Here is a 144,179-nt window from a genome sequence, read left to right on the forward strand (position 1 = left end):
TCCACTAAATCTTATGTTGTCTGGGGTTGTTAATCTTTTAACAGGCTTTGTTTATTGAACTAAAGCAATACTAGACAAGGCAATAGAATAAAATTCAGATCCAAAAGTAACCTTGATATAGCAAGGTTCAGCTTTTTTTTTTTTTTTTATAAAATGAACTATCGTTTTAATAATTCCATATTCAAAGTTCTATATATCAACAGACAGTGCTGGGACAAGGCTCTTTGGCACCTAAGGTGAGGAAGCCAAAGTATCCCCCCCAGTTCTTTAAAAGGTAACTCCACGTTTGTGGGGAAAAAAATAGTAAATATGAAACAGTATATAGCATATACAATTGGGACTCAAGTCAGGCAGCACAGTGGCTAAATGGTTAGCACTTCCACCTGGCAGTATTAGGGTCGCTGGTTCGAATCCCAACCACGGCACCACCTGCCTAGAGTTTGCATGTTCTCCCTGTGCCTCTGTGGGTTTCCTCTGGGTACTCCAGTTTCCTCCCACACTCCAAAGACATGCTGGTAGGTAAAATTAGATCCTGTTTAAATTGTCCCTAGTATGTGTATGTATGAATGTAAGTTAGGGACCTTAGATTGTACAACCCTTGAGGGTTAGGGATTGATGTGAATGTACAATATATGTGTAAAGCAATGCATAAACTGATGCTGCTAAATAAGTACCTGAAATAAATAATAATAAGTCATATTGTAATTGAATGTTATTATGAATGACCTTTGCTTTTCAATCTGTAATACTGTCATATTCTGCAAAATGCAATGCAATATGGCTACCTGGAGGCGTTCTGTACAGAATGCCCCCTGAAAATGTAATTTCCTGCTTGTGTGATGAATTACTGATTTTTCCAGAAGTCTGCACTAAGATACAAGTCAGATTTTTGGCATCCCCTGCAACAAAAATTGCTAATTGATAATTATAAAACCACTCCCATACAGATTCAGTTAGCACATGGACACAAACAAACAAACAGCTATTTCTTCAGAACAGCAAAAGGTAGGAATCAGCAACAAAGTTTGTTAAAATCCTTGCAATGTACATAGATCACTCAGAGGGAATTTTTTTTTTCTCAACAAAAGTTGAGTAACTATTTAATTCTGCAAAATCTAACACAAATGTACAATGTGTATATAGAAACAATTTAAAAAAATGAAGTTAATAAAAAACAATTAGAGTTAACGAATATTTTACTTAAATTAGGGTTACCTAAGTATTTACAGTCACTGGCCACTTTATTAGGTTCACCTTGGTAGTACTGGGTTGGACCTCCTTTTGCCTTCAGAACTGCCTCAATTCTTCATGACAGAGATTCAACAAGGTGTCGGAAACATTCCTCAGAGATTTTGGTCCATATTGACATGAGGGCATTCCTTTCTATCATCTCGAACCAGTCTGCCCATGCTAACATTGACGTATAAAGCTGTTCATAATACTGCCCCAAACTACATCACCGATCTGGTATCCAAATACCACACAAAACTCACAAGACCTCCTACTCTCTAGTTCCCTGGTCTTCTCCTCCCATGCCAGTCTCCAGGACTTCTCCAGGGCTTCCCCCATCCTCTGGAACTCCCTACCCCAATCCATCAGACTATCACCTACTCTCCTCACCTTTAGGTGCACCCTGAAAACCCATCTCTTCAGGGAAGCCTACCCCGCCCTCACCTAATTACTGAACTCCTCCACTCCTCCTACCACTCCATCCCCCACAGCTATTTCCTCCTGTACCACTATCCCCTCCTTCCTAGATTGTAAGCTCCAAGGAGCAGGGCCCTTGAACCCCTCGTGTATTGAATCGTATTGTTACTGTACTGTCCCCCACTATAATGTACAGCGCTGAGCAAACTGTTGGCGCTATATAATCCTGTATAATAATAATAGCTATGTGACAGGTGCTGCGCCCTGTTTATCAGGAGCAGACAGAGCTCCTGATACAGGGCAGGCAACTGTCACACTGACAGCAGAATGGAGAGCTCTGATCTGTTTGACAGTTCAGTCCTGCACAATGCAGCAGACCAGCATGCTATGCAGAAGAGGCTTCTGCCCCAGCTGCCCCCCCCCCCCCCCCCAGCATCCGCCAAAGACAAGTCTCTGCTGGCCTTGTCAAGTCAAGGTCCATTTTTTTCTGTGATATACAGTAGATGATATTCTTTCCTGATAGGACACATTCTCCTAGATCAGTGTTTCTTAACCATTTTTTAGTCAAGGCACCCTTTAAAATCACGGCCAGTCCTGAGGCACCCCTTAAAAATATGGACAGTCTAGAGGCTAAATGTGAAAAATTATTCTAATAACTTTATATAACACAGCAACATCCACACACATAGGACACCCAACATTAGAGGTGATTTATTCTTCCAAAGCAAATACACTTTTGCACACTGGTACTGACTAGTATTCCATTGTTTCTCTTCTCCCTCAGTTTTTCTCCATCACTCAGCTAATGAGACCCCAACTCTGAAGGAGAGAGGCAGGGGAGGGTCAAACTAGGATGCTGTGCAGGCAACTGACCTCCTCCTTATCAACGGATGAAGTCATTGGTTGTCAGGACGCCAGCGGCTAGAAGGTCGTAATGGTGTACAATGAAAATCTGTGGCTTCGTGTAACTATAAGGCAGGCTTGTTCCACCTGCTGGCTTGTATACACGTTTTGGGCAATTTTTAGACATTTTTCCAAGGCACCCCTGAAGAAACCTCAAGGCACCCCAGGGTGCCCGGGCACCCGGGTTGAGAAAAGCTGTCCTAGATTGTAAGCTCTAACGAGCAGGGCCCTCTGTTTCCTCTTGTACCAAATTGCATTGTAACTGTAATGTCTACATTCGTTTTGTAAAGCGCTGCGCAAACTGTTGGCGCTATATAAATCCTGTATAATAATAATAATTTCTATGGGCAGCATGAAGTACTATCTCCTAGACTTTTTCCTTCCGTTCATAGTTGGGAAAAAGCTGCATCTAATAAAGAATTACATAAGAAGAATGATTGTTTGCAAGTGCCAGTCACTTCCGCCTGGCAGTACTAGGGTCGTTGGTTCGAATCCCAACCATGGCACCACCTGCCTGGAGTTTGCATGTTCTCTCTGTGCCTGCATGGGTTTCCTCTGGGTACTCCGGTTTCCTCCCACACTCCAAACACATGCTGGTAGGTTAATTGGCTCCTCCCTAAATTGGCCCTAGTATGTGTATGTATGAATGCGAGTTAGGGACCTTAGATTGTACGCTCCTTGAGGGTTAGGGACTGATGTGAATGTAAAATACAGTATATATGTAAAAGCACTGCATAAATTGATGGCACTATATAAGTACCTGAAATAAATAAATAAACATGCATACTTCTAATACAAGTGCATGGTTGTTTATATCAGATGCACATATAAACAACTGAATATTAAAAGGAACTCGTTTTCCAATTTTTCAGTTTTGGATATAGTGGAGAAGGATTAGATAATTTGCCAGGTTATTATTGCTGCCTGTGCCACCAGGACAAACAGCAAGGAGAAATTTAAATTTTTACTATTGTCATCAGAGCAGGAGGCCAGAAAAAAATCACCTCTTCTGGTGAGCTCTCATTCGAAGGGAATAAACTTCCCATTTCCTGTTGTGTTCATGGGAGAGGAAATTCTGAGAAATCTCCCCAGTGGTCACACAGCAATAAAAAAGTGACAGAGGTCCTAATCTTTATATCCAAAATTAGAAAAAAACACGACTGGCATTCCACTCTTACAATGAAGAACCCTGCTCCCTTATTATCTGTGAGTATGCACATCTCCAAAAAGATTGGATTGTGTTTGTAGCTACAACTGTACAGTTGTCATAGCCCTTTCCAAGCACTCTGATCGATTATTTATAAAACTATTCAGCAGAAACTGTCCATATTAAAATATTTTATATGCTAGTATATGGGTACATGTGCAGACCCCCCTCTTTTACGCAGCTTGTGATTGCATGCAAAACATAGCATAAGGTAATTTTACTCCCACATTCCAAAGACATGCTGGTAGGTTAATTGGTTCCTGTCTAAATTGGCCCTAGTATGTATTAATGTCAGTTAGGGACCTAGATTGTATACTCATTGAGGGTTAGGGATTGATATGAATGTACAAATATATATATATATGTAAAGCGCTGCGTAAATTGGCAGAGCTATATAAGTACCTTTAATAAATAAATAAGATACAGTTGGTGGCACCCAATGGAAGGGTAGGGCAGATCATCTGTACTCTTATTTCTATAGAATAAAATTGTATAAAATTGGTCATAAATGTCAGAAATGGGTTAGACATCAAGACATGATCCAACCATTAGGAGAAATCTTTTGCGGTCTGATGCAAACTGAACATTAAGTTGGTCATAGATCTCAGATGAGTATCAAACTTGGAGGAATGATCCAAGCATTGCAAGAGGTTTTTTAGTGCGATGAAAGCAAACTCGTGAGTGTTCAAGTAATACAAGTGATCATGTTTATACCTACATATAATAAAGTCAGTGAGGTGGAGACACCGACACTGGCAATTCTCTGGGGTACAGCAGTGTCAGCAAAGACTTTCAAACCTGTTCAATGGAATGTCCTTATATGCCTGTTGGACAGAGATGTCCACTTGTGCCACTAATTTAAAAACTGTTCCAAATCCTTCCCCAATAAAATATCAGTATACGCTCATCTTATGTCTATCGTCAGCCTAAATGCACTCAGTTGGTTCTATGAAGACCATACTGCCAGACTTTGTTGGACTTATGTGATGGATAAAACCTTTAATGACATAGAAATGCTGACTGTTCATTATTATCACATAAATGAGCAGTTTCCAATATAATCAAAAGACACAGGTCTAAATAAGAAACATCCATAGGTGCAATATACAACTACCGGGCATAACATGAATACAATGTAATAGCGAACTGAAAAGAGAGCAAGGTCGCTGTCAAGACTGGCAGAAATGTGAATGGGAACTCATTGTCCCAATGAATATTAAAAAAAAGAAACCAACATTCCAGTAGTTGTAGTACTTCGCATCACAAGCCCAAAGATGGGGATATCATGATGAAGGCTAATCCCATGTAGACCTTTGACCAACGGGGGAACTGCCTAAGTTTTACGTATGAAGGAGAAACAAAGACATAGAAAAGAGAAGCAAAGAAAAAGGGAGATGAGAGAGGGAAGTGGAGTATAATGTTGGTATACCCAGGGGAGGGTGAAAGAAGCCTCTAGCATCCAGCAGAGCCCACATCAGAGAGAGTCTTGCCTTCCTCAGAATATGTAAACATGTCCCACAAAGTGCAGGTTTTTGAGTACACCTCTCGTTTATGTTGCAAAGAGAGCATCAAATCCTCCATCAGATTCGATTCCTCTACCTTTTTGAGCCAAAGTCCAATGGACGGTGGCTGGATGTTTTTTCAAGGTAAGAGGGATACATTATTTGGGGGCATTAAGGAATTGATGGAGTATTGCTTTTTATAAAATCTAGCAGGAATATTGGAGATGTGGAGGAGAAAGAAGTTTGGGTCCTCTGGCAGTAAATTTTTGGATGATCCTCCGAACCTCTTTACAGTAATCGGTGAGTTTGGGGCAGGACCAAAAGATATGTAGCAATGTTCCCCATTCCTCCTGACACCTTCTGTATCAATCAGAAGTATTTGGGAAATATTTATGCAATAGAGACAGGGTATGATACCACAGAGTAAGGATCTTAAAATTGGACTCTTGTACAGATCGAGGACTTCAAATTGAACCAAATGATATTAGTCCGCTGATCCACTGTAAACTTCCTACCCATATCAGATTCCCATTTCTCAAGAACTAGGAATGGTTTTCCGGAGTTGCAATCAGCAGGAAATACATTTTCCAGAGTGTATGAGGCAATGCCCCCTGGTCAGAGCAATATTCCTCCAATGCGGTCAGTCGGCAACTATAAGTACACAAGCTCAAAAAATCATGCAACTGCACCACTCCCCAAAAATCCAGCCAGAAAGGGCCAGTAATGTCCATCAAAGCCTGCAAGGTAGGCCAAGCATCACCCACCAAGAATTGAAAGGCCTGGTGACGCCAAGTAGCGAGCAAAAAGTCACCTCCTGAAGGACTGGAATGAAATGTTCTAGCTTCCATTTTACTTAAATTGCCTTTTTTCTTCTATTTTTCTAGACACATCCTATATCTAAAAAATACAGGTGCCAGCAGGATGAAATTCATGGCTATAATACTACAGAATTCTGTGTGCTTGTTTTGCACACATTATGATTGTTCCATGACCTGTGTAGAAGGCTCTAGGGAGACCAATGTCCAAGCAAGACTTTTCTAGATTTAAATTTCTTGCTTAGCCTCCGTATTTGTTGCAGACCTCCGTAGTGGTCTCCTCAGTATTAACCACTATATAAGCACAACTGATTAGGGATCCATCATTTTCACAAGTATTCACAAATATTCTTCTGACTCAGATCCCAAATCTGCAGCCTCTTAAAACTGTAACCTTTGTGTGTTATCCTAGCCATGATAACGAAACCAAAGGATGTGACTTTGGCTGCCATGTATACGAATTTTTGCACAGAAGTTTTCTTGTGTAAACCAGACGTCCTGTTGATAAAATTCTTGAAGGATGTTTTAGGAAGTGTTTCAGGAAGTTTCAGAATTGTGCTTAGATGACTGATAAAAAGGTGCAATGGCCTGAACTAGGAAAGATTATATATTTGCAGCAAGGAATGACTGACCCTTCCTATTTTCCAACACAGTGCACATGTTCCAGACGGTCAGTTCCCCTTTCTGTGGAGTGAAGGGAACAATTTGATAAAACATGTTGCAAAAAACAATATTGCAGGTGCTTGTTATTGCCAGGTAGCATAAACTGTTTCTGTTCAGATAAGTTGCTGTGAAAATGGCATCCCTTCCAGTGGGCACTGAGCATGCTGACAGACATTTTATCTAGAACACGATGCCTAGGCATTGCCATTATGTTAACTTGTCCATTAAAAATAAGTGCCATGTACACAAAACAACTTCCTTCCAACAATTTTGAAGATGGAAAATGTCTGCACTTTTATTGATCTGGAGTGTTCATTATTACTCCCTAGAGAATCCCCACACTACCCTATCTTGGCCCATTCATTACACCAGGACATCAGATTAACTTTTGTATTGGAGCTACCAACAGACATCAAACTGCCATTGGACATGCAGGCTCAATCCAGTCTCCATCTTTGTCAAGTCATCCCACCAGTAGCCAAACTTTCTCTGCCATGAACAGCTTTGCGGGGAAATGAAGACTTTCTGATTTCATCTATGGGCACCATCAGAGTATTACTCTACCTATTTCTTGTCACAACAGTATGCAACATTACTGGCAAAGCTAAAAGTGAGCACAAAGCAACATTTCTTATTCCAACTGATGTAGAATGGTAGATTGTTCTTTGGCCTAGTCTGTGTCCCAAACACACAATACCCTACAATACCCAACAAAGGAGTGATAATTGTTTTCTAATTTTTTTGAGAGGATAGTGGATTTCTATGTCATGAGATCCACACATTCCCTCAAATCATTTGCTGATAAATGCTAGAAAGGATCAGTCAAACTTCAGGCAGGGGAGGTTTGGAAGGAACTCAGGCGCTTCTTATCTGATGGCCCCTGTCTCACCTCTGCATTAAGCTACTGGTGTCAGAGGAGGAGCAGTTCACCTTTTAAATACCCAGATTAATGGTCATTTATCCTGAATTCACAGTAGAAAGTTTGCAAAAGGGGTTTTAAGAGTTAGTTGTTTTAATTGCCTCTGGGGGAGGTGTGGGGGGTTAATTTTGAGAGTCACAGTGTTTGATCCTGACACAGTCAGTTCATTACCAGTCCATTACACTAAAGCCCATCAACACAAATCAGTACTTAAGTTCCATGTTTTTATGGCTGTGGGCAAAATAAATGGGATTGTTTATGTAATCATAGTCTGTGCTGCCCATAGACCTGAGAGGGTGATTGTTCATGCAGACAAAAATTTGACCACCCTTAGTCCGAGTTGTCCATGGAGCACTGCAGAGGACTTGGACAGTCGGTTCTGCCAACCTTATGATTTTGTATCTTAACAGTCACTATGTGACTACAGAGAGGAGGGACAGGTTGCTCACAGCGAAAGTAAGAATTATTTATAGGTGGGGAAATAATAGAAATTGCAACAGGTTTGATAACCTGAACAAAAACCATTCCACCCACTAGGCCAAAAAAGTGATACTATGAAGATCAAAGTACCAAAAAAAAAAAAAAAGAAAGAAAAAAAGACTTGATCCTTGCTCATAAGTTGTGGTGGAGATGTTAGATCAGAGTCAGGATTTTACCCAGCCTTACCCATAGACATGAGATGACAGTCGCTTGCTTCAACCTTTTCTGGATGGGTATAGTTATCTATTGTTGGAGGGGAACTAAAAATTGGACACATTATCACGCCTAAAGTACAAAAATGGCCAGCATCCCAATAAAGACCTCTAATTTTTACTGAGTTGCAAAAACATCATAGTTAGCACATAGAAAACATCAAACCTACCAATGTTGCGGAAACACTGTGGCGTCCTTTCTGAAAATGGATTGTGACACCTTGAGAAAGGAGGCCAAGGTGTCGCTGAAATGTCTCAGTGGAAATGTGAGGTCTATATAGGGGTGCTAGCCATTTTGTACTTTAGGTCTGATAATGTGTCCAATTTTTAGTTCTCCCCCACCAACAGCTACCTTTCTCCATCCGGAAAAGGCTGAAACAATCGACATCTCAAGTTTATGGGTAATGCTTGCAATAACCGGTCAAATTCTGACACTGATCCAACACCTTCACCACAACTCATGGGCAAGGTTCAAGCCTTTTATGGCTACACTTTGAAGACAAAGCTTTTCCTTCCTGTAGCACAAGCAATTGTTTCTTCCTACATAGAATTTCTATGAAAATGTGTCTGATCTTCCCAAATAATCCTCCCTTCTTCATAGTGAGTGACTGCACATGTGCAGCTTCAATCCATCAGGTGAAACACACAAGTATAGCATTGCAATGAAGCATGAGCAGATGTCTCCCATGCTGGCTTTCTCATGGAACTCATGGAAACATTAACGGCATGTTTACAAGACAACTTTTGATAAGCACAACAAAGTGTGGGAACTCTAGTGTGCTAGAGAAAATCTGCCTTAGTTGGGATATCCTTCATTTCTTTGGTTAGAGTTAACTTTTGCGCATTTGGCATTTACTGAGGTAGAGAGACTGGCATTGTTACTCATTCGACTTTGTACTTTCCATTTTTTTCTCTTTTTTCTTTCTCCTTTCACTCTGATAGATGGTGTACAATTCTGTTTTGAGTGTTCCATAGTTAGGATAATCTAAGGAGTAGAACAGCTTTAGTTTACATTGATTCTCAGAAGCCTTCCATGTTTTATGTGGGACTTTGCTCATCTCTTCTGAACATGTGCTATAGTGACCTCCATTGGTGTTTGCTAAAAAAAAGCTGTACCTGTCATTATGTGTTTAACGCAGTTTGAGAATGTTTTCCAACATTGCTTGTTCATCACTGGATCTCACATACTTGTTCAAGGCTGCCATTCCTTTTATAAACAAAAATGGAAGAACAAGATGGACGTTTAAGGTGCCAATTATAACAAAATATTTAAAACCTACCTTTTTAGTGACACATATAAAGAAAACAGTTAAAACACATTGTTAAAAGTCAACAATGTACACTCAACATATTAAGCCTCCCTTGAATTCAAGCTCATAGGCACACAGACACCAAAAAAATCATAATTTAATAAAGATTCTGAACCCAGTGATTTCCACATGTACTTGGGGTGTCTTCCCTATGGGTACCTCGACACGTTTCACAGGAGCACCCCGCTTCTTCAGGAGATGAGGGGAGCTAAACAACAATCCGGTGGAAGTCTGACAACTTGAAGAAGGAGCAGGCACAGGCGTAGGCAGAAGATATCTCTCCCTGGGGACAGATGTGAAAGCCAAATAAGGTGGCACATCTAAATACTGGCTACTAAAAAAATTGAGACAACAGTGCAACGGTAAACGATAAAGTGAGCACAGGGGTGCTGAGGTACAAGAACCTCCAAAGTTTCCACAGTCTTCTATAGTAACCAGGTTGAATTTATCACTCCAGAATAAAGTATGTCTGATAGAAGGAGGAATGTTTTCTGATAGAAGGAGGAATTAGAATGTTTTCCAACATTGCTTGTCCATCAGAGAAACAAAGGGGGGGGGGGGGTCCAGCACTTGGCAATGATTAAGACATCTTGCACCAACACATGCCTTTTATGTCAGCTCCCATGTTCTTCTTCCATATTTGTCTTTGATTCTAGCTTGTTGGCGCTTTTTAGCAACCCTCCAATATACCTGTTTGAATTCCTTTTGTAAAATGTCCATATACATTTCTTTTTTTTTTTAATTGTCACAATGACTATTCTGTTTGTAATGAAAAATTGTTTAATTAAACTGTCAAGATTTTAAAGAGATTTCTTAACTAGGCCCTTTCAGTCAGCAAGTCACACAGCTCTAACAGCCATATGGATATGGAATAATTCTTTTTATAAGTGACCAGTGTTTGGCCACTCTTCCTTATGCTCAGCCTGTCAGGGACGACTAAAAAAGCCTGTAATACATACACTCTATGCGTATATTTATAAAGCAGTGAATTTAAATTTCATTAAACATTCCCTGGTGGAGAATTAATCATGTCATTTAAAATAGAATTCTGCCTTAACTTACTTAATTTCCAAGCTTAACCCAAACTATGTGTCTGCTGTGTGCGCTGTATGGGCTCTTTCACACTGGGCAGTAAAAACAGTCGGCTGAGCCCCCTTCCTCAGCCACCCACCATAATTTCAACATTACAGCCTGACAGGCTTGTACACATGCTTTGCTTCATGGCCACTGCAGAGTTTGACAGGCAAACACTTGGCTTGCAATTGAGGCGTGTGGCGGCAATCGGCAATTATTAAAAAAAGTAAAATAAATAAATCAAAACAGCCATCAAGAAGCGGCTGCTGCTATTGCCGCCTGTCTGAAAGAGCATTAAGAGCATTTGCTACATAGAGTATAGTATGCGGTGCTGTGTTCCGGCAGCGGTTCAAGTGAGATACCATCTGCTGCTGGAACTAAAGTTGACATGAATTCATCTCCACCATTCAGGAGAAGCATTGTATTTTTCTGCAAGGATTTGTCTGATTGGCAGAGGCTGACCCTGGTCAATCAGAGGAAGCCTTGTATTCACTGATAAAAATGCAAGGCTTCTCCTAACTGGTGGAGACACATTAAGGTTGACTCTATTTTGTTTCAGCAGCAGACTGGAAGTTACCCGTTCTGCTGCAGGAATACAGCGTGGCATATTGGAAATAGCAAATGCTACAACAGTAGTAGTAGTAGTAGTAGTAGTATTTCATATTTGTCCAACTATCTCCTACTTTGTCTACTTTTAGGCAATCCCTGAAAACTGTTCTCTTCAGAGAAGTCTAGCCTGCCTCCACCTAACAACTGTATATGTAAAGCACTGAGCAAACTGTTGGCACTATATAAATCCTGTATCATCCCCCACAATCAGGGCTGTGGATAAGGGGGTACCACCAGTTCTCCTGTACAGGGCCCAGGCTGGTAACCGGATGTGGGCAGGGAGGGTGATTACGGTGGAGGTGCAATTACTGGAACCGATCCCCTTTATAGCTCTCTCTGCAGCAGCTGAAAGCTGGCTTCTTCTCCTCTCCCTCCCACTGGCTTTCAGCTGCTGCAGAGAGAGCCATACAGGGGATCGGTTCCAGTAATTGCCCCCCTGTCGCACTGTATCACCCTCCCGGTGCAACATATGTTTCCCCATGCTGCTCAGGCCCCCTGTGTGCCCCCACCCCCCACAGTGCTGCCAGCTATCCTTCCCTCTTTCTACCAGCAGCTGCAAGCACAAAATAGGATCCTTCAGGTTGGAGAGTGGTTGAATGGTCCGGTAAAAATGTCACACTTTACCAGCCCCCTTCTTTCCTGGATGAACACAATGAGTGCTTGGTACCGATCACTCACTGTGTTCATTCATATCCAAAGCAATTTCAAAATGGGGCTTGATGTGAGCGGGGGCTTAAAGTCTAATGTCAATGTTAAACTGGCATGGAGCAACAGGAAGAAGAGTCAGCCACACACCAGAGGATAGATGAATATAGTGTATATTTATTATTATAATTATTATTATTATACAGGATTTATATAGCGCCAACAGTTTGCTCAGCGCTTTACAATATAAAGGGAGACAATACAGCAACAATACATTTCAATACAAGAGGGATAGGAGGGCCCTGCTCCTTGGAGCTTACAATCTAAGTATTTATTGATCCATAGGACACACAAAACACCAGGACATGAATACAGGACCTGTTAACACATTTCACACGATCTCGTGCACAACCCCTTCCCACCCGCGCCTCCTGGCCCTTTAAGAGTTTCAGACGCCGGGAGGCGGGGCGGGTGGGGAGTGGTTTTCGGAATCATGTGACCGCCGTGATGCATCATCACGGCGGTCACATGATCGGGAAAGGTCCCGATCGAAAGAGCGGACCGGGACCTTTCCGTGAGTACCACACATTTGTGCTGGGAGCGCGCAGTACATATGTTTTTTGCTACATAAACGCACATGTGCGGCCGCTCGGCGTCTAGGCCCAGATGCCGAGAGACCACACATTTGTGTGCGGCCGGCGCAAAGGGGTTAATCATAGCAAAAAAAACAACAAAAGTGCTGTCTTATGCAGGCCATACATGGTTCGAATTCCAAACGATTTTTCATCCAAAAATCGAAAACATTGTTCACTCGGTAATCCGATGGTGCCATCAATGATTTCGAAAATTGGCTGACCAAGTCATAACGTTCACCCCATATAACAGGCGAAACTTCTGTTCCTTCCAGGTCAAGGCTCATATGCATATTCTTTTCGGAAAAACCGTCGTACGATTTGACCATCATTGAGTCGAAAACCGGTTCTTTTTCACGAATTTTCCAACATGCCCGATCACCGAAAAGGGGAGGAAATAACAAAAATCGGCCGGTGCCATTGATCAACTAACAGAGCGAAAATCGGCCTATTATTCTTAGGTCCGATTTCCGGACAAAAAATTGGTAGAATTTTGACCCATGTATGGCCGGCCTAATATAGGTGTTAGTTAATAAAGAACACCTGTCCTAATCAGCACTCCTGAATCCTGAGGATATGCCTACTAGTACATTGTAACAAAACATATAAAACCATTGTATCAAAAACAGTGATCTCAGAGAACAACAAGAAAGAAAAGATAAAAGAAAAACGAAGTGGAAAAAAAGAGAAACAAAGAAAGAGAAAAAGATTAATGAATAAAAATAATTATGAAAAAATTATAACTGAAAAATGTCAATGTCAAACTGGCATGGAGAAAGTCTTTATTACAACTTACAAAGCCATCCACAACTCTGCCCTCAACTACATCACCAACCTGGTCTCAAAATATCATCCAAACCACTCTCTTCGATCCTCCCAAGACCTTCTGCTCTCTAGTTCCCGTGTCACCTCCTCCCATGCTCACCTCCAGGACTTCTCCCAAGCTTCTCCCATCCTATGGAACTCCCTACCCCAATCTGTCCGACTGTCTCCTAATCTAACCACCTTTAGATGATCCCTGAAAACCTTTCTCTTTAAAGAAGCCTATCCTGCTTCTACCTAGTAAACTGCCATTTGTTTCCTCCATCAGTTCATCCCCCCCACAGCTATTACCTTTTGTATCACTCAACCATTCCTCCTAGATTGTAAGCTCTGATGAGCCTCTGTTTCCTCTTGTACCAAATTGTATTGTAACTGTAATGTCTACCTTCATTTTGTAAAGCGCTGCACAAACTGTTGGCGCTATATAAATCCTGTATAATAATAAATATAATAATAATAATAATTACCCCAGAACTCATACATGATATTCCATGAATACGGATGCCAAATAGTGTGTTTTATTTTATTTGAGTGGATTTGTTCTTTTTATTCTCTGTGAGTCTTTCACTCCCTTGTACCACATCTGCCAGGACACCGCTGCCATGCTTGCTGAACACTTTCTCATCGTAGGACTTGTCTTAGCCATCAAACACGCTACGGCCCATTACAGGCCAATAGATCAGCAGTAACAGTTGTCGTTTGTAGTGGGAGGGGGCAGCCCTTTGTGCCAGACAGGCGGAATTTGGCAGCCATCGCTCTATCCAGCCATTGCGGCCTCATTCTCTTGCTCAGTAATTGGATTCTTAGCCCTCGAAAGGCCCATTTTCACCTGTATCATTGATTAGCAAGTGCATAAGGGAACGCATTAGAGGACCGAGTATCTAGCGGAGCAGGGTTTAATGGCTGACACTGCTGACCCAGCTGGCAGGGAAAGGATTCCTCCGGATTTCTCTCTATCTCTTGCGGAGAGGCATTGAAAAGCTTTGCACATCCTGCTGGCTCTCTTGGCGGCTTCAAGCAATCTTAATGCTGTTGGTTAACATCTTTCTCCTCCGCTGGAATGCAGCTCCATAGATCCACTACGCTCTGTTCATTATTTGTGGCTTAATATGCTACTTTCATGAACTTCATCATTGGAGTTCTGATTAGGAAAGCCAAATATTGTTCAACGATTTCCATTGCTGATAAGCTGCTCCTGCTTTATGTAAAGCTCATCTAATGTATACTATCCAATGGATGTACATGTTGAATAAAAACAGTTTCAAAAGTCTGATGGATTGTTTTGTTTGGATTCTTTTATTCTAGAGAAGGGTTTATGTGTGTGACCACTTGCCCTCCAAAGGATTTACCCCCCCCCCCCTTCCTGACCAGGCCGTTTTTTGCGTTACGACGCTGCGTTACTTTAACTGACAATTGCGCGGTCATGCAACGCTGCGCCCAAATGAAATTTATGACCTTTTTTCCCACGGAAATAGCTTTCTTTTGGTGGCATTTGATCGCCTGTGCATTCTATATTTTTTGCGCTATAAGAAAAAAAATGATCGACAATTTTGAGAAAAAAAAACTATATTTTTGACTTTTTGCTATTAAACATGTCCAGTAAAAAAAAATCTAATTTCGTCATAAATTTAGGGCAAAATGAATTCTGATACATGTATGCTAAAAAAAAATCCCAATACGTTTAAATTAAACGGTTTATGTGAAAGTTATAGTGTCTACAAATGGCGGTATATATACTAGGAATTTGTTTTTCCTTACTAGTAATGGCAGCGATCAGTGACTTATAGTGGGACTGCGGCAGGAATTCTAACACTGGGGCGGAACTGACTTGGTGTCACTGGCATCCCCAGTGACACCAATACAGTGATCAGTGGTAATAAAAAGCACTGACACTGTACTAATGGCACTAGGCAAGAAGGGGTTAACATCTGGGGCAATCAAAGGGTTAACTGTGTGCTGTGCTGTGTTTCACATTATGTGATGTGTGTGTGTTTTACTATGTAAGCACGCTGCTTTGTTAAGGGTTAACTGTGTGCTGTGTGTGTTTTATTATGGAGGCTGTGTCTGTGCTTTTCACTGTAAATAAATTTCCCCTCCTAGCACAATTCCACCCCCCAAATCCCCCTTCCTAACAGAAATCGACCTTTCTAGTACAAATTTCCCCCTCCAAATCACCCCTTCTAGCACAACCCCCCAAATCCTCACTGCACCCAGGGCAGCTGCCCCCTACTGCCCACCCCTTGTCCTGGCCATACAAAGCAGTGTGAAGGAGCTGACAGGGGGCAGAACTGTATTGTTTACATACAGTTCTCTCCACCGTCGGTAATACTTGGTGATCACCGGGTGCTGGCAAGTAATCACTGGCCGGGACCTGGTGATTGACAGCCGAGGCTGCGAAATGCAAAATATATTGATTTTGCGCACCCCTGCCACTCTGTAGCAGTATTTCTGCTATAGGGCAGCGGGAAAACAGGTAATCATTAATGCTCCACTCCAAGCAGTTGAATGCACAAATTAAATTTACCTGCCAAATGATTTATATTTCTTCCCATCAAGTCCTGCATAGCAGGTTGGGGAACCTGATCTTTCTTTGCTTCATTTTCACTTTTAGTTACAGGTCTCCTATACTGTGACTGGACAGTGAAAGAAGAAGCAGCACACTGATTAGCTCATCTCTGTGTTCCTCTAATTCCTCATCCTATCAGCAAGCTCCTTGCACTGCAGTACACCCAATAGGTTCCTTATGCTGCTTCTCCCTTCCCTCTCTAAGCTCTGCTGTGCAGGGACTGCAAGAGGCTAATACCAGGTCATAATCAGGTACTTAAACTGCTTGCATATAAAGAAAGTAATGATGTATTAATGAACACAGCTGAATTGATTTGTGTCTTTTATATCTGCCTCATGTCCAATCACTATCAAAGTCATGCAGGCTCCACCTCCGCAACATCTCCAAGATACGTACGTTCCTAACCCCAGACACTACTAAACAACTCGTACACTCCCTCATCATCTCACGCCTGGACTACTGCAACTCCCTTCTCACTGGCCTACCCAAACAAACGCTATCCCCACTCCAGTCTATCCTGAACTCAGCGGCTAGACTCATCCACCTCACCAACCGCTCCACATCTGCCACCCCCCTCTGCCAATCCCTTCACTGGCTCCCGATTGCCCAACGCATTAAATTCAAATGACTAACTCTGACATACAAAGCTATTCACAACGCTGCCCCAAACTACCTCACTGACCTGATACCCAAATACCACCCTACCCGTGCCCTTCGCTCCTCACAAGACCTCCTACTCTCTAGCTCCCTGGTCTCCTCCTCCTACGCTCAACTGCAGGACTTCTCCAGGACTTCCCCCATCCTCTGGAACTCCCTACCCCAATCCATCAGACTGTCACCTACCCTCTTCACCTTCAGGCGCACCCTGAAAACCCATCTCTTCAGGGAAGCCTACCCCACTCTCACCTAACAACCGATCTCCTCCACTTCTCCAACCACTCCATCCCCCACAGCCACTTCCTCCTGTACCACTATCCCCTCCCTCCTAGATTGTAAGCTCAAAAGAGCAGGGCCCTCGAACCCCTCGTGTATTATATTGTACTGTCTTGTCTCATGTTCTGTCCCCCTTGCTAATTTACAGCGCTGAGCAAACCCTTTGGCGCTATATAAACACTGTATAATAATAATCTGCCTGGAGTTCAGATGTAAATTAGGGAGTATCAACTGCAGTCACTATTCAGCTGAGAGCCATTCAGGTTCCCTTTAAAATATATTTTCGTTTTTTTCTAACTGGTTATGTGGCTCTTAAGCTGGCCATACATGGATCGAAATTTGTCCGGTTCAGCTGAAAATAGCCAAATTTTGATCCATGTATGACCATTCCTGTTCACAAGAGGTTGATCTATCGATTAACGTCTCAAGAACTGGCTTGCTGGAAAATTTTGCTTCATCAGCAAAAGCAACCAATCAGCTGCAGCTCTGATCAGTGTATTGTGAAGGCAGGGAGTCCTGCTGTCAAAATACAATGACACAGCAGGGAGGATTCCCACATCCACATTAAATGTGTGGATTGGGGAAACGGTTTTACGTTTTAAAAAAAAAAAAACGAAGCATTTATGGCCAACTTTACTTGTTGTTGGAGGCAGGGCCAGGACAAGGGGTGGGCAGTAGGGGCTGCTGCCCTTGGTGTGGTGAGGATTTGGGGAGTTGTGCTAGAAGGGGCGGTTTGGAGGGGGAAATTTGTACTAGGAGGGTTGATTTCTGGGGGGGAATTTGTGCTAGGAGGGGAAGTCTGTCAGGGAATAATTCTAGGAGAGGGGATTTGGGGGACATTTGTGCTGAGAGAGGGGAATTTGGAGGTTATATGCTCATTTGAGTGGTACAGGATTTGTGCTAGGATGCGGGATTTGAGGAGGGAGAGGATTTGAGCTGGGAGGATGGATTTGTACTAGAAGAGGGGGATTTTTATTTGGAGAGAATTGTGGCTTGCAATGGGAATTTATACTTTGGGGGTAAATGTGAAGATTAGTGTTGGATTTTTTTTTTTTGGGGGGGGGGGATTTGCCCATTTGGCATCTTTGCCCTGGGTGCTAGATGACATTGTCCAGGCACTGGTTGGAGGTTTAAGGAGATTAAAGACATGCAAGCTGGCGTAATTACATCCGTCCATGTAAAATGGTGAGGCGTTATAATGCTTTATGTACCCTGTGATTTTTGTGAGTATAATATACTGTATATATAATACATGGCAATGCTTTAGCAATACTACTCTATAGTCTCCTATTGTTCTCTTGCTACTATCCTACTATCCCTGAGGAAAAGCTGGGCATTTTTGTGAATTTTGGATTGACTGGACATGTTTGGAAAGTGGCAGTGGACCCTGGGAGTGATCTTACATAAGTGTACAAGCGCTTTTGATCTCTTCTGATTAGAGATCCTGGTGATCTGGTAAGGAGGTGGCACTTTTGGTTATTTGGTAACCTGAGAGCACTGCATGCGGAGGTCATAGCACACAGCATTCATATTTTCAGTGGATCTTCCTTTTTGGACCGTAATTGGGTACTGGGTGTGGACTGGTAATGTTTATTTGGTTTTTTTTTCCTTTCACTTTTATTTTTATTGTAATATTGTTTATGCATTCTTGGTCACACTGTGTAGCTTATTAGTTTCAAGGTGGAAGTTAACATTGGTTTCTTGTTAAAAAATATGTTTTCACATACATAATATAGAGAGGTAATGAGATCATAATTTGTAATAGTTGGTATAGTAATATAGGTATTAGTGCCCTTTTTTGGCTTAAATATTATTTGTAACTCCTTGTTTCAAGAAATTTGAGTACAGCATTTTCCTTTTGCACCTAAAACATAAAGTATTGGAGTTAAGAAGTTACTCCTTGCTCAAGGAGCCTCTAGCAACATCTGGAGGAACCCTAAAGCCTCGTACACACGATGGGAATACTGGACGAATGATCGTCCCTTTTTTTTTGCATGCTAGTTTTGAAAAGGAATAGGTTACTAAAATTCCGAAAATTCTCGGAAGACAGAATACAATTTCGGAAGTGATGTATTGTATTGTAATGTATTGTTTCGTTTCCGAGCATGCGTGGTCTTGGTCACTCTGTCTTTTAGGGACGAATACTGTACTGGTTAAACGAAAATAATTTGTTCTGTTATTGCAGGAGAATAACTTTCATGCTTGTCCTATCTGATAAATTAGCATGAACTATCGTGATCGGCTCTCAAAAGCTGTGTACTAACAATCAGATTATCGGACGATTGCTTCGAAAGCAGTATTTTTCATCTGATTTTCTCATTGTGTGTACTAGGCGTAAGGTTCCATGGAACCCTGATTGAGAAAGGCTGATCTACAAACTATAGCCACCAACTACAGTCAGTATCCAGTAAACTGTTTTCATATAAAGACCAATCTTACTGTAGCAGGACAAGGGTCCCCTAGAGGTCACACAATTGCCCCTTAGGCCGTATTTAGCATAGGAGAGAGATGTGGGTGTCATTGCCCTACAGGGCAGGATTAACAAGGTCTAAAATCGTTATAATCCCAGTGTTACATCAATACAGACTATTTACCAAACCATGGAAAGGCTAAATGAAAAGCCCTGAAACGTATGTTGTGAATAGACTCTGATCATAGTATACTTGCACTGCTCCTGTCATTATCTTGTGTACCTGGAGAGGGTGAAGAGGTGTTCCAGAATGGGAGGTAGAGGATCCATACATTTATTGGCTAATTTGTGAGCTTTACATTGGTCTTATAGGGGGGAAACACATCATTCAACAATCAGACCCCAAACAATTTTCTGTGTACATTAACTGCAAATCTACTATTCATTGTGTGTTGGGTAGATCTCCCCATTATGAGGGCCCTGCGTATTACCATACAGTACCTCCTTGTTTTTTTTTTCAAGCAGAACCAATCACAGGTTTGGCTCTCGGTATGGAAAACATTATAATTAGCAGTCCCATGTGCCCTGACCTTTAAACTTAATATAACCCTTGGACTGACACCAATACTTAAAGTGTTACTAAACCCCGGACCCTGCATTCACTATATCTGGTCTCCCACAGTACACACAACATGGAAATGCAATTATTTTAGTAAATATAAACTATTGCTAAACACCTTTTCTCATCAGCAGTTAGAGCAGTCTTGTGACCTCTATCAGTGTCCAGCACAGCACATGTTAAAGCTTGTAGGAGGAGCTTTATTTATGCTCTAGGAAGATGCAGAACCCTTGACCTCTGTCTGTACAGTGCTGATTGGCCCTGTGTTGACCACATGCACTCTCCCAAAAAAAATACACACTAAACTGAACATGTGCAGAGTGTTTCCTAGGGCTCTGTATTATCATCAGATGGATTGGGGACAGTAGAAGGGGGGAAGACAGGATCAAACAGCATTTTTACACAATGTGGAGGATTAACCCCTTAGGTTCCACAGTGAGTATAGCAAGCATGCTTTACTGTATATACAGACTGATTTTACTGTTGTGGGTTTAATAACACTTTAAGCCAAGCCTCCGCATGATATGTCATATCAAGAAATAAGAGGGGGACACTGAAAGAAAGGGAGGATCAGGGAAGTCAGTTTGAGTATTCTGACAGCCCCATGTACTTGCTGTCAGAATGCAGTAGCCAACGGGAGATTTCACCAACCATATTGCTTAGCATGAATGGTGGAATCAAATGATTTCTCTTGTTTTGCCCGTGGGCTGAATAAGAGAAATCCTATACTGTATGGCCAGCTCTTAACAGTCCAGCCTTACCCTAATGCTCAAAATGTAATTGTATTTGTGTCTATGTAATGACAAAATATTATACTATGCTTTGAAGAGGATATTGAACCATTGACTTCCCTTGAAGGGTCAGACCACCTGTAAGTGATTTTGTTGTGAGTTGTTTCCGGTGGTCTGAGTCATATTTCAGTAGTATGGCAGTAGTTTCTGCCATAATCCCCAACTCTGTTCCTGTCCACATGGGAATTTCGGTGTTCCCATCCAACTTTGTGTATTCTAGCATCACTTGTTGCATTTGCCATAATATAAAATATATATTAAAAAAAATTCATGAGGGAGAGGAGAACCCCCTACAATGACCATAGTACACGTGCAGTCCCCAAGTACAGAGATCTCACTAATGGAGTCCCTACAACACATAGTAAAGTTGGTGTAAAAGTACTTTAAAGTGGAACAACTGGCAAAATCAAAGTTGACATACGTGCAATGTATGCAATACTGAGACAAGATCTGTTAGCACCCGAGGCAACAAAGCCGAAATACCCTCCTTCTATGAGCTGTGAACCACTTCAACAGCATAGGTTGCAGGTCCTGAACTTTTTACACCCCCATCCCCCTGAAAACGCCTAAGGCAGCATCCTCTTCTGCCTACCCCTCACCCCAGACCTGCATGTACAATGTAGTCTGTCGGTAATATGAACAAGGCAGCTTTAGCCCCCAAGTAACACCATCTTTTTGATCCTGCTAGCAGATTCATTATTGTTCCACTTCCTTGAAGAGGGTGACAACACTGTTCATTCTGTAGTAAAATCACGCAGTAGTGTTGTCGCTCTGCAAAGAGGGTAGTCTTAAAGGGATATGTGGTTTTAAAATGAACTGTAAGTAAGAGACAAACTAATTACAGCAAAAGGTTTCAACAGTGTGACTAAAAGCTAACAATTGAAAGGAACCCCTGTCAGTACTATATGGTTTGTCCCAACTTTGTAACTGTCACTTTTGCCAGACAGCTTGGTCCAGGGCCTTGGATAAGGGGGTACAACCAGTCCTCCTGTGTGGGGTCCAGGCCAGCTTAACTTAACCCATACAGATCTGCACGATGGGCTGGTTCACACCACCGTTTCTGAACTCTGGATTTTTGATGCGTTTTTGATGAATTTTTTATGCATTCCATTTCATTTCCCTTTTTTTTAAATTAATCTCAGTTCAGGACATGTGCATTCCAGTGCGTTTTTGATACATTTTGCTGTGCTTCCATATAGAAATAATACAGATGCGCTTCCATACAGAAAAAATGCACCATGTTCTACTTTTGTTTACTTCCGCTGTAACTGACTGCACTGATATGAACTAGGGCCTTTGAAATCCATGGAAAACACTGTACATGCGTTTTTGATGCAGATTAACCTCCCTAGCAGTCTGATTATGTCCATATTTCTGTGCTCAAAGCGGTACATTTTTTTGCATGGAAATATGTATTTTTTTATTGTAGGCCTGTAATTTTTAGGAATAACTCACTGAAATCTGTCCGAACAAGAGTCTAGTAAACATCCCGGGTATGTTACAATTTGAAACACAAAATCATAAATTATAATTTAATAAATAATCATAAAAAATAATAATATAATAATACATTTAATTCAATAATATAATCAAACCAAAAACACTGAAATTTGAAATATAGCGCCAAGTTCACACATCACTGAGCAAAGTTGCAAAATCATTTTCAGTGTCTGATGACAAATTTCCCCACGAATCATTATCACTCAATTCTGCAAGTGGTTCTGATTTACTATCGCTGTTCTCTAGTTGGTCTAAAACTGCTTTTGACCTAAAGGGACGCTTTTTGGACGCCATGGACATTTTTCAGTTTCCAGGCAGAAAGAACAGTAAAAATGCAGGCAGGTGACAGGACAAAGCACTCGGAACAAAATGTATGTGAAATGGTTTGATACAGTAATGTTATACTATGTGATTTTAGTGTATTTAGTGAATGTCACTTTTTGTCATTTTCAAATTTCCCGCCGTTCTGTCTCCCGTACGTCCCGACGTCGCAGGGAACGGAACCCAGAAGACAGATGCCGGCATCCGCCGAAGGACATTGCCGGGGACACTGCAGGAGGGACATCGCGGGAGTGAAGGACAAGGTAAGTAAAGAAGAGATCCCGGAGCAGCGCCGCATGTTAAGCCCAAGTGTAGCTCGGGGTTACCGCTTTTGGTACTGAAACTTTACCCCGAGCTACACTCGGGAATACCGCCAGGGAGGCTACAAACACACCAGACTGCATCTGGTGTAAACCAGTCCTTAAAGCAGGGGTATACAAACTCCAAAGAAAGGGCCAGTTTACTGTCCTTCAGACTTTGGGGGGGGGGGCATACTGTGGCCAGTGGGAGTAGAAATGGTTCCAATGCCAGTGGGAGCATTTGTGCCTCATCATTGGTGTCAGTGGGAGGAATTGTGCCCCATCATTGTTTCACTGGGAGGAATTATTGGGGGAGTACAACTGGGGGAATCAATGGTGGAGAAGGATCTGGGAGTTCTAGTAGACCACAAGCTTAATAATGGCATGCAATGCCAAACTGCGGATTCTAAAGCGAGCAAAATCCTCTCTTGTATTAGAAGATGTATAGACTCCAGAGAGAGAGATATCATATTACCCCGGTACAAATCATTAGTAAGACCTCATCTGGGATATGCAGTTCAGTTTTGGGCACCAATTCACAAAGAGAACATTGGGGAACTGGAGAAAGTACAGAGAAGGGCAACCAAACTGATAACAGGCATGGAGGAGCTCAGCTATGAGGAAAGATTAGAGGAACTGTATTGATTCTCTCTTGAGAAGAGGAGATTAAGGGGGGATATGATCACTATGTATAAATACATCAGTCATTCATATAGTGAACTCGGTGTAGAGCTATTCACCCTGAGGTCATCACAGAGGACAAGAGGGCGCTCTTTATGTCTGGAGGAAAAGAAATTTAATCTCCAAACACGGAAAGGTTTCTTCACAGTGAGAGCTGTGGTTGGTTCTGGCCAGTTTAGTGGTTTGCTTTAAAAAAGTCCTGGATTCTTTCCTAGATACACAAAATATAACTGGATACTAACATTTATAGGTAAAGCTGATCCAGGGAATATCCGATTGCCTCTCGGGGATCAGGAAGGAAATTGGATCATGCTTTGCTGTTTTTTTTTGCCTTCCTCTGGATCATCTGTGGGTATAGGATTATAACTTTTTTTTTAATGGTTGAACTGGGTGGACTTTTGTCTTTTTTCAGCCAGACTAACTATGTAACTATGTAATTATGCCCCATCATTGGTGTCATTGGGCCCCTTCATTGATGTCAGAGGGGGGAATTATGCCCCATTGTTAGTATCAGTGGATAAATTAGTGCCCCAAGGGCTGCAGATTGGAGTCCACTGCCTTAAAGTGTTGGCACCAAACCTAGCTGCTTTGTTCAGTTTACCCTTTTGGGTGAAGTTCCACTTTTCTTGCTCCTCTCCCATGTTTGGAATGTTCGTTGGGAGGGAGGGAGCGGGTACCTGATTTTGACAGGTACTCTCTCCCACTTCCGCTCCACCAAGGTAATCAGAGAAGACGTTCACCAACCCCCCCCCCCTTTCCCTGCATCCTCTTGGAACATGTCACAGGTCCCAGGAGACTGCGGTACTATTCACAGGGCGCAGTGGGCAGCTGGCTGTAAAGCTGCAAGGAGTCACAGTCGGTTGCCCAAGGTTAAGATGCTGGTGCCTGGACCCGAAGACAGAGCAAAGAGCCGGGTAAGGTGAGGACATTGCTGGATTCTGGGACAGGAAAGTGTGAAATTTTTAGAAGTCAGCAGCAGGGGTGGACTGTGGACCATTTGGAAACTTGGAAACTGCCCAAGGGCCCGGGGTCAGTAGGGGGCCCCATGAGATGCCCCTGGTACCTTTTTCATAGGCTTTTTTGAGTTTGGGCAAGGAGACAGGGGCCCCATGATCCCCTATTGCCCGCGTCCCCATGAGTTGTCAGTCCGTCCCTGGTCAGCAGTATTTGTAGCTGCTGACTTTCACATTTTTCTTTACAGAGTGAAGATCCTCTTTAAGTAAGATTGACTAATAAGGCAAAACCAGTGGTAAAACTACCTACGTAAATCTCCAGTGTGGAGTGACCTATGTGAGCTGTATATTACTTTACTTCAGGTCTGTCATTTCTGTCTTTGTGATTGGGATCTGCCATGAGGATCCCTATCAAAGTGGGCGGTAGAGTGCTTTATGTAGTGAAAAAGCAGTAAACACCAGGATAATGAAAATACTCAGCTAGTCTATTGCCTAATGAGGGCTGTAAACACATTAAGAATAAAGCCTATTGTATCATGCCCTGGAGCAGCCTGCAGGGAAATTTATAGGGCAAGGAAACCCCAGGAATGGCTTTAATGTGGCTGTGATAGGCTGGGTGAAGCGGAAGAGTTACCTGGCTGTTTATTTTATTTCATTCACCTACTGTATATAGCACAAGAAATTCCATAATGTTTTACAGAGTATCTACACTATTAGTTCACTGTGCTTCAGATGGGCTTAAAATTTAAAAAGAACCCCTGAGAGATAAAATATAGAAGCTTTATCATTTTTAAGGTACAGATTCCAGGGCTGCTATATTGATCTTGTCTTCAATGTCTGGTGAGCCACTTACCTAAAGCAAGCAAGCATGCAGAGCAGGGGTTTAGGTTTTTTAGTCTTTACTGGCTGCATGCTTGCTGAAGGTCGATCACCTACTAGGTAGTGAAGCTATAAACAGAATGAAAGTGTATCAAAATCCAAGAACAAAAATGAAATATATTGCTGATTACCAGTCCTTAGATGTGGTGGCTGCATTAGTTTTCTTTTTTTAATTTTATTCTTAAGCTGGTGTTCTTGTCAGTACCGCACTTCGTGTCCTAGGGATACAACGCTCACAAGCGGTACTGTATATATGTAGGAGCAGCACGGGAACTCTAGGAGTGTGCTTGGACTACAGAACATCTTGCCTTCTCCTAATTTGCATAACCGAGGGGTGGTGGTCTGTAGTCCACAAAGGTGAACTGTGAAGGGTTGGAAATAAAATTGCACAGACTCAAGAATGCACAGGACAGCACTGGATTTCTGGCACGTATTTTTTTGCCTTTATCAAGCAGACATAGCAAAACACTTTCAATGTTACATTTAGGACAAGCAGGGAGAAAATTGGGGATTTTATTTGGTAGGATCTATATGTAGTTTAAGCCCTGGTTCACACTGATGTGGTGCGGAATTTACAGCGTTTTCTGTGTGAATTCCGCACCGCATCAGAATCGCACCCCGTTCATGCGGACCACTGCGAGTGTGTATGTTAAGTTAACAACACCCCGAAAGTGGTCTGCAAAATGCGGTGCGATGTGCAGAATCGGATCGCATAGGTGTGAATAACCATGCAATCTGATTTTAGTCCTGCACCTTTTTGGTGTGGGTGCGGAGCGATTAGAGCCATACAAAATATATGGCTCCAATCGAACAGCACACAAACTGCATGTGATTTGCACAGGAATGCGGTGCGGTTACTGTGCGAATCACATGCGATGTACTGCACCGCATATATGTGAACCCAGGTTAAAGCAAAACTAAACTTATCTTTTCTCTAGGGGTCCAGGTCATTCGCTGGTGCTGGCGCCTTCTCCTCGGGTGCCGGTCTTCAGGCATCTCCATTGATTTGGCACGGGATGACGTACTGACTGCACATGCACAGGAGCCAGCCATCCCGGCACACAGGGACCCATGTCAGCATGTAAGCTGAGCTGCACGTGCACAGTTCAGTTTACATGTAGCAGAAGACTGCAAGCAGGGAGGCAGGTGTATTTATCATAAAAGAGACATTATATATCCCTTTTGTGATAATATCCTGCCTACTCGCTATCTGTTCTAAATAAGCCTTTAAGTCCTTAACGTCTGCACTCATAAAAACAAAGGCAGCCATAGCGTTTATATTTCTGTCCACAAAAACATGGGAAGAACATACACCCTAAATACAGGTCTCTGCTTAAACAGTTTGCATGATGATTTACAAAATAAAGTACAGTTATAATTCAGTACAAGAGGGTAAGGAAGACCCTGCTCATGAGAATTTACAATCTAAAGTGCTTACAGGGACTGAACCCAGAACCACAGCTCTGCATGGCTGTGCGCTCCAGCAAAGTGCAAAGTTCTGCTGTATAAATGTGAACCTGATTCATACATCTGCAAAATATTTGCATGCCCCTGATCCTAAGATTGATTAGTTCATTGTAATATAAAGCTTGATTATATCAACCAGCTGCTCCCAGTTTCTTTAGAAGAAAAAAAAAATCAGACTTCTGAATGGATGTGACTTTTGTGCTCTGTGTTTGTCAGTCATACTTGCTCATACTCCACATCCTTCCCAGCTGATGAAACGAAATGCTGTCCATTTATCAGTTTCAGAAGGAAGTTAGGAGCAAAGGATGCCTATGTGATGATTTCAGTGTTGTCCCCACAAATGCTATAAGGTACTCATACACAATATGTACAGTAGCTGCTTTCCATCACCTAGCCCAGATAAGGCCTCACCTGCCCAGTAACTGACCTGAATATGGGAAGCATAAAGCCGTGAAATACAGGTAAGGACAAGCACTGCACATCGAAGGTTTAGGAGTCCTTAAACAACCAGCTGTTAAAACACAGTTTTGGTGGAGAGGAGCAACGGATTAATTACAGAGTTAATGCCAATAAGTCCACTGCTCAAGTCAAACCAGAAACTAACCAATAAGTCCACCACTCAAGTCAAACCAGAAACTAACCAATAAGTCCACCACTCAAGTCAAACCAGCAACTAACCAATAAGTCCACCACTCAAGTCAAACCAGCAACTAACCAATAAGTCTACCACTCAAGTCAAACCAGCAACAAACCAATAATTCTATCACTCAAGTCAAACCAGGAACTAACCAATAAGACCACCACTCAAGTCAAACCAGCAACTAACCAATCATTCCACCACTCAAGTCAAACCAGCAACTAACCAATATGTCTATCACTCAAGTCAAACCAGCAACAAACCAATAATTCTATCACTCAAGTCAAACCAGCAACAAACCAATAATTCTATCACTCAAGTCAAACCAGTAACTAACCAGTAAGTCCACCACTCAAGTCAAACCAGCAACTAACCAATCATTCCACCACTCAAGTCAAACCAGCAACTAACCAATAAGTCTATCACTCAAGTCAAACCAGCAACAAACCAATAATTCTATCACTCAAGTCAAACCAGCAACAAACCAATAATTCTATCACTCAAGTCAAACCAGCAACTAACCAATAAGTCCACCACTCAAGTCAAACCAGCAACAAACCATTAAGTCCACCACTCAAGTCAAACAAGCAACAAACCAATAAGTCCACCACTCAAGTCAAACCAGCAACAAACCAATAAGTCCACCACTCAAGTTAAACCAGCAACTAACCACTAAGTCCACCACTCAAGTCAAACCAGCAACCAACCAACCAATAAGTCCACCACTCAAGTTAAACCAGCAACCAACCAATAATTCTATCACTCAAGTCAAACCAGCAACAAACCAATAATTCTACCACTCCAGTCAAACCAGCAACTACTGCCTTGATGAACAGAGAACAATAAATCCCCCTGAAACATGTTGGCCTAGAATTTTTGGAGTTTCGTGATGAAATAACTACTCTTGGATTGTTTAAACTTTGGTATTTTTTGTACATTTGTATTTTTATGAGACACCTAAAGGCTATGAAAGCAGAAAGCTGCTTAACTAGAGTTATAGTACTCTACAATATGGACTTATCTCAACACTAAAATACTGACTCAGCTTTGGATTCAGCATCTCCAATCAACATTTTGTATAACCCATAAACATGAAATGAAGTGGCAGTCACCTGATCAAGCTATATTTGGCCAGATTGGACACCAATATCATGTTTATTGTTCCAACATCTACCTGTCGTAAATCCGACCTCAAATGATCAATTAGCCAGTTTATAAAATTATAGTAATATCTACTGTTCCTTCAAAGGAGAGCAGCATTGTTTGTGTCCTCCCTCCTTCCACAGAAACAAACATGTTGCAGAGCTCTCATATTTGTGTTCCCACTAGGTAATGATGCCTGAAGGAGTATGGATGTCCAAATGCCCTTGAATGTGAATGGGCAACCCTTTTGTGTGCCTTTTTGTGGATACTTTCTTTCTTTGACCAGTCATACAGAAAACCTGACATGTGAAATGTTGTTAAGCTGACATTATAACTTCAGCTTTTTCTAAGTGACCCAGAACAATTATGTATATCAGGAGTTCTGACTAAAGCTGACCATACATGTTAAGAGATCTCTTGTTCAACAAGTCACATGAGCGCCATTTTTTTAAAATGGAAAGTTCATCTATATTTTATCAAGATAAAGAGAGGAGAAAATGTAAGTAGTATTCTCTGACCATTTTGTACAATTTAGGGTATTATTTCCTACTTCACCTTGACATCAAAAGACTCACATAGATTTTCAATGATAGTCCCCCCAGCTGGCCTGTTATCAGGTGAACGTTGATTGTCTATATGGAAGCACACAACAGCCCGATTATTTTATTTCTCAAGCATTCTTGAGAAATGAAATAACTGGTCAGGTTAGAAAACCTTTCCCAATTGTTACTGTTTTACCCAACACCAAGACTACCTATACACAGCTTCCCCTACCTCCTTTTGTGACCTAAATATGAACACTTATGGCCAGCAATCATCATGAGATGTTCAGATTGTGCTTGTATGTCCAACTATCCTCTGCTGTTCATGGACCACCTAAATCACCAATTATATTGATAAATTCCTCAAAAACAGCCAGAAATCAGTGGATATCTCCTGTTTTTAGCTGTAGTTGGGTAGTTTTTGGATTAAGGACTTTGTTGTTGTTTTTAGGTTTGATGGTTGCCAATCTTCATCAACTTTTCTGAAGGACTAGCCCATATGTAGCCACACAGGGAGAACTGGTGCATATGACATGACATGTTTGTTCTGTTACTATCTGCTGATCTACTGGAAATACAACATATTGGAAAACCTTTGTACATGATAATGTACACTTCTCCCTGTGATAAATTGTGAGAAAAATTAAAAAAGAGCTAAGGGAAGGTTATAACCTCTGTCAGGATTTATTTTCCTTCTCTGTCCCATTTGGGGGATTTCTCTTCACTTCCCGTCTCATAGCCAAAATAGGACGTGAGAGGAAATGCTCCCAAAGTGTAGGAATCCCTGTTTGTCATCAGGATCACCAGAATTAGTGTTTCCACTGGATGATTTCCACTCTGTTCCCATTCTGGTGACCACTCAAAATTTGGGATTTTCTTTCTCTTTCAGTGATAATGCTAAACAGGACAAAGAGATAGAGGGTGAATCTCCCTAATGGGGGGACACATGGCAATAAGAGGGTGAGGGGTGTTTTAATCCCTCTCCATCCTATCCATAACTAAAATATAATTTTTTTTTAAAGCTTTAGCTAAAATGTTCATTTGATGTCAGTGTATTACTGTAGCACTTGGCTCCACCCCTTAAACCAGCGTTGTCCCAGCTGCAGCACCGTTGCTCCTTCTTCCTTTTCTCACAGGAGACACTGAGGGCCATTGGCTCCTGCTGCTGTCAGTCATATCCTGCGAGGATAGATTGGAGGTGTGGCAGATCTGCACTGTGTGTGTCTATGGATGCACACAGCCTGGCTCGGAACCACACATGTACGTGTGCCCCCTTTGCAGCTGGTTCGGAAGAAGAAGGAGCACAGTGTGTCTGCAGGGTATTCTAGAAGGGAAGGTATTTTCTTTTACTTTTGTTGATCACTGAGCATTATTACTAGCGATCTATGTTGATTGCAAAACACTTCTCCCTATGCTACTGTAAGGGGGAGATGTTATATAGTCCTAACACACTTCCTAGGGTGACAACCATGCTCCTTCTAGATACAGTACAGTTGTCACCCCAGGACAGGACATATGATCCTAACCAGATCAGCTGGTGAAAATATAGAAGTGTGAATAAAAAAAACAAATGCAGACACCATATCTAAGAAAAGGTAAGCTGCAGTACAATCAATGTTTGAGTTTAGAGATGCTTTAACCCTTACATGTTCCAATTACTTAAAATGATGTCAAATCGGTTCTATCTATCACTTGTAAAAATAATTTTGTATATGGTCTTTACATTACAGATGTGATTGTTTTCATGTGTACATGTGATTGTCCACTTCACCATTCCTCCCAGAATTGTGAACACATTTAGCAGAGGATGGTGTGAATTCGGACAGATAAGCTGTGATAAGAAAATGCTTATCTATTTTTTCCTGGGTGAGAAGGTGACAGGGATGGATGCCTTGTGGCTAATCTACAAACACAGAACAAACCAGATTTTTTTAAATGTGTTTGGAATAAATCAAGTCTCTCCCTAGATCCTCCAAACCTTTTCTCTCTATTTTAAATCAGAAATGTCCTCATATCTGTCAACTGTTGCCAAAGCACAGCGGGTTGTAGTTGACATGTTTATTCATTAGTCATTTTATCACAGGCAGAATTAGTGTAATAAAGTACTCAAGTGTAAAAGTAAGTGTTGCACCCTACAGTGGCCGCAATTTGACTTTGCATGTGACTGGGACACTTCACACCAGCATGGGATCTCTGTGTTTGGAAAGCAAGGTGGTGACAAAAACTCCAATGTAATTACTGCTCTTCTAGTGAAATGTGTAGGAATGAGATCTCTTACCCAACAAATGATGCAATTATTTTGATCGTTTTGTGTGCTTGTTTAGGGTTAATGTTACCGATAACTGAACAGAAGCAGTTGTCTTGGATCTTATCCAGGATGTCGTGAAATATTTTAAAGCGTCTGTCAAGAGAAATGAAAAAAAAAAAGCCACGCGCATTAATATTATTATTATTCAGGGTTCATATAGCGCCAACAGATTGCACAGCTTTTTGTAATATAAAGGGAGACAAGACAGTTACAATACAATTCAAGAGCAGAAGGTAAGGGGGGTCTTCCTCCTAAGAGCTTACAATCAGGGATGAGCTGAGGCATGTATAGACACAAGTCTGAACCCACCTGAGATATCCTGCAGGGAAGCTGTCAAAGCAGACAGCCAATCATAGGCAGTGGAGGCATTCCCCACCCAGTGTATACACGCCCCTTGCATACGTGCGGCTACGTGCGGCTCTGGGGTGGGAAATGCCTTCGCCACCCATGATTGGCTGTCTGCTTTGACAGCTTCCCTGCAGGATAGTATAGGCGGGTTCAGACTCAAATGTCCAAAAATGTCCAAACATGCTTGAGCTCATCCCTACTTACAATATAAAAGGGAGGGGCAAGTGTTGGTTGTCGGAAGGCTGAACATTTTGGGTGATGCATTATGGTAAAAAAAAAACCTTCTGTGTTCAGCCCCCCCCCATACTTACCTAAACCCAATCTCCATCTAGCATTGTGCACAAAAGCAGTAGTTCTCTTGGCTCTCCCTTCTCACTGGACATAGAAGCAGCAGCGGGAGCCACTTACTCCTGCTGCTGTCAACCAAATCCTGTGTGAAGGGAGTGGGGGGCAGGGCCAAGCAACGTTGTGTGTGTCTATGGATGCACACAGTCCAGCTCAGGATCGAGCCCACACAAGTGCCCCCATATCAAGCAGCTTGCTATAGGGTTACTCAGAAGGGGGGAGGAGCAAAGAGCATTGGCGGGGGACCCCAGAAAAGGAGAATCTGGGCTGCTCTGTGCAAAACCATTGCACAGAGCAGGTAAGTATAACATGTTTATGATTTTAATTTAAAAAAACTGAAGCTTTATTACCACTTAAAACTTTCAGTTGTTGGGTTGGGTGATAGATTTCCCTGAGTAGATGAGTTTTTAGGGATTGCTCAAAGGTGGACAGAGTAGGAGATAGCTGGGCAGATTGGAGTAGGGAGCTCCAGAGGATGGGAGAGGCTCTGGTGAAATCCTGGAGGCAAACATGGGAGGAGGTAAACAGGAAGCTAGAGTGAGGGAGATCTTTGCAACAGAGGAGAACAGTTTGGGTGATATTTGGAGATTAAACCGGAGTTCCAGCTGAAAAAAAAACTAGCTGCTAACTTTTAAAATACAGCCACTTACCTGTCCCTCGGTCCAGCGGTGTCTTCACCATGGTTGCTTTCACCAGCCATCTTCTCTCCCTGGCGCTGGCATCTTCAGTGTGGGCACCCGGCTGTGACAGCTTGCGGCTTCACAGCCGGGTGCCCACTGCGCATGCGCGAGAAGTGCTGCACTTTGTGAATGGTCCTGTAGTCTTCTGGGACCTGTCACGTGTCCTAGAAGACTATGGGGAGGGAGGGGGGGAGAATAACCCCCCCCCTCCCCAAAGGTGCCAATCCTTAATGGGAAGCGGGGGACAAAGGCTTAAAGCGGAACTTCCCCTTTTGGGTGGAGCTCCGCTTTAAGTTTGTGATGTAGCTGGAGGCATATGCAATGCATGTACCCTGTAAGTACAGAAAAATATCTGTTGATCTACCAATAATGGTACCAGCTCTTTCCTATTGTGGGCTGACAACACTGGACTGAATAGTGTCAGCACTGGCCAATAACTTTTGCTAAACTATTCAACTATTCCCAATGTCGTCTTATCCAGCAAAGACGATGTCCCAAATTTTTTTTCATGTATTAGTGGGTTACACTTGAGCAGCAGCACCAGTATTGATATTGTTTTCACTTTTAGTCTTTTTGTTTTCATTATTGTTTTCACCTATAGCGCACGTTTTTTGTTTTTACTATTGAAGGAAAGCAGCTTCAACCCCCCCAATGCAGGCCACGCCCCTGATGCATTTTGCCCCACCCACAGGGCTTAGTTACGTCACATTATCCACAGCATATACACTAACTGACTTGTAGTCCAAGATAACAACAGGGTGGGCTTAATAATATCTTAAAGGTAACACTGGAAGTGTGGAGAGGACACAGGACAACCATGAATTTCTGGCAAAATCAAGAGGTAATGTTTGATATAACTAAATGTTTTCATATATATTGGTATATTTACCAGACCAAGTAGGGGCAAATCAAAGTTCATTGTTAGAGTTTACACTTTAAAGCTGGCCATACACTGTTAGATACAGCATGGATGGACGAATCTCCCACTATGCCTATTGCATGGATGCTGCCACTGTTTGGCTAAAAATGTTCATCTGGCTCATTCCATTTTTTCAGTCAAAAGGTGTCAGGCAGAAGGGGGTCAACAGGGCTACCCACATAACTAATTTCAGCCAATTCTTCAGGATCCAGAAGAAATCTGCATAGTTTATGGCCAACTTAAAGTGTTACTAAACCCCGGACCCTGCATTCACTATATCTGGTCTCCCACAGTACACACAACATGGAAATGCTATATTTTTTAGTAAATATAAACTGCTAAATAACTTTTCTCATCAGCAGTTAGAGCAGTCTTGTGACTTCTCTCAGTGTCCAGCAGGGCACTGGTTAATCTTGTAGGAGTTTTCATTCTTCTTTGGCTGTCCTGTGAGGCTGCATGACCCCTGACCCTCTGTGTGGACAGTGCTGGTAGACCCTGTGCCAATAACATGCTCCCTCCCCCCAAAAAATTAAAGTGGAGTTCCAGTCAGTTTTGTGTTTAATAAAAACTGTAGCTACTGACATTAAATAATGTCCAGTGATGTGCTCACCCACGCCTCTTCTCTCCCCGAAGCCGGCATCACAACTGTGGGCACCAGGCTGTGACAGCTTGTGGCTTCACAGTCGGGTGCCCACTGCGCATGCGTGAGTCGCGCTGCACATTCTCATTGGTCTGGCAGTCTTCTGGGACCTGTGAAGGTCCTCAGGAGAGTGCAGGAGGAAAAAGGGGGCCGGACTTCCGGCTCACTTCGCCATGACAAACTGAGCTGTAAGTGGGAGCGGGTACCTGTCAAAAACAGGTATCTCTTCCCCCCTCCCCCCAAAAGGTGCCAAATATGACAGTGGGGGGGGGGGGGGAGGAGGAAAATAAGTGGACCTTCCGCTTTTGAGTGGAGGTCCGCTTTAAAACAACTCTCTAGCGATACACACCAAACTGAGCATGTGCACAGTGTTTCCTAGGACTCTGTATTATCAGCAGTAGAAAAGGGGGGGGATACATAGAAGACAGGATCAAACAGCCTTTTTACACAATGCAGAGGATTAACCCCTTAGGCTCAACAGTGAGTATAACAAGCATGCTTTACTGCATATACAGACTGATTTTACTGTTGTGGGTTTAGTAACACTTAAAGCCAAGACCAACAATTCTACTTGCTCTAATGGAACATGCCCTAGGCCTAGGCAATGAGGTGAGCAAGAAGTATCTTGTGTTTTTGACATTTTTCTGCACCAAGCTTGAAAATCCTGATCACAGGAACAATGAACAGAAGCAAAGAAGATCAGGAACCAAGTTTTGGCCCTAAGCCAGGACCTTTTTTCACATGTGTTTTACCGCATTTCTTGCATGTTTTGTCACAGGACAATTGCAGCAAACTGTCACTGCGATTGGGGTGCCATTCAGAACAATGATATGGTGAACACGCTGCAATGTGCTGAAAAATAGCACTGCATACATTACTTTTTTATTTCAGTGCACATCACCACAGCACAGTGATATTATTATTATTATTATATAGGATTTATATTATTATACAGGATTTATATTATTATATAGGATTTATATTATTATACAGGATTTATATAGCGCCAACAGTTTGCACATCGCTTTAGAAAATGAAGGTAGACATTACAGTTACAATACAATACAATCTAGGAGGAAGGGTTGAGTGATACAAAAGATAATAGCTGTGGGGGGATGAACTGATGGAGGAAATAAATGGCAGTTCACTAGTTAGAAGCAGGATAGGCTTCTTTAAAGAGAAAGGTTTTCAGGGATCGTCTCTAAGGTGGATAGATTAGGAGATAGCCGGACAGACTGGGGTAGGGAGTTCCAAAGGATGGGAGAAGCTCGGGAGAAGTCCTGGAGGCGAGCATGGAAGGAGGTAGCACGGGAACAAGAGAGCAGGAGGTCTTGGGAGGATCAAAGAGAGCAGTTTGGTTGATATTTTGAGACCAGGTTGGTGATGTAGCTGGGGGCAGAGTTGTGGATGGCTTTGTAGGTTGTTGTTAGTATTTTGAATTTTATTCATTGGGCGAGTGGAAGCCAGTGGAGGGATTGGCAGACACTGAACGGTATGAACTGACTTCAGAGCAAACAAGGAAAATGTCTTTTTTCTATGCGTTGGGACTGCGCAGTCTAGTGCAAATGGATCCTCTGATGCTTACAGATACACTCATATTCTATTTGTCTCCACTGGTTTGCATTCTTCTCTCATGGGCCACCTACTTGTGCTCTCCTGTGATGCAGGATCAGCTGATAGCGGGCTAAAGTGTGGTGTCAGCTGATGTCGCAGAGCCCCTGCAGGCTCTGGAAGGATCCAGACCATATTGTCGAGATCCACCCAAATTTTTTTTTTTAAGTCCACGAACGTGCGAAAAAACGAAAAACCTGTAAGTGTACAAAAAAACGTGCCAGTGCAAAACCAACACAAAAAAGTGCACTTAGGGGTGTGCTTTGTCCACCCCCAAAGGGGTTAGATCTCTACCCTGATCCCCCTGGGCGCAAAGCTCCTGACAGGGACAAGGTTCCCATGTGGTCCACCTAGCCAAAAGGCCTGGCAGGCCCTGTTCCTTGTGGCCAGCCTAAGCCAGCCACCAAGTACTTGGTAAGGGGGCTCTCCCGAAGAGAAAACCCCCCTAGGGACAGGGGAGGAAGGAACCAAAAGGCCACACATCCTCCCCATCGACTTCAGGGTAGGCCCAAGGACCCACACCCTACAATCCGTGAGAAAAAAAACACACACATAAGTGAAAAAGTGACAAACGTGGGAGGAAAAATAAATTAAATAAATAAATAAATAGATAAAAATAAAAAAGTGGCCGAGATGATCGTCCCAAATGCCTAATCGGCAGCTGGCTCAGCCGCTCAGCATGCTGCTGAGAACCTGAGACAGCCACTCCCGCCCCCTCTCCTGCCGGCGCTTCAGTGAGTGATGGAGAGGCAGAACACAGAACAACGACTGACAGTCACTGCTCTTGGCTCTGAGCTGAGGAAGAACTGAGCGATCAGCGGTCATGTCCTGAGTTGGCGGGGGACAGCTGCAGCATGGAGGTGAGTTTGTATGTTTATGTTTTTACATATCACAAACTTCTCTACATTCTTAGAACAGATGTCTGATAATTGTACAGAACTAGTGTCGTTTTTTTAAATTTGTTTTTCTGCTTGTTTCTTTAACCACTTGCCCTCCAGAGGATATATCCCCTTCCTGACCAGATAATTTTTTGCGTTACAGCGCTACGTTACTGTAACTGACAATTGCGCAGTCATGCAACGCTGCACCCAAATTAAATTTGACACAAAATGAACTTTCTTTTGCTGGTATTTGATAGCCTGTGCGCTTTTTATTTTTTGCACTGCAAACAAAAAAAAACGACAATTGTGAGAAAAAAACAATACTTTGACTTTTTGCTATTACATATCCAGTGAAAAAAAATAAAAAATCAAATTTCATCATACATTTATGCAAAAATGTATTCTGCTCTATGTCATTGCTAAAAAAAAATCCCAATATGTGTAAATTAATTGGTTTCCATGAAAGTTATAGCGTTTACAAATTATAGCGTATACAAAGTTATAGATACTGGAATTTTTTTTTTCCTTACTAGTAATGGCGGCGATCAGCGACTTATAGTGGGACTGCGTTGGGCATTCTAACACTGGAGCGAACTGACTTGGTGTTACTGACATCCCCAGTGACACCAATACAGTGATCAGTGCTAAAAAAAAAAGCACAGACACTGTACTAATGTCAGTAGGCAGGAAGGGGTTAACATGAGGGCGATCAAATGGTTGATTGTGTGCAGGGAGTGTTTTACAGAGGGGGCGGTGTGTGTGTGCTTTACTGTAATCACACTGCTCTGGAGGGCTGTGCACAGCCCTCCAGAGCAGTGTGCCCGAGCTGACAGGGAGGAGGACTGTTAGTAAACAAAGCAGTCCTCCTCCCTGTCGGAGATGCTTGGTAACAACCGGAGAATCACCAGCTGGGACCCAGTGATTGACAGCCGCGGCACGAGTAGGGCGCGCACACCCTGCCCGAAACACAAAATACTGTATGTATACGAGATTTTGCGCACCCCTGCTGCCCTCTAGCAGTATATCTACTATAGGGCGGTCGGGAAGCGGTTAATGTACAATTTGTCAACCAAAAAGATGCAATCTTATATGAAATGTTTACATTGTTACATGTTCCTTTCAGCCTTTTCTTATAGAATACCTTAGCAATGGCTAAAATGTACCTAAGTACCTTGAGCTGCTTAAAGAAATATTACACCCCAAACCAAAAATGTAACACATCGCAGCTTAACAATCATTAGATGTGGTGGCTTCATCCTTTTCTTTTCTTAGGCTTTATTCCCTGTTTTTACCTAGTGGTGTGGCCAGTAACACACCTCCTGTATTAGCATGCCCCCACTCTGGATGGAGGAGCACAGGGGGCACAGCAGGCAGCATTGTCAGTCTGGGGGGAGAGGAGCATTAAATGTACTAGCAGATTTAAATACACTAGCAAACTGAAGCCAAACTCCAGCTAATAAGGAGCAGGGCCATCCTTTCCTTGTATTGAATTGTATTGTTGCTGTATTGTCTCCCGTTATATTGTAAAGTGCTGAGCAAACTGTTGGTGCCATATAAATCCTGTACAATAATAATAACACATATGCATGGGCAGCACAGTGGCTAAGTGGTTAGCACCTATGCCTGGAGTTGTTAGTTCAAATCCCAACCACAATACTGCCTGCCTGGAGTCTACATGTTCTCCGTGCCTATGTGGGTTTCCTCCCACACTCCAAAGACATGCTGGTGGGTTAATTGTGTCTAAATTGGTCCTAGTATGTGTACATATGAATGTCAGTTAGGGACCTTAGATTGTAAGCTGCTAGAGGGCAGGCACTAATGTGAATGTACAATATATATGTAAAGTGCTGTGTAAATTGACAGTGCTATATAAGTACCTGAAATAAAAAAATAATAGGCAAATCACAGCAGTTTTGCTCCTTTTGAGATAAAGGTTTTACGTAAATAAAATGTTTTGCATTGTATTGGTATTGTTCTGTCACATGTTCTGTCCCCCTTTGTAATGTACAGCGCTGAGCGAACTATTGGCGCTTTATAAATACTGTATAATAATAATAATAATAAAAAATAATAATCATTGTAAGCACCCAGCCAGTGTTATATGGTTTTCCTCATCTCTGCAACCAATTCATTCTGCTGGAGAGTGTGTTCTTTTGAAAAACAACAGACTTGTTGGCCAGATCACCAGATAAAATTAGAAGAAAGAAAGCCTGGAAAAGAGAACAAATACAGCCAACACATCTAAGAATTGGTAAGCTGCAATATATTAAATATTTGTTTTTGGGTTTAATCCCACTTTAATAAACTTTATTATTAAAAAAATTAATGAGACATAATTACCTAAGTATTGTCCCTTTATAGAAAAATGTATGAGGCCAGAGGACATCGGGTACACTTTGATGCAATGTGGGGGGAATGGGTCCGCTGCCCCAGCCCCTGTGAAGTCCAGACTCCAATGCCACAGATACTCTCACACTCTGTTCGCCTTTACTGGTTTGCATTCTCTTTTTTAGGCTCCCTTTACACCTATGCAGTTAGCTTTTAGTCCGCTTTGCAGTGCTTTTCATAGTCCATTTTGCGTTTTTCTACACGTGTTTTTTTTTTTACTCTTTTTTTTTTAAAGTGGAATTTTTTTTTGCTGGGCAGAATAAAAATGCAAAACACAAAATGGGGCAAAAACAGGGCAAAAACACAATACCACGCAATTCAACAGATTCTCCATTAAACTCTATTGTATCAAAAATGCTGCTTTTTGCTTTTAAAAAAGTCCCTGACCCTTTCCAAAAACACAGCAGCTCAAAAAAGCATAGATGTGAACATGTTCCATAGGAAACCATGTTAAATGGACTGTAGTGTGTTTCTGCAAAAAGCATTAAAAACTGCATTGGTGTGAACGGAGCCTTAAAGAAGTATTTCTAGATAGTATATTTCCAGGAACTGCAGAGAGTTATTGCTGTTTTTAATTTTTTTATTTTTTTTGGGGGGGGGGATTTTTTTCTCTACAGTTTGTATGGCCCACTGGTTGAAAAAAACATGTATGTCCAGGTTTAGATGTGGCTCAATTAATTTCTTTTTTTTTTTCTCTCTTTTTTCCTCTGATGATCCTGCCAGGAGGACACTTCCGACTCTAGGATGACAACTGTATCTTCCAAACAAACGATCTGCACCTCCGTTCATTGCTCATAAAATCTTCAATTTATTAATAAATCCACAGTGTGCATGTTCAATACAGCAAGTTACCAGTGACAACCGTACCATGTCTTAAAGGAGCAGCGTTGTCACCCTAGGAAGGGAATCTGCTAGGACTATATAACACCTCCCCTTCTTTATAGCATTGGGAAGGTATTTTGTAGCCAACTGAAAAAATTATTATCTGTGAGCAGAGCGTAAGATTTCTGGCTGACTAAACAGCTATTTTCAGTTATATATAAAAATAAAAAAAAAAATATACAATAAAAATTGTATATTTAAAGGGAGCAATTCATAGAAATGTATTGTTAGAGCTTACATGCCCTTTAAAAAAAAAATGAATGAGACCTAAAAGATCTTTAACCTGATGAGACTAGGAATGGTCAGAGGTGGTCCTAGGTGTGCAGGGGGTTAATGACATGTGAGGACACTTTGCTGGATTGTGGCACAGCATGGGGAGGGGGCAGAGCACACAGCCCTGTGAATGGCCAAGCCAGGCAGTGCAGGAGTTAAAGGGCCTTCTATTTCCGGGTTTGCTCATTGCTCAGGGCTTGGAGAGGGAGGGAGAAAGAGGGAGAGGGAGAGGAGCATCCCCCCATGCACTCTCCTTGCTACACACACAGCAAGAACTGAGCATCTTCCTCCAGGAAGCCAGGAGAGGGTTTGCACCATGACTGTGTGACACACACACACAGGAGAGCCTCCTGCACTGATCAATCACCCACAGGGGGTGCCTAGGCTCCAAGGCTGCTGTTTGGGGGTCTGCCTGCACACCCCACCCACTGCTCCCTCTCATCATCAGTCATCTGGATTTTGACAGATCCCCCAACCTTGATGGACAGGCAGAGAGGAGACCAGCTCTGAGAGAGGAGGAGGGGGGTCTGTGTCTCTCCATGCTCCCACCTTATCCCCCAGCCCTGTGGACCCCTCGAGCCAGGAGCTGCCGCTGCTAGCACCCCTCACCTTCTTCCATTGTCTGCAGCCAAAAGGACAATCACTGGCGGATTGCACTCGGAATGGCACAAAGGGTAGGTCCTCCATTGTCACCGCCGGCTGCACGACACTTTTCAGGGGCTTGAGGCCGGCACAGCGGCTCGGGGACAGGCACAGGAGGGGGCAGCCGTGACTACACTGGACCGGGGCTCCCATTTACTGCGGGCGGGGACACTGCTGGACGGGATCGGGGCTCACCTACTGATCGAGACGACGTGGAACTCTGCTATACATTGCACAGGATAGGGAACTCGAATATACATTGTACAGGATAGGGAACTCGAATATACATTGTACATACTAAGGAACTCTTCTATATATCGTAGAGGATGGGGAACTCGAATATACATTGTAGATATACTGTGGAACTCTTTTATATAGTCTGTTTAATATATTACACTCCATACATTGTATATTATATGGAGCTCTTCTATACATGGTAGAGGATAGGGAACTCTTCTATACATTGTATATTATATGGAGCTCTTCTATACGTGGTAGAGGATATGGAACTCTTCTATACGTGGTTGAGGATAGGGAACTCTTCTATATATTGTATATTATATGGAGCTCTTCTATACGTGGTAGAGGTTAGGGAATTCTTCTATACATTGTATATTATATGGAACTCTTTTATATAGTCTGTTTAATATATTACACTTCATACATCGTATATATTATGTAACTCTCCTATACGTGGTACAGGATAGGGAACTCTAATTTACATTGTAAATACTATGGAACTCTTCTATACATTGTAAATACTATGGAACTCTTCTATACATTGTATATACTGTGGAACTCTTCTATACATTGTATATACTGTGGAACTCTTCTATACATTGTAGAGGATAGGGAACTCTATATTTAATATACATTGTATATACTGTGGAACTCTTTTATATAGTCTGTTTAATATATTACACTCCATACATTGTATAGTATATGGAACTCTTCTATACATGGTAGAGGATGGGGAACTCTTCTATACATTGTATATTATATGGAACTCTTCTATACATGGTAGAGGATAGGGAACTCTAATATACATTGTATATTATATGGTAGTATATAGTATATTATATGGAACTCTTCTATACATTGTATATTATATGAAACTCTATATAGACTGTTTCATATATTACACTCCATTATTATATATACTATGGAACTCTTGAGATAGGGAACTCTTCTATACATTGTAGAGGATAGGGAACTCTGTTATATAGTCTGTTTCATATATAACACACCATACATTGTATATACTATGGAACTCTTCTATACATTGTATAGGATAGGAAACTGTTATTACACCATATTGATTCTAAAACTCTTCTATATTGTCTATATAATATATTACACTTAATACATTGTATAAACTATGGAATTTTTCTATACGTGGTAGAGGATAGGGAACTCTTCTGTACGTTGTATATTATATGGAACTCTTCTTTACATTGTATATTATATGGAACTCTTTTATACATTGTATAGGATAGAGAACTCTTATTACACTATTTAGAATATTAAACTCTTCCAATCAATGTATATTATATGGAACTCTTCTATATATAGTCTCTGTAACATATAAGACTCCATACATTGTATATAATATGAAACTCCTCTAAACATTGTATAGGTTAGGGAACTCTTATTGCACTATATAGAATATAAAACTCTTCCAATCAATGTATATTATATGGAACTCTTCTATATAGTCTCTATAATATATAACATCCCATACATTGTATATCATTTGGAACTCCTATATACAATCTATAGAATATGGAACTCTTATTACACTATATAGGATATGGAACTCTTCTAAATGATGTATATAATTTGGAACCTTCTATGTAGTCTATATAAGCAGGAACTCTCCATATATTGTATATAAATATAGAACTCTATACAATATGTGTATTATATATCTCTTCTATATAACTCTCCATTCATTGTATACAATATTGAACTGTTCCATACAATGTATATATTATGTAACAATATGGAACTCTTAATACATTGTATATAATATGTAATTCTTCAGATAATGGATGTGCCTTTTCCATACATTACATATAGTATATAACTCTTCATTCACTGTATAATATGTACATCTTAATGCAATTTATATTATATGCAAATGTTCTATACATTGTATAGAGTATTTAACTTTATATACACTGTATATAATATATAACTCTTCAATATGCTGTATATATATATATATATCTCTTCCAGACATTATATGTAATATGTAACTCACCAATACAATATATATAATATATAACTCTCCCATACATTGTAAAATATATAACTCTTTACATTGCATATTATAGATAACTCTCCCATGCACTGAATAATATATAAGACTTTGTATATAATATATAACTCTCCCATACACTGAATTTTATATAACACTTTATACATTACATATTATAGATAATTCTCCCATACACTGAATAATATGTAGCTCTTCTATAGATTCTATATATGCAACTCTTCTGTACTTTGTTTAGGATATGTAACTCTTTCCTACATTGTACCTATGTAACTTCTGTACACATAATATGTACCTCTCCATGCTTTGTATAATATATAACCCTTCCATACATTGTATAGAATATTGAACTATGCATAGATTGTAAAGAATATAGAACTCTCCATATATTGCATATAACTCTCCAAAATATTGTATAGAACATAGAACTTTCTCCATTAATTGTATAACACATATAACCCTCCATACAATATATTGTGTATTTAACTCTCATATATTGTATAGAATGTAGAACTCTCTCAAACATTGTATAGAATATATAACTTTCTCTATACATTGTATAGCATCTATAGCCCTCCATGCATTGTATTGTCTGTAGAACTTTTTGCATAAATTGCATAGAATATAGAACTCTCCATATATTGTATAGAATATAGAACTCCATATATTGTACAGAATATAGAACTCTCCATATACTGTATATAATATAGAACTCTCCATATATTGTGTAGAATATAGAACTCTCCATACCTTGTATAGAATATAGAACTCTCCATACATTCTATGGAATACAGAACTCTCCAAACATTGTATAGAATATAGAACTCTCAATACATTGTATAGAATACAGAACTCTCCCTACATTGTGTAGAATATAGAACTCTCCCTACATTGTGTAGAATATAGAACTCTCCATATACTGTATAGAATATAGAACTCTCCATACATTCTATGGAATACAGAACTCTCCATATATTGTATAGAATATAGAACTCTCCCTACATTGTATAGAATATAGAACTCTCCCTACATTGTATAGAATATAGAACTCTCCCTACATTGTGTAGAATATAGAACTCTCCATATACTGTATAGAATATAGAACAATCCATACATTGTATAAAATATAGAACTCTCCATACATTGCATAGAATATAGAACTCTCCATACATTGTATAGACTGTAGATCTCTCCATACATTGTATAGAATATAGAACTCTCCATATACTGTATATAATATAGAACTTTCCATATATTGTATAGAATATAGAACTCTCCATACATTGTATAGACTGTAGATCTTTCCATACATTGTATAGACTGTAGATCTCTCTATACATTGTATAGAATATAGAACTCTCTATATACTGTATAGAATATAGAACTCTCCATATACTGTACAGAATATAGAACTCTCCATACATTGTATAGACTGTAGATCTCTCCATACATTGTATAGAATATAGACCTCTCCATATACTGTATAGAATATAGAACTCTCCATACATTGTATAGAATATAGAACTCTCCATACATTGTATAGAATATAAAACTCTCCATACATTGTATAGACTGTAGATCTTTCCATACATTGTATAGACTGTAGATCTCTCCATACATTGTATAGAATACAGACCTCTCCATACATTGTATATATTAGGTGAGGATCCATGGATCATTCATTCATCCACAGTAACATTTCGCTCTCTCGGTGATCTTTGTTGATGGGATTTTGGATTGTTTGTAAACTGGAAATATACTGCAAAAAAAAAACAACAAAACCCCAAAATATTGAATTCCTCCATCCAGATCTCACCTAATACAAAGCCCAATCACAGCCTGTGCTCTCCCACCGATCCCCGAACACCCCCCACCGTGGCTGGATGACCCCCAGCGATCGATTCCAGCCGATGTGAAGTAGAGGGATCTGTAGGGATCTCCAGCAACCCGCTCGGTCCCCACCCACCCTCGGAAAACTTTCCTTTGCAGACACCGGAGCCTCGATCCGAAAGTTTCCATCCCCCGATGTGCCCTGTGCCGGGTCCCGTCCACCCATCAGCAGCATCTCCCTCTATGCAGATCACACCGAGCTCCTAATTAGTTCTGTGCAAATTAACACTGGAATGCCAGGCTCATTAAATGTGTGAATTTACACCGAGATGTCTGCTGCTGTTTACTAAACTTCCCCCAGTGGAGCTGCAGAGGGGAAAATCTCCAGCCACTGCTATCTGGTGACAGTTTTCTGTCTGATCCAAATATACAGGCAGTTGGGGAGCAGGGAGCAAGAATGACCATGGCCAACATAGGGACATGGGGACAGGGATAGGTAGATGAATAGGACCATTGTTATGTCCTGAAAATGCATGGGGTAGAAGCCAGGGATCTAGGATTGAAAAAGTTCTATATATGTGTGTGTCTATAAATATGTGTGTACTTTATATACAAACATGCGTGTATATATAAAAAAAAAATATATATATATATGCGTATATATAAATGTATGTGAATATATATATAAAATATATTTAATGATTGTACTTAATATAGTGTGTATATAAAGTAGCTAGAGATCTATTTTAAAACCTACAGCAAAAGGTTTTAAAGTAGCATAAATTTGTATTTACAAGACAAAAAAAAAAGTGGCAAGCCAGAGATCTGTGATGTAAAATATATATATATCCTGTACATGACATAGGGTGTAAGTAAGCTAGAGATGTGTTATAAAGCACACAGCACAGGGGTAGTGCATGGTTTCTAATGCATGGTTTCTTTCAAGCCCTGTTTTGAGTGTAAGTTAGTGTTTATATCACAAAACTCCAGGGCAGAAATTCACACACTTCTTCAAACTTCTTCAAATCTCCAGGGCCGGTTAGAGGAAAATGTAAACGCTGAGAAGTTTTGGCAGAATGAGAAACTCGCGAGAGATTTGCATTTTGAAAAAAAAAAAACTTTTCTTTACAGTTGACTGATTCCTGTCTGGAAGTTTGGGAGTGAAGTGTGGAGAGAGCGAATGTAACGTTTAAAAAAAAAAAAAAAAAGAATTAAAATACAGAAATACGATTTTCCATGGGGTTGGGATTGTGTAAAATAACAAATTGGAAGATTATCCTAAAAAAAAAAAGAAAGTTAAGTTAAATGAACATCATGTTTAATTCAGTGTTAGAGAAAGACTGTGTTTATACATAGATAAGTAGATAATTTTGCAAAAAGGTGTATAGATGTAAAACATTTTAAAAAATGCATGGTTTAAAAAATAAAAATACGTTTGCAATCTCTTCATAATAGCATAAAACTGGGCTGCTACAGTTAGGAATGCAAAAATATTTTTAACTTCAAGGATATTTAAGAAAATATTTTAATGTAACCATTTGAGAACAGGAATAAAACTACAGAAAAGGCAAATTTCCCTCCAAATATTGCTCATTTTACATTTGTGTTCTAATCTTGGGTGTATCCTGTAAAGGTTTGAAAGGGCAACAGAAGTAAAACTTACTTTGGTATCAGTGCCTAAAAAATCCTTTTTTTTTGCAAGCTGTGGGCAGGGTTTTTGTGCCTATATTTTTTTATCTGTTTATTTTTTGCATATATGGTGTTAATATGCTGTGTAGGTGTGTATATGTCTGCATGTGCTTCTGCTGTATTATGTACTCCATCTGCATGTACAATGCTGTTAATATATCTGTGATATATTGTAGGAACATATCCTTAACTATATATATATATATATATATATAGTGTGTGTGTGTGTGTGTATATATATATATATATATATATATATATGTACATATATATATATATATATATATATATATATATCCCAGAGAAAGAAATCTATAACAGAGTATAGATTTATGAGCAGGCCATTATATATTTATGTTTTGCCCTAGGTATTATTGTAAAGGTAACATTATTTGTATCAGGTATTTATGTATATTACATAGAATATAGATCATGCATGTGTTAAACTGCAGATTGCAGACTAATTTGCTTGTGGTATAATAGCCTAGAATAAATAGTGATGGGTTCAAGGCTTTGTATATATTATTTATAGGGTATAACAGCACACGCCATATAGCAATAATGTACGTTGTGTTTTGGGCGCTGTAGACATTATAGCAGTGTCTGTGTTACTGACATTTTAGCAAGTTTGCTTGAGAAGCAGATGGAGTAACAATACAGATCCTGCACTGATGAGTGTCGATGGGCATTCTTGGGCATGTATTTATGTCTTCATGGAAAGTTACAGATGTTCAAATGAAATGTGGTGTGTTCACATCTAACGTTTTTATTTTTTTTTTTCCTTGGTTCTGTGGTTGCAGTACGACGAAATGGTGCATTACCCGGGGTTAGATGGCATCCCTTTGGCTGGCTTTGGGGATGCACACACAGGAAGAGCAATGCAACACCACTCTCTCAGCCAGAGCTCACCCTATGGGTCTGCGGGGGCGGCTCACCGGGTCCCAATGCCCCCTGGTATGGGCAGCAATGACGTCTTGAAGAGGGAGAAGGATGAGATTTATGGGTAAGAGAATTCTGCTGTCCTCCATGGCTGTTGTATATTAGTGTTGACCTTTTAGCGGTTTACAATGCACTGTGCTGTGTAGGGATCGGAGAAGGCCTGGGCTGCACATTATATACACAGTTTATGGCTGAACATCTATGGCAGCTGTGCCGACATACAGACACACAGTTGTACACCATAGAAACCTGTTTATAAAAATATTTAAGGGCTCAGCTCATTGTATATAAACACTCGTCTGTATTGGGAGCGAGCCATTTAAAAGTCACTTTTGGCCATATCGAGCGCCGATTTATGTAGAATTTGTGCTCATTGTGCCGAATTCATCTCGTATCAGCACATAAACTACGACTAAGCAACTGTTTTTTAATTTTTTTTATTTTATATACTGTTTCTGTATTTTGTAATTAATAAACAACTGACTGTGCATTTGTACTTTCCATTATTCATCCTCAAGTGCATTCTGCTCCAGTTCTTTATATGTATGTTGCTTGTATGTTACTATAGCATGCTGACTTATGAGGCTTGCATTGAGGTTAGCATCAAGGTTCTTGGCTGGGTTGTACACATGTGTACCAGGTCAGCAAGCGGATTATTGGCAAAATATATTGAAATCTTCCCTGATTTATAATCCTGTATTGTATTTATGGAATATGTACAGTCTGTAGATAAATAGATTTTTTCACATTGCTGGAAAGAGCATAGGGCTAGAACATGTGTCTTATACAACATTGACTTGTATTCCAGATTTAAAAAGGGATTTAATCCGGAGAAAGAGCTGACAGTTATTTTTCTGGGTTGAGGCCAATATTTGTGTTTGCTAAACAGCAGCATAGTTGAAGATCTGGGACTGTATACTGTGTCTTCTGTTATAGGCTTTTGGAAAAAAAAGATATATGGCTTTTTGGTATATAGCTAGTCTTTTAGGCTATATACAACAGAGTAGACAGATAGCTATGACAGTAGACAAGAAGTGTACTAACTCAATGTTTTAGTTTCTTATATAGATTAATAAAAGATGCATTCTCATTGGCTGGAATGTGTTATTAGCCCTAATTATTAGTTTGTTTGCAGGTGTTCAAAGTCTTATAGCCTATATCCCTAATGTAAAGCAAGATCTCAAGGCATGGTTACATTTGTTATAACAGATATGATATATGAGGTCGATTTACTAAAGCTAGAGAGTGCAAAATCTGGTGCAACTGTGCATGGTAGCCAATCAGCTTCTACCTTTAGCTTGTACAATTAAGCTTTGACAAACAAAAGGGAAGCGGATTGGTTTCTCTGCTGAGCTGCACCATATTTTTGCACTCTCAAGTTTTAGTAAATCACCCCCCCCCCCCCCAAATGTTATATTATTGTATCAGCTGTAACAATTCAGGGTAGATTTACTAAAATTGGAGCACTCAGAATCTGGTGCAGCTGTACATGGTGGCCAATCGGCTTCTAACTTCAGTGTGTTCATTTAAGCTTTGATACTAAAACCTGGAAGCTGATTGGTTTCTCTGCACAGCTGCACCAGATTTTGCACTCAAGTTTAGTAAATATCCCCTCAAATTTTATATTATTGTATCAGCTATAACAATTCGGGGTATATTTACTAGAATTGGAGGGCTCAGAATCTGGCACTGCTGTGCATGATGGCCAATCAGCTTCCAACTTCAGTGTGTTCATTAAAGCTTTGATACTAAAACCTGGAAGCTGATTGGTTTCTATGCAGAGCTGCACCAGATTTTGCACTCTCAAGTTTTAGTAAATCACCCTCACAAATTTCATATTATTATATCAACTGTAACAATTCGGGATAAATTTACTAGAATTGGAGCACTCAGAATCTGGCACAGCTGTGCATGGTAGCCAATCAGCTTTCAACTTCTGCTTGTTCAATTAAGCTTTGATACTAAAACCTGGAAGCTGATTGGTCTCTATGCAGAGCTGCACCAGATTTTGCACTCTCCAGTTTTAGTAAATAACCCACTTAGTGTTTTTCTGTATAAATTGTGGATTATTTTCATGATATGCCTAGTCCAAAGATTAAAAAGTGCAATTGTGTTGTGAGCCATAGAGCTGAGAAAAAAATTTCCAGTTTTGTTATAAAGAAAAAATGCCATTTTTTGGGGTGCGTGCATTAAACAGAGGCTGAGATTTGTCTCGTTAAACCAGTGTTAAGAGTCCAAGTGTAATACAATACCACCCACAGCCTGTCTATAAATATACAGACACGTGTGTGTACATCTAAAAATACATACGTCTTTATAATCAGCCAGTATATAATGTATGCAAACATCTTCATCTGTCCATGATACCTGTACATATTATTGCTGAATAAAATGGATCTCAGTATACAAATGTGTGTATTTGTATATGTACACAGATGCCATATAAGATTTATATAAAAAGAGAGCCCACTTTTGATGTGGCTGCGGTTGCGGAGAGGAAATCTTGTTTGCGTAGCATTTGCCGATACGTCTAGCTGATGAATGGCTTCGCATACGGCCTACTCAGTTCTCAGAATTTCCATAGACTGCAAGCCTTTGGAACCACCGCTGGATGACCAGGGTCTCTAAAGCCTAGAGATGTGTGTAGATTTTTTTTTTTTTTTTTGTATTGAAAGTGAGAGATTTTATTTCTCAGTGTGTAACTGTAACACTGTCTCTCCCCCCACAGACACCCCCTCTTTCCCCTACTGGCACTGGTGTTTGAGAAGTGCGAACTGGCGACGTGTTCACCGCGGGATAATTCCGGCTCCTACCCAGGGGGGGACGTGTGCTCATCGGACTCCTTCAACGAAGATATTGCTGTGTTTGCTAAACAGGTGAGTGTGCGCAGAAGTAAAAAAAAAAAAAATCCCAGCTGATGGTTTGTTGGATGTGGTGTGTTTTTATCCAGAATGTGATCAGGAAAAGATGGATTCAATTAGCACAAAAGAGGAAAGGTCACTTAGAAGCCTAGAATGTTGACGTTAGATAAAGAACAGTTGGCCTGACTTGTAATTGACATCTCTGGATGGTGGGCGGGACTTCAACCCACCCCCCACCCTCTTCCCCATACATCTTCAGCAGCCAATGAAGACTGCAAGTTGGGTTCTTGAATTTTTCCTTGGCTTACCTAAACACCAAAAACCACAGCACCTTTTTTTTTTTTTTCCGCATTTTGATGGACTACAACAGCACAAGTAGCAAAAGTAGCCAGCCTTTATATTAAAAAGTTGAATTCTCAATGGCCTGCTGGATGGGTTCATAGTTAGGCATGGTTTATGTTGCCGTTAATTTGTCTTCTCTAAAATGCTGCTGAAAAGACAGGACAACCAATGAGGACTGTGAGTTGGGTTCTTGAATTTTTGCTTGGCTTACCTAAACAGCCAAACCACAGCACTTTTTTTTTTTTTTCTTTTTTTTTTCATTTTCAGTGTTTTGATGGACTATAACAGCACAAGTAGCCAAAGTAGCCAGCCTTTATAATAATCAGTTTAATTCTTCTGGGACTACAAGCGTCAGCATGATCTGCTGGTTGGGTTCATAGTTATGCATGGTTTATGATGTCATTGATTTGTCTTCTCTAAATTGCTGATGAAAAGACAGGACAACCAATGAGGACAGCGCGTTGGGTTCTTGAATTTTTACTTGGCTTACCTAAACAGCCAAACCACAGCAGGTTTTTTTTTTTTTTTTTTGTGCATTTTCAGTGTTTTTGATGGACTATAACAGCACAAGTAGCTAAAGTAGCCAGCCTTTATAATAACCAGTTTAATTCTTCTGGGACTACAAGCCTCAGCATAGTTAGGCATGGTTTATGGTGCCATTGATTTGTCTTCTCTATACCGCTGCTGAAAAGACAGGACTTAGTTTTGCAGTTGCATGAAGACTGTGGGGTGAATTTACTGAAGGCAAATAGACTGTGCACTTTGCAAGCTCAGTTGCACTCATTTTCTCTAGAGCTTAGTAAATGTGGCAACGCTTTGCTGATTTCCATCATCCAATCATGTGCAAGAAAAATGCTGTTTCTTTTTATTTTCCTAGCACCTGATTTGGTATTCTTTACAAAGCAAAGCTTTATCCACATCACGTTTACTAAGGAAAATGAGGGCAAATGCACTTGCAAAGTACAGAGTCTATTTGCCTTTAGTAAATCAACCCTCATACCTAGTCTGATTTATGTATTTATTTGTTATAGATATTTATATAGCACTGACAATAAACCTACATATATTACACATTCACATCAGTCCCTGCTCTCAAAGGGAGCTTACGATCTATCAGTCCCTGCCCCACAGGCATACACACACATGCATTCATTTCTATATCTGTTAAAATATGCTAAGTCAAAGCTATTTACCTGTGCTGGCTTTTTATTTCCACATCCACTGTTTAAAATAAATAGTATTCCACAGTAGTGCTCGGGGCCTGCAGTAGGACCTGGGGCCTGTCTCAGAAAAATATGCTGCTTCAGTGCATTCTGGACAATGAAACAACCATTACACACAGTTCATTTCCACCCAGCAGTGAGCCGTCCTCCATCAAAAATTCTCTAAACTGTACAAAGCACTTCTCCAGTTCACAAAAAAAAAGATGAGTGCACATATCCCGACATTGGGGTTATTTACTAAAACTGGAGAGTGCAAAATCTGGTGCAACTCTGCATAGAAACCAATCAGCTTCCAGGTTTTATTGCCAAAGCTTCATTAAAGAAATTGAACTTAGAAGCTGATTGGCTCCCATGCACAGCTGTACCAGATTCTGCGTTCACCATTTTCAGTAAATCTCCCCCATTGTGTAAGTTTACTTCACAACCGCTTTTGGTTTTTGTTGGCTTTGTACTATGCCCCCCTCCAAGTTTTATTCTACTACAGTCAGAGAGAATATAATCAGAGTTCTACCCATAAGGCCTCTTGCACACTGCTGCCTAAAAATGCAACGATTCTAGGCACACAGGCGTTTTTTACTGATGTAAATGGAGACCATTGTGTTCAATGTGCCTGTAGAGACGCGTAAACATGCACTGCATATAGATCAGTTTAAAAAAAATATAGAAATCTGCATTGCCAGTCAGTATTTTTATGCATGTACATGCAAATACGCACATATATGGCCATACACCACACTCCCTTGATTAAAATATAGCTAGAAGGATTTTTATGGGTGTGTACGCATATGCGCAAATAAGTGCAAGTGCTATACAGCCCATCCTCACTTTTATTTTCTGCCAGGAATATTTTAAGTTCATTAATCATTACAGCGTGTAAGCATTCTACAGGTTTTATAAAGCATCAACAGTTAGAACAGTACAATTACAATACAATTCAACACAAGAGGGTTAGGCCTCACACACACAAAAGGAATATCGGATGGATGATCATCCATTTTTTTTTCTTCTTTGCATGCTAGTCTCCTATCGAAAATGAATAGGATACTAAAGTTATAAAAATTTTCATAAGACAGAATACAGCTCCCGCGATGTTGTAATATATTATATTATAATGTATTCTTTCATTTCTGAGCATGCATTTGAATTTTTTTTTGTAGAAATACTATACTAATTACATGAAAATCGTTCGTTATGTTATCTTACGAGAACAATTTTCGTGCTTGTCCCTTCGGATATTTTCGCATGAACTGTCGTGATTGGCTCTCGAAAGCTGTGTACTAATGATCAGATTATTGGACGATCGCTCCGAATGCGTTTTTTTCATCTGATTTTATCATCGTGTGTATTAGGCTTTAGGAGCTGCTCCTGAGAGCTTACAATCTAATGTTGTTATGGAGAGGACAGGTTTGAATAAGACATCTGATTACCCACTCTATCATCAGCAAAACTATGCAGTACAAGCATTGCTAAATGAACACTGTTAAACAATTCAGTGTAGTTGGGCTGCTGTACTGCATATGTGCACTGGCAATGTAATTAAAAGTGTGAGTTTAATGACTAATAATGAAGTATGGTGTCAGTACATCTTGGGTGGCTGTTAAAGAGATGCAAGCGGCTTGTATAACCTGTGCCCCTTTTTCAAGCTTGGTACAGTGATCAGGATCTTGAAGCCCCAGGTCTTAATTTCTCTAATTTTTTTATATTTTTACTGCATAATGTCATCCAAAATTCTATATTTTTCTTTTATGAGTCCTTCAGGCCTACAGTTTTATTTTTCAAATGCATTGGTTGCCATGTGTGATCTATACACAAAACAAACTATATGTTCAGAGCAAAGCGGCCAATGGAATCTCCCAAATTAACCTCATCCAACCAATGATTTAGAAGCCCAATATGTGTGATATATACACAAAACAAACTATATGTTCAGAGCAAAGCGGCCAATGGAATCTCCCAAATTAACTTTATCCAACCAATGATTTAGAAGCCCAATATGTGTGATATATACACAAAACAAACTATATGTTCAGAGCAAAGCGGCCAATGGAATCTCCCAAATTACCTTTATCCAACCAATGATTTAGAAGCCCAATACGCTGATTAAGTCATTAAGGGTTGGCCTAGGGGTCAATAATGAGTGTTCTTTACTCAAGACAGTCTAGCTAAGCCTTTCTCAACCTTCTTAACATGGAGGAACCCTTGAAATTACGTTCCAAGCTTAGGGAACCCCTGCTAAAAAGTACTAAATCTACAGCTCATGGTACATTAGTGTGATGGTCAGTGGGAAGAATGCTCCTTACACTTGTGGTCATTGGGAAGAATTCCCCCCTTGCAGATAGCTTAGGGAACCCCTGCTACAAAGTACTATATCTACAGCTCATGGTACATTAGTGTGATGGTCAGTGGGAAGAATATTCCTTACACATGTGGTCATTGGGAAGAATTCCCCCCTTACAGATAGCTTAGGGAACCCCTGCTAAAAAGTGCTATATCTACAGCTCATGGTACATTAGTGTGATGGTCGGTGGGAAGAATACTCTTTACACTTGTGGTCATTGGTAAGAATTCCCCTCTTGCAGATAGCTATAAAGATCATTAGTGTCATTGGTTACTCACTTGAGAGGCAGAAGTTGCTCATTGCTCAAGGATCCTTTAGCAACCTCTGTTGGAACTCTGGTTGGGAAAGACTGATCTAGCTTGTCAGGGAAATCTCCGCCCAGAACTGATCCTTTTCTTACTGAGTAGAGGGAAAAAAGTGGTAGATAGAAGTGAAACACTTGCAGATAGCTATAAAGATCATTAGTGTCATTGGTTACTCACTTGAGAGGCAGAGGTTGCTCATTGCTCAAGGATCCTTTAGCAACCTCTGGAGGAACCCTGGTTGGGAAAGACTGATCTAGCTTGTCAGGGAAATCTCTGCCCAGAACTGATCCTTTTCCTACTGAGTAGAGGGAAAAAAGTGGTAGATAGAAGTGAAACACTTGCTCTTGCTAGGAGAATTGTGCAATATAGACCAGGACCTTTCCATTCCAAGCTCCTTTCTTGGGTTGACATTAACCAAGTATATGGCCAATCTAACCTGGCTATAACTGACTTTCCTGCACAATGCATTCCACAGCAGCCCCAGTAAAGCAAAGAACAGAGTGAAAATCTGGACTTTTTAAGTTTAGGACAGCCCACATAAGGCCAGCAATAGAGACAACTGTATCCAGAGAATCATATAAGGAATTAAAATGATACTGACTCTGGGGTTTGAACTGAAACATTGAACTGAAATTAATATGTTTTCTGATATACAAAATTAGCGTTTCTCTTTAAAGTTTCTGGGTTCTTTTTAAAAAATTATTTTGTTGAGCATAAAATAAATGCTAAGGGGAAAAAAATCAATGCAGAAACACTTAAAACACACGATCACTCTTTCTCCTTATAACAAATATCTCTTTCTGAAGTTGGGCGATAGGAAAAATCCCGATATCTCCTCGCTGATGTTTTATGGATGGGGAAAGTGAGAGGGTTTAGGATATTAAAGGAGAGCTGCTGACGTGAGGCCACAGAGGAGCCTCCTCTAGGGGATACGCAAGGCAAGAAGATCAACCATTTAATAGATTATTGGAGAATAAAATGCAAAGTTTATCTGGAAGAGAACTGGAGGGGGATAGACATAGTGTCAGCGGGACGGAGAGCTTCTCTCTTTGATGGTAACGCACTGTGTTTCTGCTTTATGTCTCCAGGTCAGAACGGAAAAACCTCTCTTCTCTTCCAATCCGGAGCTGGACAACCTGGTAAGACTTGTGTGAGAGAAGATCCTGGAATTTCTCATTATCAGATTCTATGGCACATGCATTTTTCATCTGTGCTGCCCATTACAACCTTTCATATTGCTCCATCCATTTTCCAATCTACTCTGCAAAGATTCGATTGGCTGTTTTAGGCCAGGTGGCCCCTCATCATATCATTTTTCCATTTCAAAAATTGCTTCTTGCGAGTTCATCTAGCATTTTAAACTTTTTTTTTAAAGGAAACGTCAGAGGTCTTTAGTGAAAAAAACTTTTTGATATAGGTTGGTGGGTAGTTATAGATGAATTAAATGTACACAATATTGTATAGTTATATATATTTTATTTGATCAGAGATATATAGCACCAAGCAGATCTTTTAAAGCAGTGGTCTCCACACTGCAGTCCACGGGTCAAATGTGGCACTTTGCTTGCCTTTATCTGGTCCTTAGGGCACTTTTACTCCCATTGATACAAAGTGCTATTCCTCCCACTGATACCAACAATGAGGAACAGTTCCTTCCACTGACACCAAAGATGGAGCACTATTCATCCCCCTGATACCGTGCAGAGGGCACTATTCCTCCTATTGACACCAATTATGGGTCTATTCTACCCACTAATGCCAATGGTGGGAAACTATTCCTCCTACTAACACCATTTATAGGGCACTATTCCTCCCACTGATACCAAAGCTGGGGCACTATTCCTCCCACTAATAGCAATGCTGGGGCACTATTCCTCCCTCTGATACCAATGATGAAGCACTATTTCTCCCACTGATACCAGTGATGGGGAACTATTCCTCCCTTTGATACCAATGATGGGGCACTATTCCTTCCACTAATAGCAATGCTGGGTCACTGTTCCTTCCACTAATACCAATGATTAGGCACTATTCCTTCCACTAATACCAATGATTAGGCACTATTCCCTCTACTAATACCAATGATGGGGCACTAATCCTTCCGCTAATACCAACGATGGGGCACTATTCCTTCTGCTAATACCAACAATGGGGCACTATTCCTTCCGCTAATACCAACGATGGGGCACTATTCCTCCCCCTGCCACCAGTGATGGGGAACTATTCCTTCCTCTGCTATCAGTGATGGGGAACTATACCTCCCACTGATACCAATGCTGGGTCCCTATTCCTCCCACTAATTGCAATGCTGGGGCACTATTTCTCTCACTAATACCAATGATGGGACACTATTTCTCCCACTAATATCAATGATGGGACACTATTTCTCCACCTGACCACAAACCTACAGTATGTAAATGTTTTTTACCTCAAGACCATCAAGTCTAAGGCATTTTCTACTCCCCCTGGTCAAAATCCATCCCTCTTAAATTCTGAAGTACAGTAAACTCACTCTTTGCTTAGAAAGTTTGGTGGCCCCTGTTTTAAATCAGTAGCTCTTCAGTTTTGTTGAATCATGTATTGTAATTGTTATATAAGACATTTAATGCTAAAAATATAAGTGAGTAATGAGTAAATGAGCAATGTTTTTCTAAAACTGTGGGGGAAATCACCTTTTTCTCCTTTTTACAACAACAGTAGAAGTATGTGTAGACAGACATTCTAGAAATTCTGGATCCCCTGCTTTTATAAGTGTCTCACCACTTTCTCCAGAAGCCTGTGCAGAGCTTGAGGTCAAATTTCAAGCATCCCCAGCAAGCTGCTGTACTAGGAACTTCAGGTTCAGTGAGACAATTGAAAAAAAAGTGCTGTAAATTTGAGAGCATGCTGGGTGTGGTTTTTTTTTTACTATTATACTAAGTCTAGCCATACATGGCTCAATTTCTCTCAATCAGCCCCGCAGGCTGAATGAAACAAATCAATTGATTCGACCAACCAGAAATCTCCATTGTATTGTATTCTATTCAGGCAGCCCCAGATTTTATTTCTCAACCTGTAGATTTTTTTTTTTACCTAATGAAATTGAAGTTTCATTTTACACAAGGAAGAAATTAGATCTTCAGAGCTCCGAGAATTTAGGATATAGGCTTGTTATGAGCATCACAATCCAGTCTACATCTCAATCCTCTTTACATTACTAGCAGGCAGGAGCGGACTGACCATTTGGAAACTCGGGCACTGCCCGAGGGCCCGGGGTCAGTAGGGGGCCCCATGAGATGCCTCTGGTACCTTTTTTCCATAGGCTTTTTTGAGTTTGGGAAAGGACACAGGGGCCCCATGATCCCCTATTGCCCGGGGGCCCCATGAGTTGTCAGTCCACCCCTGCTAGCAGGCCCTCATAGCAGCACCTGTCCCGGTGGACTTGAAGCCAGTCCCTTTTGCCCTTTCATTATATTTGCCCTAGCTGTTGGGCAACACAGACATCGACCATGAGTCTACCAGTCTTCTTCGATATGCCAGTAGTAAGGGCAATGGGATTGATTTACTAAAGACAAATAGGCTGTTCATCGTGCAAATTAATTTTGTTAGCTTAGTGAACAAGATGAAGCTTTACTGACTTCCATCATCCAGTCTTGTACAAAAAAATACATATATTTTCCTTGCACGTAATTGGATATTCTTTGCAAAGTGAATTTTCACCACATTCACTAAGCTAAGGGAAAATTCCCTTGCAGAGTCAACAGCCTATTTGCCTTTAGTAAATCAACCCCAATCTTAGAGTACCTAATACCGCCAATTAGAAATCCTCTCTTAGTACTTCTGACTATGGTAATCTGGTTACTGAATTGTACTCATGCTTTGGTTTATTGATTAAATATTGTGACTGTAAGCTCTTGGAACACTCAGCAAGCCATGGTTATGGATGTGATGAATTGGGGCTACAGGACAGTTACAGTGCACCAAATAAGCCTCATGGATCGTACATAAGTGCATACACATCATTTGGGCTTGCTCAAAGTGAATATAATTCCAAAGTCCATCAAAAGCACACTTAACTACAATGCACTTAGTGTATATTGGACTTTAATTAGATGTGATGTACAATATTGTCCTGCAGCAGCACTCTCTTAAATGACTTAAGTGTCAGATATGATTGACAGCTCTGCTTCTCTCTCTTTTTATTTGCAGATGATACAGGCGATCCAGGTTTTACGATTTCACTTGTTAGAGCTGGAAAAGGTAAGATAAAATAAAGAAATATCAGTCTTTTTGGGGGGTTCCCAGTTGTTGCAGTTCAGCTGTTCGGTCTCAAGTGAGCAGAAAGTGATTTGGTGAATTCAGTGATGTGCATGCTGATCTGGGGAGGGGGGGGCAGTGTGAAGAGGTGCTGAGCTAAGGTTTGTACCCTCTAGTACTGTAACTAGGACAAGCTGAACAATTATTTCCACATAGACACAGAACACTACAGCCCTCAAGACACAGTAGCTCCCTCTCAGTTTTCAGCTAAGGAGGAGAAGACACGTCATATGTTCGACTCAGGATAGCTACTGTAAGAACCAGCAGCCAGGGAGTTTAGCAATGTCCAGCCTGTTACACACTGGTAAGCCTCTAGCTTTTGAGGAACTACAAGTCACAGCATGTCCTACCAGCTTGGGGTGGGACCTGCAATTTCTGAAAGAGACTCAGGCTAGTTATAGACGTGTAGATTCCCCTATCCCCCTCAATTGATTCCACCATTCAAGCTAAACTGTATGAATGTACTAATCTCCCCAGTTGGCTATTCTGACAACCGCAGAGCCTGTGGCTGCCTGAATACCCAAACAGTGACTGTATCTGAGAGCATGCAATAGTGGTTCATCTGACAGTTTTAAATCGATTGTTGTCAACTTTGGTGCTGACAGGGTCACTGAGGGCTTAAATTCCATCCAATTTAGCAGGAATTGGACTTAAATTTGAACCGAGTATGGCCAGCTTGCAATTGAAAACAATGTGCCAGTGTGTGTAGGCTCAGGTGAAACTGTTACTCTGACTCTTGAGCTCCATGCTACGGGAAGGCAAATTATTGGTGAAGTTTTAAAGCCCCCAAAATAGCATTGAACCTCGGAGTCAGAAAAAATGCTTACTGTCACAACAGATGTTTTGCTTTGTGACAGGTCCACTTCAAATGTTGTGCAGTCTGATTTTGGCCCATTTCAGAAGGGGCGGACCCCTCAGCGGATCCGCTTGCTCAGTGGGGGATCTCTCCACTGATCCCCGCTGAGCAAGCGGATGACAGGTCTGTGTCCGCTCTGCTGCTGCAGAGTAGACACAGACACAGCTCGCTGTTTTATATGGGGCGGTCAGATGGAAACGGACTGCCTCTCCATTTCCATCCGACTGTCATTCGATCTGCCAGATAGATGGGGAACGATCGCTATCCGTCTGTTTTTAGTGTACAGGATCAGATCGGATGCTGGCAGGTGTCAGCAGACACCCGCTGCTCCATAGTGAACTATGGATTGTCAGTGTGAAAGGGGCCTTAGGCTGTGACAACTTGGAATCCTTCCTTCTGTACAGGATGTCTGGGCAGTCAGGACAAGTTATAAGAACATGCTTGTTCCAGGTCATTTACTGAGTAATGAAGGATAAGCATGACGGCCCTGGAGCATGCACATTCACAAGCATGTCAGCAGTGATAGCTCCTCTATTTCTTTCCAGACAGGTTCACTTTAACAGAGGAGAAACTGCAGATTACAGTGCTTTATGATTGGTAATCTCTCTTCATTACGCCATTTCCACAAGCGTTGTCACTGTGGAGATACATTTGAAATGTCAGATAACTTTTCCAACATGTGGTTGGTTCTGCCAGTTGTAAGCCCTGCCCTTCGCAGCTAAGCTCCACCTCCTTTAGTGCACTGTTGCGGCTAGTAATAAACTTTGTCACCACACTATACATAATAGGTAAGCGCAGTAAGATATATTAGTTGCCATTCCTACTTTTGCTGCACAATGGTTTACCCAATGGTATAGAGGATTCTGGGAAATGAACCTGGTCTGTAGCCATAGCTCTTCACTGACGTGTACAGCAGATTTGCACACACATCAACAGGGGTGGACTGACAACTCATGGGGCCCCCGGGCAATAGGGGATCATGGGGCCCCTGTGTCCTTGCCCAAACTCAAAAAAGCCTATGAAAAAGGTACCAGGGGCATCTCATGGGGCCCCCTACTGACCCCGGGCCCTCGGGCAGTGCCCGAGTTTCCAAATGGTCAGTCCGCCCCTGCAAATCAATGACCATGTCTTTATACTGAGCTGCATTTACAGAAATTACCTAATGGTGTAACGGCATAGTCCACCTTTTACAAAAATGAATGCACCCACTATAATAAAATTAAAAAACGAGCATTTATTATTTCTTAATTTTTTCATTGAAGCCTGAAGAGCACTGCAACTGCGATCAACGCATTGCAGGTGCAAAGCAAAGGCTTCTGCATCCCAGCTCCAGGTTTGTACGAACATAAAGACCTAAAGTTATGGGACTGGAGGTAGTAATCAAAGGGATACAAGTGCGGTGACACTTGGGCTCCATTGAGATTTACGACTCTCGCCATGGTGGGAGTTGGGACTTGTAGTCTCTCTATTCACAGATCTGTTTGAATGGGTGATAGGGCTGTGCAAGCAGAGCTGGGAACAGCTGAAATCAACAAGACACTCCAGAAAGAAGCACCCCACAATTCAGGTAGTGGGGGGCAGTTTTGAGAGTAAGGATTTAGGGGAGGTGACCGTGTTTCATGTTACACCATAAAAATGGGTATAGCATGGTACGTGTTTACAAAGGTGGACTGAGCCTTTAAATAAAAGCGTTTTTAATATTATTTATAGTTAAAGGGATATAAGGTTCCAGAGATGATCAGAATTGAAGATATTAAAAATGACGGCTATAAACAATTGGCTTCCTTTCCGTAACCCACAAAGGAAAATGACCAACTGCCATCCTTTTACCTAACAAGGCAGCCAACACAGAATACCAGATTACAAGACACCAAAGAAACATAAATGTCTCATTGTCTCAGTTTCTGTGTTAGCATGGATATATGTACACATAGCTGTGAATGTTATTTGTACGTCTTATAACACAAGAGTTAGAATAGGTTTTTTTGGTGTCGTTAGTTATTTAAATAGGAAGACAAGAAGCTGAGCTGATCTTGCCCTCTAGATTGTAAGCTCTCTTGGTTAGAACATTGTAGCACCTGCTAGATCTTGCTGTTTCAGTGTATACTGTGAGGGCTGTACATAAACACATTAAGGTCCGCTGGATATTTAGGTCAACTGCTACGCAGTGCATGTAGTTTTCTGTCTATTTTACACGGATGGATGCGAGGTGCAGTAATGAGCTGTGCATGTAAAGATGAGGAGGCATACCAAGGCGTGCTCTGCATGCCCGCAGGCAAGAAAAGGTTAATTGTACAGTCAGGAGAAAAAAGGGATCCCCCTGCCTCCTCCCATATGGAGAATCCCGTCAGGCTGTAGAAGAGCACTGCTGGCACATACCACTTTGAGAGGCAGGGGAGGGGGCAGAGATGAAAGGCACCACTTCAGAACTGCCCCTCTGGTTTGATAAGCTAATGAGCTCATTAAAGGATACAAGAGGCGCTGCTGGTTTGTAACCAGATAATCCTCTTGTTAATGTGGTAATTAACCCTTTGATTCCCTTCACTGGCCTGCTGGGAATCTGGGAGGATTAAAGAAGGGGCCTGGGGGTTGTAGAGGTGGGAGGTAAGAGCTGTGTGTTATAACTGAATAAAGATTGCCCTCTCTGTGTTCACCTTACACCTAGGTTACCGACCGCCAGGGGGATGATAATTGGGTGGCTTTCTCAGTCTACAAGATTTATGGTTACACTGTGTGTCTCTCCAGTAGTTTAAGAACTACAAGCCCCAGCATGCCTTTCTAGCATGTGAAGGACATGACACGGCTGGAATTTAAGGGCTCATGCACGCAGGGCTTACAAAAACAAAACACAGCGTTTACAGGCATTTGTCATTTTTTTTTCTGCCTGTATATGTACCTCTATGTTAGCCTAGGAGTCTATGTACACATAGGCATTTTCAGGTGTATTAGAAGAGGAGCATTTACAAGCAGAACAAGAAATATCGTCAATGCATTCAGGAGAGGAGGTTTAGGGCAAAAAGAAAAAACTCTTGACATGCCTAAATGCTAGATTCTTGTAGCACTTCATTCATTCCAAAGGCCAAAATAAATTAATATTCTGGCCAATGGAATCCATAAACACCCAAATGCTTGACACGCCTAAACTCATGTGCTTTAGGCTTTTTCCTGCCTGGAGTAAAAGGCAGGAGAAGTTCAAACGCCCAGTATACATGAGCCCTTAGGTTCTCAGGTTCACGCTGTTGCTCTGTCTACAGTGTGTGTCTGTTGTCTGTTGACCTGCTCGCCAACAAACGTTCACACACATTAAACCTCAGTTCCACCCAGGGGCGGACTGACCATTTGGAAACTCGGGCACTGCCCGAGGGCCCGGGGTCAGTAGGGGGCCCCATGAGATGCCCCTGGTACCTTTTTCATAGGCTTTTTCGAGTTTGGGCAAGGACATGGGGCCCCATGATCCCCTATTGCCCAGGGGACCCCATGAGTTGTCAGTCTGCCCCTGCCTGGTACCTTTTTCATAGGCTTTTTTGAGTTTGGGCAAGGACACAGGGGCTTCACGATCCCCTATTGCCCGGGGGCCCCATGAGTTGTCAGTCCACCCCTGGTTCCACCTAAGGCCCCTTTCACAGGAGGAGGAATCCACTTTGCTCAGCAAGAGATCTGTCCGCTCATCCCCTGCTGAGCAGAACAGGACGGGTGGATGACCCACCAATCCACCTAGATGGAGGAGAACAGATCCCCTCCTTTTTTTTTTTTTTTTCTAGCGGACTGAATCGGAGGTAGATGGGTGTAAACAGACATAAGTCCATTTACACCTGCTGGTCTAAACGGATTCATGGACAATCTGATCAGGTCTGCCTGAAAAACTGACAGGGAGACCTGATCGCATCTCCTGAGTGATGAAAGGGGCCTTTGGCTGGCCACCAGTTGGTTGGAACACCTGCTGGCTTTTTCTATTATTATTATACAGGATTTATATAGCGCCAACAGTTTGCTCAGGACTTTACAATATAAAGGGAGACAAAACAGCAACAATACAGTTCAATACAAGAGGGTTAGGAGTGCCCTGCTCCTTGGAGCTTACAATCTCTAAGAGTATATAATAATGAAATATACTTGTATTCGTGGATTTCCTAGCTTTCCTGAAAGGCTGAAATCCTCTATTTGTTCATTCTACACTGGGAAGCATAACATTATTATTGGCTTTCTACTGGCTATGGATGGTTTGGCGGATCTGGGAATTTTGGTGGGCATGTCTCACCACTGGTGTCTCATAGAAACACCAAAGAAACTTAGAAAAGGATTGGCGTGAGAGCTCTATAAACCTATTTGAGGTAGATTAATCTGTTAAGGATAAGCAACTTATTCTATCATTTAACAGCATCCCAAGAATACTTTTGCATAGATAGGTAGAAAGGTACTTTTTCCGGAATAACACATAACTATTATGCCCTTTGCAGGTTCATGATTTATGTGATAACTTCTGTCATCGATACATCACCTGTTTAAAAGGCAAGATGCCCATCGACTTGGTGATAGACGACCGTGATGGTTCCTCCAAATCAGACCTGGAAGATTTCACAGGATCCTGTACAAGTCTATCAGATCAGGTAAGGACATGTATCAAGGTGCTTTACTGCCTTCTAAGTTCACAACATGCAACCTACTGTACATCTGAGAATCACAACCATTTTGTTCTCGGATGTATACTGCTGCCCCCGTGATTTCCTAAAATTCCACAAGATCTTGCAGTCTAGAGGTGAAATCTCCCTGGAAGGCACTGGTGACGTAACCTTCCCAGGAGCAGCTGTGAGGCCCTGACTACATCACCAGTGCTGCAGAAAATCCAGGAAGTAGAATTTTTAGCCACTTCCTGTCCGGACACTTTTACCCCCTTCCTGTCCAGGGCAATTTTCAGCTTTCAGCGCTATCACACTTTGAATGACAAATGCGCGGTCATGCAACACTGTACCCGTATGAATTTTTTACCATTTTTTTGAAACAGATAAAGCTTTATTTTGGTGGTATTTATTCACCGCTGGGATTTTTATTTTTTTTGCTATGTAAATGGAAAAGTCCAAAAATTTTGAAAAAAAGTGTTTTTCTTATAAAATGTTGCAAATAAATAATATTTCATCATAAATCTTAGCCAAAATTTATTCCGTTATCTTTTTAGTAAAAAAAAAAATAAGCCAAATTAGTTTATAACCAAAAATTATAATTTTTAAACATTTTTTTTTACATATTGTCACCCTAGCAGTACAGTTTCACCATGGTGACACTGTATTACTTGTGGGGGGTGATGAAGATTTTTTTTTTTACACTGATTACTTTTACACCCATATAGGATGTAAAAGCAATAATTTCTCTTCCTCTCTGTCTGCATTCTTGCAGCCATTGAGAACTACTGAGTGAGCTGTGATTGGTCACAGCTTGTCACATGGTACAAGGCTGTTGTGAATAGCCTTGTACCATGTGACCTCTGTGATCATTCACAGATTTCACACGTAGTAAGCAATGATGTCACAAGTGACATCTAGCTTACTACTTTGCATGTGATCACTGATTGGCTAATCAGTGATCACATGATCGGGACCTCGTACAGAGGTCCCGTCCGACGATCGGTTTTTCACTGTGTCCGGAGGACACAGCGGGCACCGGATTGCGGTGCTGCGCGCTCCCAGTGAGCGCCCACAAGCAGGGTGCGGGGAGGCCATTTATAAATGGCCAAACGACCCTGCACTGCCACCGTCCGGCCGTTTATATACAACGGCCGGACGGGAGGTGGTTAAAACAATCGAAATAAAATTCTTCTTTTACAACTCACTAGAACAGGGTTTCTCTACCAGGGTTCCTCCAGAGGTTGCTAGGGGTTCCTTGAGCAATGAGCAATTTCTGCCTCTCAGATGAGGTCCGATTAACACCATTGATCTTTTTAGCTATCTGTTAGACGGTAATTCTTCACAATGACAGCTAGTGTAAGGAGCATTCTACTCACTGACGATCACACATATGACTTCTAGATATAATCATTTTTAGCAGGGGTTCCCTGATACCGGAAAGCTATTTCAAGGGTTCCTCTGTGCTGAAACGGTTGAGAAAGGCCAGCCTACAAAGTGCTTGGAGAACAGCATGCGCCATGCTTTGTTTGTTCTGGGGAGGAAAGGTCCACTTTTAAAAGCCAAAGTATTATTAAGGTTTTTAGAATTTACAAATGAACTCCTCTAAGCTGAATGTGTCTAAAAAAGCCAGACTCCGTAACCCCAGTGTAGTTCCTGAGATCACTCTGTGGAAGAAATATATGTACTTTATAGCATACTCCTGGATTTAACTGCCAGTAATACTGTATGTATAACATTTTACTTCCTCTGTGTGACTTCTGCTCCGCATGTCACATCTGAGCAGAGCTGATTTTGGAAAAATACAGTAACTTTTTCTAACTGGTTGTTCCCAGCATCCTTCTGTAGATCGGATGTATTGGATTGAATGGATCATATGGTATTTGCTTGTTTAAAAGACGTTAGACAGAAGCAATATTGTGTATTTAGCCATTTTAACAGAGCCTAGTGTTCCCCTTTTTAAATAGATCCCAGTTTCAGTGACACTAAACAATTTCCCTATACTCGAAAAATAATCCATACACATTCACTACTTAATGGCCCTGTAATTTATTTTTCATGAAATCATTACTCAGTCTGTGTTTCGGCATATGTTATCTGTGAGCTTCCGAACCTCTACTATCCCAGGGGCGGACTGACCATTTGGAAACTCGGGCACTGCCCGAGGGCCCGGGATCAGTAGGGGGCCCATGAGATGCCCCTGGTAACTTTTTTATAGGCTTTTTTGAGTTTGGCCAAGGACACAGGGGCCCCATGATCCCCTATTGCCCGGGGGCCCCATGAGTTGTCAGTCCACCCCTGTACTATCCTCCTCACTTCCGTTTGTTTGGAACAAGCAGTGCATGGGAATTGTCGTCATGTGTGCTGCTCTGTGCACACTACATATCCCATAGTCCATAGTCCATCTTGGGAGTGAGTATGTGATGGCGGCTACGTTCATACATACAGTGGGACCATAGAGAATGAACGTAGCCATCCTCTAACAGGAAGTTGGATCACAGCAGCTGCATTGTGTAAAAATTCATCCTGTCCAAAATGTCTTCAGCTCACACTAACAGCACATTGGTTTAAACCAAAACAATAAGACATTTGGCCAACGGCCTTGTCTAGCCATTGGAACTGCCCAATGCATATGATGTGAATGGGCCCTCTATTGAAATCCCTTATTATTATTATACAGGATTTATATAGCGCCAACAGTTTGCTCAGCACTTTACAAAATGAAGGTAGACATTATTATTATTATTATACAGTATTTATAAAGCGCCAATAGTTCGCTCAGCGCTGTACATTACAAAGGGGGACAGAACATGTGACAGAACAACAACAATACAATGCAAAACATGAGGGGATTGAGGGCCCTGCTCTTTCGAGCTTACAATCTAGGAGGGAGGGGATAGTAGCACAGGAGGAGATAGCTGTGGGGGATGGGGTAGTAGGAAGAGTGGATGAGGTTGGCAAGTTAGGAGGGGGTGGGGTATGCTTCCCTGAAGAGGTGGGTTTTCAGGGTGCGCCTAAAGGAGAGGAGAGTAGGTGATAATCTGATGGGTTGGGGCAGGGAGTTCCAGAGGATGGGTGACACCCTGGAGAAGTCCTGGAGGCGGGCATGGGAGGAGGAGACCAGGGAACTAGAGAGAAGGAGGTCTTGTGAGGAGCGTAGTGTGTGTGCTGGGTGGTACTTGGATATTAGGTCGGTGATGTAGTTCGGGGCAGTATGGTGGACGGCGTTGTACATCAGTGTTAGGATTTTGAATTTGATCCGTTGCGCAATCGGAAGCCAGTGGAGGGATTGGCAGAGGGGGGTGGCGGAGATGGAGCGGTTGGAAAGGTGAATGAGTCTGGCAGCCGTATTCAGCATCGACTGAAGCGGGGATAGCCAGCGGCGAGGCAGGCCAGTGAGGAGGGAGTTGCAGTAATCGAGTCGTGATATGATGAGGGAGTGGATGAGCTGTTTAGTGGTTTCTGGGGTTAGGAACGTGCGGATTTTGGTGATGTTGCGGAGGTGGAGTCTGCACGAGCTTGTTAAAGATTGGACTTGGGGCTGGAAGGATAGGTTGGAGTCCAGAATGACACCAAGTACTCTGGCCTGCGGGGCGGGTTTGATGGTGGCGTTGTTGGATGTGATGGAGAAGTCAATGGGGGGTGGTGTGCGGGCTGGGGGGGGCATTACAGTTACAATACAATTTGGTACAAGAAGAAACAGAGGGCCCGGCTCTTTTTTCCAAATGCTTTAATTGATATCACTTAAAAACATTACCCTTCCACACACCACCAAATGTAATCAAAATCCTATATTTCTTTCTTTATTACAGCTATTTATATAGCACTCAATATTTATGTAGCACTTTACATAGTGTGTATTATATCAGTCCCTCCCCCAAGGAGCTTACAATCTAAGGCCCCCTATTTCACATGGGTACATACACACTCACACATTCTAGGGCCAATTTAGACAGAAGCCAAATAATCTAACAGCACATCTTAGAAACCTGGAGTACTTCATGCAACCACATGGATAATATGCAAACTCCATGCAGGTAGTGTCTGATTGTGCAGATCAGAAGCATGTGTGGTCAGCATGATGCTTTCTGACTGTCCTTAGAAATACCTGAATCTGGTGGATTTATAGAAAACAGGCTGTGCTTAGTCAGCCTGTGTGTACATGTATGTACCTATTGTAGTAAGCTGCAGTGTGTAAGGGCCTTGTTGTGACGTGTGTACATTAACGTAGGCATGTGATAGAAGTGGACCCAGCACACAGGGATGCTGTGCTGCATCTTTAATGAGGCACATCCCAGGATTGTAATTGTTGGTTACGTTCCCCTCCAGTTAACGAAGCCCTGCCCGGCCTTCTCCCGCCTCTCTTCCCAAACTAATGCAGGCGATGATGCATTTGCCTATAGCTGGACTGATGCATTTTTAATATTCCTCCAGGCTAAGGAGCGAGCAGGATAGAGAGCGAGGCCTCGCACTGAGTGCACTAATTCCAAATTCCAAGCAGCAGCCTATTGTGTGCATGTCACCCTGCTCGCAGCATCACCACCTAACCCTTTCCTTACCATAGACCACTGCCCACGCTCACTGCTCATTAATATGTCTCCCACCACTGCTGGACATTCCATATTCCTTTAATATTAAATAGCAAAAAAAAGTGTGCAGCTGCTAATTCAGCCGTGTTTTATCTGCTACAGGCAAGTGTATCACAGAGCTTCCTCAGTCAGCCATGTTGACTTGGACTTGGAGGGGTGAAGCATTTTTTTGGGCAAATGGGGAACCATTTAGGTTCGGGTGACTTTTCTAGTCATCTTCCCCCTTAAATTGCTTGGCGAGCCTCTAGCCTAGTCCCTAGTATGCAAGCGTTAGAAGTAAGAACTGTTTGTAATTCCTCACAACTACCAATCAAATTCACACTTTAAAATGACATTCCCCAGGGCAAGCTTGAATCTGATTGGTGGCTGTGGGAAAATACTGTCAGTTCTTATAACTGATACCCGAGACGAATAACGCCAACGTAGAACGGTGGTGGTTACCGGTATGATAGTATTTCCAGCACAGTTGGTCTTTTGAGAACCATTCTTGTGTGCTTTCCTGGAGAGATTTAATTTTGGCAGCATGGTGTCACTACAAAGGTTAACGCTGCCTTGCAGCACTAAGGTCTTCTTTAGCCCAAGGGCACTATCTATATGGAGCTCCTATGTTATCCTATGTGTGTGTTGCTTTCCTTTGGATGCTCTGTTTTCCTCCCACAGTCCAAAGGCTTACTGGTAGATTAACTGTCTTCTGGCTAAATTATCCCCCGTGAGTGTATTTGTTAGCTCCACTGGGGCAGGGAGTGACGTGTCTGAATACATTTATCTTGCAGTGGAGATACACAACTTGTAGCTTCTCTGCAAAGCAATGACAGAAAAGAAAATTTTCCATTTTTCAAACTGCAGGTGAATAAGGGAGATACATTACTTTATGGCATTGTGAGCGGTATATACAGTACATTAATAGGGTGCTTCATTATAGCAGCTCAGGCTTACAGGATAGGTACACTTTAAAAAAAAAATCTTAATATAGCACAATCCTTTTCCTTGTCCCCTGCCTCTGGTGGCACTTTGAAGAATTGCACATGCAACACAGAAATTAATAGCCATCGCTAGCTTATCCTATTCACTCAATGTACCATTTCTTCTCACATGTTCAGTGTGTAGGTTCTAAACACTGTGTAGCCCTGGGTAGGCAGTGATATAGGGGGGAAGGGGGGGGGGAATATCTGTATCTACAGTAGGTATTTTTTTGATGAGTGGGTTGTATGAGTTGTCATTTGGTGAAGTGTGAGAGAGTTCCTCTTAATTACCCTCAGTGTGAGTGTTGGGAATTATGTTGGGTATTGACTTTGAAACAGAAGAGCTTGTAAGGTCCACACGTTTGTTGGAATAGTCATGATTTACCAGTATTATTAAGAGAACCCTGGTCATCTGGAAGAAACCCATGCACAGACAGGGAGAGCATCAAACTCCATGCAAATAGTGTTCCTGTTGGGACACTTAGCCATCAAATATAGAGATCAAAGAAACATTGTAGTGCAAATACTATTAAAGTTGTGTAGAGTCTGCAGATGCTTCCTTAGTGGCTCTCCTCCTTCACATCATGATCACCACTGACCAAATACTATTACAGTGGTAAATACTATTAAAGTTGTGTAGAGCCTGCAGATGCTTCCATAGTGGCCCTCCTCCTTCACATCATAATCACCATTGACGAAATACTATTACAGAGGTAAATACTATTAATGTTGTGTAAAGTCTACAGATGCTTCCATAGTGGCCCTCCTCCTTCACATCATAATCACCACTGACGAAATACTATTACAGCGGTAAATACTATTAATGTTGTGTAAAGTCTACAGTGGCTTCCATAGTGGCCCTCCTCCTTCACATCATGATCACCACTGACCAAATACTATTACAGCGGTAAATACTATTAATGTTGTGTAGAGTCTACAGTGGCTTCCATAGTGGCCCTCCTCCTTCACATCATGATCACCACTGACCAAATACTATTACAGTGGTAAATACTATTAAAGTTGTGTAGAGTCTACAAAGGTTCCATAGTGACCCTCCTCTTTCACATCATGATCATCACTGACCCAATACTGTTACAGTGGTAAACACTATTAAAGTTGTGTAGAGTCTACAGAGGCTTCCATAGTGGCCCTCCTCTTTTACATCATGATCATCACTGACCAAATACTATTACAGTGGTAAATATTTATTTATTTATTTCAGGTACTTATATAGCGCCATCAATTTACACAGCGCTTTACATATATATATCAGCGCTTTACATATATATATTGTACATTCACATCAGTCCCAAACCCTCAAGGTGCGTACAATCTAAAGTCCCTAACTCACATTCATACATATACATACTAGGGCCAATTTAGACAGGAGCCAATTAACCTACCAGCATGTCTTTGGAGTGTGGGAGTAAACCAGAGTACCTGGAGGAAACCCACGCAGTCACAGGGAGAACATGCAAACTCCAGGCAGGTGGTGCTGGGGTTGGGATTTGAACCTACTGCCAGGTGGAAGTACTAATCACTTAGCCACTGTGCTGCCCCAATACTATTAAAGTTGTGTAGAGTCTACAGTGGCTTCCATAGTGGCCCTCCTCCTTCACATCATGATCACCACTGACCAAATACTTACATATGACAAATACTTACACTGACAAATACTTACAGTGGTAAATACTATTTAAGTTGTGTAGAGTCTGCAGAAGCTTCCATAGTGGCCCTCCTCCTTCACATCATGATCATCACTGACCAAATACTATTACAGTGGTAAATACTATTGTGTAGAGTCTACAGATGATTCCATAGTGGCCCTCCTCTTTCACATCATGATCACCACTGACCAAATACTATTACAGTGGTAAATACTATTAAAGTTGTGTAGAGTCTACAGATGCTTCCATAGTGGCCCTCCTCCTTCACGTCATGATCACCACTGACCAAATACTATTACAGTGGTAGAGTCTACAGATGCTTCCATAGTGGCCTTCATCTTTCACATCATGATCACTACAGACCAAATACTATTACAGTGGTAAATACTATTGTGTAGAGTCTACAGATGATTCCATAGTGGCCCTCCTCTTTCACATCATGATCACCACTGACCAAATACTATTACAGTGGTAAATACTATTAAAGTTGTGTAGAGTCTACAGATGATTCCATAGTGGCCCTCCTCCTTCACGTCATGATCACCACTGACCAAATACTATTACAGTGGTAGAGTCTACAGATGCTTCCATAGTGGCCTTTATCTTTCACATCATGATCACTACAGACCAAATACTATTACAGTGGTAAATACTATTAAAGTTCTGTAGAGTCTACAGAAGCTTCCATAGTGGCCCTCCTCCCTCACATTATGATCACCACTGACTAAAAGTGAGCTAAGGGAGGGAGCCTACTGGAGTTTGACTTTCTTTACTAAAGTCAAGTTTTATGTAATAGACTTAAGGCAGTCTATACTTGAAGACTACTACTTTCAATTCCAAACACTTCTTAGTCTAAGCTGCCAAAAAAGATGAATGAGGTTGACATTAATGCCAGTACTGGAGGCTATATAATATGGTCTGGTCTGTTTTTTCTTGGACTTAACACGATGTACAGCAGTACATTCTGATCCTGGGGGGGCCTACCTGATAATGTCTGACACATTTCATTCCATAGAAGGACTGATTCACTAAATGTGCCACTGACATTGGTATACTTTGGTCCTCGAAAGGACTGACCCGTAAAACACGCCAGTGTCATTGCTACACTTTGGTCACAAAGGCTCTGACCCCAGAACATGTTTCTGTCATTATCTGGAAATATGGGAGTATTTTCCTCATTTTGCAGTTGAAGAGAAAGAGAGAATTAACATGTAAAGGCCCCAGTGCCTGTATTTCATTTACATTTCATGTCTGAATCGAACCCCCTGCAGATTTTAAACAAAACTCCCCCTGCATAGTCCCTCCTGGAGGTCAGAGCTGCAGCCTGCTCCCTCTTTAACCCTTGTGTCCCATTTGCAGCCCCCAGGTTAATCAGGACAGGGTAAGGGGTCACAGTTTCTGCTGTATCCAAATCTTCACAGCTGGAACCTAAAACTCTCTGATCACCTGGAAGTAGCAGCTAAAACTACACAGTTCAGGAGAGAGGGAGCTGGGCTGGAGCCTAAAGGCAGCAAACTCTTTGAATGTGGGATTAAAGGGTCAATAAGGGTCACTTCAGCTCCCAGAGGGGGTGTATGTACAAATGAAAACGACCCCTCACATCCCAAGCAGCAGATTTCCTTTCATCCTGCTCTTATCTCCCTGGTGTTAGGTTTTCTAAAAGCGCTCACAAAAGGAACCATAGAAAATCAAGTTCTCCCTCTAATGTCTGCAAGTTCCTCTCTGAATGTGTGTTGTTACTGAGCCTGCTGCTACCTGTTAGCGATCAAACATTTAACCGCCTCTTGTGACCAAACAAGAGGTTGATAAGGTTACTGAATCAGTGGTGGCGTTCAAGACATGTATAAAATGTATACCTTGTACAGATACGTCCAAATGACTGCATAACATGGAACTTCTTATGTATCCTGACATACATGTTTGAAAGGATAACCCAACCCACAGTAGGCCACATTCTGTATTTTAAAGAGCGACTGAAATGCAGGATATTGTTCTAGGCTCCATGCACATGGCCTTACAGGAATTGGTAGGGTTCCTTGTGCAATGAATAATTTCTGCCTCTTAGATAAGTAACTCTGCCCATTGATTCAGCAGATGCGGCTGTACACGATTATGCAGCAGGGGATTGAATAAGGTACCCACACATTTATGCCCCTACAGATAGCGCGTGTTCAGAGCATAGTACCGTGCAGGTACTTTATACAACCCCTGGCGAAAAACTTCTAATTCATCTCAATGGACACCTGTCCATGGCATAAACAGGGTCGATGAAGAGTGATTACACTACACACTCTACGGCCATGTACATGAAGCCTTAAAATGAGGATTTGTTGAATATGATCAAATGTTGCCATTTAAGGATAATACATACGTTCATTGCCCTAAGCCTGCCATATATGGCTCAGATTTTTACCAATTCCTACTGAATCCGGTTGAAATTTAATCCGTTGGTGGCCCTGTTGGCACCACTTGGTTGACAAAAGTCATCTTTTGTCAAAGAAGCCAGATGGAAACTAGTGCAATTGGATTGGATCCAATCACATGCAGTCATTGTTTGGGTATTCTGACAGTAGCCAGTGGGGCTAGTGTTCAAAATACAATAGCCAGCAGTAGAGATTCCTTCATCCACACTGCTGAGCGTGGATGGAGAAATGCATTAGTGGGCTGAATAGGAAAAATGCATACGTGTATGGCTAGCTTTTAAGAGAGCATCTAATATATAGAACAGAGGCCGGCAACCCTGAAAAGTGTTGTCTGTCTGTGTCCCCTTCTTTACATAATGCTAAAGCATACCTTACACACAGCAGATTAAGAGAAACTTACTGCATTATGGGAGTAGAGTTTTTCCTCCTGGTTCAGATCTGTCCTGCTGTGATACTGATGGGGGTTCAAATTCATTTACATGTACTTCACTGTTTGAGACATTGGGAATTCATACATAGTAGGAGTTAATTCTACAAAGCAGTTGTCTCCAAACTGCAGCCCGTGGATCAGATGTGGCTCTTTGCTTGCCTTTATCTGGTCCTTGGGGAACTATTCCTTCCACTAATATGAGGTACTATTTCCACTGATGCCAAAGACAGGGCACTATTCCTCCCATTGACACCATCAATGGAGTACTATTCCTCCCACTGACACCAGAGACGATGAACTAATTCTTGCACTGACACCAATAATTTCATCATTTTTACTCCCACTGACCACCAAGCACTGTTTACTTCCACCAATACCAGGGCATTTTCTACGTCCTCTGGCCACAGTCCAGCCCCCCTAATATTTAAAGGCAATACACTGGCCCTTTGTTTCAAACATTTGGAGACCCCTGTTATAAGTCTGTTGAAAATATAATCTTTGCAAAACAATTGAATGATATGTAGGCATTTTTTTTTCAAATCACATTCAATCTTTTTGCTATACAGGTTGTACCAGCTCAATTCAGAATACTAATAGTTTACTTTTTTCCCAGAATAATTCATGGATACGCGACCACGATGAAACAGGCTCCACCCACTCAGGAACGCCGGGTCCGTCCAGTGGAGGGTTGGCTTCGCAGAGTGGGGATAATTCCAGTGAACAGGGTAATGCTTCATTTCAACTTTTAATTATCTTTTAGCATGTATTGTAGGCTAAAGCCTATCACTTGTGCCATGCAGTCCGTTAGTAACAAAATATACTTGGTAGAAAAAATGATTTGTAAAAAATTTAGATACAATTTTGAAATATGAATTTTAACGAAATGTCTTTATTTGTGGACTTTCTGATTTCTCACCTTTGATAAAGCAGCCATCTTGGGTCATCTTGGGCAGCACAGTGGCTAAATGGTTAGCACTTCTGCCTGGCAGTACTAGGGTCATTAGTTCAAATCCCAGCCATGGCACCACCTGCCTGGAGTTTGCATGTTCTGCCTGTGTGGGTTTCCTCCAGGTACTCTGGTTTCCTCCCACACTCCAAAGACATGCTGGTAGGTTAATTGGCTCCTGTCTAAAGTGGCCCTTGTATGTGTATGTATGAACGTGAGTTAGGGACCTTAGATTGTATGCCCCTTGAGGGTTAGGGACTGATGTGAATGTACAATATATATATGTGTAAAGCGCTGCGTAAATTGACAACTATATATAAGTAAATAAAATAAATAAATAGCCGCTTAGAGGCGCAGTGTCTGATCACTGAGCCGCAGGGCAGTGGGCTAATGCTGATTATAATCACAAAGGCTGCTAAGGAGAATGCAAGATTGTTCTTTTTGCAGAATTGGGTGAAGAGGTAAAGCCAATCAGAGATCATTGAGCAAGGGGGGGCACTAGACCCCACCAGGGACAATTGGGAAAGCCAGCTGCATTTCGAGTTGGTCATGAAGGCATTTCAGTGTTTGCTTATAGATCAGGATGACTGATATGGTAATTAGGAGCGGGATTCCAGCACTTGGCCTGTACGGGAAAAGAATGGGAGCTGGGGAAGTGCCTGAGCGAGGGGCCACAGAGAGGGCAGCCATACACTCTGCAGGCTGACCCTGTGTTGTCCTAGGGGAGCTCAGTGATAAACTGCTGAGAGCTCTCTCTTCCTCATGATTCACCATTCAGATCTGCTGACCATCCACGGCTACTCCATTTCATTCTGTAATGTCATCTGTAACATGAACATCCTAGTCAGCGTCCACAGGGTGCAGCACCCCCCCCCCTTTCCGCCATCGTTAAAATGACACGTTAACGCATTGGGTCTGTGTGCCCCTGCAAGAGACTTAGCACTGAAATCACAGCTTGCTTTTCTCCTTGTGCCAGACCGAGGCCCCCCTCTCTTATTGCGCCACCCATCCTCCTTTGCTCTCAAACTTCAAGGTCATCAGATAAATGTGCAGAGCCAGTTCTTGTTAACTGGGCTGCTGAAGAAGTTTTTTTTTTTTTGTTTCCCCATCTGTGTGCGACCTCTCATTCATAAATATCTCCCCCCCCCCCCCACCTTCATTGCCTGACACAACTCCCCCCTTCGCCACTTCTCCTTCTCCATGCTGCTTCACTGTGTGTCTGCTTCATTGACTCACAGCAAGGGCTGCTATAAAGCCACAGGGAGTGTTGGTTAATCACAGAATAATCCTAAGGGGGGGCCCAGTATACAGCCCCCAGATCTGCGCTCTCCCCTCTCCCATCGCAATGACACCCTCCCTCTTCCAGTCGCTCCTTGCAGTATGTAAACTGGATTAGTGTAAAATAAACAACTGGAACAGACGTGTGCTGGCTGTTCCACTAACTGCCATTCTAGCTTGGACCTGGTGGATCTCATCCAGGGCCTGTAGTAGCTGTACGCTTAGGCTGCCCGTAGGCATAAAACAGCGCTTGCCAGAGTCTTGACTGATCCTTCGGTTGTATAATTTAATATGAAAGATCGCTCCATATACACTAACAATCTTCCCGCGTTTGTGGTGCCGGGTAACATCAAAATGCTTCCGGGCGCAGGCAGTGTCGTGCCACATTTACACATGTATGTGGATTGGACGTGTTTCCCTGGATAAACAGAAAGGAATGTTCATACAAGGGAAATCAGACAAAAAAATTCTATTTCCACAGATTGTTCAGACAGCACTGGTCTGCTGTCAGAATGAATGGCTTGAAACCTAATTTTCTAAAGATCACTATCGTATGTCTGCAGGTAACTTGGATTTGTTAAACTGATACATAAGCTAGAGGCTAAAATATTAAGATATAATAAGTATATTAGGTTAAAAAAAATATTATTGGGATCTATCTATCCATTCAGTCGTATCCGACCCTTGGCGATTGGATGGACCGTCACTCGTAAGCGACTTTTTCATTATTGGGATACCACCCTGCAATATGGCGGTCATTATAATGCTTACTGTTTAAATGTTCTTTTAATTGCACCTTCTGAATATGCTAGTTGCCTGGCTGTCATGCAGACTCTATGGCATATTTTATCTCCACCAAAATAGGTTCTTTTTTTTTGCTCTGCCCAGTAGAAATCTAGCAGAACCTCACAATTCTCACTAGACAGAATGGGGGAGATTATTATTATACAGGATTTATATAGCGCCAACAGTTTGCGCTGTACAAAATGAAGGTAGACATTACAGTTACAATACAATTTGGTACAAGAGGAAACAGAGGGCCCGGCTCATTAGAGCTTACAATCTAGGAGGAAGGGTTGAGTGATACAAAAGGTAATAGCTGTGGGGGGGATGAGCTGATGGAGGAAAAAAAATGGCGGTTTACTAGGTAGAAGCAGGAAAGACTTCTTTAAAGAGAAGGGGAGATTTACAAAAATTCGAGAGTGCAAAATCTGGTGCAGGTCTGCATTGAAACCATTCCTCTTCCAGGTTTTACTGTCGAAGCTTAATTGAACAAGCTAGAAGCTGATTGGCTACCATACACAGCTGCACCAGATTTAGTAAATCTCCCCAATGTATGTTTAACAAGACACTGTAATGATCTTTGCATTTTTTTTTTGTTTTTTTTTCTACATACAAGCGACCTCAGTGCAACATGTGCAGTATAATCCCCTAATCTGTGTGATAAAGCCTTTAGTAAACTGAAAACCGAACTATACTATAGTAAATTAACACTATTACATGTTAACGTTTTAAAAATATGTATAATTCAGATGTCTACTCTCCCTTTTTCTCAATAAATGTTTATGCATTATTGGCCAGCCATACTGGTACATTCAATAAAAAGGCTCTTCATACTGCCTAATAGCAATGCACAATGGCTGTGCCTTTCTTATGGTGGCCAAAAATGGATCAAAATTAGGCCAGTTCAGCAGGAAGTGACTGAATTTTGATCCATCTGTGGGCAAGCTGGTTGTACTATCGATCTATCAGTCTATCAGGGTTTTTTTTTGGTCAATCTCTGCCTGCGACTATAGCCGCCAGCAGTGATCCTTGTATTCTATCATGGGGAAGGCTACCTGCTGGCAGATCACAATAGTGCCAGGATTCCCTCCCCAACACTGACTGTGTTGATGGGGGAATCAAGCAATTTTTTTCCTTTAATCCGTGGTTGAAGAAAAGAAAATTGCCTAATGTATGGCCAGCCTTATCCTCTTTTGTTACCGCAAGTTTACCAGGCAGCGCATATACAGTATAGTCTGATTAAATAGAACTAATTCTCTAGTGATCTGAAACCCCCACAGCTCTTCTGGTAGCCAAGGACCATGTGATCCAGATTACCCAGTTTTAGAGCACACAAGGGAGCTGGAAAAGCTTTAAATTCTTGGCAAGAAACAAGAACTTTTATATTCAAAATAATTTGATTTGGAAATACTGGCATACTTTCAAATTAGGATTTAACATATTCATGTTTAGAATCTAAGTTTGGTTATATCCATATTATATATCCATCCATCTCACATAGAAGACAACAAAAACATGTTATAAAGTCTATTGCTAGGCATACACATAGGGCTGCCACCTCATATAATTGCACAGGTTCTGTGACTGATTAGGGTGGTAATTAAACTCACTTAGTGCCTCATCTGCATTAAATTAGCCCCAGAACCTGTGTAATTAATATGTGTTTGGTTTTAAAGGGATGAGGTGGCAACCCTACATACACATAGTGACCCTAAGAATAATGAGTGCCCCTCCATGTACAAACAAACAATCCAGTGGCTTCAATGCTATTGGATGCCAACATCCAGCATGGCTTGTCCAGCCTACCGAAAATGATTGTCAAAAAGAATAAGGAGCCACACATCAGTTGCCAGCCCAATCACCATGTGTAGAAAATGGCTTCAGCTTGTCCCCTCCCAAGCCACACCCCTCTGACACATTTCACCCTCCCACGGGCTTAGTCAGAGGTGTTTTCTTTTTGATAGGCATATGCATAGCTAAACGTGATCCACCATGTATTTAACTTTTAAAGTAATAATTGGCTCAGCACAACAAAGAAAATGATTTAGTGAAACCCAACTAGGTTTTCTGCTAAGGCTGGTCATTATCTTTAAATGTGAAAGATTGTTAATTGATCTGTAAAGGTTCCTATTTATTGAGGATATATCTAGTAGTTAATCACACCCAACTGGACGTGTTCTGTAATGTTGAAAAAAACAGTTCCAATGAGTGTCAGGAAAATATCCCAGCATTTATATCTGAACAGGTAGTATCAACACCTCAATCCAATTACCATGGGAAGGCAGATGTTATTGTCATAAGGACAGGATGGGGGTTTCACACCTAACATCCTGTCCTTGGACAAAAACATCTGCCTTTCCATGGTAATTGGACCAAGGTGTTGGTGCTACCTGTTTGGATATAATTGCAGAGGAATATTCCTAACAATTCTGAGAAATGAAGAAGTGACTTGGACAATCTACAAAATGCCTCCATAATTGCAGAAGAAGTCCAGCTGAATGTGACTAACTATTGCTAAATATTTTAATTGATCAAGCCAAAAACTTGGGCATTTGATTCACTGAAATAGTCAAAGAAGGATCATATCACGTATACCCTCCACATAGAGCTGAGATGACGATTGCCCAGTCTGGATTTTTTGGGGTAGATTAGTGATTATCTCATTATGTCTATGAGCTACCTCCAATAATGCTGGCCCCTCTTGGAGGAGACAAGTAACCATAGAGGTTAGAATAACTATCCTTTTCCCCTTGATAAACAAACATGAGTCTCCTCCCGGTTCCATGCCCTTCCCCTCTCCATTACCATATATTCCTAAGGTCGACCTGGAGAGAAAGATCAGTGGTTGGACCTTCTGACCACCATCTCATGTTAATGTCCAGCCTAAACCACACAGCTCTGGTGCACATCCAAAGTGGAGTTTATGATTTAAAAAACCTTTAAAGGTTGTGAATAAACCATGATAATCAATGTATGAGAGAGATATTGCTGCTTTAGGGTATATACTTGCAGTGTCAGAAGACATGTAAAACCATTCAAATGCCTGTGGTTTTTCCAATGTATTGTATGTGTTTCCAATGTCTATGATCTAAAATTTCAAGTTTGGCTCCAAGCAAGTATTAATTTCCAAATCACAAGTGCATTTATATGAATTTTGATGCATTTCTATAGAGTTCTCTTACAGCCAGCTCACACGTGTTGACCCTACAGAATATGGGCCCAGACATATCTTTAAAAATGGATAGAAGTGCTATGTATTGTAATGTGCTCGATTGTAAAAGTATTTCAGATTAAATTAAAGGCACTACATTTCAGTCATGTGCATAATATTTCAGTCATGTGCATAATCAACCGCACAGAAGCTGCAGAAGTGTATCTGTGTCCTTAAAGTGGAATTCCACCCAAATCCTAACTCTAAACCTGCTCCCAGCCACATTCAAAGCCTAATCTATCTTACCCTGTGAAGACAAGATCCCTAGACTTACCGATTCCGAAGCCGCTTTGGTCCATTCTCCAGCAGTGGCTTCTGTGTAGAGAAAAAGCCAATAACGGCTGGGAAATGAAGAGGAGATGACGTCACCCATAGACTTTCTTTGGGCATCCATTGTTGGCTGCCTCTTCTCTACACAGAACCCACCGCTGACATCTCAGCATAGGACCAGACTGGAGCAGCTTCAGAATAGGTAGGTATAGTGATCTTTCCTTCACAGGGTTGGATAGCTTAGGCTTAGAATGGGACTGGACAGCCCGGTCAAAGGATTCTTTAAATTTATCTACAATGTCTATTTCATTTCCATTACCACTCACTTATACTTTTATTTCACGCATTATATCTCTGTGTATTTGTTGTGCTTATAACACTTTCTACTGACTGTGTGTTATGTAAAGTTAACATGGGACTGGAAGTAGGTGGAATTCCACTTTAAGCTGGCCATAAATGGATCAAATCTTGGCCAGTTCTGCAGTGACCATCTGAGATTTGATCCATCGATGGGCAGGCTAGTTGCACTGAAGTTGATCCATCAATCGACTTCAGTGCAACCAGCCTTGCAGATTTTTTTGCATGCAATCACTGCTGTAGCCGCCAGAAGTGATCATTGTGTTGTGTGAATACAATAGTGCTTCAGGAGGGATTCCCCTATCAATACTATCTTGATGGGGGAATCAAGCAATTTTCTTTCCTTTCAGAAAGAGAACTGCTTAATCTGTGGCCTGTTTAACTCTTACCTCAAGGGCCAGGGACAGAATCATCCTCTGCAAGTACCCCCTAGTTATTATTATTATTATTATCCAGGATTTATATAGCGCCAACAGTTTGCTCAGAGCTTTACAGTATAAGTTTTACATGCTTTTCTGGTAACAGACACCTATCAATGGCAACAATGAGGACCCTCTTATCAATGGATCATTACAATCCATACCCCAAATGCAATATTTGTGAGCATTAAATATAATCTAATCTGCTCCAGTCCACAGATTAATGTCCGCACTCCTCATTATATCAAAGCCAGGATGGCTGAATATGTTCTAATCAGCAGAAAGCTGGCAGCATCACTACCTAATAATGATAATGTAAACAACAAAGCAGTTTAAAGGGCTCTGACCCTCGCATCACTATGATCCTCCTACTACTGATATAGCTCTAATTATGGACTTCAAGGGAGAAGAAGGCCTCCTGATTTGAAGGCTTCATTCCAGTTTTAGGGCACGGAAAACAGATTCAGTTTCACTGCTCTAGAAGTAGCAGGTGGCAGATGAGTTGAAAGATGGCTACTTCTTTAACTGCCCCCTTTGCTTTGTGACTGAGTCCCTTTAAGGACCATTAAAAATCACATTTTGCAATACAGAATGTACTGTGACCAAAAAAGAACAAGTCAAAAGGACATGGAGTTCACATCACATCATTGCATTGAAAGCTGTCAAGTTGCCATAGTGTAGTTAATTCTGCCACAACCCTCCCATGTTCATGACCTGCAGATCAGTAATTAGTCCACCAGACAATACAATCCACACCTTAAACCCCACAGATTCCTGTGACCCCAACATATATCAGGCTCTCCTCTTTCTTGCCTCTCGCGTAGGCAGCCTTTGTTCTCTGTCTTTATGGCGCTATGAAAATTCATAAGACAGGGATAATTTTTGCATATGGAAACAGAGGGCATAACGGGGTGTTGTGGAGGTGAGGGGAGGGAAGCAATACTGTGCAACACAGGGCAGAGCAGACGCAGGCTCTGATGCATAATTTACTTCCCCTCCAGGCAAGCTTTTAAGCCTCTCTTTTGCCGCAGGTTATAGGAGCTGAGCAGCTGTTATATAGTCCCCCCCTGTTGTCCTCCTCTCTGATTTATGTTTAAGAGACAGGAGAGATTCTGCATTTGCGAGGCCAGGCCAAAGGAGATCTCGGAGATAGATAGTAAGAGGGTCATCTGCACTCAGATATATAACCACTGCTTACTGGACGAAGCCTTGGCCGTTGCCCCATCTAAGCCTTGATGTGTGTTTTGCTTGAAGGTTCTGGTACTGTTACTGTAAACCACTATCTCTCCTGTTGTTTTTTTTGTTTTGTTTTTTTAAATAATGCTTAATTTAAAATAAAGATTAGTATGCAAATACACAGTCCTGACATTGGTAACAGTGGGCTCTGTTGCATGCACACTGAAATGATGGTCCCATTTTCTATGGACGCCCATAGATTTCAGAGAGTGGTCAGACATGCAGGCACAATCTAACAACCTTCAAACAGATTTTCCTTGGGGCACATTTCTAACATGTGAGTAGGCTTTTTGAATGTCCATTTTCTCATTTAGGAAGAGGCTGGGCTGTCTACACATCACATCCATATCACAGGGAAGAACAATAGCAACAAGTTACAGAGGGTAGTCAGCCAGCATTCACTTTTGCAAACAAATTGGGGTAACTTATACATCGCTACATAGTTAGTCTGGCTGAAAAAAGACAAGTCCATCCAGTTCAACCATTAAAAAAAAAAAAAAGGTATAATCCTACACCCACAGTTGATCCAGAGGAAGGCAAAAAACCCCAGCAAAGCATGATTTTATATTTCTTACATGCTCTCATTTACAAAGCTGTAGGGGGTCCCAAAACTCAGTGACTCCTAAGGGGGTAGTGCTACAAGCATTTAGTGTATCAAGCTTTATGGACCATCTAGTAGGATCACTCATAAACAAATATGCATTGTCCCATACCAAATGTCATATGCATACATGCTAACTTTAAGGCCTCATACACATTGGGCATTTTACAGCGGCTGTTTTTGGATTCTGGCTTTTTTTTTCTACAGCCAGTAAACCCAGCATGTTATGATGCATGTCTCCATGCACACATAGGCTTGAGGCTCCGTTCACATGCAGTTAGTCCTCATGCACACCTGACCCTTTTACAGCGGATGTTTTTGGCTTTGACATTTTTTTATACAGCTAGTAAACCCCCCAGCACTTTATCCTATGTGTCCATGCACACATAGACTGTAATCAACATTTTTTGGCAGGGGTGTTTTTTAGCTGTAAAAAAAACCCCAGAACTAGTGGGTTTCTAGAGGAGTTTTTTTAGCTGTAAAAACGCTCTAACGCTGAAAAATGCTGTAAAAAGTGGTATAACACGGTAAATTAAGGCAAACCAGCAGTTTTGGACTTTTTTTGACAAAAAAGGATTTTTTTTGGGTAAAAAAACCTCTAAAAACCGCTAAAAACGCAAACACGAAAAAAAACATGGCAAAATGCTAATACAAAAACGGTAAAAAACTATGAAAATCTGATGTTTTTAACGTGACTTTACACAGCTAATGTTACTAACGTTAATAAAACGTCCCATGTGCATGGAGCCTTAGGTCCATATATATTTGGACACAGGCACAATTTTAGTTGTTTTCAGGTATTTACTAAAACACATTGAAGCTATAGTTATATAATGGATATGGGCTGAAAGTGCACACTCTCAGGTTTATTTTGAGGGTATGTACATCCAAATTGGAGGAAGGGTTTAGGAATTACAGCCCTTAAGAGTAGCCATCCCCCCTTTTTCAAGGGACCAAAAGTAATTGGACAGTTAAATCAAAAGCTGTTTTATGGCCAGGTGTGGGCTACTCCTTTGTTATTTCTTCATTAATTAAGCAGGTAAATGGTCTGAAGTTGATTCTAAGTGTGGTATTTGCATTTGGAATCTATTGCTGTGAACCTACATCATGCGTTCAAAGCAGCTGTCCATGCAAGTGAAACAGACCATTGTATGGCTTCAAAAACTAAATAAATCCATCAAAGAGATAGCAGCAACATTAGGAGTGGCCAAATCAACAGTTTGGTACATTGTGAGGAAAGAAGAATGCTCTGGTGAACTCAGCAACATAAAAAGGCATGGATGTCAATGGAAGACAACAGTGGTGGATGATCGCAGGATTCTCTCTATGGTAAAGAAAGACCCATTCACATCATGCAGACAAGTGAAGGACACTCTCCAGGAGGTGGGCGTATCATTGTCAAAGTCTACAATCGAGAAGACTTCATGAGAGCAAATACGGAGGATTCACCACAAGGTGCAAACCATTCATAAACCAGAAGAATAGAAAAGCCAGATTAGACTTTGCCAAAAAACATCTAAAAAAAGCCAGACCAGTTCTGGAAAAGCATTCTTTGGACGGATGAAACTGGGATTAATCTGTACCAGAATGACGGGAAGAAGAAAGTGTGGCAAAGGCTTGGAACAGCTCATAATCCAAAGCACACAACGTCATCTGTAAAACATGGTGGAGGCAGTGTGATGGCATGGGCATGCATGGCTTCCAGTGGCACTGGGTCATTGGTGTTTATTGATGGACGGCGCTTCACAGTACAGATAGACAATGATCCAAAACACACTGCAAAAGCAACCCAGGAGCTTTTGAAGGAAAAGTGAAATATTCTGCAATGGCCGAGTCAATCACCTGATCTCACCCCAATTGAACATGCATTCCACTTGCTGAAGGAAAAACTAAAGGCAGAAAGATCCACAAAGAACACCTGAAGACAGCTGCAGTTAGAGCCTGGCAAAGCATCAGGAAAGAGGAAACCCAGTCTTTGGTAATGTCCATGGGTTCCAGACTTCAGGCAGTCATTGCCAGTGAAGGATTCCCAACAAAATATTAAAAATTAACATATTTATGATTATATTCAATTGTCCAATTATTTTTGGTCCCTTGAAAAGGAGGGATGGCTACTCTTAAGAGCTGTAATTACTAAACCCTTCCTCCATTTTGGATGTACATACCCTCAAATTAAACCTGAGAGTGTGCACTTTCAGCCCATATCCATTATGTAACTATAGCTAGAATATGTTTCGGTAAATACCTGAAAAAAACTAAAATTGTGCCGGTGTCCAAATATATATGAACCTAACTGTATATGCATTTTGCGTTTGATGCTTTCTCCAGTGCTTTTTGCAGTTTGTTTTTCATTTTTCTACACGTGTTTTTCATGAATTTTTTAATGCGTTATAGATGCTTTTTTTACCGTGTTTTGTTCAGCTTTTTTTTTTGTTAAAGTGGATTTTTTTTCGTTGCTGGACAGAATAAAAATGCAAAAGGGGGCAAAAACGGGGCAAAAACGCACTACCATGCATTTCAGCAGATTCTCCATTGAACTCTGCTGTAGCACAAATGCTGCTTTTTGCTTTTTATAAAGTCCCTGACCCTTTCCAAAAACGCAGTAGCTCAAAAAAGCATAGATGTGAACATGTTCCACAGGAAACCAAGTTAAATGGACTGTAGTGCGTTTCTGCAAAAAGCACAAAAAAATACATTGGTGTGAATGGAACCTTAATCAGCCTTTTTTGGCAGGGGCGTTTTCTGGGAATAAAAACAGAACTAGTGGGTTTCAAGAAGAGTTTTTTAGCTGTAAAAATGTTTTAATGTTGGTAAATGCAGTATAACACGGTAAAATGTGGCAAACCAGCATTTTTGTGCATTTTTTGAGTCAAAATTTTTTTGTGTGTGCAAAAAAAATGCTAACACAAAAATACATGGCTAAACACAGCAAACCACTAATGCAAAAATGCAGAAAAACCTTTTTACTTGCTCTTTTCTGAAAACTCCAGAACTGAAGTTTACCTCTGCTAAGCCGAGGTGGCTGGGGGTTTAATGTTAGCCATAATTAACCTTGCCTGTACTATGCTGGCAGATCTCATTATCAGTTGTAAAAAAGTTTTAACCATGGTCTTTCCTAACAAAGGATTATCTAGAAACTGGCTTTGGACATTGTGTGCTAATGAGGGGAAACTCTTCGTATCCATCTTTGTCAGTGGGGACCGAATGAGTTTCCTATCATGTTCAGAGTAGCTTACAGCCTGCTTGAGGCCAGCTCCAAACAATCATCCAGAAGGGTAAGAATTATTATTTTTTTAATAATTTTTAGGTATGCCATGTAAACAAACATATGTTTTATAAAATTTGACTGCAATTGTGTTATTAGCTTATTAAAAGTCAAATCTGACATGTCCCAGGCAAATCACAGTCCTCACATTCTGCTGAATAGGTATGCTATGGTTGCCAGGGTTCCAAAGTGGGGGGATGTCTGTTAGCCTTTGTGGATATTTGGACAGCTTGCATCTCAGATGCTTGGGTGTAGGAGGCGGTTTCCAGGGGCTGCAAGCTAGAGTTACACTCCCACCCCCTTCTTCGGTTCATCAGCTCCAGCATTCCTGTGTCATCACAAAGATTAGCAGGTCTCCAGGTAGCACTAGCAGGTCTTGTGGACCCCAGGGTATCATTGCGCAGTTCTGTGGCAGAACAATTCACGGTTCCCTCTCCAACTTGTTCACAGTTCCCAAGGCAAAAAGGGAATATTCACCCCATCTTGGATCTCAAAGCCAGAATTTTCTTTCCCCAGAGAAACCTCAAACTTAAGCTCTGAAACTTGTTTTGTTTAATCCAGAGGACTGACTTTTCGCTTTTGCATGAGTCCTGGGTTTAATGGTAAACTCATTCAAGGCAATCCCATTTTTCCAGTTCTACTCCATAAAACTTCAACACAACAAGCTGTTTTTTGACAAGTCAGTCCAATCTCTGGTCAAACCTATTTGTCTGGCACCCAGGACCAGGTTGTCCTTGGTCTAGTGGCTCAAGAATTCAGCTCTGGGGATGAGGAAGTCCTTCCATTCTGTATTTTTGAAGATTCTGATCCCAGATCTCAGCTTGTAGTGCTGAGTTGGAGTCCTGGTCATTCTTTCACTGCAGGGGACTTAGACATTGGAGAAATCTCATTGAATGAACAGCTTTCTGAAGCTTCAGGTGATTTACTGTTCCTATAGTGAATTTCCCAGCTGGCAGGTCATCCGATCCAGATTCAGTTAGACAATGCTATATCAGTGGCCTACATTAACCACCTGGGAGGAACTAGTCTTGGCATGGCAAGAGAGGTAGAGAATATTTTGTCTTGGGCAGAACTTCACATTCCAGCCTTATCTGCCCATTACATCCAAGGCATGGGCAGTTGGCAGGCAAGCTTCCTCATTGCAGTGTCTGGACCCACAGGGAGTGACCCCTACACCCGGAGGTGATCCAGGACCTGTGTCATAGGTGGGGGATGCCAGAGGTCGACCTCCTGGATTCCCAGTTCAACAACAAATTTTACAGGTTTGTCTCCAGGTACAGGGATCTTTTAGTGGAGTAGTGGATGCTCTGGTAGCTTCATGGGATCAGTATAATCTGATTTATACCTTTTCTCCCCTAAATTCTCTTTCTTGTCTGTCAGCCAAGATGGGGGGCATTCCAATGAACCTCATAACTCCAGACTGACCCAAACAAGTGTGAATTTCCAACATGAGAATGTCACCAGCACACCAAGGATCACCAATATGGGTCAAAAAGATTTAATGATTGATCACATAGTTACAGCAAGGCAACTTTTCCAGGTCTTGCAGGACCCCTTCATATGCCTAATGAAGGGGTCCTGCAAGACTGAGTTCATTAACACTTTTGGACCCATATTGGTGATCCTCGGTGTGCTGGTGACATTCTCCCTTACTGATTCTGTTAGTTACCAGCCACTTATACACACAGCCATGTTTAACGCAGGAATGTGTGTGTGTTTGGATTGTACACTTGCTTTCCAACATGAGAGACTCCTCTTTCACAATTCTCCACTAGCGCCACCCACTTATTATTTTGTTAGTTCCATTGGGTGATTTGTGGATGCATGGAAGCCAAACTCAATGTCTACTGAAATATGGCTATTGAATTCATCTGGTTTTACCTGCCAAGTTATGCACAATGTAGCACAGTGCAGGTCACATAAACTTCGGAAGAGAAGCAAAAATTTTTTTAGAGCTGCAAACGTAACTTAAAGCTTAAATTGCACTTCTCTCTAAAAAGAAGCAAGTCGTTTTGTGGGTTTATCCAACTTTCAGCCTATCGATTGCTAAGCAATAGCAATGTCAATAGATGGACCACACATGGGGAACAGGGGTGGAGGAGATCTCACACAATGCAGCAGAATTTGTGTTGTACCTTTTCTGAATATAGTGGAACTGATAACAATGAAAAGGCTACAGTGAAAAAAAATATCTGAAGAGGCTGCAGTGGAAAAACAAAGTAAGCGTGACCAGTGATAGACTGATATCTTTGTGCTTTTTTCTGGAATCCAGTCATTTATGGTGATGCCTTTACTGTAATACGCACATCTTTCAGGGTTGTATATCTGGATGCGCTGCTCAATAAAGTATATTTTATTATGTGCAGTCAGCAGAAGTGGCTCATATAAGGAGATTCCTCTATCCGTGTACATTTACTGATACTGTGTCGTGTTATTAGGAGGAGTATGTTCTGAGACCACCCCAGTCTGGTAAATGTCAAATTTCAGCTACAAAATATAGGCATTCGTAAAATTTTCAGAAAGTAAGATTTAATATCAAATGAAAATACAGCGAACAACACAAACTGTATCCTGTTAACACGTATTATCCGTACTCTCCGCTCTTCGCACGACCTCCTGCTCTCTAGCTCCCTTGTCTCCTCCTCCCATGCTCGTCTTCAGGACTTCTCCAGAGCTTCCCCCATCCTCTGGAACTCTCTACCTCAATATATAAGACTATCGCCTACTCTGCTCACTTTTAGGCGATCTCTGAAAACCTATCTCTTCAGGGAAGCCTATCCTGCCCTCAGCTAAAAGTAGAATCTTCTACTCTTCCAACTAGTCCATACCCCCAGTTACTACCTTTTGTACCACTAGCCCCTCCCTCATAGATTGTAAGCTCCAAGGAGCAGGGCCCTCCTATCCCTCTTGTATTGAACTGTATTGTTGCTGTATTGTCTCCTGTTATATTGTAAAGCACTGAGCAAACTTCTTGGCGCTATATAAATCCTGTATAATAATAATATTGTACATTGTTTTTTCCCCTATAGGTGACTGTCTAGACAACAGTGTGGCCTCGCCCAGTACGGGGGACGACGATGAGTTAGACAGGGACAAAAAAAGGAACAAGAAACGAGGGATTTTCCCTAAAGTCGCCACAAACATCATGAGAGCGTGGCTCTTCCAGCACCTTTCGGTAAGAAAATCTGATGCTAGGTCAAAACACTAAAAGGCGAAGTAAAACATGTTTTCAGTAAACACATACTTTTTGTTCATTTTGATGTTTGCTCTTCAATATTTGTATTGTTGTTTTTAATATAAAGATTAGCTATTAGGAGAGCTGTGTTTCACTGCAACCAATCTTCTTCCGTGCTTCAAAGCTGTGGAGGTGTCTGCTCCAAAAGGCATGCATTGCGTGAAGGAGCAGTAAAGAACAACCATGGTGTTGCACTGCAGACTAATGTTATCATACAAGATATAGTCGTTGTCATAACAAGCTGTGTTATGTTGTCACCTGACATTGCCTAGACTAGGAAATAAGCCTTCATATATCCACAGCAGACTATAACCCCTGGTTCACATATACATTTTGCGCGGGCACGAGAGCCCATTCATTTGAATGGACTCCTGTGCCTGTGACACACAGAGAAGTCCCTACACTTCTTCTGAAAACGCAGCCCATGCAGGAACCTTGGTTGCCAGTACGGTTGCGTTTTCCAGCGTGGGCGGCGTGCCATTAGAACTAATGGCACCCGCCTGCGGGTCCGCATTTCTCTGTGCGGGTGGTGCGGGTGGTGCGGCTGCACGGATTTTTGTGCGGATCCGCAGCCGCACCACCCGCAGAGATGTGAAGCCTTAGACTACTATGGGGCCTGGAATCCTAGGGGGCCCGGAGCTGTTTGGCTACTCACTGATTTATTCTGGCAGCAATAACATTTGGCAAAGACTGTGTATTCAGTATAGGAATTTGATACCTTACCAATGCTATGTCAATTTTTGCCTCTTTCTTAGCTTTAAGGAAATCTATCAGAATTGAAATATGGATGCTGAGTTCATTTTTCAAGAAGTTCTTTAGGGAAGGAAAAAAGGAGCTTCCATTGCTGATTTTGGTGCGATGGGCTTTTGTCCTCTTCGAAATCCAAAATATCTATCGAGCAAAAAAATAGCTCATACAATTGTACCATCAATTGTTTTATTCTTTTTAATAAAAATGTTGGATCAGTCACTTTTGATTGCGGCATGAAAATCGCGTGCTGCAGCTGAAAATCGCGTGTTGCAGCTGGCACACTAACAATGTGAAAAAACAAACAATTCAAAATTTTTGTTCGGGTTTCACGCCTATGGCCAGCTTAAGTCTTTCACTGACCAGGCAGAAGCATGTAGCCAGTAAAGTGCTGGGACACCTAACTTGTAGAAACCTGTTTTGGGTCAGTGACCCAACAAATAGTAATAGAATGAAGATGAGGGCTTAGGAACTTGTACTTCTCTAAATAAGTTAGTAATAGTGGCTGTGCTTAAGGCTTATATAGAGAAGCCCATAATATAAAAGATTGGGCTGGCAAACACTATTCAGGTTAGAAGAGCTCAGTCTTACAAATGTGATGTTGCACATCCGAGCTGGACTGTATGGGGACAATTGAATTGGTCTTTATGGTTTTTTTGCTCCCTGCTCTAGTTAATGAGTAAGTATTAGGCTCCGTTCATACCTATGCAGTTTGCTTTTTGTTCATTTTGCACTGCTTTTCGCAGTTCATTTTGTACGTGTATTTAATGTGTTTTTGACGTGTTTTGTTCAGCTTTTTTTTTTAAAGTGGAATTTTTCTTTTGCAGGGCAGAATAAAAATACAAAATGCGGAAAAAATTTACAAAAATTCAGCAGCTCAAAAAAGCATAGATGTGAACATGTTCCATAGGAAACCATGTTAAATGGACTGTAGTGCGTTTCTGCAAAAAGCACTAAAAAACGTATTGGTGTGAATGGAGCCTTAGCCAGGATATGCCCTCTGTCTACATCAGCCTTTCTCAACCCGGGTGCCCGGGCACCCTGGGGTGCCTTGAGGTTTCTTCAAGGGTGCCTTGGCAAAATGTCTAAAAATTGCCAAAACATTGTATACAAGCCAGTGGGTGGAACAAGCCTGCATTTTAGTTACACAAAGCCACAGGTTTTCATTGTGCACCATTACGACCTTCTAGCCGCTGGTATCCTGACAACCAATGACATCATCAGTTGCCAGGGAGGATGTCTGCTGCCTGCACAGCATCCTAGGTTTGACCCCCGCCCGCCCCTCTCCATCAGTGCTGGGGTCACGTTAGCTCAGTGATAGAGAAAAACCTGAGGGAGAAGAGAAACATTGGAATACTAGTCAGTACCAGTGTGCAAAAGTGTATTTGCTTTGGAAGAATAAATCACCTGTAATGTTGGGTGTCTTACGTGTGTGGATGTTGCTGTGTTATATAAAACTAGAATAGTTTTTCACATTTTAGAATGGACTGTCCATAATTTTAAAGGGTGTCTCGGGACCGTCTATAATTTTAAAGGGTGCCTCGGGACTGTCCATAATTTTAAAGGGTGCCTCGGGACCGTCTATAATTTTAAAGGGTGCCTCGGGACTGTCCATAATTTTAAAGGGTGCCTCGGGACCGTCTATAATTTTAAAGGGTGCCTCGGGACTGTCCATAATTTTAAAGGGTGCCTCATGACTGTCCATAATTTTAAAGGGTGCTTCGGGACTGTCCATCATTTTAAAGGGTGCCTCGGGACTGTCCATAATTTTAAAGGGTGCCTCGGGACTGTCCATAATTTTAAAGGGTGCCTCGGGACCATCTATAATTTTAAAGGGTGCCTCGGGACTGTGTCCATAATTTTAAAGGGTGCCTCGGGACTGTCCATAATTTTAAAGGGTGCTTCGGGACTGTCTATAATTTTAAAGGGTGCCTTGACTGAAAAAGGGTTGAGAAACACTGATCTACATTTATGTTGTAGTAAGTTACATGTTACCTTATCTGACTGATTTCCTTGTATAGGGTGTTTATAAGGAGCAACATTTTATTATGTATTTATATATCAGTCAGATCTTGTAATGGCAGCATAGGGTGGTTTATTACAGTTTTGTGCACTGATGTTGTTATGGAGGTAATGACTGGGGAGCAGGTCAAAGGGATGAGTTGACTACATATGGAGAGGAATTGGAGGTCAGGCAGCGCCTTCCTGGAAGGTATGGCTGAAAAGCAAAGAGAAGAGGTTAGCACTGGTTTTTATTTATTCCTTTATTACGGATATTTATATAGTGCCTTCCGTTTACACAGATCTTTACATACTGTACATTCACAATAATACCTGCCCTCAAAGAGCTTACAGTCTAAGGCGTATTTGGCCTGCAAGAGATCTGGATCCACTACTGTTTCTTTGTATGAAGCCATTTCATATCTTCCACTTGCTTTACAGAGAATACTGTTGCAGAGTGCTCCTTACTATGCAGAAAAAATTGACCATAGGAAGTAATGTGATTAGACAGAGGACTTGGAGCTTTATATATTGTGCTGTCAGTGCATCCTTTGCGTTTAACCATTTGCACCAGAGGGTACACTCTGCCCCACTCCATGCTGAGAAATCTTTGCGATGCAGACCCAATTAAAAATTACTAAAGCGGCATAAAAGCTGAGAGTCTCGGCTGCAGCTACCCATGAAGTCCGCCCCGGGCTACATCTCAGCTAGCGGAGTGCACAGAAACAATTAGTCAGAACGGAGCCCGTCCCTGCCTAGTTAAACAAAGCAGAGTTAATGAACGCTGACCAATTAGTTACTAATTGACGAAGCTATAAACCTATTAGAAGCTGGTAAACGGGTAATCAATTCTAGGTAATTACCCTGAACCTGCTTAGCGGCAGGCAGGCACCGGGGAGGGAGAGCTGGCTGGCTGAGGAAGAGCTACATCTGACAGGCGAATAGGCAAGGGGGAACCCACATCACACACCCCTGATTATCTGTGTTATTTCCTCTGCTTGTTGGAGGATGGTAAGAAATTCTTCAGCCAATGTAGAAAATGCAGGACATCTGTAAAGAATAGAATTTTGTTGGAAAATTTTCGATATCAAAACATTTTTTCTATTTTCTAATGGTCACTGGGGTCAAATCGACAATGGCCAGCTTAAGACTTCTATGTAACATGACAGGTCGGTGATGAATACAATTTGTAATTCTTCAAGGCTAATGTATTACTAAACCCCAGACCCTGCATTCACTATATCTGGTCTCCCCAGACCCTGCACTCACTATATCTGGTCTCCCCAGACCATGCACTCACTATATCTGGTCTCCCCAGACCCTGCATTCACTATATCTGGTCTCCCCAGACCCTGCACTCACTATATCTGGTCTCCCCAGACCCTGCATTCACTATATCTGGTCTCCCCAGACCCTGCACTCACTATATCTGGTCTCCCCAGACCCTGCACTCACTATATCTGGTCTCCCCAGACCCTGCATTCACTATATCTGGTCTCCCCAGACCCTGCATTCACTATATCTGGTCTCCCCGGACCCTGCACTCACTATATCTGGTCTCCCCGGACCCTGCATTCACTATATCTGGTCTTCCCGGACCCCGCATTCACTATATCTGGTCTCCCCGGACCCCGCATTCACTATATCTGGTCTCCCCGGGCCCTGCATTCACTATATCTGGTCTCCCCGGACCCTGCATTCACTATATCTGGGCTCCCCAGACCCTGCATTCACTATATCTGATCTCCCCAGACCCTGCACTCACTATATCTGGTCTCCCCGGACCCTGCATTCACTATATCTGGGCTCCCCAGACCCTGCACTCACTATATCTGGTCTTCCCAGACCCTGCATTCACTATATCTGGTCTCCCCGGACCCTGCATTCACTATATCTGGTCTCTCCAGACCTTGCATTCACTATATCTGGTCTCCCCAGACCCTGCATTCACTATATCTGGTCTCCCACAGTATACAGAACATGTAAATGCAATTATTGTAGTAAATATAAACTGCTAAATACCTTTTCTCATCAGCAGTTAGAGCAGTCTTGTGGCTTATATCAGTGTCCAGCCCACCACTAGTTAAAGCTTGTAGGAGGAGTTTTCTTTCTGCTCTAGGAGGATGGAAATCCCCTGACCTCTGTCTGGACAGTCCTGATTGGCCCTGTGCTAATCACATGCACTCTCCCAAGAAAAAAAAAAATCTCTCTAGCAATACACACCAAACTGAGCATGTGCATAAGGGCTACAGGTTCAGTCTGTATCAGGTGGTCATTTCAACAAGAGGAGGGGCAAAGAAGAAAGGATCAAACATCCTTTTTACACAATGCAGAGGATTAACCCCTTAGGTTCCACAGTGAGTATAACAAGCATGCTTTACTGCATATACAGACTGATTTTACTGTTGTGGGTTTAGTAACACTTTTTCTTTTTTTTTTTTTCAATCAGCCAGGAGGCTGATAAAAAAAAAACAAAGGGATTCCTCCATCCACACAGCACGCTGATCGAGAAAAATGTTCCAACAGTCCCGTTGGACAGAAAGTCGATCATTAGATAAACTTCTGTCGAGCAGGAATGGCTTTAGATGGATAAAAACAAGGCCAGCCCCTGCTGAACAGGCTGAATTTTGATCCATCTACAGCCAGTCTAACTTCACTCAGAACTGTTTGATCAGTTTTGATTGGCTGCTCTGAGGCTCCAGTAGCAAGTTATGTTGAGTTGAATATGCAGTTCTACCAAACTGTCACAGCCAGTACTAAGCCAAATGATGGTGTCACACACCCTGATGATGCTTTAAAGTTCACCTTTGGGAACATGTTACATGTTTCACCCATTTTTAGGGTGAAATATGTAACATGTTTGCATTGCCGCAGCTGCCGCCCCCTCCTCCCTCTGACAGATAGTACAGGGAAACTTCTCCCGTAATATCTGTCAAATTTAAAAATAGTGCAGCCGTGCAGGACTCCCTGTCATTCATTCATGGACTTCCGTGAATGAATGAATGAATGAACTGCAAGTCCCAACAGCCTTAGCAGCTGTCAACTTTTAGTTTTCAATGAACTGCCACGGCACTCCACAGCGCATTTCATTGAAGCTTCCTGTCAGTATATCTGCTTGTCCGTACATCCCGTACGGCAAGCAGATATTCTGACAGGTCTTCCAGGCTCCTGCAGACAAAAATAATAAAATGCACAATTTTTTACCTGCAAAAAAATGTGCATTTATTATTTTTGTCTAAAAGATGAACTTATCTTTTAAAAACTGCAATGAACAAATAACTTTGAAATCCAGAGACATTACTATTATTATTATCACTAGCACCTTTAACCACACGCAACATCAGACCCCGACCGCTCCAGCCCTGGCAGACTGATCACACCAAAACCCTCAAACGACAAAGTCGTGCCCTGGAGCGACTATGGAGCAAAACCAAATCCCAACAAGCCTTCACCCGCTACAAATCTGCCTTCCACACCTACACCTCCTCCCTCCATGCTGCCAAACAGGCCTACTTCTTGGCCCTCATCAAGGCCCTCTCCTCCAATCCTCGCCGACTCTTCTCTGCCTTCAACTCTCTACTCTCTCCACCCCCCCCCTCCACCCAGCACATCACTCACTGCCCTTGAGATTGCCAGTCACTTCAAAAACAAGATTGACACAATTCGCAAGGACATTGCCGCAACTCACACACCCTCTCAGCCCTTCGTCGCTGCTCGCTGCTCAGGACTTCGTCGCTGCTCAAACTCTCTCCAACCCCCTTCACCCTCACTCAGCTACCCCCTCATCACCCCTCTCCCATGGCCCCACCACTGCTCTGACCTCCTCTTCCACCCCACCCTACATTCCTCATACTGAAGCTCCCCCCACACTCCGCACCTTTGACCTTACTACCATCGAGGAAGTCTCCAAGATCCTCTCTGATGCCCGCCTCACCACCTGCCCCCTCGACCCTATCCTCTCACAACTCCTACGACCTTCCTCCTCCTCCATCCTACGCTCCCTCACCCACATCTTCAATCTCTCCTTCTCCTCAGGCACTTTCCCCTCCCCTCTGAAACATGCACACATCACCCCCATACTTAAAAAGCCCTCCCTGGACCCCAATGACCCGAACAACCTCAGACCCATCTCCCTGCTCCCATTTACATCTAAACTCCTCGAGCGCCTAGTCTACACCCGCCTATGCTCTCACCTCAACGACAACAACCTCCTCGATCCCCGACAGTCCGGCTTCCGTCCCCTACACTCCACCGAAACCGCCTTACTCAAACTCTCCAACGACCTGCTAACCGCCAAAGCTAATGGCCACTATTCAGTGCTCCTACTCCTTGACCTTTCTGCGGCCTTCGACACAGTCGACCAACCCCTCCTCCTCAAAAAACTACACTCCCTCGGCCTCAGAGACTCTGCTCTCTCCTGGCTCTCATCCTACCTATCACAACGCTCCTTCAGCGTTACCTATAATGCTACCACCTCCCCCTCACTCCCCCTCTCTGTTGGGGTCCCTCAAGGCTCTGTCCTTGGGCCCCTTCTCTTCTCCATCTATACCTCCTCCCTTGGCCAACTCATACACTCTCACGGCTTCAACTACCACCTCTATGCCGACGACACACAAATCTATCTCTCAACCCCCCACCTCACCCCCTTGGTCTCAGCCCAAATCACACACCTACTGAGCGACATATCAGACTGGATGTCGCTCCACTTCCTTAAACTGAACCTCTCCAAAACCGAGTTTCTTGTCTTCCCCCCAGCCCGGACACCACTCCCCATTGATTTCTCCGTCACATCCAACAACGCTACCATCAAAGCCGCCCTGCAGGCCAGAGTACTGGGTGTCATTCTGGACTCCAACCTATCCTTCCAGCCCCAAGTCCAATCTTTAACAAACTCGTGCAGACTCCACCTCCTCAACATCGCCAAAATCCGCACGTTCCTAACCCCAGAAACCACTAAACAGCTCATCCACTCTCTCATCATATCACGACTCGACTACTGCAACTTCCTCCTCACTGGCCTGCCTCGCCGCTGGCTATCCCCGCTTCAGTCCATCCTGAATACGGCTGCCAGACTCATTCACCTTTCTAACCGCTCTGTCTCCGCCACCCCCCTCTGCCAATCCCTCCACTGGCTTCCGATTGCGCAACGGATCAAATTCAAAATCCTAACGCTGACGTACAAAGCTGTCCACCATACTGCCCCGAACTACATCACTGACCTAATATCCAAGTACCGCCCAGCACGCACACTCCGCTCCTCACAAGACCTCCTTCTCTCTAGTTCCCTGGTCTCCTCCTCCCATGCCCGCCTCCAGGACTTCTCCAGGATATCACCCATCCTCTGGAACTCCCTGCCCCAACCCATCAGATTATCACCTACTCTTCTCTCCTTTAGGCGCACCCTGAAAACCCATCTCTTCAGGGAAGCCTACCCCACCCCCTGCTAACTTGCCGACCTCCTCCACTCTTCCTACCACCCCATCCCCCACAGCTATCTCCTCCTGTGCCACCACCCCCTCCCTCCTAGATTGTAAGCTCGAAAGAGCAGGGCCCTCGAACCCCTCGTGTATCACATTGTATTGGTATTGTTTTGTCACATGTTCTGTCCCCCTTTGTAATGTACAGCGCTGAGCGAACTATTGGCGCTTTATAAATACTGTATAATAATAATAATTATTATTATTATACAGTATTTATATAGGGCCAAAAGGTTTGCTCAGCGCTGTACATTATAGTGGGGGACAGAACATGAGACAATACAGTAACAAAACACAAGGGGTTCAAGGGCCCTGCTCTTTCGAGCTTAGAATCTAAGACATTCCTTTAATATAGGATGGGGCAAAGACAATCGGACCACTCTAGTCTCAAAAGGATTATTATTATACAGGATTTATATCGCGCCAACAGTTTGCTCAGCACTTTACAATATAACGGGAGACAATACAGCCACAATACAGTTCAATACAAGAGGGTTATATCAACATTTGCATGCGGTCAAACGTTGTGGCTTATCTACAGATGTTGGTGCCCCAGTTCAAAGTCTGGACCATTCCTCTATCTTAAGCCAGCCATCGATGGTGCAATTTTTGCTTGATTCCCCCATCACAGTCAGTGTTGATGGAGGAATCCCTCACGTGGAGCTGTTGTGTTCTCTTTGCGGGAGGGGGGAGCGGTCCCGGATGGGAGAACACACAGCGATTATCGCTACGACTATAGCCACTGGCAAAAATGGCATGAAAATTCTGACAGGCTGGCTGTAACCAAGTTTATTAATCGATCACCTTGGGTGTAATCAGCCTGCCCATACATGGTTTGAATCTTGGCCTGTTAAGAGCTGTCTATTGCCAGCTTAACTTGATATGATATCAGTTGTCACAAGACCAAGTGCAAGGGCCTAGCTTCATGTGCAACTGCTATGCCCCTGATTAAACCCACCTAAAATGAAATATTAGTATTGGCTGGAGGAGTCCTTCACAGAACTCAAGCAAAATCACCCATGTTTCCATTTTAGGGCCATGTCACAGTAACGTTATAAAAATTTCACACTGACGTGAAGAATTCTGCAGCACCCTTGTGTGAAAGTCAATTGGAAAAAAAATGCCAGAATCGTGACACATGTAGAGTTATTTGTGAATAAGATAGGATCTTGGCCATGAAATCACTGCCTGACATCTCCTTTATATTAAGATACGTCACTTCTGTCTAAGCAATCAAAGAATATTCTGTGCTGCCAGTTGTGTTAAAAATCTGGAAATGTAAGGAAAAGGTGTATTGATTACTGTGGCAATACAGGTCTCCCAACATGTCAAAAAAGGCCCATTCACAAAATACAATTTGTAGGTGCTTTTGTACACCCAGGCAAGATATGTTAGGAAACTCATTCACAGTGAATGGGTTTATTTATTTTGTATTTATTTATTATAGGTAATAGGCTATCAATTTATGCAGCACTTTATTATTATTATTATTATTATTAATATTATTATTATACAGGATTTATATAGCGCCAACAACTCCTTGGAGCTTACACTGTAGGAGATTTACACATATACATTCACATCAGTTCCTGCCCTCAAGGAGCTTATAATCTAAGGTCCGGAACTCACATTCATACACAGACATACTAGGGTCAGTTTAGACAGGAGTCTGGGAGGAAACCGGAGTAACAGAGGAAGCCCACGCAGATACAGGGAGAACATGCAAACTCCAGGTAGGTAGTGTCGTTGTTGGGATTTGAACCGACAACCTTAGTGCAGCTAGGTGGAAGTGTCAATGGCAGAGATAAACATAGGTTCAGTATGATTTCTGGTGCAGGGCAACAGTACGCATGTAGTATAGGCATCTGCGCATTGCAGTACGCTATAACACAGGTATATTGCAATGCATTGTAGATGTGTGTTGGGGTACAATTATTTATTTATAAGATTCCAAAGCACATCTACAGTGCTTTACTGTGTTTTTCCATAATGTGTGGCACATAGGTGCTCATACGTGGATACTCATTACCATACGATGTGGTACGAACACTACATGTAGCCCAACAAAGACCTCTGCACTGTTTCCTTTAAGGAGGGTACTTTACACCATTAAAATGCACTAATCATTGTTTTATAAAGTATAATTGTATGTAGAGATGCAAGCTTATTGTTAGTTCAGAGGCAACTATATGGCCATTCACAATTGTAGCTAGAGCAGTATGCTGTGCGTTTGATTTGCATCTGCCATCTCAAATTGGATTAGGCCTGTCACAGCTTCCCATGATCCACAGCATATGTTCTTCTGTAAAATCTTTGCTAATGCCCTTTAAAGCTTCATCCATGGTAAACCATTCATACTCAGTCAAAGGAAAAACTAGAATCGGGAGAGAGTATTATTTTCTTTTAATTATTTGTATTCATCTGTAATGAAAGTGTAAGCTAACCCGAATTATAGAAAAGAACTAGCTGTCAGGATTCAGAAATACAAGTGGTAATATACTTGTGCGGTAAATTCACTGAATGCCATTTAATGCTGATGGTCTTCAGCCACTCCATCGTACCCATGCAAACATTGCCTGTCCTCTGAGACTGGCAGGTACAACTATCATTGTTTATAATGTATTTAACATATTTGAACTACACAGTGAAAGCATCAGCCTGTGTTCCTATGGAAGCAAGGTTTGAGATTTGCAAACCTAGCGGATATTTAGAATGAGCCTGAAATGGGAATACTGCATAAGGTAAGGTCAGCCTATTGAGATTCTGTGGCAGCTGGACACTGGTGCAGAAGAAAACTAAGGCTGTTGCCCTCAGCAACTAATTAGGTTATCCTTCATCTTCTAATGAGCACTAGGAAATGAAATTTCATTTGATTGGTACTCCCAGCAGTTCCGATTTCTATAAATCATTAAGTATGTAGAGCAACCATTTTGCACCTTATCTGCCTTGTCTATTAATCTTAATAGTATCAGAATACCCACAGAACCTGAATGTTCTTATGTGATAATGTTCTCAGTACCTAGTAAGAAGGCAAATGTATGCATGTTTATACTGTTTTTTTTGGAACTCTTCAGTAAATAGTTTGGGTCTTCCATTGCCATTTAGTTAAGTATGCAAGTGCGCATCAGAAAATTTGAAAGGAAAAACTTTGTTACAGACTGATATTTGCAGATTTTAAAAGTTGTGGCCTGGTCACCCTTAACAACCATTTAGCCTCGGTGCTCTTCAACTCCCCCATCTGCACTCATGTCCTTCATCTGTCACTAACCTGTCAAGCAAAGGTCTCCAACTGGCTGCAACCTAAGACCCCCAATCCCATCCATCATTGCTGCCCTTGACAGCTCCATGGCCATTTTTTTGTTTTGTATTTTAGGTCCTCCTGATCAAGCAAAGGGCCAGTTGCACATTTCCTGGGCTCCTGAAAAAGAAAGGCGCTATTTGTGCCGGTCCCATCTGTCCTATAGATCTAGAAGGACACCATAAAAGTCACCCTCTTGCTCCCACTTAACAAAGCAGATGGTTGGACATTTATTGGAGAATGTTTAGATTATTTTCAATTCATCCATTCCGTGGCCTCGCAGAGTAGTTTTGCTTTAATAAACTATTAATTCTTCCACTCACATAGAGAATCTTTATATTATTTTTAATTCATCCATTCTGTGGCCTCGCAAAGTAGTTCTGCTTTAATAAACTATTAATTCTTCCATGCACATAGAGAATCTTTATATTATTTTCAATTCATCCATTCCGTGGCCTCGCAGAGTAGTGGTGCTTTAATAAACTATTAATTCTTCCATGCACATAGAGAATCTTTATAATTTTTTCAATTCATCCATTCTGTGGCCACACAGAGTAGTGTTGCTTTAATAAACTATTAATTCTTCCATACACATAGAGAAGCTTTATATTATTTTCAATTCATCCATTCTGTGGCCTCGCAGAGTAGTGGTGCTTTATTAAACTATTAATTCTTCCATGCACATAGAGAATCTTTATATTATTTTCAATTTAATCCATTCTGTGGCCTCGCAGAGTAGTGGTGCTTTAATAAACTATTAATTCTTCCATGCACATAGAGAATCTTTCCAATTTTTTCAATTCATCCATTCTGTGGCCTCGCAGAGCAGTGGTGCTTTAATAAACTATTAATTCTTCCATACACATAGAGAATCTTTATATTATTTTCAATTCATCCATTCTGTGGCCTCGCAGAGTAGTGGTGCTTTAATAAACTATTAATTCTTCCATGCACATAGAGAATCTTTATATTATTTTCAATTCATCCATTCCGTGGCCTCGCAGAGTAGTGGTGCTTTAATGAACTATTAATTCTTCCATACACATAGAGAATCTTTATATTATTTTCAATTCATCCATTCCGTGGCCTCGCAGAGTAGTGGTGCTTTAATAAACTATTAATTCTTCCATACACATAGAGAATCTTTATATTATTTTCATTTCATCCATTCTGTGGCCTCGCAGAGTAGTGGTGCTTTAATAAACTATTAATTCTTCCATGCACATAGAGAATCTTTATATTATTTTCATTTCATCCATTCCGTGGCCTTGCAGAGTAGTGGTGCTTTAATAAACTATTAATTCTTCCATGTACGTAGAGAATCTTTATATTATTTTCAATTCATCCATTCCGTGGCATTCGCAGAGTAGTGGAGCTTTAATAAACTATTAATTCTTCCATGTACGTAGAGAATCTTTATATTATTTTCAATTCATCCATTCCGTGGCATTCGCAGAGTAGTGGAGCTTTAATAAACTATTAATTCTTCCATGCACATAGAGAATCTTTATATTATTTTCAATTCATCCATTTTGTGGCCTCGCAGAGTAGTGTTGCTTTAATAAACTATTACTTCTTCCAAGCACATAGAGCAAAGACTGAATGTGGTGTTTTTCTATATGAATAGTAGACAGGAAATCTCTATCTACACCTCCTGTATTATCTATTCAGGTCTGATTAATGAGCAGACATGCAAAGCTTTGACTGTATATGAAAGCATATAATAAAATTCATGTTTTATGTGATATTTTTGACTCTTTGATTGGGTTGGATCCTATGTATTCAATCTGGTGTAACCATTTTTTTTCTCCATTAAGCACCCATACCCCTCAGAAGAACAAAAGAAGCAGCTAGCACAGGACACAGGGCTTACGATACTTCAGGTCAATAATTGGTAAGTAGTCTCACAATCTCATCCTAGTCCTAGTTTAATGTTTTTAAAAATTCTGAAAGAAGAACTGTTCTTGATAACAGTAACAACCATCCAGATCCTTCTATTCATTTGTCCATATTGCACTGGAAATGGATAACCTGGTTATTACTGTTGGCAATGAGGACAGTTATTCAGTCACTTTTATCCATGCTGTCCAATATTCTGAGAATTCTGTTCACTAAAAGTTGGTGATGCCAAATTCAGCACCTTACAAATATCTATATCTTCTGCATGTGTCATAGATAAATAGAGATAAAATGTAAAGCTGCAATTTATTGCCATAGAAATGAATTTTGTTACCAAGGTAAATTAGTCTATTATTGTAAGGTGCTGTCATGGTCTACTCCTAAGAAATGTTCTCATTATCTCCATTAATTTCTTCTCTTTGGGGTACAGGTTCATTAATGCAAGAAGGCGGATTGTTCAGCCAATGATTGACCAATCAAACCGCACAGGTAAGTACACTGGCCTAGGATGCAGAAATGAATTTACTTCCTCTTTTTTTAGTGAATTCTACTATAGTGAGCCAGGTTCTATTATAATGTAAAATTACATCAAGTGCTTTTATATTAGGGCTGCAGATCTTGTCACCCAAGAAAATATGTATTTCTAACATAGATGATCCATATGCTGGATGCAATCTTCTGTTCTGAATGCAGCACTTAAAGTGGAACTGCACTGCATCTGAGCACCACAAACCAAAAATTCTATATAATTCACTTTTAATATTCAAAGCAAACTCCTCCATCCATCCATGTCTCCATGCTTTAATTTGCTGAGAAATCATTTTGAAAAACTCCCCCTGGCATTTCTTACCATGGCCATCTTGAGTAAGGGCAGATGATTCATGTAGCATTTACTTCCTGGAATCCATCTGCCCTTAGCTCAGGCATCGGCTGAACTGAGAACCCTCCCCTCTTGAAGACTCCTGGGATGTGTGACATCATTTGCCTAGGCATGGGAAACAGGAAGCAACTGAAGAAATGTAAAAAAAAGTTTAAAACAAGTTAATATGACATATTTTCCTATCTATTTACTAATGCTAGCAGTATAAGTATTAGAAGTAGTCGATGTTGATTGAGAAAGTGAAGTCCCACTTTAAAGAAAACCTGTCATGAGAACAATGTGGGACACCCATTGTTGACTGCCATCTGAAAATGCTATATACGTATCTGTCTATGGCTTCAGTAACAAGTCTTTTAGTCAAAACAAGCATGCAGCCAGTGAAGTTAGAACTCCTGATCTGCATATTTATTCATGCAAAAAGTGATGAATTCCTTTGGATGAGCCTGGCAACTGGCATTACAGAGGTAAAGTTCAGCTATGGAAGCCTGTTTGTTTTTCCCAGTACAAGTTTTCTTTCTAATAGAGAAATCAAGCTGGACTTCCCTGCATTGGTATTAAAGAAAACCTGTCACTAAACCAACTAATCTGTCTGCTTAGAAGGGTACCACAACATGCCAACATATCAATATACCTTCTGGAATCTTTTTCTGGATTACTTAGAAGTCTCTGATGCTTGGCATGTGCAGTTTCTACATTTTAACCTGGGCTCCATGTCAGATTGCTGCAGCCTGTGGTTAGGCATATGCAGTTTGGGAAATCGCAAATTCTACATCATGCCATGGTTTCAGGGCTCCCAAAAAATGTTTCAAGAAGTTACACAGATATGTTAAGACATTGGATTAGTAAATACGTCACTTAGTTTAGCTTAATGGCAGGATCACTTTGATTCTGTAGTACACTGCGCTATGCATAGCCAGCCTATAGACAACAGTTTTGTACTCCAGGTGTGTGCAGATCACCCATGGGAGCAGATAGATAGAACTAGGTGAAATATGAAAGAGAAGTTTATTAATATAATAGCAAAAATAAAGAATAGACATCAAAGATAAATACAAATGGTAACCATCAAAGCACAGTCTAATGAATTGTCGTTGTTACCGTAGGTCAAGGTGGTGCACCTTATAGCCCAGACGGTCAGAACATGGGGGGATATGTCATGGACGGCCAGCAGCACATGGGAATCCGCCCACCAGGTGAGAGATGGGACTGGGACATGGGGGAGAAACAAGGGGCCAGATAGAGGAGTATTGTATGATAGTCACACTTTTCCACTTCTGATGAGATTTGTCTGCTATTTAAGAACACTGTGTAGCCTTAGATATACTTTATGTGAAGGGACTTGATGTCACACAGGCAAAAGGAGTTAGTAAAGTACCCTGGCACTATTATAGTGATGTATGATCAAAAAAAAAAACCTGAAGGAAACAGTGGAGCTGCCATTGTGGAAATGTTTATATAGTAAACTTGTTATGATGAAAATATGGCTGCTAGCGATAGCCAAGGAGGGCACCCTACTTTTTAACAACAAACGGCCCACCACTGCAGCCTTCATGTTTTTTTCTATGACATGTTCCCATAAAAGATGCAGGCTTTTGCGCTGTCATCTCCATCCCAGCTTCACTACCTTGTGAGTCACGGAACCAAGCATACAGCCATCAAGTTTGAAGATCTGAACTCCCATCCTGCATGAATGTTCAGTTCAGTGACTCACTAGGTTTGGCAGCTTCCATCTTTCTGTCTCTACAGGTTCACTGTAGCTCAGAAGATGTTAGAGGTAGCATTACTTCCGGTCCGCTTTTACTCATATTCTTGTGGCAAAACCAAGCAACTATTGGTCCTGCTGTAGTTTATAATGTCTTAATGTTATCCCCTTTATTGTCTTGTTTTGCTGAGTACTGTAGGAGATTAAGATGCTTATGTATGATAGCTTTTGGGTTGAATATTTCTCCATGAGAAATGACAAGATGCTGTACTGCAAAGGCTTAAGCTGGCCTAATAATGATTGAATTTTGTCCGGTTTGTGATGAAATGGACGAAATTCGATTAGTGGGTGGCCTTGTCAGCATCCTACCACCCAATGTCCTTCAGTTAGAAAAGGTGGATTATTCTTGGTCGAAGAGTGAATACAGCCAATCAACTGCAGTCATTGTTTGGCAGCACTCACTGTATTTTGACATCCAGCTGTCAGAACACAGTAACCTCAGTGGGAGATTCGTCCATCCAGGTTTGTAGCGTGGATGAAGGAATCTGTTTGATTTTTTTCATTTAGCTCTCAGGCTGAACAAAAAAAATCTGTTTAGAGTATGGTCAGCTTCTGATCTTAGGCTAGCCAATAATGTGATAACTGGGTTTACGGTCTTGCAGGTACTGCCTAAAACTGGTTATTGAGCTTGGGCACAAGGGATTCCCAGTTTGGCAGTACGTGCCTGGCAAGCTTAGTGGCCACACTGACTTTTTGCAGTGAGCAAGAGGGTGGACTGACCAGGACAGGTAATACATGGCATGTGGGTGGTGACTGTACCACAGTGTTATTCTTGCAGTCTTAGTTGCCTGTCTTCCCCTAGGAGCCATGGGAGGCTTAGGCATGGCCGTAGGTATGGAAGGGCAGTGGCACTACATGTAACCCCCTGCCACCTTTCTGGTACTAGGGATGTAAGTAACTATTTATATATATTTTAATCTTTTGACCTGTAATGGGGAGGGGCAGGGTGCTTGTCAATCACAATTTCCCTTTAAACTCTGTCATTCCACACCCACATCACCCTTACCTCTCTCTCTCATGTCGTCACACCACATGTAATGCCTCTCTCACGGATGTCACATGCATGTACATCACTGCATGTGTGGTATTTGAAGTATGGATGAAATGTTGGCACAAATTCTCAATTACTTGACTTTTCATGAACTTCAGTTGTTTTCTCAGAAGAAACTAGTATTTGTGCTGAACCAATTTTCCTGAGCACCCCAACCATCAGATTAATGGGAATAACGTCTGGTCAACAAAACAGTTCCCTTCACAGTGTGCCGATATACAAGGAACACTGGTAGTATGGGATGTCTGCAGGGATGAGTGCACATGGATAGAGATGAAGAATATAATAAATACTGTTGTCCATACCAATCAGATTCCTGCTACTTTTTGCACTGCATGAGAAAAAAATTGGAACCTAGATGTCATTGGTTGTGATGAGCAACATCTTTTATTTATTCATCAGTGTCAAGGTAGACATTCAGCCATTATGCAAAGGGAGAAGATTTAAAAAAAATATATTAAATTTTGGTACAAACACATTCATTCCATAGTCTGCCGAAGAGTTTTTTTTGCAGGTAGAGCTTACCTATTGCAACATTTCCACTTCCATCCATGTTAGACTAGAATTCTACAAACTGGTGATTACGGGAAACCTGTATTAGGGGTGTAATCGCACTGGCAGTTTTAACTTTTCCTGAGCACTGTTCACCCCCTGGTCTGGTTCATTTGTGCAGCATTCTCAACCATGCTCAGGTATGGTTAAGCATACTGTGCCCGGGACCGCTTGGAAAAGGTGGTGTGGAGCAAGGTTCAATTGTAGTTTGGTGCGGTTTGCTTCAGTGTGAGCGCAAACTGTGCCTGAGCATTGAACTATCCATAGATCGCTAAGGACAAAATCTGAGATCACCGTGTTCTCTCTGGCAGAGGTGATGACATAAGCATTCCCGGGAACACTTCCTTTGAAGCACAATGTGAGCGCAGACTAGCAAGGGAGTGGGGGCAATCGAACACAAGCACAGGTCAGTTCAACCATGCCCAGTGTGAGCAGGGAGGATGATCATCACGGGGGGGGGTTGGTGGAGTGAATTACTGGAACCGATCCCCTGTATGGCTCTCTCTGCAGCAGCTGAAAGCTGGCTTCTTCTCCTCTCCCTCCCGCTGGCTTTCAGCTGCTGCAGAGAGAGCCATACAGGGGATCGGTTTCAGTAATTGCCCCTGCTGCACCCATCACCCTCCCTGTACACCATATGTTTCCCCCTGCAGCCCAGGTACCCCTGTCTGCCCCCGACCCCCACAATGCTGCCAGCTTCCCTACTTTCCTTCTCACTGACAGCTGAAAGTACACAATAGGATCCTTCAGGATGGAGAGTGGGAGAAGGGTCCAGTAAATGTCACATTTACTAGCTCCTCCCTTTCCTGAATGAACACAATGAGTGATCGGTAGTGCTCAGTCACTGTGATCATTCATAACTGGGGTTTTTTTTTGGGGGGGGGCTGTCAGATTGGCTGTATGGGGCCCTGTGATTTCTAACAGCAGCCCTGAGTGCCCCTGTAAGAGAAATATGTAAGTTGGCCTTTTTCGGAAAACGCTAGCCTGGCTGTCTCTGGCATTATTATGTGGGCGTAGGATTATAACTTTTTTTTTTTAATGGTTGAACTGGATGGACTTTTGTCTTTTTTCAGCCAGAATAACTATGTAACTATGTTGAATGACTACCCTGGAACAACCAAACACTAAGTGACAACAGAACATAGAAGTTTGTAGTTCAGCTTGACAGCCAAGGAATTTTGCATATTCAGTAGATGTCATCAATGGCTACCCACATATTTTCTAAAGCTGGCAATACACTAGTAGATTTTAGTACAAATATTCTCTGTACATTTGATAACTTCACAAATGTCATTTGAAAGTGCTTCAACATTTTGTTTGCTTTTATCATTCAATTTTCAAAGGAATGCTCGTTCCTGAACTAAAACCATATTCACTGTTAAAAATTTGTTAGGAAAAAAATTTTCAATCCTGCTCCTTAGAATTTTCTTGCAGTTGAAAACAAAAGCCAGTTGGACCCCAGTAACAATTAGAAAATCAAGCAAGTGTCCTTGAAATTTAAAAATTTGTAATAAAATTTTGATAGTGAATGGCCAGCATTAGTACAGGTGGAAAGGGATCTGTCACAAATCAGAAACTTCCAGTTGAAGTTTTACTCCCCAGCTGCATATTTTCTTCAGAGCATTGACTGTATTCTACAGCGCTGGTACCAGCCGAGAGTTGGGCGGAGGCAGCTTCCATTATAGCCTTTTGTGACACATATTTTGCATTGTTACGGATTTTGTTTGGAAGCAGTACACTCTCAGTTTTGACAATATATGCATAACAAAGTAGGAGTTACACGGAGATGTGTCAGGAAGAAAGCAAAAAAAGGGCGCACTCTCCTCGTGCATTACTATGATAAAAAGGAATTTATTGAAAATGACAAAAGTATATACTCGCAAACCAAGAGTCATGTAAACACACAAGGAACCAATGTGAAAGTCCCAGCAAATGGTGGTCTTGCAACAGGGTATTCTAACGCGTTTCGGGAGACGTACTCCCTCAGAGCAGCACGTCTCCCGAAACGCATTAGAGTGCCCTGTCACAAGACCACTGTTTGCTGGGACTTTCACATTGGTTCCTTGTTTGTTTACATGACTCTTGGTTTGTGAGTATATACTTTTGTCATGTTCAATAAATTCCTAATGCATGAGGAGAGTGCGCCCCTTTTTTGCTTTATTTATTTCAGGTACTTATATAGTGCTGTCAATTTACGCAGCGCTTTACATATATATTGTACAGTCACATCAGTCCCTAACCCTCAAGGGGCGTAAATTAGTGGCGTCCCGAGGCAGGTGCTGGGGGTCCGCGCTGCACCTAGTGACATCTACCACAGGGCGTGACACCTATCTCACGGGGTGACACTGGACCCGATCCACGAAAAGGTAAGTTGTAAAGCAAGCCGACGAGATCCCCACAGGATGGATCTGATCCATCCTGCGAGGATCGTCTGCTTTCTTTACAACTTACCTTTTCGTGGAGCGGGTCCGGTGTCACCCCGTATAGGTTGCATGCTGACGATCCCCGCAGAATGGATCAGATCTGCGGATTGGGGAGCATAATGGATTGGAGTCTGATTCATTATGCTCAGTCTGCAGATCTGATCCATTCTGTGGGGTTCGTCGAAGGGGGAGTCACCAAGTGTTATCACACCAGGTGACACCAACCCTAGGGATGCCCCTGCATACAATCTAAGGTTCCTATCTTACATACACATACTAGGGCCAATTTACTTACCAGTATGTCTTTGGAGTGAGGGAGGAAACCCACGTAGGCACAGGGAGAACATGCAAACTCCAGGCAGGAGGTACCGTGGCTGGGATTTGAACCAACAACCCTAATACTGCCAGGCAGAAGTGCTAACCATTTAGCCACTGTGCTGCCCATACTTTCTTCCAGTAATATCAAGATTCCCTAATCTTTAGAGTGACTGTTACCGTGTTCCTAGGATGTTTACAGACCTGAGCACTGGTTTTTCTTTTTTTCTCTTGATTACATGGAGATGTGCATTTCATGGGGGGGGCAAAGCTAAAAGGATCTGAAAGCATCACCCATGGCAGCCAATCAGCTGCTTACTTTCAGGATTTGAACTTGGGTTAGAAAACAACAGCGACTATGTGGCTGCTAGGATTCTTCTTTTCAACAATTTTTAATGAGAAGCCCCTACTGACTTGTAGGATAACGGGTTCACACTCCAGCAAGCTGTGCGCCCCAGGTGACTGGAGGAGTAGGGGTTGTGAAATGCATCAAATTTAGGGGCCAGAATACATAGAGATGACGAGGAGAAACAAGAACCCAACCATAGCTGGAGAGATCAGAGCAGGGAAGTAACAGTGATGAGAGAGGGGGCTGGAGGTCCTCCCCGCATCTCAGGAATGGGGGGTGGGGCTGCGAGGAGAATTAGCTACAGAAGATGAGGACACAGGACCCCAGCAGGAGCTAATTGATAGGCAGCAAACTAAATAGTCCGTCTGTGGCGGCGTGTCGAATCACAGTGACTGCGCAGGTATGTAGATTTCTCTGCTTCCGAGCGGCGCTTTATCATGGGTCAGCGGAGGGCGCACTACGCTGCAGCGGGAAGTATTTCATTTTATAAATGAGGGAAATTATTAACCCTCGCTGACAGCTGCGGGGAACGCTTACATCAAGCGTCGCTCTGCTCTCAGATACACTGTAATTGTGGTGGAGCAGAGAATTAGCCCATGTGAAGATGAAGGAGACCTCATATCAAATGTAACATAGATTGTTGTATTAACTGACACATAGCAGTGAGTGAAGAAGATGAATTATCCCCCCGGAGGAGCATCACCGCCTACAAGTACATCTCCAGTCTATCTGCCTTTGTCAGCATCTGCTGCTGGGACAGTCACAGGCGGGCGGGTAGATCTCTATTACCAGATTTGCTTGACATCAAAGCAGTTGTCACGTGACTCTATCCTTCAACAACTGCACCCAAGTTACCGATCTTCTGCATTTGGAGCATGAGCAAAGGGTCAAAGGGAAAGAAGATCTGCAACTACCAGCTCTAAGGGCTCATTCACACCAGTCCCTGCATTGAAACGCAGCGGCCGGTGTGCGGTGCAGTGGGACCGAGATTAGCGCAGTGATGATGCACTGAACTCAGCACATCACACAGTTTCCTTTTATTTTTAGAATTTTTTTTTTTTTAAGAAACTATTGAGATATCACACAGACATCTCATAAAGTTAAATTGCCAGCCACATGGCAATGGAGTTCCTCGCGCTGCTCTAAAAAAAAGTACTGGATGCAGACCACTGAAACACAGTGCCATGAATCAGACACATAGGAGACAATCCTTGTCCATGCAGAGGTACAAAAGGAGAAAAAAAAGCACCTCTAAGTGCAGTATGTAAAACATTTATTGAGAGCAATGTAAAAAACACTCACATGGTGGAGGGATAAAAGAAAGCATTGGTATATAGAGTAGAAGACACGGCCGAGTCCTCGCTGTAATAGCCGTGGTCCGCGGTGAGGGAAGACTGTGGATGTACACAAGAAGCCGTCCGGCATGTGTAAGTCTTGGAAGATGGCGTTTGGAGTGTACCCTGGAGCGAAACGTCGGCGTCAGCGTGATGACGTAGGGGAGACCAGCATGCAAAGCGACGCGTTTCGGAGCATGCGCTAGGCCACTAGAAGACAAAAGCGCGTTCCCTTCTCAAGCATAAGCTGACTCTCTTCTCTCTTTTTTTCTCCTTTTGTATCTTCACCCAGAGCCTGCTACAGCCACAAGAGCTTGCCCTAGTGCTATATGGACTCATTTGCATTGTATCATATGATATTGGACTTTATTATGAACTTTTCCTGTGTCCCCTGGCATTAGGATTTGGGGAATCTGTATGCGCTGATTTTTTGTTTTCTTTTTTTGTCCATGCAGAGGGACTGCGCTGGAAAAGCCACCCAATCCAATCCTCTGCATGTGAACCTAGCCTAAAGCTTTTCTAGAACTTACGCAGCGTGTTCCCTCAAATAAGATGTTACAAAGATTTGCTGGGTTCCATGAACAGTATAGACGTTAGAACACCAACCTTACATTGGGCACTAATTTTTTGGGCAAAGTCATGTAACATGTTTATTTGTAGGGATTGAAAATGGTTTTATCTCTGAGCTATGGGATATGACTTCAATGTTCCTATAGACCAGACTTTCCAAACCATTTTTAATACAGAGGGACCCTTCATTTTAATGTCATGGGGAACCCCTGCTAATTTTTTTCATCTCTAGTTAGTGCATTGTTTCTCAACTCCAGTCCTCATGGACCCCCAACAGGTCATGTTTTCAGGATTTCCCTCAGATGAAAAAGCTGTGGTAATTACTAAGGCAGTGAAACTGATCAAATCACCTGTGCAAAATAATGGAAATCCTGAAAACATGACCTGTTGGGGGTCCATGAGGACTGGAGTTGAGAAACACTGAGTTAGTGGCATATTTGTGTGGTCAATAAGATGTAAGTATAATAATACATAAAAGAATAAAGAGTGTAGTGTAGCATATCTGACACCTAGAGTATTTTTTTAACACTCCTCTGCTCTATAAGAAAAAATTATAGCAATAACAATCATAAATTGAAACAAATAATAACAATGGTCAGAAAAGATACACTAACAGTAAAAATTGTAGTGTCCTTTAAATTGGTGGTCAGTGAAAACGTGCCTTAATATGTTGATAGTTGGTGTAGTGATCCTATGCATTGGTGGCCAATGGGAGAAGGACCCCTTATATTAATGGTCAGTGGGAGAAGAAAATTCCTACATTGTTGACCAGTGGAAAAACAGCCCCCCATACACACTGATATCAGTGGTTACTGGGAGTTTAAAATTCTTCACTACTTAAGAGACCCCTAGCAACCTCAGGAGAAACCCCAATATTCCAAAGAACCCTGGTTGAGAAACCCTGCTATAGACAGATTGGAATGTTGTGCCCAGCATTGTAAACAAGTGGTTAAACAAGCGTTCTCTATTGCTGCCTCATGGGCTCCAGTTAACACATATTGAACAATGGATGGGACAATTGTGTAAAGGGAGGATTCACAGAGGCTTTGATTGCTCATTTGAGTGGTTAGATCCCTCTTTCATGGGTAAATTGTGATGAGATACCTAAGGGGATTAGTAGCAGATTCTTTGAAGTTGGCCATAGATGCATTAAGTCTTGGAGTTTCATAGTGCCCAAGTCTGCAACACCTCGATTAACAAAAGTCAATTTTTGAATCAATTTTTGTCGAAGGAGATGGGTGGAAAATTGTTGGCCAAAAAAGTGCCTGCAGCCAATCAGATGGGAGATTTGTGCACCAGCGCTGTTAGTGTGAATGGAGGAATCTGTTAGATTTCTTAAATTTGGCCCACAGACAAATAAATGAAGTAAATGTGTGTATTGCCAGCTTAAGGGGACAGTCTAGAGCAGGGGAAACTGTCCAAACAAAGGGCTAGTTTACCGTCCTTCAGGCTTTAGGGGAGCTGAACTGTGGCCATTGTGAGAGAAAACAATGCCCCACCATTGGTTTTAGTGGGAGGAATAGTGCCCCAATTGTGGTATCAGTGGGGGGGGATAGTGTCCCATCATTGGTTTTAATGGGAGGAATAAAGCCCCAATGTTGGCATCAGTGGGGGGGAATAGTGCCCCATCATTGGTTTTAGTGGGAGGAATAGTGCCCCAATGTTGATATCTGTGGGGGAAATATTGCCCCATCATTGTTTTTAGTGGGAGGACTAGTGCCCCAATGTTTGTATCCGTGGGGGGATTAGTGCCCCATCATTGGTTTTAGTGGGAGGAATAGTGCCCCATCATTGGTTTTAGTGGAAGGAATAGTGCCCCATCATTGGTTTTAGTAGGAGGAATAGTGCCCCATCATTGGTTTTAGTAGGAGGAATAGTGCCCCATCATTGTTATTAGTGGGAGGAATAGTGCCCCATCATTGGTTCTAGTGGGAGGAATAGTGCCCCATCATTGGTTTTAGTGGAAGGAATAGTGCCCCATCATTGGTTTTAGTAGGAGGAATAGTGCCCCATCATTGGTTTTAGTAGGAGGAATAGTGCCCCATCATTGTTATTAGTGGGAGGAATAGTGCCCCATCGTTGGTTTTAGTGGGAGGAATAGTGCCCCATCATTGGTTTTAGTGGGAGGAATAGTGCCCCATCATTGGTTTTAGTGGGAGGAATAGTGCCCCATCATTTATTTTTAGTGGAAGGAATAGTGCCCCATCATTGGTTTTAGTGGGAGGAATAGTGCTCCATCATTGGTTTTAGTGGGAGGAATAGTGCCCCATCATTGGTTTTAGTGGGAGGAATAGTGCCCCATCATTGGTTTTAGTGGGAGGAATAGTGCCCCAATGTTGGTATCAGTGGGGGGAATAGTGCTCCATCGTTGGTGTTAGTGGGTGAAATGGCTCTCATTTGTGTCAGTGAAAGGAATAGTGCCTCAAGGACCGTATAAAGGCAGGCAAAGGACCACATCTGGACCCCAAGCCGCAGTTTGGAGACCACTGATCTAGAGTGAAAGGAGCACAATGCAAATGCATGATTGGGATGATAAGTGTGTGCATGTTATGAATGGCAACCACTGTACCTGTCTAATTCTTCTCCGTTATATTCATTCTTGTTTTAAGAATTCATATCTGCCCCTTATATATGTTTTTGTGGTTTTGCTTCTGTTCTAAACATACATTTTAATATTGATGCAGAATTATGCTGGGGCTCAGTTATAAAAGTGGGATAAAATGAGAAGACTTGAAGCAAGCAGCAAAGTGCAGTCACTCACACAAAAGCAATGCACTTGTACTTATCTGATTTCATTAAACTGAAATCTGGTGGCTGTGGTCTCCTGCAATTTGCCATCATTTTTTTTTTTTATACCGCCTTGCCAAATAAACCAGTAAGTATGCATGATACCCATATTACCCAATCAAGTGTTTACTTCCATCCAAAACTGACTTCTCCGTTTAGGATGAATTCTGCTTTTTATAACATTTTTATATTGCCAATAGACAATACAATAATATAGTAAATGATCCCAGAATTACGGTTTGCTGATTGTAGGATCAACAGTTTATTAATTGTGGGAATTCCATATAGAAACACCCATTGATTACTCATTTCCCCTATAAACATATCTTGATTAATACAAATTTGAAGGAAAAAACAATATTGTTTACTCCAGTGAGTAATCTGTATTGATTTGAAGAGCTGACATTTTCATTTCTCTTTTTCCGCCAGGCTTCCAAGGAATCCCAGGGGACTACACTGCGGCCCCGGGCTCTATGGCCATGGGATTCCCTCCAGCCGGTTACACGCCCGCCATGCCCTCGCACCCTGCCGGCCTGCGTCACGGACCTTCTTTACACTCCTACCTCCCAGGGCACCCCCATCACGCCTCCATGATTCTGCCCGCAGGCACCTCCCCTCACCACCTGGTGTCAGCGCAGAGCCCGGCGGACGCACTTCTCAACGGTCAAAACATAGACATTCACGCTCACTAACATTCAGCCAAACCGGGTGTCAGCTTCTCTTCTAACCTTTTCTTCCAGCTTCCAAAAAAAACTATTGTCTTTAGAAAAAAGGGATTTGTTTGGTCAGACTTGCTACCCCTTAGACGATTGCAGATTGCTTTTACCGCAGAACAGAGACTGATGGGAAAGCGGGGACATGCAAGGGAAGGAAAACAAACCCCACTCTACCGTCTTCCTAAATATGCCGCAGTGTAAACCGAAGAGCTGATACTCGGTGCAAGGAAACCACTGATTTTTTTTTTTTGTGGGTTTTTAAGTTTTCACGCACACCCTCCCGACCCACAATTCCCTTTCTATGAATGGACCAACACAGGACTCAAGTCTAAAGACAGATGAAGAGCGCAAGATCTTTGAAATCTCGTTTTTCATTTTGTTTGGTTTGAAATGTTTGTTTTTTTTTTACGTCATCACTCGCAGCAGGGACTAAGTTAACTTGTACATTTTTTTAATTAATATTATAATTATTTGAGTTGATAAGTGTATTGTTTTACCTGTTTTTTATGATAAAAGAACTTGAAAAAAATCCACTGTGGATGTATATATATAATTGTATAAATATTTATAGTACCCATAAACTTCAGGGTCTGTAGAGGAATGCCTTCCGTTTTTTTATTTTATGATCTACAATGCTGTCAGTTATCCCACAATCATGTCAGCCAGGCATCTGTTCTCATTAAAGCTCCTTTTACACAGGGGTGATAAAAACAGGTGGTTGATCTCTATTTTTACCACCCACCTGCAAGCGGATATGGTGCAGCAGTTTAAATGCTACATACCATGTTTGACAGGTGGCACCGCCTGTCAAACTCTCCCATGTAAGTGCAAAACACTTGACTTGCAGTTGTGACCTAGTCCCACAATGCACAAAAAAAAGACATCAAGTGGTGGCAGTATTGCCTCCTGAACCCTTGCAAACCTCATTCATTGTATCACCCTCAGGAAAGCAATCCACAGTGGATCACTTTTCAGGGGAATGGTAAACACTCCTGGTCATGTAAAAGGAGCCTAAATGTGTTCACTCAGTCAAACATTTTGCATTCAAAGCGAAACTCCACTCTGAGAAAAGGATAAAGACGCTTCCGGTCAATTCTATACATTGCAAGGATTTTAACAAACTTGCCTGTTGCTGTTCTGTTGAAACTGATGCATTGTTTCCATCTACTTCCTACTTCCTATTTGCTTCCTTCCTCAAAGCAAATTTAATGCCCAGTCATACTGGTGCGATTTCAGGTGCAATTTGCGAATTGAAATCGCATCTAATGAATGTCAATGTCCTAACATGTGGAAGGATTTTAACAAACTTGCCTGTTGCTGTTCTGTTGAAACTGATGTATTGTTTCCAGTTACTTCCTACTTCCTCTTTGCTTCCTTCCTGAAAGCAAATTTAGTGCCTGGTCATACCGGTGCGATTTATTATTATTATTATTATTATTATTATTATTATACAGGATTTATATAGAGCCAACAGTTTGTTCAGCGCTTTACAATATAACGGGAGACAATACAGCAACAATGCAGTTCAATACAAGAGGGATAGGAGGGCCCTGCTCCTCGGAGCTTACATTGTCAGTGTCTCAACACATGCGATTTGCTGCAGCGCGATTTCTTGCATTACTTTTTCTGCAGTTTTGTTGCGATTTCACAAACATAGAATATAATGGAAATCGCAGTGCAAATTGCAAGAAATCGTTGAAAATCTTCACAATTAGCAATAAAGTCTTCAGAAATTGTACTTGAAATCGTGCTGAAATTGCACAGATATTGCGTGATTCACAATTTTAAATCGCAGCGGTGTGACCACTGGCTTAGAGATCTGCCTGTTGTAGTTACATGATCAGTGCCAGTAAGGAATCCTTCACACCAGCCTGTATTCTAAAACGATCTGTTTTAGCATGAAGATTATTGTCTGTTCTGCATAGGAGGTGCCTTATGTTTTTACAATGCAAGGCACTATTACCTTTTTTATGTTTCTTTTTTAACTTTATTGAAATGTCACAAAGCTACACTTCACTTCTGTGCACTGCAGTTGAACTCAGATGCAATTCGCTCTGTACCTCTCCACTCCATTGTGGTGTGAATGGAGACATGCATTAATCGGGTACAGGAGAACGCAGGTCTCCACACAGTATGTGAACAAGCACTAAAAGAGAAAAGAGGGAATAGCCCTGAGCCCAGGGGCGGACTGACCATTTGGAAACTCGAAACACTGCCCGAGGGCCCAGGGTCAGTAGGGGGCCCCATGAGATGCCCTTGGTACCTTTTTCATGGGCTTTTTTGAGTTTGGGCAAGGACACAGGGGCCCCATGATCCCCTATTGCCCGGGGGCCCCATGAGTTGTCAGTCCACCCCTGCCTAAGCCTATAATATGTGCAGGAAAGAAGATTTCTTGGGACGTTCAGTACACAGTTGGGGAGATTTACTAAAACTGGAGCACTCGGAATCTGGTGCAGCTGTGCATGGTAGCCATCCAGCTTCTAACTTCAGCTTGTTCAATTAACACCCTGATTGCACTGGGTGCAATTTCGCATATGACTTGCATGCCATGCGACTTGTAAATCGTACGCCAAGTTGCACCCTATTGTCTGCAGCTACAGCAGTCAAATTGGTGTGGTTCCGACTTGGTCGAGCCGCACTGATTTATAAAGTCGTACATGCACTACTTTTCATGCGATTTGCATTGACATCTGTGTCAGATGTCTTGCAAATCACACCTGAAGTCGGCAGGTCACCTAACTTTGAAATCGTGCGACTTCACTGTAAGTCGCACAATTTCAAAGTCGAGCTTGATGTGACCGGGGTGTTATGCAGGCCATACATGGTTCGAATTCCGAATGATTTTTCGTCTGAAAATCAAAAACGTTGTTCGCTCTGTAATCTGATGGTGCCAACAATGATTTAGAAAATCGGCCGACCAAGTCATAAAGTTCACCCCATATAACAGGCGAAACTTCTGTTCCTTCCAGGTCACGGCTCATGCGCATATTCTTTTCAGAAAAGTGATCGTACGATTTGACCATCATTGAGTCGAAAAGTGGTCGTTTTTCACAAATTTTCCAACATGCCCGATCACCGAAAAGGGGAGGAACCACAAAAATCGGCCAGTGCCATTGACCCACTAACAGAGCGAAAATAGGCCGATTATTCTTAGGTCCGATTTTCGGATGAAAAATTGGTCGAATTTCGACCCATGTATGGCCAGCCTTAGAGTTGACAATAAAACCTGGAAACTGATTGGCTCCTATGCACAGCTGCACCAGATTTTGCACTCACCAGTTTTAGTAAATCTCCTCCAGGGTATACACTCACTGGCCACTTTATTAGGTACACCTTGCTAGTGCCAAGAAAATATCCCCCGCACCATTACACCACCACCAGCCTGAACCATTGATACAAGGCAGGATGGATCCATGCTTTCATGTTGTTTACGCCAAATTCTGACCCTACCATCTGAATGTCACAGCAACCAGTCTGCCCATTCTCTGACATCAACCAGGCATTATCATCCACACAACTGCCGCTCACTGGATATTTTCTCTTTTTTGGACCATTCTCTGGCACCAACAACCATGTCATGTTCAAAGTCAATTAAATCCCTTTTCTTCCTCATTCTGATGCTCGGTTGCAACTTCAGCAAGTCATCTTCACCACGTCTAGATGTCTAAATGCATTGAGTTGCTGCCATGTGATTGGCTGATTAGCAATTTGCATTAAGTAGGCCATATACATGAGTCGAATTCCGAATGATTTTTCGATCGAAAACGTTGTTTGTTCTGTAATTCGATAGTGCCACCGATGATTTAAAAAATCGGTAGTTTTTCACGTATTTTCCAACATGCCCGACAGACGAAATGGGGAGGAAAATGAAAATCATCCGGTGGCACTGCCCCACTAACGAAAATCGGTCAATTATTCTTAGGTCCGATTTTTGAAGGAAAAATCTTTTGGAAATTGACCCATGTATGACCGGCCTTACCAAGCAATTAAACAGGTGTACCTAATAAAGTGGCCGGTGAGTGTAGATCACCACAAATGGCCATAGTTGCAAAGACGCTAAGTCTTAAAAAAACGTTTACTAAAGGCAAATAGGCTGTGCAGCTGCAGATGCCGTTCCTCAAGTGCATAGAAATGGTGTGAAGCTTCACATGCAAGGAAAATACAAAAAAAAAAAAGGATTTTTGCTTGCACTTGATTGGATGATGGATTTATTCTAATGATAATCTCTTACTCTACTTATTCTAATATTTCCATCCAAATATTTTTCTGCTGCACTTGTCTGCCTGCTTACTACCGCTATAATAAGGACAGGATAGGAATCCTTATTATTATTATTTATTTTGATTTATTTCAGGTACTTATATAGCACTGTCAATTTACGCAGCACTTTACATATATATTGTACATTCACATCAGTCCCTAACCCTCAAGCGGCGTACAATCTAAGGTCCCTAACTCACATTCATACATACACATACTAGGGCCAATGTAGACAGGAGCCAATTAACCTACCAGCATGTCTTTGGAGTGTGGGAGGAAACCAGAATACTTGGAGGAAACCCACACAGGCACAGGGAAAACATGCAAACTCCAGGCAGGTGGTGCCGTGGCTGGGATTATACAGGATTTATATAGCGCCAACAGTTTGCTCAGCGCTTTACAATATAATGGAAGACAATACAGCAACAATACAGTTCAATACAAGAGGGATAGGAGGGCCCTGATCCTGGGAGCTTACAATCTAAGAATCCTTATTTTCAAATAAGTGTCAGTTATTTTCAGTTATGAGACTGAGATTTGAAAATGACAGTCAGGTGGCAGAAATGAAAGATCCTTATCCTTGTGTAACTGTTTATGAGTTGAGACAATCGTCTTTTAATTGACCGTAAACCTCAGCCAGAGCATATAAAGTTTGATGATCTCTGCTTCAGGCACCTTTTTGGGAACATTGTACCCTGGTCAGTAATAAGCAGAGGCAAAAAGATGTTAAAAGACTGGAAAAATCTAACTACAAATTATGTACAATTTCAAATTAAAGTATATGTAAACCCTCAACCAATTCAGTATAAAATAGAAATGAAAGGCAAAAGATTTTATATCTTTTCCCCCTTTTTTTAATATGTTATCACAAACCATCTTTTCTCAGTTGCAAAAGAGCTGGGGGAGGAGAAACAGCCACACGCTGATCTTCCCAGTGAATGACTGGGTGATAATTGTCAGAGGTCTCTTTCAGATGGACAAACCCCAAGACAGATGAGCAGCAGTTTTACTGCCCCCAGCTACCCACCTGAATTGGCAAATACAGCTGTACAGAGCTGAACACATTCTGGAGCAACTGCACATGCTGTGCTGCCACATTTTTACGCAGGGTGCAGAGTATGACAGGCGGTTCAATAGGGCTGCACCACTGCTACGTGCAGTGCACACAATTCCAGCATGGTAGTGCTGCATTACAGGAATATATCAGGTGGAGAGGAGGTGATATAATGCCTGTTTACGGCCTGTCAAATGCCCTCTGAAAAGCAATATAAAAGTGAATCACTGTTCAGAAGGCTCTGCACTTAAAGAGGATATCCCTTTCTTTGGAGAGGTCTCTTCTCATTTCTTGCTAAGTCTCTGGAAATGGAAATTCACGGCAAATCAACCTGACAAAACACAGACAAAAAAATAAAAACCGCCAGGGGACTTGGAGCCCATTTACACTTGTGCGACTTGTCATGCAACTTTGGGGTCCAAAGTCGTATGACAAGTCGCACCCCATGTTTCTCATTGAGTACTATTCATATCTCTGCGAATTCAAAGTAGTTCCTGCACTACTCTGGTCCGATTTTCCTTCGACTTGAGGGCCCTAGACTTCAATATAAACCCTCCAAAGTGGCATGAAAGTCGCACCTGAATGTTGTACATGCGACTTGTGTGTGACTTTGTACAGCGCAAACAATCATCCTTGGTCAAAGCCAAAGTTGCACCAAAGTCGCACTTATCCAAAGTTGCACCAAAGTCACACTTTTCCAAAGTTGCATCAATTCGCACTTATCCGAAGTTGCATCAAAGACACACAAAAGTCGTGTCAAAGTCACATCAAGTTACAGTGAAAATCGCATGATTTTGAAGTCACACAACTGTGAATGGAGCCTTACCATTCACAGCTCTATCCAAAGCAAAAAAAGTTTTTAATATACTGTACATTAAAGTGTCTCAGCTGGGGTAACAGAGATGAAAGGCATTCAACCAGCAGAGCCTGAACCTAACTGTAATGTTTCTGGATCTCCCCGGCATGCAAAACACAGAGTTTCCTTTTATAGCTGTACACTAGTAGAATTTTTTCATTTTTAGAACATTCGTTCTATTTTCTAATGGCCAGAGGAGTCAAATCAACGTTTGTTTTCGATCGCAGTGATGAGAAAATTCGAAGGAGTGGGATGGAAAAACTTTTTCAGAATTTCTAACAAGGAATGTGAATTTTGTTTGGGGAATTTCATTTACTCCGAAATCGAATAACGTTCGTCCAGTCATCGATATTCGTCCAGTCATGTACAAATAATTTTTGTATGAATGTTAATACGAATATCCGTACAAATGTTTGTTTGAAAAGCTACTCATGTATAGCATGCCCATTACTATACATTACAGTGACAAAGTACATCATTTTGCATCTTTAACCACTTCAAGTTCGGACAGTTATACCCCCTTCCTGCCCAGGCCAATTTTCAGCTTTCAGCGCTATCACACATTGAATGACAATTGCGCGGTCATGCAACACTGTACCCATATGAATTTTTTAGCATTTTTTGGAGACAGATAATTTGGTGGTATTTATTCATCACTTGGATTTTTATTTTTTTGCTATATAAATGAAAAAGTCCAAACATTTTGAAAAAAAAGTGTTTTGCTTATAGAATTTTGCAAATAAATAATCTTTCTTCATAAATCTTGGCCAAAATGTGTTCAGCTTTTTAGTAAAAAAAAAATAACCCAAATTAGTTTATAACCAAAAATTATTTTTAAAAACATTTTTTTACATTTTTATTTTTTTTATATTGTTATTTATATTTTTTAACATACTGTACTACTTGTGGGGGGTGATGAAGATTTTTTTTTTTTCTTATACTGATTACTTTTACACCCATAAAGGCTGTAAAAGTAATCATTTCTCCTTCTCTCTGGCTGCATTCCTGCAGTCATTGAGAAATACTGTACGAGCTGTGATTGGTCACAGCTTGTCACATGGTACAAGGCTGTTGTGAATAGCCTTGTACCATGTGACCTCTGTGATCATTCACAGATTTCACTAGTAGTAAGCAATGATGTCAGAAGTGGCATCTTGTTTACTACTATTCATGTGATCACTGATGGACCAATCAGTGATCACATGATCGGTCCCTCACACAGAGGTCCTATACAGCGATTGGTGTTCCGCTGTGCCCGGAGGAAACAGTGGGCACTGGATCGCGGTGCACACGCTCTCAGGAAGTGCACACAGACAGGGAATGTGGGAGGACGTTTATAAACGGCAACCCGTTCCTGCACTGCTCCCGTCCAGCCGTTTATGTACATGGGTTGGACAGGAAGTGGTTATATTGTATTTATTTCTCATCCATTAAGGCTTCGGTCACCCTGAATCTGACTTTGAAATCGTTTGACCTCAATTGAAGTCTCATGATTTCAAAGTCAGATGTCAGTGCGACTTGGAAGACATCTGTGCGACTTCATGCATAGATGTCTATGCAAGTCGCACCTGAACTTGCAAAAAGTAATGCCTAAACTACTTTCAAAATCACTGCAGAGTCGCACAGATTTGACCTCTTCTGTTACGGAGAATAGGGTGTGACTTGCCATGCGATTTGAAACTAAAAAATCCCATGACAAGTTGCACCGGTGTGACCGGGGACTTAGGGACATAGGAAGTCTTTAAAGTGGTTCTAAAGCCTAAACTTTTTTTCACCTTAATGCATTCCTTGAATTAGGGTAGAAAATATTTAGGCGTCAGTATTAGCCCCTCAGCCAACATACTTACCTGAGGCATCATTCGGTCCAGCACTGTGCACGTCTGCAGCTCTTCTCGCTTCTCAATTCTGGGTTTCACAGGTTTTGCTGAGGCAACAGGAGCTGATGCCTCCCTGCTGACTGTGTCAATGGATGTAGGTGCGTGGCACGGGAGTGAGCCTGCACAGGTGCCCCCATGGGAAGCGGCTTCCCATTGAGGGCACTTGGCAGAGGGGAGGAGCCAGGAGTGCCAGAGCCAAGCTTTAATCCTTAGGTATTAGTTCCAGCTACACAAGGATAAGATGTTGGCAAACAAAAACTGTAGGCCAGTACAGGATAACCCCTCCGACTACCAGCATGCCTCAATGTTTGCTGGTGTCCTAGGAGGATGGACGTCATTTCTCCAGCTCTGCTGCATTAAAGTCTAACCTATTTTTTGCTACCACTTTTTATCTTCCAATTTCTTTTCATCGGTTGACTTTCCTCTACATCAGGGGTCTCCAAACTTTACAAGCAAGGGGCCAGTTTACTGACCTTCAGGCTTTAGGAGGGCCAGACTGTGGCCAGTGGAAGGAGAAAATGCCCTGATACAGTGCCCCGTCATTGGTTTTAATGGGAGGAATAATATCCCATTGTTGATATCAATGAGACGTATAGTGCCCCAATGATGACGTCAGTAGAAGGAATGGTGCCCCATCATTGGTGTCAGTTGGTGGAATAGTGCTCCAAAGGCCAGATAAAGGCAAGCAAAGGGCCACATCTGGCCCCCAGGCCACAGTTTGGAGACCACTGCTCTACATCACTGTTGGAATTTTGTCTAGTCTACTGCAGCTATCTGGAGAGGTCATCTTTAGCCTGACTTTTGAGTGCCACGTCCAGACACCCCAAGGACTGGCCATTGATGAAGCCTTGACGAAGCATCTCCCTGCTGCTTCTCCTGCCTGCAAATAGCCACATGGAACGTTGATCCATTTTTGCTGCCCCTACACAGTCACTTTTGTCATTGCTTAACTGTCATGTGGTTGCAACAAGTCTGATTCTAGATACGGCAGGGACAGTCCCTCCATACCTGAACCCCCCAGATTACTTTCTACTAATGGCTTTGGGGCTGATTGCAGTGTCTTTACTGACCATGCCGACGTTTGCAGCCTAGAAGTATATTGTCCTTTGTTCCTAAAGTCTGCTCCAACCCTGGTGTCCTCCATAGCTCCGTTGCGTGTGGCTTGGTCTTCTGCCCATTTGGCTGAGATCTTTACTACAATCATGCAAAACATTATGACCCAAATTACCTAATTATTTAGGTTTTCTATTTCTCTGCCCCCCTTCCATGTTTGAAGGGAAAGAGAGGGGAGAATAGATCCAGCGCAGTGCACAGCTGCATCTCTTCTCGTCTCTTTCTCTTCACACAGCGCTCAATCAGCTGCATTGAGGAGGAAGTGGGGGCAGGGCTAATTCCCGCTGTGTGAGTCTATGGAACGCTGCTCCTTAGACACACAGCTCGGGAGCGAGCAAACACTTTGTGCCTCCATAGCACATGGCTTACTATGGGGACACACTAAGAACAGGAGGATCGAGGCCACTCTGCAATACCACTGCACAGAGCAGGTGAGTATAACATGCTTATCATTTTATTTAAAAAAGTGACTTGAGTAACACTTTAATTTATTTATTTATTTTACTCACCAAGGATCAATGCTTTCCAAGCAAATTAAGATAACCGTCACATACAAAAAACATGCAGCGCTAGAGTATAAAGATCTGTCTCACGATAAAGTGTGACCACCTCAATAGGTATAAACGCAGCTAGCATAAAGGTAATGGTCTATGCAACCAATACTACAACATTCTCGTGGTTAAAAAGGTGTAAATGGTGTCATAGGTGTCAAAGTCAATATATCATTGGAGTGACATCAAAAATCTGTGACATCTGTGGTAGAAAGTGTGGCTGTAGAATGCACTAACCAGATAGCGCAGATACTAGCGCATTGGAGTAAAATGACCTACTCCTGGTCAATGGATCAGGGAACCTGCCGGAGTGGTGGTCGTCTCTGCTGTAGTCACCAGAATCATCTGCGTCCTCTCCAATTATGGAATTACCAGGTGTCCAGTGGGATAAACGCTCATCCGGTATGTAGTGGAATCCTTATGTGTCAGCGACCTCCAGGGGTGCGGTGTGCACTCAAGGAACAGGAATCACCTTCAGGGCTCAGAAATAAACCCAAAAGAGAGGCTTCCGATAGTGTAATAACTTTTATTAAGGAGTAATAAACAAATAAAGCACTTACATGGTGCAATACACAATTCCAAAGATGGCCGCCCCTATCAAGGTGTGGACCATGTGGGCAGTAGTAGTAGGTAAAGTAGCATCTCCCTACCTACTTTACCTACTACTACTACCCACATGGTCCACACCTTGATACGGGCGGCCATCTTTGGAATTGTGTATTGCACCATGTAAGTGCTTTATTTGTTTATTACTCCTTAATAAAAGTTATTACACTATCGGAATCCTCTCTTTTGGGTTTATTTCTGAGCCCTGAAGGTGATTCCTGTTCCTTGAGTGCACACCGCACCCCTGGAGGTCGCTGACACATAAGGATTCCACTACATACCGGATGAGCGTTTATCCCACTGGACACCTGGTAATTCCATAATTGGAGAGGACGCAGATGATTCTGGTGACCACAGCAGAGACGACCACCACTCCGGCAGGTTCCCTGATCCATTGACCAGGAGTAGGTCATTTTACTTCAATGCGCTAGTATCTGCGCTATCTGGTTAGTGCATTCTACAGCCACACTTACTACCACAGATGTCACAGATTTTTGATGTCACTCCAATGATATATTGACTTTGACACCTATGACACCATTTACACCTTTTTAACCACGAGAATGTTGTAGTATTGGTTGCTTAGACCATTACCTTTAGGCTAGCTGCGTTTATACCTATTGAGGTGGTCACACTTTATCGTGAGACAGATCTTTATACTCTAGCGCTGCATGTTTTTTGTATGTGACTGTTATACCACGAGGCGTTTTGGAGGCTTGCCTTTTAGAGATGAGCGAATCGAACATGGCGAAGTGGAATTCGTTTCGAATATTGGGAAATATTCGATTTGCGCCGAATCCAAAAATTAGCCAACTTCGGATGCACGAATCGAATTTTCCCAAAAATGGCGGCGACATGTGTGGCGACGGAGCGGGGATCTCTGGGAAGGCGCGCAGACAAGGCGCGCTGACCCATAATGCATTCATTCATGACATGTGATCGCATTAGCCAATCAGCAGCCAGCCAGCCAGCACTGTGTAATGGTGGAGCTATAAATTGCGGCCATCTTACAATTCTCCATTAGCCTCCGGTCATTCAAGAGAGACAGACCTGTCTGTATTAGGGACAGAGTTAGGGCCAGAGAGACTTTAAGGCCACAGAATCGTTACTTAGGGACACAGAATCGTTACTTAGGGACACAGAATCGTTACTCAGGGACACAGAATTGTTATTCAGGGACAGACACAGAATTGTTACTCAGGGACAGACACAGAATTGTTACTCAGGGACACAGAATTGTTACTCAAGGACACAGAATTGTTACTCAGGGACACAGAATTGTTACTCAGGGACAGACACAGAATTGTTACTGAGGGACAGACACAGAATTGTTACTGAGGGACACAGAATTGTTACTGAGGGACACAGAATTGTTACTCAGGGACACAGAATTGTTACTCAGGGACAGACACAGAATTGTTACTCAGGGACAGACACAGAATTGTTACTGAGGGACACAGAATTGTTACTGAGGGACACAGAATTGTTACTCAGGGACACAGAATTGTTACTCAGGGACACAGAATTGTTACTCAGGGACAGACACAGAATTGTTACTCAGGGACACAGAATTGTTACTCAGGGACACAGAATTGTTACTGAGGGACACAGAATTGTTACTCAGGGACACAGAATTGTTACTCAGGGACACAGAATTGTTACTCAGGGACAGACACAGAATTGTTACTCAGGGACACAGAATTGTTACTCAGGGACACAGAATTGTTACTCAGGGACACAGAATTGTTACTCAGGGACAGACACAGAATTGTTACTGAGGGACACAGAATTGTTACTGAGGGACACAGAATTGTTACTCAGGGACACAGAATTGTTACTCAGGGACACAGAATTGTTACTCAGGGACACAGAATTGTTACTCAGGGACACAGAATTGTTACTCAGGGACAGACACAGAATTGTTACTCAGGGACACAGAATTGTTACTCAGGGACACAGAATTGTTACTGAGGGACACAGAATTGTTACTCAGGGACAGACACAGAATTGTTACTGAGGGACACAGAATTGTTACTCAGGGACACAGAATTGTTACTGAGGGACACAGAATTGTTACTCAGGGACACAGAATTGTTACTCAGGGACAGACACAGAATTGTTACTCAGGGACACAGAATTGTTACTCAGGGACAGACACAGAATTGTTACTCAGGGACACAGAATTGTTACTAAGGGACACAGAATTGTTACTGAGGGACACAGAATTGTTACTGAGGGACACAGAATTGTTACTCAGGGACACAGAATTGTTACTCAGGGACACAGAATTGTTACTGAGGGACACAGAATCGTTACTGAGGGACACAGAATTGTTACTCAGGGACACAGAATTGTTACTCAGGGACACAGAATCGTTGAATTAAAGAGTATGTCAGACAACACGCAGAGGAGTGGCAGAGGAGGCAATGTTTCAGGAGCGAGCAGACGTGGCAGCAGAGGAAGGGGTCAAGGCAGCACTAGTCGCAGCCAGAGGCCAGTGCTCCCGGTGTCATCCAGCGGTCGTGTCTCCACCGACAACCCTGCCGTCATCGATTGGTTGGCTCGGTCGTCTTCCTCTTCCCAAGTCACCTCTGACACCTACAGCCAACGGTCGGTGGGTACATCAGACACAACCGTTAGTTGGCATGGCCCGGGAGCAAGCCCACTGAAATCACGTGTCCTCTACCTGCCCCTGTCCTTTGGTGTTCCCTCACCAAGCGAAGTATCGCATGCTGTGGGCTCAGCCCCACTGTACAGTGAGGAAGAGCTAACAGAGGGCGGCCAGGAACGGGGGGAGACATCCGCCTCTTCAGCAGCCAGGCGAAGAAGTACTGGCGAGGAGAGTGGCTCGGTAGCCGGTCTAGAGACAGGTCTGTCTCCTGACCCACACGCAGCCGAGGGGGCTAGTAGTGAGGCGGAGACCCTAATTGATGATGATGAGGCTGATCGCACTTGGCAGCCTCGTCGTCATCTGCCAGGCCCGTAATCTGCCATGGGCCCCCGTACCGACTCCTCATGCTGCTGCCAGGCCCGTAATCTGTCATGGGCCCCTGTACCGCCTCCTCATGCTGCTGCCAGGTCCAGAGTGTGTCATGGGTCCCTGTACGGCCTCCCATTGCTGCTGTCTCCATCGCCACACTCTGCCATGTGCCACTTTCAGGTCTCCTCACACTGCTGGTGGGTTCCATTTTGTCATAGGGTGCTGGCAGATTACGGGCCTCCCATTGCTGCTGCCAGGCCCGTAATCTGTCATGGGCCCCTGTACCGCCTCCTCATGCTGCCTCCAGGTCCAGAGTGTGTCATGGGTCCCTGTACGGCCTCCCATTGCTGCTGTCTCCATCGCCACACTCTGCCATGTGCCACTTTCAGGTCTCCTCACACTGCTGGTGGGTTCCATTTTGTCATAGGGTGCTGGCAGATTACGGGCCTCCCATTGCTGCTGCCAGGCCCGTAATCTGCCATGGGCCCCCGTACCGCCTCCTCATGCTGCTGCCAGGTCCAGAGTGTGTCATGGGTCCCTGTACGGCCTCCCATTGCTGCTGTCTCCATCGCCACACTCTGCCATGTGCCACTTTCAGGTCTCCTCACACTGCTGGTGGGTTCCATTTTGTCATAGGGTGCTGGCAGATTACGGGCCTCCCATTGCTGCTGCCAGGCCCGTAATCTGCCATGGGCCCCCGTACCGCCTCCTCATGCTGCTGCCAGGTCCAGAGTGTCTCATGGGTCCCTGTACGGCCTCCCATTGCTGCTGTCTCCATCGCCACACTCTGCCATGTGCCACTTTCAGGTCTCCTCACACTGCTGGTGGGTTCCATTTTGTCATAGGGTGCTGGCAGATTACGGGCCTCCCATTGCTGCTGCCAGGCCCGTAATCTGTCATGGGCCCCTGTACCGCCTCCTCATGCTGCTGCCAGGTCCAGAGTGTGTCATGGGTCCCTGTACGGCCTCCCATTGCTGCTGTCTCCATCGCCACACTCTGCCATGTGCCACTTTCAGGTCTCCTCACACTGCTGGTGGGTTCCATTTTGTCATAGGGTGCTGGCAGATTACGGGCCTCCCATTGCTGCTGCCAGGCCCGTAATCTGCCATGGGCCCCCGTACCGCCTCCTCATGCTGCTGCCAGGTCCAGAGTGTCTCATGGGTCCCTGTACGGCCTCCCATTGCTGCTGTCTCCATCGCCACACTCTGCCATGTGCCACTTTCAGGTCTCCTCACACTGCTGGTGGGTTCCATTTTGTCATAGGGTGCTGGCAGATTACGGGCCTCCCATTGCTGCTGCCAGGCCCGTAATCTGCCATGGGCCCCCGTACCGCCTCCTCATGCTGCTGCCAGGTCCAGAGTGTCTCATGGGTCCCTGTACGGCCTCCCATTGCTGCTGTCTCCATCGCCACACTCTGCCATGTGCCACTTTCAGGTCTCCTCATACTGCTGGTGGGTTCCATTTTGTCATAGGGTGCTGGCAGATTACGGGCCTCCCATTGCTGCTGCCAGGCCCGTAATCTGTCATGGGCCCCTGTACCGCCTCCTCATGCTGCTGCCAGGTCCAGAGTGTGTCATGGGTCCCTGTACGGCCTCCCATTGCTGCTGTCTCCATCGCCACACTCTGCCATGTGCCACTTTCAGGTCTCCTCACACTGCTGGTGGGTTCCATTTTGTCATAGGGTGCTGGCAGATTACGGGCCTCCCATTGCTGCTGCCAGGCCCGTAATCTGCCATGGGCTCCCGTACCGCCTCCTCATGCTGCTGCCAGGTCCAGAGTGTCTCATGGGTCCCTGTACGGCCTCCCATTGCTGCTGTCTCCATCGCCACACTCTGCCATGTGCCACTTTCAGGTCTCCTCACACTGCTGGTGGGTTCCATTTTGTCATAGGGTGCTGGCAGATTACGGGCCTCCCATTGCTGCTGCCAGGCCCGTAATCTGTCATGGGCCCCTGTACCGCCTCCTCATGCTGCTGCCAGGTCCAGAGTGTGTCATGGGTCCCTGTACCGCCTCCTCATGCTGCTGCCAGGTCCAGAGTGTCTCATGGGTCCCTGTACAGCCTCCCATTGCTGCTGTCTCCATCGCCACACTCTGCCATGTGCCACTTTTAGGTCTCCTCACACTGCTGGTGGGTTCCATTTTGTCATAGGGTGCTGGCAGATTACGGGCCTCCCATTGCTGCTGCCAGGCCCGTAATCTGTCATGGGCCCCTGTACCGCCTCCTCATGCTGCTGCCAGGTCCAGAGTGTGTCATGGGTCCCTGTACGGCCTCCCATTGCTGCTGTCTCCATCGCCACACTCTGCCATGTGCCACTTTCAGGTCTCCTCACACTGCTGGTGGGTTCCATTTTGTCATAGGGTGCTGGCAGATTACGGGCCTCCCATTGCTGCTGCCAGGCCCGTAATCTGCCATGGGCCCCCGTACCGCCTCCTCATGCTGCTGCCAGGTCCAGAGTGTCTCATGGGTCCCTGTACGGCCTCCCATTCCTGCTGTCTCCATCGCCACACTCTGCCATGTGCCACTTTCAGGTCTCCTCACACTGCTGGTGGGTTCCATTTTGTCATAGGGTGCTGGCAGATTACGGGCCTCCCATTGCTGCTGCCAGGCCCGTAATCTGTCATGGGCCCCTGTACCGCCTCCTCATGCTGCTGCCAGGTCCAGAGTGTGTCATGGGTCCCTGTACCGCCTCCTCATGCTGCTGCCAGGTCCAGAGTGTCTCATGGGTCCCTGTACGGCCTCCCATTGCTGCTGTCTCCATCGCCACATTCTGCCATGTGCCACTTTCAGGTCTCCTCACACTGCTGGTGGGTTCCATTTTGTCATAGGGTGCTGGCAGATTACGGGCCTCCCATTGCTGCTGCCAGGCCCGTAATCTGTCATGGGCCCCCGTACCGCCTCCTCATGCTGCTGCCAGGTCCAGAGTGTGTCATGGGTCCCTGTACGGCCTCCCATTGCTGCTGTCTCCATCGCCACACTCTGCCATGTGCCACTTTCAGGTCTCCTTACACTGCTGGTGGGTTCCATTTTGTCATAGGGTGCTGGCAGATTACGGGCCTCCCATTGCTGCTGCCAGGCCCGTAATCTGCCATGGGCTCCCGTACCGACTCCTCATGCTGTGACGTTGCAACAAGGTGGAATTCAACCCTACATATGTTAGACCGCCTTTACGAACAGCGAAAGGCCATCACCGATTTCCTGATGTTACAAGCGGATAAAGGTACTCCCCTGTGTAACTTAGATGTCAGCCATTGGCAGCTCATGCGTGACACCTGCCGCTTGCTCAGGCCCTTTGAGGAGGCCACGCTATTCGAGAGTCGGCAGGACTATGGGATGAACGACGTCATTCCTCTGTTGCACATCCTGGAACAAATGCTGTTAACAATGGCTGGTCAGGGTGCGGTAGACGGGGCGCACAGATCTCAACGCCACATGACCCCTGTGGGGGCAGGACAGGAAGAAGAGGAGGAGGTAGAGGAGGACATTGGTGCTCAGGAATTATTGAGTGAAATGGGTGGTTTTTCCACTCAGCGGACAGGAGTGGAGGAGCAGGAGCATCTGGTAGAGGAGGAGGAGGAGACAGAGGACCCAGACGCACCGTGGCAGTATGCTGTGGAGATGGAGGCAGGGAGTCCCTCGCATTCCTTGGCACAAATGGCCCATAGCATGCTCGGTTGCTTGCGTAGCGACAGCCGAATAATAACCATCAGACAGAGGGATGACTTTTGGCTGTCCACCTTGTTGGACCCTCGCTACTGTTCAAAAATGGTGGCCTTTTTCACACCTGCTGAGAGGGAGGCCAAAATAACGTACTATAAAAACCACCTATGTAGTCAGTTGGTCTCTGCCTTTGTGCGCCAACGTCCATCCTCAGACACTGTGGGCCCTGTGCGCTCGCGTTCCGCTGCCATGGCAGCAGGGGAGGGGTGGGGTGGTAGGAGCAGTGGCAGCTCCACCAGCAGCGGCTGCCTCAGTCTGCAGTCGATGATGAGTAGCTTTCTTCACCAGCGCAGTGAGGAAACTACTAACCAGCCGCAGCAGCAGCAGCATCAGGTGGACCTGGAGCAGGACCTCAAACAACAGGCTTGGGCCTACTTGGACAGCACCCTGCCAACCGAGGTAGACAATCCCCTTGACTACTGGGCAACGAAACTTGACCTTTGGCCCCAACTAGCTGAATTTGCCCTTGAAAGGCTGTCATGCCCGGCCAGTAGCGTGGCATCGGAGCGCGTGTTTAGTGCGGCAGGAGGTATTGTAACTCCGCGGAGGACACGACTGTCCACCCAAAGTGTGGAGAGACTCACGTTTGTGAAAATGAATCAGGCGTGGATTAGTCTGGATTTCAAACCACCAGTTCCTGACACAACTGACTAAATCCGTCATGAATCATGCCCAAAACATGTTATTATTTTTAACATAGGCCTCTGTATGGCCTTCAATTTAAGCTGCTTACGCTTCGCCACTCTGCCATGGGCCCCTGTACCGCCTCCTCTTGCTGCTGCCAGGTCCAGAGTGTCTCATGGGTCCCTGTACGGCCTCCCATTGCTGCTGTCTCCATCGCCACACTCTGCCATGTGCCACTTTCAGGTCTCCTCACACTGCTGGTGGGTTCCATTTTGTCATAGGGTGCTGGCAGATTACGGGCCTCCCATTGCTGCTGCCAGGCCCGTAATCTGCCATAGGCCCCCGTACCACCTCCTCATGCTGCTGCCAGATCCAGAGTGTCTCATGGGTCCCTGTACGGCCTCCCATTGCTGCTGTCTCCATCGCCACACTCTGCCATGTGCCACTTTCAGGTCTCCTCACACTGCTGGTGGGTTCCATTTTGTCATAGGGTGCTGGCAGATTACGGGCCTCCCATTGCTGCTGCCAGGCCCGTAATCTGCCATGGGCCCCCGTACCGACTCCTCATGCTGCTGCCAGGCCCGTAATCTGTCATAGGCCCCTGTACCGCCTCCTCATGCTGCTGCCAGGTCCAGAGTGTCTCATGGGTCCCTGTACGGCCTCCCATTGCTGCTGTCTCCATCGCCACACTCTGCCATGTGCCACTTTCAGGTCTCCTCACACTGCTGGTGGGTTCCATTTTGTCATAGGGTGCTGGCAGATTACGGGCCTCCCATTGCTGCTGCCAGGCCCGTAATCTGCCATGGGCCCCCGTACCACCTCCTCATGCTGCTGCCAGGTCCGGAGTGTGTCATGGGTCCCTGTACGGCCTCCCATTGCTGCTGTCTCCATCGCCACACTCTGCCATGTGCCACTTTCAGGTCTCCTCACACTGCTGGTGGGTTCCATTTTGTCATAGGGTGCTGGCAGATTACGGGCCTCCCATTGCTGCTGCCAGGCCCGTAATCTGCCATGGGCCCCCGTACCGACTCCTCATGCTGCTGCCAGGCCCGTAATCTGTCATAGGCCCCTGTACCGCCTCCTCATGCTGCTGCCAGGTCCAGAGTGTCTCATGGGTCCCTGTACGGCCTCCCATTGCTGCTGTCTCCATCGCCACACTCTGCCATGTGCCACTTTCAGGTCTCCTCACACTGCTGGTGGGTTCCATTTTGTCATAGGGTGCTGGCAGATTACGGGCCTCCCATTGCTGCTGCCAGGCCCGTAATCTGCCATGGGCCCCCGTACCGCCTCCTCATGCTGCTGCCAGGTCCGGAGTGTGTCATGGGTCCCTGTACGGCCTCCCATTGCTGCTGTCTCCATCGCCACACTCTGCCATGTGCCACTTTCAGGTCTCCTCACACTGCTGGTGGGTTCCATTTTGTCATAGGGTGCTGGCAGATTACGGGCCTCCCATTGCTGCTGCCAGGCCCGTAATCTGCCATGGGCCCCCGTACCGACTCCTCATGCTGCTGCCAGGCCCGTAATCTGTCATGGGCCCCTGTACCGCCTCCTCATGCTGCTGCCAGGTCCAGAGTGTCTCATGGGTCCCTGTACGGCCTCCCATTGCTGCTGTCTCCATCGCCACACTCTGCCATGTGCCACTTTCAGGTCTCCTCACACTGCTGGTGGGTTCCATTTTGTCATAGGGTGCTGGCAGATTACGGGCCTCCCATTGCTGCTGCCAGGCCCGTAATCTGCCATGGGCCCCCGTACCGCCTCCTCATGCTGCTGCCAGGTCCAGAGTGTCTCATGGGTCCCTGTACGGCCTCCCATTGCTGCTGTCTCCATCGCCACACTCTGCCATGTGCCACTTTCAGGTCTCCTCACACTGCTGGTGGGTTCCATTTTGTCATAGGGTGCTGTATGGCCTCCCATTGCTGCTGCCTCCACCGCCACACTGTGGCTCCACACTCTGGTTTTGGCCCCGTGACTGCCCAAATGAGTGAAGTGTGCGGTGATTCTAAGATCGACGGCACTCATCTGCATGTCATACTGACTGACAGTATTATTTCTCTTCCCCAGCAGACTCCAAGGGCATTTAAATTAAAGGTACAGTGTTCTGCACTAATATAAAGGCTCTCTGAAGCCTAGAAACACCCTTTTTATAAGTTAAATTCGCAACGAATATATTCGACTCGAATCGAATTTATTCCGCGAATTCGCCGAATCAGCCGAATCGAATTTTTGAATACTTCGCTCATCTCTATTGCCTTTCATGCCAGCAGCTTGTATATTTTGCTCTTAAACTATCCAGCGCTCGTTACACCCTTTTTATACCTAAATTAAGATAACCATTTAAATTGTCACTAAACCCACAACAGTAAAATCAGTCTGTATATGCAGCAAAGCATGCTTGTTATACTCACTGTGAAACCTAAGGGGTTAATCCTCTGATTTTTGTAAAAACGTTGTTCAGGTCAGTGGTCCTGCATCCTCCTAGAGCAGAAAGAAAACTCAACCTACAAGCTTTAACATGTGCTCTGCTGGACACTGATAGAAGTCACAAGATTGCTGATGAGAAAAGGTATTTAGCAGTTTATATTTATACTTATATAGCACCTTCAATTTACGCAGAGCTTTACATATATATTGTACATCCACATCAGTCCCTAACTCTCAAGGAGCGTACAATCTAAGGTCCCTAACTCACATTCATACATACACATACTAGGGCCAATTTACTTATGAACCTACCAGCATGTCTTTGGAGTGTGAGAGAAAACCAGAGTACCCGGAGGAAACCCACACAGGCACAGGGAGAACATTCAAACTCCAGGCAGGTGGTGCCATGGTTGGGATTTGAAACCAATGACCCTAGTACTGCCAGGTAGAAGTACTAACCATTTAGCCACTGTGCTTCATAGTTACTAAAATGATTGCATTTCCATGTTCTGTGTACTGTGGGAGACCAGATATAGTGAATGCAGGGTCCGGGGTTTAGTAACACTTTAAGCAGTATAAACATGTGAATATTATATTATAGACTACATTGTACCTCATCTTTAATGAACATTTCAGAAAAAAAAGAACATAATGGGTCTTTACTGGTACAGTACCGGACAAACTTGCATTTGTAAATTTACATATTTATTTGGAATACATATTACAATGACATCATTTAAAAATAATACATGGATAACCATCCCAAATAGTAATGGCATTAACTTCTATAGCATTGTATCCTCCAAAGTTTGCCACGTTTCGCTTGTTAGCTTGTTCAGGAACAAAAAATTGGAGGCGAAAAGATCAAATTCCTTAGCTAAGAAAATATACATATATACACATACATAGATCATTAGTCATACAATATAAATTCCACAAAAACCATAAAAAAAAAAAAACTGTTCTCTACAAACTCATATATCAATATAGACGGGGATGCAGGGCATCGGCACCCACACAGGAAGTCAACAGAGTGCTCTCAAGTGAGCATCCATATCCACCGCCTCCCCCAATGTCCCAAGTCAAATGGTGTCCTATCCCAAAGAACAAAAAGAGACAATCCCATTGAAGGAGGAGATATGAATAAAAAAGGGGGAGAAAGATCGTGAGCCCAAAACACAAGCAACACTAAGTCACTTACTTAGTCAGGAGACAAGTAGCGGATAAGTTCAGTGTAAACATGTACTGAAAATCAGCTGGTTCAGCAGAACTGGAGAAGTTTTGATGTGTGTGTTTCCCTCTCTGTTTACCAGAAGCCAGCCTAACAACCGGCTTCTGTCGAACAGTCCTGCTGGAAAACCAGTATTTGATCAGCCGCTGTAGCCAATGGCTGCAGCGCTGATCAGCATATTCTGGCGAAGGGAAGTTCCCACTATCAGAATACAATACCGCAGGGGAAGAGATCCTTGCATGCAGATCTCTTATGTGTGGATTGGGGATTCAGTTATTTTATTTTCTTAAAAAAAAACTCTATATGTATACCCAGCTTTACAAAACTGTTGTCTACTTGTGCATACGTTCATGTGAGCAGTCACATGATACAAACAGTGACAGTTCAGTCAAGTGTATAGATGGGTGACTGATAGGTAAATCAAGGGAGGAATTGCGAACCAACAGACCATTAGAATTCATTATCATAATACTTAACAAACTTACTTTTGGATTTGTAATTGGTTTATAAATGATGCTGGCAAACAAGTTCAACCTCACAGGTCAATCGTCTGAGGCAGGCCATTTCAACAGACAATTATAAAGGTAGAGTTTTTTCAAATTTTTTCCAATGACACCAGTTCTTTCAGCTCTTTCATTTTGAGTTGTTAAAATGAATTCAAAAGACCATCAAGAAGTCAAGATGTTAATTCAGTGAGACCGTAGAACCGTATAAATATAGTGTGTTTCACAAGGCATATTGGACAGTGGTTTCTTGCTGTTTCCTAAGCAATGGCTCATTTTTATGGCGCCAAGCTGCTAGCTTTGTTCCCAGCCTTCTACCTTTGTCAGCACTGACCTATAAAGGTCACAAAAAAGCTGATTCTGGTTTATAGCAGATACTGGGGGGATTTTATGACATAGTGGTCACTCAGAGAAACGGGTCGGTAGACAATTGGCCAGCAAAGCCTATCACATGGCAAATAAAGTTGAATTTTGTCCTAAACTTAAATTATTTGCAAAGAGAAAGGAATTATATTACAGAAGAGACATAAGGGAGCTGCAATTAAAGGAGTTGGTTCTGCTTTAAGAGAGAGTTGTTTTTACCCAGTTTGGTGCTTTCTGTAACAAAGAATGTACCAGAAGAAGTAAGAACATCCATCTTATAGCACAGTGGACTCCAAACTGTGGGGGGGGGGGGGGGGGGGCTTGGCTTGCCTTTATTTGGCCCGTGGGACACTATTCTTTCAACTGATATGAGACACAATTCTGCCAACTGACATCAACAATGGGGCACCATATCTCCCACTGATACCAATGATGGGGCACTCTTCCTCCCAATGATACTAATTATGGGGCACAATTCCTCTCCTTTATACCAAATGTGGCAATGTTTACTACCACTGATTCCAGGAAAAGTTACACTTCCGCTGGCTACAGTCTGGCCCCCTTAATGTCGGAAAGACAATAAACTGGCCCTTTGTTTGGGAAGTTTGGAGACCCCTGATCTAGCACATCATCATTCTTGCTGTTCAGGTCTACTGTAAAGTGGACCTACACTCAAAACCTGAAGTGTGGCTTTCTAACAAGGATTCATTAGCACGGTTTATATGACAAAGTAATCAGTAAAAAGTGTACCTTATGCATAATCTCTATTAGAATCAGTAGAGCACTTCCTGACCTGTGACCATACCTAGGCACCCACTGTTCTTCCAGGTTTACAGGAGCCCCATTTACATCATCAGAGCTATATCCCACACACTCTTGCTCCTGATCACTGGATTAAATTGATAATGTCATCAGGGAGTGGGTCCAGGAACAGGTAGAACACCTCCATAAATATGGTGGCTGCCTCACAGCCACAGCAATATGGAATGAATGACAAACTGGACCTGGGCATAAGAGTAGCTATAGAATGTATTTTATCAACCTCAGCTGATTTGTCTCACACTGAAAGATAAGATTGCTGGAGTTCAAGCCCCTTTAACAGTTAAGGAAACAAACTTTAGCAATGGGTCAGCTTTAAGGTTTTCTTTTTTTCAATCCCATTAACCTGATGTAAGCCAACCATGTACCAGACCCCTATGAGAATATCTGTGTTGAATGTTCCTGATACAGAGGTGTCAAACAAAGACCATGCATGTTGCTTCATCCTATTTCCATCTGTTCATATTTGTCACCCTGTTAATTTGACACATCCACCCTTCTCTGATATCTTCTGTTTTGCACCTGCCAATGACTGGGCCGTCACAGAGCCTCATTTGCCTACAGGCACAATGCTGGTGACAGGCTGTCTATTTCCTCCCACTACGCTGACCCGGAGGTCAGTTTGCAGCCACTAATTACAGACGGCAGTAACACTTCAATGTATTGATGAATTAATCTCCTGTTTGGTCTGGAAGGTCTTGTATCTTATTGTTTGCTCTGTAGACTGGGTCAGAAGATTGCTTTCTGTGTTCATGACTTCCAATTCTATCTTACTTGATTTCTGGTCTAAATTGGGAAATAAAGATAGAAATGAATGACTGTATATTGAACCGATAGCTAGGCATTTTAAAGGGCTACAAACACAAACAACAAACAACGTAAGATAAAGGTCTTGGAATGCAAGAAATAACTTTTAAGAAAATAGATTTGATCATTATTAGAAGTGGTAAGAAATCTAGACAACTCATTAACATTGTTTGGAGAGCTGGTTGTTTATTCTCATGTTAGGAGACCAAGATATAGAAAGATTCCAAACAGAGAGAGAAAGTACAAATAATCTTTGGGAATCTAAAAATAAGCAAATTGATAACTTCAGATGACCAACCATGGAGAGCTGTAATCATGTGCAAATGCACCAAGGGCAAAATCAGGTGAAAAACTTCAATAGTGCCATCATTCATGGCGCCTTACAAAATACCTCAATATGATTGGCTGAGCTCCATATATGTGGATGTTATTGCATGACTTACACTATAGCTACTCATATCATGTGACAATTTCAGCCATATACACTCACTGGCCTCTTTATTAGGTACACCTGTTTAATTGCTTGGTAACACAAATTGCTAATCAGCCAATCACATGGAGCAGCTCAATGCAAATAGGCATCTAGACATGGTGAAGAAAACTTGCTGAAGTTCAAACCAAGCATCAGAATGGAGAAGAAAGGGGATTTCACTGACTTTGAACTTGGCAAGGTTGTTGGTGCCAGACGGGCTGGTCTGAATATTTCAAAAACTGTTGATCTACTGAGATTTACAGAGAATGGTCAGAAAAAGAGAAAATATCGACTGAGTGGCAGTTGTGTGGATGAAAATGCCTTGTTGATGTCAGAGGAGAATGGGCAGACAGTAACTCAAATAACCACTCGTTACAACCAAAGTATGCAGAATGCCATCTCTGAACACACAACACGTCGTACCTTCAAGCAGATGGGCTACAGCAAGACCACACCGGGTGCCACTCCTGTCAGCTAAGAACAGGAAACGGAGGCTACAATTCACAAAGGACAAAGGATCACCAAAATTGGACAATTGAAGATCAGAAAAATGTTGCCTGGTCTGATGAGTCTCAATTTCAGCTGCGACATTCAGATAGTAGGGTCAGAATTTGGCGTAACCAACATGAAAGCATAGATCTATCCTGCATGGTAGCACCGGTTTAGGCTGGTAGTGGCGGTGTAATGGTGTGGGGGATATTTTCTTGGCACACATTTGGTTCCAATTGAGCATCGTTTAAATTCCACGGCCTACCTGAGTATTGTTGTTGACCATGTCCATCCCTTTATGACTACAGTGTCCCCATCTTCTGATGGATACTTCCAACAGGATAATGCCCCAAAGCTCAGATCATCTCAAACTGGTTTCTTGAACATGACAGTGAGTTCACTGCACTCCAATTGCCTTCATAGTCACCAGATCTCAATCCAATAGAGAAGCTTTGGGATGTGGTGGAACGGAAGATTGGCATCCTGGATGTGCAGCCGACTAATCTGCAGCAACTGCGTGATACTATCATGTCAATATGGACCAAAATCTCTGTGGAATGTTTCCAACACCTTGTTGAATCTATGACATGAAGAATTAAGGTAGTTCTGAAGGCAAAAAGGGGTCTAACCCGGTACTAGCATGAGTCCCTGCCCCACTCCTGCCTTTACTAGAACACTATCCCTCCTGCTGAGACCGAACCCTCTGCCATGTTGTGCCTCACTCCATGTCAGAGGCCTCCACACAACATTCCCGGCAGTTGACCTTTATATCTCAAGAAAGGAAGGTCCACACATAAATAAGGTTGCTGCATCTTATTCATGGTACTCAGGGGATGGCATAACAGACACATCACATCAACATACATCAACATACATTCTGGAGTCACAGCAGTAGCATGTTAAAGCATAAGCAGCACATCAAGCAGCCATCTCCTTCTGACAGTCTCTCCTTCCACCCGGGGTCATTAGTGATCACAAGACTCTCTGTAAGCACCTCCTCCATAGATACACCTCTCCCAGGACTGTCCAGGGAAATAGCCTCCCTCAGGGAACTCTTGGCCTGGCCTTAAAGGTCTTTTGCAATCGACCCTAGCCCCCACCTCCATAAAGGTCAGAAACTCTACAGCCAGCTCTCCTGCATACAGGTCTACTCTTCCCCAGCCTCCGACAGGATCTCCACAAGCTGGGTACATCTGTGCTGGTGTTGGTGCTTGGCTCCCATGCCCCATGTGTCTTAGGGCTCCTCTTAACCTGACTAGTAACTGGGCACTGACTTGCCCATGACATCACTGCAGGAGAGCTCTAAGGCTAGGTTCACATTTATGCAGTTTGCGTTTGACTCGCTTCTGCATTGTGTTTTGCATTTTTGCACCTGCATTTTTATGCGTTGTTTTTTTTTCTTCTTGTTGCTAGGCAGATTTAAAATGCAAAACACATCAAAAACGTGGCAAAAACGCACAACATGCTTTTCTGCAGCGTTTCCATTGAAGTCTATAGAACCAAAAACGCAGCTGTTTGCGTTAAAAAAAGTCCCTGACCCTTTCCAAAAAACGCACCAGGTGAAAACGTGGAGATGTGAACATGTCCCATAGGAAATCATGTTAAATAGACTGTAGTATGTTTCTGCCAAACGCTGCGAAAAGTGCTTAGGTGTGAAGCTAGGGTAAAAGGGGTCTAGCACCTGATGACATTGTCTGCTATAACCAGGCACTATCATAGCACAGAGTCACCTAGTGGCAGACTGGCTAGCTGAACCTGACTACATACAGCTGCCTTTAAGTATTTAGGTCAGCCTGTTCAAATCAATGACATGCATCCAGCTGCAAGGACCTGCACAGATCTCCAAGCACATCCCGGACTGCACATCCATATGGACCCAATGCATGGATCAGAACACAGCATACATTTTAACATACATTACACAGGCATGGTTAATTCGGTACTGCCATCCTTTGACAAAAATGGCATTTGTTTATGTTACACAGTGCACAGAGCAAATGAGATCCTATCCAGGTAAGGTTTATATCTACTTTTAGACTCCATGCACACTAGCATTCTTTTTAAAGTGTTACTAAACCCCGGACTCTGCATTCACTATATCTGGTCTCCCACAGTACACAGAACATGGAAATGCAATTATTTTAGTAACTATAAACTGCTAAATACCTTTTCCCATCAGCAGCTATAGAAGTCTTGTGAATTCTATCAGTGTCCAGCAGAACAATGGTTAAAGCTTGTAGGAGGAGTTTTCATTCTTCCCTGACTGTCCTATGAGGCTGCAGAACCCCTGACCTCTGTCTGGATAGCGCTGACTGGCCCTGTGCTGATCACATGCACTCTCCCAAGCAAAAAAAAACAAACACTCTAGTCATACACACCAAACTGAGCATGTGCAAGGCTCTGTTCTATCAGCAGATGGATTGGGGACAGTAGAAGAAGGGGAGGATCAGAGAAGTCAGAATCAAACTTCCTATTTACACAATGCACAGGATTAACCCTTTAAGTTCCACAGTAAATATAACAAGCATGCTTTACTGCATATACAGGCTGATTTTACTGTTACAGGTTTAGTAACACTGTAAGCTCAAAAAACGCTGGATAAAAAAAGCTGGTAATGGCATTTTTTAGTAGCATTTTACTAGTATTCAGAAGCATTTAGGAGCATTAAGGACCACTAGCATTTTATAAGCATTTTTACAGTAGATGTGGAGAAGAAAAAAATAAAAGCTAGAAAAAAGCTGTTAGGAGTGTTTTAGTAGCATTTAGCACTGTTTAGGACCATTTAGGAGTGTTTAGTATTTTTTTTTTGTACTGGAAATACGCTCCAAAAAACTCTACAAAAACTATTTTTTTTCTGCTCCTTGACGCTGAAGCTCAGAAAATTCGAATAGCCTAAAGTAGAGTGCATGGACACGTAGGATAACAATATTTAGC

At 42.7% G+C, this 144,179-nt stretch overlaps 1 protein-coding gene across 3 annotated transcripts; it reads left to right on the forward strand.

The window, feature by feature from the left end:
* Window positions 1-40,659: 40,659 nt before the first annotated feature.
* On the forward strand, window positions 40,660-117,096 carry MEIS3 (Meis homeobox 3). Of its 3 annotated transcripts, none has more exons than XM_089684244.1 (13): window positions 40,660-41,130; window positions 47,696-47,898; window positions 50,563-50,710; window positions 55,992-56,042; window positions 59,092-59,142; window positions 64,513-64,662; window positions 75,356-75,467; window positions 90,138-90,283; window positions 103,684-103,760; window positions 104,196-104,254; window positions 105,749-105,838; window positions 107,213-107,297; window positions 116,215-116,355. In XM_089684244.1, the coding sequence occupies exons 1-12, from the start codon at window positions 41,119-41,121 to the stop codon at window positions 107,266-107,268; spliced, it is 1,155 nt and encodes a 384-aa protein (XP_089540370.1). In that variant the 5' UTR covers window positions 40,660-41,118; the 3' UTR covers window positions 107,269-107,297; window positions 116,215-116,355. The 3 variants fall into 3 exon arrangements, with proteins under 3 accessions (XP_089540370.1, XP_089540369.1, XP_089540368.1); XM_089684243.1 differs by having other exon boundaries at window positions 40,661-41,130; window positions 107,210-107,297; XM_089684242.1 differs by lacking the exon at window positions 107,213-107,297 and having other exon boundaries at window positions 40,662-41,130; window positions 116,215-117,096.
* Window positions 117,097-144,179: the final 27,083 nt, after the last annotated feature.

The sequence above is a fragment of the Staurois parvus genome, unplaced genomic scaffold (assembly GCF_062004578.1).
Source record: "Staurois parvus isolate SC_StPar_1 unplaced genomic scaffold, SC_StPar_1.0 ptg000340l, whole genome shotgun sequence".
Lineage (NCBI taxonomy): Eukaryota > Metazoa > Chordata > Amphibia > Anura > Ranidae > Staurois > Staurois parvus.

Excerpts from the sequence above, each read along its gene's own strand:
- MEIS3 (XM_089684242.1), top strand. Across the intron at positions 59,143-64,512 it reads ACTTGTTAGAGCTGGAAAAG|GTTCATGATTTATGTGATAA; the intron begins GTAAGATAAAAT and ends TGCCCTTTGCAG. Across the intron at positions 105,839-116,214 it reads CATGGGAATCCGCCCACCAG|GCTTCCAAGGAATCCCAGGG; the intron begins GTGAGAGATGGG and ends TTTTTCCGCCAG.